This window comes from Homo sapiens, chromosome 3 (genome assembly GCF_000001405.40).
Source record: "Homo sapiens chromosome 3, GRCh38.p14 Primary Assembly".
Lineage (NCBI taxonomy): Eukaryota > Metazoa > Chordata > Mammalia > Primates > Hominidae > Homo > Homo sapiens.
In genome coordinates, this window is record NC_000003.12 from 72,005,052 (window position 1) to 72,144,808 (window position 139,757).

The 139,757-nt window shown below is 45.0% G+C and overlaps 1 long non-coding RNA gene and 3 pseudogenes across 1 annotated transcript, besides 16 other annotated features; 3 read left to right on the plus strand and 1 right to left on the minus strand.

Moving 5' to 3' along the window:
• Nucleotides 1-181: part of a silencer, noted in NCBI's record as "fragment chr3:72054171-72054383 (GRCh37/hg19 assembly coordinates)", that runs on past the window's edge. NCBI's record gives its function as "represses an EF-1alpha promoter that drives an FKBP-Casp9 reporter gene in an ReSE screen in HepG2 liver carcinoma cells {active_cell/tissue: HepG2}" and the evidence as "EXISTENCE:reporter gene assay evidence [ECO:0000049][PMID:32094911]".
• UBE2Q2P9 (UBE2Q2 pseudogene 9) lies at nucleotides 1,723-1,924 on the plus strand (annotated as a pseudogene).
• Nucleotides 12,978-14,177: an enhancer, noted in NCBI's record as "MED14-independent group 3 enhancer chr3:72067180-72068379 (GRCh37/hg19 assembly coordinates)". NCBI's record gives its function as "activates an origin of replication core promoter dependent on BRD2, BRD4, P300/CBP and CDK7 cofactors, and independent of MED14, by STARR-seq in HCT116 cells {active_cell/tissue: HCT116}" and the evidence as "EXISTENCE:reporter gene assay evidence [ECO:0000049][PMID:35650434]".
• Nucleotides 19,711-20,212: an enhancer, noted in NCBI's record as "H3K27ac hESC enhancer chr3:72073913-72074414 (GRCh37/hg19 assembly coordinates)". NCBI's record gives its function as "activates a minimal SCP1, AML or CMV promoter by ChIP-STARR-seq in primed H9 embryonic stem cells {active_cell/tissue: H9 hESC(primed)}" and the evidence as "EXISTENCE:reporter gene assay evidence [ECO:0000049][PMID:30033119]".
• Nucleotides 20,213-20,712: an enhancer, noted in NCBI's record as "H3K27ac hESC enhancer chr3:72074415-72074914 (GRCh37/hg19 assembly coordinates)". NCBI's record gives its function as "activates a minimal SCP1, AML or CMV promoter by ChIP-STARR-seq in primed H9 embryonic stem cells {active_cell/tissue: H9 hESC(primed)}" and the evidence as "EXISTENCE:reporter gene assay evidence [ECO:0000049][PMID:30033119]".
• LINC00877 (long intergenic non-protein coding RNA 877) lies at nucleotides 30,468-95,404 on the minus strand. The gene is made up of 7 exons (NR_104116.1): nucleotides 95,118-95,404; nucleotides 94,853-94,959; nucleotides 55,752-56,043; nucleotides 55,459-55,560; nucleotides 54,636-55,058; nucleotides 50,810-50,911; nucleotides 30,468-31,469 (listed from the first exon to the last, which is right to left on the minus strand). It is a non-coding gene; the product is annotated as a long intergenic non-protein coding RNA 877 (long non-coding RNA).
• Nucleotides 42,501-43,001: an enhancer, noted in NCBI's record as "H3K27ac hESC enhancer chr3:72096703-72097203 (GRCh37/hg19 assembly coordinates)". NCBI's record gives its function as "activates a minimal SCP1, AML or CMV promoter by ChIP-STARR-seq in naive H9 embryonic stem cells {active_cell/tissue: H9 hESC(naive)}" and the evidence as "EXISTENCE:reporter gene assay evidence [ECO:0000049][PMID:30033119]".
• Nucleotides 73,148-73,237: an enhancer, noted in NCBI's record as "active region_20067". NCBI's record gives its function as "activates an Ori minimal core promoter by ATAC-STARR-seq in GM12878 lymphoblastoid cells {active_cell/tissue: GM12878}" and the evidence as "EXISTENCE:reporter gene assay evidence [ECO:0000049][PMID:35858748]".
• Nucleotides 73,308-73,437: an enhancer, noted in NCBI's record as "active region_20068". NCBI's record gives its function as "activates an Ori minimal core promoter by ATAC-STARR-seq in GM12878 lymphoblastoid cells {active_cell/tissue: GM12878}" and the evidence as "EXISTENCE:reporter gene assay evidence [ECO:0000049][PMID:35858748]".
• Nucleotides 73,558-73,607: an enhancer, noted in NCBI's record as "active region_20069". NCBI's record gives its function as "activates an Ori minimal core promoter by ATAC-STARR-seq in GM12878 lymphoblastoid cells {active_cell/tissue: GM12878}" and the evidence as "EXISTENCE:reporter gene assay evidence [ECO:0000049][PMID:35858748]".
• Nucleotides 76,900-76,969: a silencer, noted in NCBI's record as "silent region_14525". NCBI's record gives its function as "represses an Ori minimal core promoter by ATAC-STARR-seq in GM12878 lymphoblastoid cells {active_cell/tissue: GM12878}" and the evidence as "EXISTENCE:reporter gene assay evidence [ECO:0000049][PMID:35858748]".
• Nucleotides 77,310-77,409: an enhancer, noted in NCBI's record as "active region_20070". NCBI's record gives its function as "activates an Ori minimal core promoter by ATAC-STARR-seq in GM12878 lymphoblastoid cells {active_cell/tissue: GM12878}" and the evidence as "EXISTENCE:reporter gene assay evidence [ECO:0000049][PMID:35858748]".
• Nucleotides 80,058-80,236, plus strand: CCDC137P2 (CCDC137 pseudogene 2; annotated as a pseudogene).
• Nucleotides 81,809-82,807, plus strand: CCDC137P1 (CCDC137 pseudogene 1; annotated as a pseudogene).
• Nucleotides 82,109-82,825: an enhancer, noted in NCBI's record as "H3K27ac-H3K4me1 hESC enhancer chr3:72136311-72137027 (GRCh37/hg19 assembly coordinates)". NCBI's record gives its function as "activates a minimal SCP1, AML or CMV promoter by ChIP-STARR-seq in primed H9 embryonic stem cells {active_cell/tissue: H9 hESC(primed)}" and the evidence as "EXISTENCE:reporter gene assay evidence [ECO:0000049][PMID:30033119]".
• Nucleotides 82,826-83,543: an enhancer, noted in NCBI's record as "H3K4me1 hESC enhancer chr3:72137028-72137745 (GRCh37/hg19 assembly coordinates)". NCBI's record gives its function as "activates a minimal SCP1, AML or CMV promoter by ChIP-STARR-seq in naive and primed H9 embryonic stem cells {active_cell/tissue: H9 hESC(naive and primed)}" and the evidence as "EXISTENCE:reporter gene assay evidence [ECO:0000049][PMID:30033119]".
• Nucleotides 90,754-90,843: an enhancer, noted in NCBI's record as "active region_20071". NCBI's record gives its function as "activates an Ori minimal core promoter by ATAC-STARR-seq in GM12878 lymphoblastoid cells {active_cell/tissue: GM12878}" and the evidence as "EXISTENCE:reporter gene assay evidence [ECO:0000049][PMID:35858748]".
• Nucleotides 94,682-95,522: an enhancer, noted in NCBI's record as "NANOG-H3K4me1 hESC enhancer chr3:72148884-72149724 (GRCh37/hg19 assembly coordinates)". NCBI's record gives its function as "activates a minimal SCP1, AML or CMV promoter by ChIP-STARR-seq in naive H9 embryonic stem cells {active_cell/tissue: H9 hESC(naive)}" and the evidence as "EXISTENCE:reporter gene assay evidence [ECO:0000049][PMID:30033119]".
• Nucleotides 130,437-131,011: an enhancer, noted in NCBI's record as "H3K4me1 hESC enhancer chr3:72184639-72185213 (GRCh37/hg19 assembly coordinates)". NCBI's record gives its function as "activates a minimal SCP1, AML or CMV promoter by ChIP-STARR-seq in naive H9 embryonic stem cells {active_cell/tissue: H9 hESC(naive)}" and the evidence as "EXISTENCE:reporter gene assay evidence [ECO:0000049][PMID:30033119]".
• Nucleotides 137,205-137,304: an enhancer, noted in NCBI's record as "active region_20072". NCBI's record gives its function as "activates an Ori minimal core promoter by ATAC-STARR-seq in GM12878 lymphoblastoid cells {active_cell/tissue: GM12878}" and the evidence as "EXISTENCE:reporter gene assay evidence [ECO:0000049][PMID:35858748]".

Here is a 139,757-nt window from a genome sequence, read left to right on the forward strand (position 1 = left end):
CTCCTCAGATAATTTGCTTGAGATATTTTGTAGACCTTGCACTTGATGGATCAGCTGACACCACCCAGATGAATAAACTGGCTCATCTGATCTTGTGGCCCCCACCCAGGAATTGACTCAGCAAGAGAAGACAGCTCCTACTCCCTATGACTTCATTCCTGACCAATCAGCACTCCTGGCTCACTGGATTTCCCCCATCCACCAAGTTATCCTTAAAAACTTTAATGCTTGGGGAGACTGATATGAGTAATAATAAAACTCTGGTCTCCTGCACAGCGGCTCTGCGTAAATTACTCTTTCTCTGTTGCAATTCCTCTGTCTTGATGAATCGGCTCTGTCTAGGCAGCGGGCAAGGTGAACCCCTTGGGCAGTTACAAACTCCCCTTTTGTAGAGAGAAATGTATAAAGGAAATTTTCGTTAGTAAAGATATCTATACCAGGAAGAAAGCTGCTTTGAGCCAGCTTTTATTACCTGAGACACTCTTATCTGCATAACAAGGTAACCTTTATTTCCACCATACATTTCCTCCCCTCACCCTCCTACGATCTGTCTCTACTGTTCCCTAGAAGCCCCAAACCCTTATGCCTTTCTGTAGTTCAGATTAAGTGTCAATCATCTGGCCTATCTTTTTTTTTTTTTTAAGAGAGAGATGGGGTCTTGCTATGTTGCCCAGGTTGGTCTCAAACTCCTGGGCTTAAGCAATCCTCCTGCCTCAGCCTCCCAAGTAGCTGGAATTACAGGCATGAGCCACTGTAATTATAGAAGGGCCCACATTGGCCCTTCTTTGAGTCTTATGTTTTCATGGGGCTCCTGTGTGTGCATATGTACATAATTAAAATGGTTTCCTCCTGTTAACCTGTCTTATGCCAATTTAATTTGTAGACTAGTTCACTGAGGAGGGTAGACGGAAGCTATTTTCATTTCCCCTACACTTTCAACAGGAGCAGGGGTTGTGATGACTAGAGTGTGGGCTCCGGGGTCAGATGGTATTATGGGCTAAACTATGTCCCCCTAAAAAGATATGTTGAAGTCCTAATTCCCATTACGTCAGAATGTGACCTTGTGGCAGGCCAGGTCTCACTAATGCGGGCCTCCAGTACAACTGTCCCAGCACTGACTGAGTAGCTAGGTTAAACAGTAAAAGCTGATTGAGCCAGTGCTCTTATAAAGAGTCTGAAATATAGCAAAGAGCCCAGCAAGAGTTTTGCCTAGGCTTTTCCTGGGCCTTGAAGCATGACAATATAACAAAGGAATTCTTAACAGGACCTTTTTAGGATTAAACACGTTTTGTTGGGGGTCTGAAATAACTCCCCAGGCCTCCACAAACAAGTTTATTGGCATCTAAAGGAACTCCCCAAATCTTTATGATTTAGCAGGAGACAAGATTAGGGTAATCACCCCAGCACCTAGACCCATTTAGACTAAGTAAACTTACTGAGGCTTCAGAGGAAGGTCTTCAGGACTCAGACCTTAGTTATAGATTATAAGAAGTTAATCACTTACGTCTTTGAATAAATACACACTTACACATAGATGTACAGCTTAGAAGGTATATAAGCTCTGGAAAACTTTATAATTTTGAGTTGGTCTGGCGATAATTTCCAGGCCTTCTCCCTGTAACCAGTTATGGAAATAAAGACTCTCTTCCTTCCCAGTTCATCTGCATCTCGTTATTGGGCCACGAGAAATAGCAGCCCAACCCTCAGTTTGGTCCAGAAACACATCTTCAGCAAGAACCACAAGCAATTCCGCATAATCAGCTGGAAGCTGGATGAGCTGCACTGCCAGTTCCCGGTTCTGCTGCCAGGCAGCCTGCACTTGCTGCCGCTGCTCACACTCCACTGCAACATCACGGAATCCTATCCATCTTCTTCACTGATGTGGTTTGTGGACTCTGATGACCCAAATCTGACATTAGTTCTGGAATGTACTAAGAACAAGTTGACACCAAGAACCTGGACACCCTCCACTGGTGAGAACCTTATTTGGAAATAGGGGCTTTGTAGATTTAACTTCCTTCCACAGGTGTTGAGTGCGATAACACCCTCAGTTACGATGAGGTCATTAGGGTGGGCCCTGATTCAATATGACTAGTGTCCTTTGACAAAGAATCTTTGCTTGGCCTTGAAGTTTGCTTCACTCACGTCAGTAATTCTTATAAAACTTTTCCTGGCCCCATCTGTGTACTTCCTTGTAAAATCCAGTTTTAGCAAAAACAAACAAACAAATGAACAAATGTGAAAGGGAAATATCTTGGGCCCCCCAAATCACTAGGCTACAGGGAAAAGTCAAGCTGGGAAACTGCTTAGGGCAAACCTGACTCCCATTCTATTCAAAGTCATCCCTCTGCTCACTGAGATAAATGCATATCTGATTGCCTCCTTTGGAGAGGCTAATCAGAAACTCAAAAGAGTGCATCCAATTTTCTCTTATCTACCTATGACCTGGAAGCCCCCACCCCGCCTTTCCAGACTGAACCAATGTTCAGTGTTCATCTTACGTATGTTGATTGATGTCTCATGTCTCCCTAAAATGTATAAAATCAAAATCAAACTGTGCTCTGACCACCTTGGGCACATGTCATCAGGACCTCCTGAGGCTGTCATGGGCGTGTGTGCGTCCTCAACCTTGGCAAAATAAACTTCCTAAATTAACTGAGACCTGTCTCAAATTTTCTGGGTTCACACACACAAACAAAAAACCCTGCTGAAGCAGCTTAGGAGGAAGCTCCTCATCCTCGAGACCTGATCATCCTTGATAGCTGATCAGGTTCCTCATCCTCCACCATCCCCCAGGTGATGTCTGATCACTCCAGCCTGTCTTCAGCAAGAATCCTAGTGGGTTGGTTTAACCAGGATGCCCCTTACCACTGATGTTTTCCTCTTGGTAATTTTCCACCCACTGACCCCCACCCTGCTCAGTAGCTATAAATTGGCTCATGTTGTATTCGGAGTTGATTCCAATCTCTCTCCCCCGCTGCAAGACCCTTTTGCAGTGCTCCTCATACCTATCGCAATGGTCCTGGATAAAGTCTTCCTTGCTGTGTTTTAACAAGTGTCATTGAATAATTTTTTCTTTAACACCAAACAAAAAAGGGAAATTTGAACACGGACACAGAGGACTATGTGAGGACACACCAGGAGAACACTGTATGAAGAGGCATGCAGAGATGAGACTCATGCAGCTGCAAGCCAGGGAATGCCAAGAACTCCTGGCCACCACCAGAAGGTGAAGGATGCAAGGAAGGATTCTACCCAGAGTTTCAGAGGGAACATGGCCCTGCCGAGACCTTGGTTTGGGACGTTTAGTCTTCAGACTTGTGAGACAACAAATTTCTGTTGTTTTGAGCCACCCAGTATGTGGTACTTTGTTATGGTAGCTCTAGCAAACTCATACAGATGGAATCCAGGCTGAGTCAGACAGACACAAGTTCAAATCTTGGTTTAGCCACCTATTGGTTGTGAAATTTGAAGGAAATTTACTTAATTGCCCTGCGTTTCCATTTCCTCTTCTATAAAATGGAGAAATAATATTAATAGCACCATTGTTTTCAACTTCTGAAGATACAATGTCTGTAAAGGCTTGTGCCAGTCAGCCTCCAAGATGGCTCCCAATTGTTCCTGCCTTCTGCTTGTCACTCCTTTGTGTAGTCTGTTCCCACACTGAATGGGGATGATCTGTGTGACCAAAAGCATATTGCAGAAGTACAAGAATGTCACTTCCAAGGCTGAGTCATAAATGATATTGCAATTTCTGCCTAGCTCTCTTGAATCACCGCACTGGATAACACTGGCTGCCATGTCGTGAGGGTCATGAGGACTCAAGCAGCCCTGTGGAGAGCTGAAGCCTCCTGCCCACAGCTAGGCAGCCATGTGAGTGAGCTATCTGGAAGTGGCTCCTCCAGCTCCCATCTAGCCTTCAGATGACTGCAGCCCTCAATGACATCTTAACTGAAACCTCATGAAGGACCTTGAACTAGAATCACTCAACTAAGCTGCTCCTGATTTCCTGACCTGCTGAAACTATGCAAAATAATAAATATCTCTTGTTTTAAGCTGCTAGGTTTAAGGATTTTTTTTTTTTAGCACAATCATAGGTAAGGAATACAAGGCTAACAGTTGCTAAGTAATCACTCCATAAATGTTAGTGGTTGTTTGTTTTCCACGTGACTACTTAGGAATATGCCTTTACAGGCACTTTGCTCCTAAATCCAAATTTCTAACTGATCTTGAGTCAATGTCCAGTTCCAACTGTTAATTAGACTTTTATACTGGGGGCTCCACTTGCAAGTAAGACTGGCAATGTGCATGGTTCCCGCTTTCCTTGAACCATTTCCCAATCCTGGAATCACGTCACCCTCTGCCTCACCCAACTAATATCCGCCCCTCCTTTAAGGTCCGTCAAGAGCCTGCCTTTGGGAACAGGTCTCACCACGGCTCTCACCTTCTATGACTCTGAACTTACCTCCCGATGGACTCCCACAGGATTTATTGCCTTAACTCCCAGTAGGTATTTATCTTTCTCTGCTTTATATTGTAGCTTACTTAAATGACTCTTATATTTTCTTATTTTTTAAATGGGTTACACATACCACAACTTCAGTTAGAATGATATTTGAGGTCACCTCTCTGAATTTACCTTCCAACATTCCTAGCAGAGAACCTTGCACATGTGCAGGTTTTGAGGAACAAATTACTGAATGAATTAGTATAAAATTTGGAAGTAAAAACATCTGGCTAACTGGCTGACTTTCCTACCCCTCACCCTCCTTTTCTGGCTCTTTTTAACTTACTTATACTTGGAAGCTAGGAACAAATTAGCATTCATCATTAATATATGTAATGAAGCCGTTTTCCACGTGCCTGGCTCTATCCGTGAATTTGTCCCCTGTGTAGGAAGTGATACATGGTATTTCTCTCTCTCATTCTAACTCAGAAGGCCTGTAACATGAGCTGAAAATATGAGGCAATTAACCATGTAATTCAGACAAAATCGCCTGGAAATGTACTTCGTGAGTAGGTACACAGCCCAGTAATGGAAGACTTGAAATTCATTCATGATAGATATGGAATCATTTATTAGCAGAAGCGTGGGCTGTGCCGGGAACATTTCTAATCTGTTAAAGTCAGCATCTTAGAGCAAAGCAGGCTTGATGACACAATCTCCCTTAATGCTGCCACTAGAGACAGAATCTGCAACTGTGAAGAGAGGAAGCAGCACTGGTTTGTGTGGAGGTGGTTTCACTCCGTCATTTCTGTGCTGGCTAGGGTTCTAGGGTGGCAAGTGACAGAGACTGAGTCACAGTATTAGGCCAAATTAACAAACAATAAAGAATTAATGGAAGCTATGGTATAGCTCTCAGAATGGAAGGAAAAGCTGGAAAATGAGCCTTTGGAAAAAACTAGAACCAGAGAAGCTCTAGGTTTCTTGGTAGCAGGAACTAACACTGGCACTTTTTCACTTGGGAGCCCCAGTGGGACCTGCCAGTACCCCTCCTCACAGGGTGCCACTGCCAGGATGAATCTGCTCCAACTGCTTTCTCCCTATGCCACCTTGCCCTCTGCCATGTGCCTTAAATGGGCATCTGTTGTTACAGATTTGCATTAAATTTTAGTGGGTCTTTTCAGTATCCATTCATTCATCTACCCAGTATTTCTTGAAAACTGTACAAACCTTGCGACAGGTGTTATGGAGGACTGAAAAGTAAATTCATTACAGATTCTGCCCTCTATGGAGATAAGTGCTCAAATATTCTTAAGATGGGGTAAAAAGCTGTGCACATCATGATCTTTTCATTACACAGGGCAGAAACCAGTCTGCAGTCATCTTTAGGAAGGAAGAGAGATATTGGTCCCAGACAAATGAAAGTCCAGTGACAGAGCTAGCTGAGACAAGGCCGGAGGCAGGGGCCAGACACTGGGATTGTGACTCTGTCCTTGCCCATCTCTTGCTCTTCTCTCTCTCTGCTCCTCTGTTCTCAGGGACGGTCTCTGCAGCAGGTCATGATGGTGCCCCGTGCATAGCCCTTCTGCACTTGGCATTCCTGGACACACACCTGGGGCTCCTCAATGCAGCTCAGTTGATTCTCAGCCTGGGGGCTTTCTCTTCCCACAGGGGCTGGTTCAGTCTGTTGTGGGCAGGCAGAAGAACCAGGGAGTTAACAGCCCTGGTAGCAGCCTTCAGCCAAAGACAGATCGATTTAGTAGATTCAACAATGAATTACTACGGTCTTTGGTTGGGAGGACTCCTGGACATGTTCTATATTTTCTCCAGATGTTTCCAACAGTGCTAAGCCTCAGTTGCCCGCTGTGGCAGCCTGCTCTCCAATGCACTCTGATTTAGCCCCCTTCTCTTTCCTGTCTCACTTTCCTATTCTCCTTCCCATGCTTCCTGGGAGTCTCCAAAATAAACCTCTTGCACAGAAATCCTTGCCTCAGAGTCTTCTTCTTAGGGAGCCCAGCCACAGACTCCCTGGGTGGTGGTAAGGTGGCTGCCAACAGTTGTAGGCTTGTACCCTGCCAGTTTCTGGTCTGGTGGAGACAGAGTTTTCTTACAGACACTTCCATTAGAATCCTGAGGCTGACTCTCATTGTTCAGAGTTGGCTACATTCCCATCCCTGGGTTGAAATATACTCATTGACTAGTTCCAGCCACCTACTCACCAGGGAGCTGAGAAGGATGGAGTGAATTCCACTCAATCCTCATGGTCTGGGAAGGGAGGAGGAATCGTTTTCTCATGAATAATGAGGATACTGTTGCCAGTTCAGGGCTGAAGGGATGGTGAACAGGTCGAATCATCAGGTGTCCGTAGCATGTGGGGTCCCCCGAAGGGGACAAACACAGTTCAGAGGAACATGACACAGGTTCTAACTTGGTGGGGAAGATTGTAGGAGGTTAAGGATCAAGGAACCTGAGATATCACCTTCTGAATTACCTACCAACCCCCCCTTTTTAAAGCCACTGAGACTAGGCTTGGTGGCTCATTCCTGTAATCCCAGCACTTTGGGAGGCTGAGGCAAAAGGATTGCTGCAGGTCAGAGTTCAGAACTAGCCTGGGCAACATAACGAGACCCCCATCTCCATTAAGATAAATAAATAAGTCAGTCATCAAGAAGATGGCCAATATTCTTCCTCTCAATAATGGCATGTTTTGAAATACCATGTCATCCAAGCAAAACAGCATGTAGTCAGCAGTAATTAATTCATTCTCATATTTTTAAAACTAATAAATGGCATTATTGAGTCCATGTTCCTAATAATAGAGAAACATACCATTTCCAAGTGGTTATTGGAAATATGAAAAAGGCCTTCCAGTCTCTTCTGTTCTTCTGAGCCCCTAGGAGCTGGGGGATCCCGTCATTTGATAGTTGAGGTCCTCTGGTTATACACAAAACTCTTATCAGGAGATTGGCTAGCAAATTGGGCAATTTTCATTTCTATTAATAGTCTTTATGGCCTGGTGAATTACCCTTCAGGTCACATCTCCCAAAGAAATCCCCTGGCTTCATCATCACAGCGTTTATGTGCTAGAAAGGATCTTTGAGAGATTACACATTTCATGCCTAACTAAGGAAATTGACATGACTGGATGAACCCAGGTTCTCACATTAATTCACAAGCCCTGCGTCTCGGGCCCCTTCTATGTGCCAGGCATCGTGGGGAAACAGAGTGAAGAAATTGGAGACAGTCTGCCTAGCAGAGGAGGCAGACAAAACTTAACAATAAAAACCATAGTTGGTTTCGGTCTACAATGTAAGGAGCTTGGAATCATCCTCACAACAAGAAAAATGCTGAACACACTGGAAATCAGCAGCTCTTAGATCCATCAGAGAATTTTGCTTACAGGGCAAGCTGCTGCCCCCAAAAAACTGGAGAGACAGATGGGTGGCTACAGAGAATCCCAGTTTCCTGAGAGCAGACGTCTCGGCCGAGCCAGGATTGGGATGAATGTGTTCAACTGTAATTGACAAATTACTGGAAGCTCAGTGTGGACCGGATTGAGATGTAAAAATTCTGAGGGGGCTCGTCTTAGGGGCTGCTCACACTTTTGTGGGTTTACCTTCAGGAGCCCTACCAGCTTCTCGCAGTGAAGATCAGAGAAAAAAATCCCTCATGCCTCTGGCAGGGAAACGGAAAAAGAAGCCATTTTTAAGAACTTGAAGTGCTAAGTGCTACGGAGGCAATAAAAAGCGAACACTGAAACAGGAATGAATGAGGAACCCATGGGAGGAGGCAGCACAGAGGACTGAGTGAGCGAGAGCTCAGTCTGTCCCAGGAACTGAGAGGAGTCCCTGGTGGCTGGAACATGGTGAGGGAGGGAAGGTTGGAGAGGAAGCAGGGGCCAGATCACCCAGGTTCATGGGAGTCTGGTCTTTACTTTTCCTCTAACAAGCTTCATCCTTTATTTTTATTGCTCATTGTTATCAAGGCCCTCAGAAACAAACTTCATTCTCTTTTTTTTTTTTTTTTTTTTTTTTTTTGTGACGAAGTCTCGCTCTGTCACCCAGGCTGGAGTGCAGTGGCGAGATCTCTGCTCACTGCAACCTCTGTCTCCTGGGTTCAAGCAATTCTCCTGTCTCAGCCTCCCGAGTAGCTGGAATTGCAAGCACTCGCCACCATGCCCAGCTAATTTTTGTATTTTTAGTAGAGACGGGGTTTCACCATGTTTGTCAGGCTGGTCTTGAACTCCTGACCTTGGGTGATCCACCCGCCTCAGCCTCCCAAAGTGCTGGGATTATAGGCGTGAGCCACTGCGCCCAGCCAAGCTTCATTTTTTATATACAAGCTTGTTAGCAGATGAGCTGGGACATGAGTCTAGTTCTCCCTGCTTTCAGTCTAATGCCTGCTTCCTACTGCCCGAACAAATAAAGTACTAATTTTACAGTGTACGGTCTAGAAAAAACATACATTCAGAAGCAGGTAAGATTTTCAGCAGCCCCAAGTCATGAGGGTCTCCTACAGGGGCAGAGAAGTAGTAAAAAAACAATCATATGCAGTTGGGTAGCCCGTATAGAATGTAGACTAATTATATTCAAATCCTGCCTCTGCCACTGGCCAGCACTAGGATCTGGGACAAGTTACACTACTTTTCCAAGTCCCTGTTTCCTCTTTTGAGGAAAAGAGAAAATAAAAATACCTCTAGATAGGGTTATTGACACAGTTAAATTAAATGAGATAAAGATTGATTTTTCCCCAGACATGTTCATTCCCTAGTCATCCATCTCAGTAAATGGTACCACCTCCCATCTAGTGCAGAGGCTCAAGACAAAGCTATTAGAGTCATTCTTGATGTTTTTCCTTTTCTTGAATCCCAAATCTATCAATCTACTCCAATGATTCTATTTCTGAAACATATCCTAAATTTGTGTGCTGTGGTTTACCTCCATTGCCCACATCCTCGTCCATGACACTATTGTATCTTACCTGGGCTACTGCAATGGTGTCCTAACTGGTCTCCCCGCCTTCTTTTTGTGTGCTACAACCTATTTTTTCACAAAGCAGCTGTTTATACTTGTTAAATGTAATTTGACTATGTGTAACTCCTTAGATTAAGCCCATCCACTGGCTTTTCGGTGTATTTACAATAAAATCCTTAGTCCACGCCTCTCTAATGTTGCATGTGCCTGTGTCTCCATTCCTGTCTCCCTCTCTGCCACACCCTGTGAGAAAAAGTGGATCATTCCGTGTGATTCTTAACCTTCTAGAATAACCCTGCCATGGCTTTACATGGTAGAGGAGACTTCCTCATACCTGGACTTGGGGCTTGGCCATAAGACTTCTTTTGGCCAGTGGCATATTAGTGGTCATGACATGGAAAGAACCCTGAAATGTGTGGATGGTGCACTTTATCTCTCCCCTGTTCTTCTGGAAACACCACCAGGAGAAGGGTGTGCTCTACGCAGCTGCTTGTCCAAGGAGAGTGAGAGAAGATTTGCAGCAGATTTTAACATAACCCATAGTCTGGAACCAAGCCTCGCCGAGCTGCAGCCAGAAGAAGAGCCATCCCAGAAAACCCCCAGTTTAATGGTAATGTTTAATACACTCGGACCACCAGTTTTGTCTCCTTTCCTGAAACTTTCATGCTGTTCCCTCTGTTTGAAGCTATTCTCTTTGGAACAGAGTTTCTCAGCCTCGGCACTATTGACATTTGGGCCTTGATAATTCTGTGTTGTGTATGTATGCGGGGCAGTTGTGGGGAGTGTCCTGTACATTGTAGGATGTTTAGCACATTCCTGGCCTCTGTTCACTAGATGCTATAGCACACCTTCTGGTTGTGACAACCCACCATGCCACTAGACATTGTCAAATGCCCCCTGGAAGGCAGAATTATCTCCAGTTGAGAATCACTGGACTAGAACATCCCAGATCTTCACAAAGCTGGCTCCTTCTTGTCATTTAGGTCTCACCTCTGATGCACTTCTTCAGCAAGTCCATACCTGATCATCTTGTTGGGGCTCAGAACACAATACTCCAAAGTACAGCGCTTTAGCATGCTGAGTACTTTGAACTAAAGGAGACTGGATGGACCTCTGAAGCAAGCAAGGTCTCTCTGACCTTCTCCTGCCCTCCCCCCAGCCTCCGCCCCTCTTTCTGCCCTGAAATGAGTCATAGAAGCCAGAGTTCTTCTTCCTCAAGGTGGGTCACAGAAACTAGAACTTCTCTCCCGCAAAGCAAGCCATAAAACCTATGTAGGCCTCTCTCCCTTCCCACTTAAAGACCTTCATCTCAGAAGGGTCCTGCCTCGTACCAGGGTGGGGTGGAAGCGGGGAGGAATGCTACACAGAGAGCCAAGAATCAGGCGGCAGGCCTTGATGGGTGTGATACTACCATGTATTTTTTGGTCCATCCCGATTCCTGGCTCTCAGTTACTGTAAGCCTTGTTATTTCCTAAGTGACTGGAGCAATAAGAATATCATCTGTTAAAATATTTGCTCTTTTCTCTTTGGTTCCTGAAGTAGCACCTAAACGATAAAGGTGAAAGACAGTCTTTTGTTAATTACACCAAGCCCTTTCAAACACACCTGGGCTTATGTTAATTAGACAGTTTTTGGAAAGCCCCTAGATACTACAGGATAAAGGTCTGGTTGCCAGGAGAAGCAGCCTTGTGATCAGAGGGTTGAAACTGGAACTTTCGGACCCACTCCTTAACCTCCAGGGAGGAGAGAGGGGATGAAGGTTAACTTGATAGCTAGAGGCTAATGGTTTAATCAATCATCCCTTCGTAATAAACCTTCTATAAAAACCCAAAATGGACAGAGTTCAGAGAGCTTGATAATAAACCTTCTATAAAAACCCAAAATGGACAGAGTTCAGAGAGCTTGGGGAGAGCTGAGCACATGGGGACTTACACATTCCCAACTCCTGCATTCGGGACCCTTCTAGACCCTGCCCTATGTTTCTCTTCATGTAGCTGTACATCTGTAGCCTTTGTAATATCCTTTAAAATAAGCTAATAGACGTAAGTAAGTGTTTCTTTGAGTTCTGTGAGTTACTCCAGCAAATTAATCGAACCCAAAGAAGAAGCTGTGGGAATTCCAATTTGTAGCTCGTTGGTCAGAAGCATAGGTAAGACAACCTGGGGCTTGCAACTGGCATTGGAAGTCAGGGGCGGTCTTGTGGAACTGAGCCCTCAATATGTGGGTTGTCATGCTATCTCCAGGTAGATAGTGTCAGAAATGAATTGCGTTAAAGGCAGGTGGTTTCTGCAGGAGAATCTGCTGCAGAATTAACTGACTGGTTGGTTGATGGTGAGAAGGAATCCCCCCATGCTTCTTGGTGACCAGGGAACATTGAAGGCTTTTGCATTGATTGTTGAGTGACAGTGTGGTAGGAGAAACTGAGCTTGTTTTTTTCTACTCACTGGATTCTCCCCCTCAGTCTATTACCATTAGATTATACCCTTCTGTCCAATCACACTTCTACACGGCTATCCATTCTTCATGCAACCTAAGCATAAAAATTGATAGTTTTCCTTGGGTCTCTGGGTCTAAATTTCTGAAGGCTCCTATATCACATAAAACTTTGATTAAACAAATGCGTTATGTTTTTCTCTTGTTAACCTGTCCTTTGCTATAGGAGTGTAGGCCATGACCCTTACGATGGGTGAGGAAGGGCATCATGTCTTTTGCGGCTACAGTTGATTATCTTGCTCATTTATTTCTTGACTTGTTTTTCTTCCTTTCCTTCTTGCCATCACAGTGTGAGAGCCACAAAAGCAGGACCCTTGTCTGTTTTGTTGGCCATGAAAGTCTCCACTTTTAGAATGGTTCATGGCACATGACAGGCATTCCATAAACTTATTCCAATGAATGAAAGGTCAGAAGACACCCTGTCAACTGTGTTGACTTTAAAGCATTATATGAATTAATTATAAAAATAATAAAAGAAAGAAAAGTTATCAGAAGCAGGTCCACAGGGAGTTGAGCAGCTGGGAAATTTCTGATGCTATAATTTCCTTCTGCAGCTGTTGTCCTTCAAGTTTTGGACAGAACTACCATCAGAATGAATGTTCTGGAGCCCTAGCTGGGTTGTTTGAGAGCACTCATTGCTCCTAGGATATCTTTAGAATGGATTTAAACAGCAAAATAGTTCAGTGGATGTGATTTAGTTTATTCCCCCAAAGCAGCTGTGTCCCCCCATCCACCGCCCCCACCTCCACTGATAGCTCTGCCTCTATTTGCATATGTAGCCTTCAAATAGGCACAAGTTAATAGATGGGGGTGAAGGAGGCATGTTAAAGCAAATGAGTAGGGGTACAAACCTGTTCTTAATAACTCAATGCATGGAATTTATCATCACCCTCCATGTATCCTCTAACTTAATAACAATCGACAATGCCAGTTTCCCATCGGTATCAGCCCATCAGAGTGAAATTATTTTTCCCAAATGAAGACATCACCTTAAATACAGAATCAGCAACATCAAAGGATTTGCTGGTACTTTCAGTGGCTCAATGGGAAGGTAAGGGGAGGGGAGGTGTGACTGGGCCCCAGTGCTCAAATCACACTTTGCTCTGCAAGCTGGTGAGATAAGAAATGGCCCATGCTCCTCTCGGGGAAGGCAGTGAATGTGTTGCATGTGAACTGGGATTTAGGGGCTTGAGAGAGGGAGTGGAGACAATGACAGATGATGCTTGACAAGGTCTTCCCAGAGATCAGGCAAGACAGATATGTTTTGACTCAATCTGATAGGACCTGAGACCCTGTGGTAAATTCTCAGAGCTTTACAGCTCCCTTTGGAAGACCAAATGTCTGATTTAAATTCCTTGTGTTTCAGTTTAGGCCTATTTCATTTCATTCTTTCTTTTCCATAAGCTGCAAGTTGCTTCCCACTGGGTGATATGATTCCCATTGACACGGAAAAGTGATAAACAGCTTTACCTTGACCCCTCACTCCCTCCACAGGATCCTGCAGTTTCAGACCCTCTTCTTTAGGAACCACTCTGTCACTCTGCCCACTCAGTAGCCACATTTTCGCTGAGTCATCCCTCCCTGGCCCTAGCTAGCCCTAGCTGGCCCTAGCTGACCCCACCGGCCCTAGCTGGGCCAATCAGGACCTCTCGCCTCAGAACTGAGCCACAGAGAAGGAAGCTGAGTCACATCACAGCAAAGCTCTGAAGGGGTTCGGTTCTTGCTACCCCCAAAATTTGCCAGTTTGATACACTGATTATTTTGAGTTGAAGGCACTTAAAAAAACAGCAGTGCAGAGAGAGGCCCTCTCTGAACTTCCCTTACCTGCCTAAGGACAGATCCTGCAAAAGAAACTAAATTGTCATCAGTCCCATCCCTGGGAGTTTCATCAACCAGGGAAGATGAACTCATCACAGAGAGACTAGAAGTTGACACCACTCTCAAACAAACTTTGTCACAACCTAGCATATTTCCCATCTTATTTTCTATGGGCTCATTCATCTTTCCTAAAAATCTTCTACTCTCCTAAGTGACCTGCATCCCACCCCACTTTCCTTATTAAGATGGAATGGAAGCTCTCAAATCTCACTGCTTTTCTGAGGTATTCACTTTTTTTTCTGTGATGCATTCATGCATGTTACATTAAGAATTCATAAATTTATATACTTTTTTTCCTGTTAATCTCCCTGTTGTCAGTTAATTTCATAGATCCAGCTATCAAACCTAGGAAGGTAAAGAGAAAAATCTTTCCTCCCCTACAGCTCTCAAGAAGAAACCACAAACTGGACAGAGATCTAGCTGGCAGATATGCTTTATTTGGCCTGCATGGTTTTTAAAATATTGTAAACTTTACTAAAAACCCAGACTTTTGGATTCTGTTAGAAAACTGGACCATCTAACTGTACCAGGCCTGGGATTCTGAAAGGCAGCAATTGTCTGGAGCTAAGTAGCACCCTCTTTAGTTGGGTCCCACACTCTCCAGTTCCCCACAGTCCCTGCCAATCCATTTTGTTTACCCTGCCCTCGTTAATCCTACCTTCTAGTGCTTGGGAGCATTACTGTTTGGGATTCTTGCTCTAGAAGGAAAAATCTCAGCGGGCCTCGGTGACTCACGCCTGTAATCCCAGCACTTTGGGAGGCCGAGGCAGGTGGATCACTTGAGGTCAGGAGTTCGAGATCAGCCTGGCCAACAAGATGAAACCTAGTCTCTACTAAAATTCAAAAATTAGCTAGATGTGGTGGTAGGTGCCTGTAATCTCACCTACTCAGGAGGCTGAGACAGAATTGCTTGAACCCAGAAGGCAGAGGTTGCAGTGAGCCAAGAATGTGCCACTGCACTCCAGCCTGGGTGACAGAGTGAAACTCCATCTCAAAAAAATAAAATAAAAAGAAGAAAAAATCTTAAATACCTGTTGGAGCAGCCCTGGTGTTTGCTCTCTCTCTCTGTTTCTGTATTGTTTAGACAGAGTCTCGCTCTGTTGCCAGGATGGAGTACAGTGGCACCATCTCGGCTCACTGCAACCTCTTCCTTCCAGGTTCAAGTGATTCTCCTGCCTCAGCCACCCAAGTAGCTGGGACCACAGGCATGTGCCATCATGCCCAGCTAATTTTTCTATTTTTAGTAGAGATGGTGTTTCACCATATTGGCCAGGTTGCTCTCGAACTCCTGGCCTCAAGTGATCTGCCTGCCTTCCAAAGTGCTGGAATTACAGGCGTGAGCCACCACACCCAGCCTGGTATCTGCTCTTTTAAGGTCTGTTTGTTCAACCTTTTAATGAAGTCCATGAGATACCTCTGTAACTCTTGTTACAAAAATATAAGGAAAAGAAATCTTGGGACCCCAAATTCACTAAGCCAAAGGTAAAAGCCAAACTGGAAACTGGATTACACATACCTAACTCCCATTTTGGTTCCCAAATAAGACAGCTACAAAGATGAAAAGCTACGTAACTTCCTCACATTTTGCCCACAAGAAAATTCCTTGTGGTCCCCAAGATCTTCACCCTAAAGCAGTTCTGCTGAAGTTCACCATGATAATGTAAATTGATGGCTTATCTTCTGCAGCTGCATAGGGACACAGGACAGAACTCAGTCATCCCTCTGCATATCTGATTGTTTCCTCCGCCCTACTGTCTGCATTCCCTCTTTTTTGTTTTTTTTTTTTTGAGATGGAGTTTCTCTCTTGTCACCCAGGCTGGAGTCAAGTGGTGCAATCTCAGCTCACTGCAACCTCAGCCTCCTGGGTTCAAGCAATTCTCCTGCCTCAGCCTCCCGAGTAGCTGGGATTACAGGTGCCCGCCACCACGTCCAGTTAATTTTTTGGATTTTTTTTTCTTTGTTTTTTTTTTTTTTTTTTTTTTTTTTTTTGAGACAGAGTCTCACTCTGTCACCCAGGCTGGAGCACAGTGGCGCGATCTCAGCTCACTGCAACCTCCGCCTCCCAGGTTCAAGTGATTCTCCTGCCTCAGCCTCCTGAGTAGCTGGGACTACAGGTGCACGCCACCATGCCTGGCTGATTTTTTGTATTTTTAGTAGAGATGGGGTTTCATCGTGTTAGCCAGGATGGTCTCAATCTCCTGACCTTGTGATCTGCCTGCCTTGGCCTCCCAAAGTGCTGGGATTACAGGCATGAGCCACTGCGCCTCGCTGCATTACCTTACATACAAAATGCAGACTCACTGAGCCTGACAAAGACATGAATGACTATTTTCCCCTCTCCCCTTCATCTGAAAATTGTGTACTTCTCAATATCCTGCCCTTCAAACATGGAAGACCTCAAAACCATCTTTGGAGAAAGGCCTAGACCTGTCTCCTGGGCATGTGTCCTTAACTTTGGCAAATAAACTTCCTAAAATGATTGAACTTGCCAAGGTCATTTTCTCTGATTTATACTATTGAGGACTAATCTCTGCTTTTTTTCTCTTGCCCAAATTCCTATCTATGGGGTCTGGGGAATCATGCCCTATAAACCATAAATTCTCATTCGTTGGGTTTTATTTAACACTATATATCATGACTTACTTTCCAATCTGACTCTGGTATAACATTATGTAACAAAGAAGAAAATAAAAATATTTTACCCCAAAACATTTTTCTTTGCCATGTTTTGAAATGGCCTTGCAAAGCCATCCTTTGTGGGGGGAAAATTTGCATCTGTAAAGAATCTCTATTAACATAACTAGATCTTTTTCTTCCAGGCCTTCCCAATCCTGAAGAGATTAACTGAGAGTCTAGCACCTCTTTAAAGGTCCAAATAGGAAACATGTGTCATGTATTGTCTCTAAGGGCAGCCACTTTGAGAGTTCAAATGAACCTGTCTCCACAATCTTTTCTCTTAACCTGAATATTTTCTTTCTGTTAATCCCAGGTCTTTAGACAAACTTGACCAATTGTCAACCAGAAAATGTTTAAATTTAGCTATAACCTGGAAGCATCCCCCTGTCCTTTGAATTGTCCCGCCCTTCTGGACCAAACCAATGTATTTCTCAAACGTATTTGATTGATGTCTCATGCCTCCCTAAAATGTATAAAACCAAGCTGCATTCCAACCACCTTGGGCACATGTTCTCTGGACCTCCGGAGGCAGTGTCCTGGGCCATGGTCACTCATATTTGGCTCAGAACAAATCTCTTCAAGTATTTCACAGAGTTTGACTCTTTTCATCAACAACCTTAATCCAATATGACTGGTGTCCTTATGAGAAGAGAAAGAGATAGCAGGGAGACACAGGTCCAGAGGAAAGGCCACGTGATGACACAGAGAGAAGGTGGCTATCTACAAACTAGGGAGAGAGGTCTTAGACAAAAACCAGCCCTGCCGACATCTTGATCTCAGGCTTCCAGCCTCCAAAACTGTGAGACAACAGATTTCTGGTGTTTAAGCCACCCAGTTTGTGGTGCTTGTTAAGGCAGCCCTGGAAAGCGAATACAGTATCCCATCAGAAACATTCCTTCTCCCCGCCCCCCTCATTATTTAAACTAGCTCAAGTTTCTTTCCGGTACTTGCAACCAGAACCCCAACTAAGAATCGTGCTTTCTCCTGCAGTCATATAACGTTTCCTTCATTTTTCCCAGTTTCCTTGCTCTAGCTTTTAATTACATTTTCTTATAAGCCCCACATGTGAAGTTTTGTAAACTCAAGTGTCTGAGTCAAGGTCTTTGGTTTAAGTGGAGAAGCTGTGTCAGAAATGGAGGCAAATACTATCCCTTTCTCTATGCCTCTGCTCGACTAGCTGTGTTACCAGAAAGGGGTCCTGATTCAGATCCCAAGAGAGGGTTCTTGGATCTCACGCAAGAAAGAATTCTGGGCAAGTCCACACAATAAAGTGAAAACAAGCTTACTAAGAAAGTAGAGGAATAAAAGAATGGCTACACCTAATGCAGAGCAGCCCCCAGGGCTGCTGGTTTCCCATTTTTATGTTTTTTTCTTGATGATATCCTAAACAAAGGGTGGATTATTCATGCCTTTCCTTTTTAGACCATATAGGGTAACTTCCTGGCATTGCCATGACATTTGTAAATTGTCCTGGCACTGGTGGGAGTGTAGCAGTGAGGACCATCAGAGGTCACTCTGATTGCCATCTTGGTGTTGGTGGGATTTGGCTGGCTTCTTTACTGCAACCTATTTTATCAGCAAGGTCTTTATGACCTGTATCTTGTGCCAACTGTCAGGCCTCTGAGCCCAAGCTAAGCCATCATATCCCCTGTGACCTGCACGTACACATCCAGATGGCCAGTTCCTGCCTTAACTGATGACATTCCACCACAAAAGAAATGAAAATGGCCTGTTCCTGCCTTAACTGATGACATTATCTTGTGAAATTCCTTCTCCTGGCTCATCCTGGCTCAAGAGCTCCCCTACTGAGCACCTTGTGACCCCCACTCCTGCCCGCCAGAGAACCCCCCTTTGACTGTAATTTTCCTTTACCTACCCAAATCCTACAAAATGGCCCCACCCCCATCTCCCTTCGCTGACTCTTTTCGGACTCAGCCCACCTGCACCCAGGTGAAATAAACAGCTTTATTGCTCACAGAAAGCCTGTTTGGTGGTCTCTTCACACGGACGTGAGTGAAATTTGGTGCCATGACTAGGATCGGGGGACCTCCCTTGGGAGATCAATCCCCTGTCCTCCTGCTCTTTGCTCTGTGAGAAAGATCCACCTACAACCTCAGGTCCTCAGACCGACCAGCCCAAGAAACATCTCACCAATTTCAAGTCCGGTAAGCGGCCTCTTTTTACTCTCTTCTCCAACCTCCCTCACTATCCCTCAACCTCTTTCTCCTTTCAATCTTGGCACCACACTTCAATCTCTCCCTTCTCTTAATTTCAATTCCTTTCATTTTCTGGTAGAGACAAAGGAGACACATTTTATCCATGGACCCAAAACTCCGGTGCTGGTCATGGACTAGGGAAGGCAGCCTTCCCTTCGTGTTTAATCATTGCAGGGATGCCTGTATGATTATTCACCCAGGTTTCAGAGGTGTCAGACCACGCAGGGACGCCTGCCTTGGTACTTCACCCTTAGCGGCAAGTCCCACTTTTCTGGGGGAGGGGCAGGAAACCTAATCCCCTATCTCTGTGCCCCAGTCCTTATTTCTGCACCCCAACCTCTTATATCTGCGCCCCAACCCCTTATTTCCATGCCCCAACCCCTTCTCTGCTTTTATGGAGGGCAAGAACTCCCCACCCCTTCTCCGCTTTTATGGAGGGCAAGAACCCCCCACCCCTTCTCCGTGTCTCTACTCTTTTCTCTAGGCTTGCCTCCTTCACTATGGGCAAGCTTCCACCTTCCATTCCTCCTTCTTCTCCCTTAGCCTGTGTTCTTAAGAACTTAAAACCTCTTCAACCCTCACCTGACCTAAAATCTAAGTGTCTTATTTTCTTCTGCAATGCTGCTTGACCCCAATACACACTCAACAGTAGTTCCAAATAGCTGGAAAATGGCACTTTCAATTTTTCCATCCTACAAGGTCTAAATAATTCTGTCGTAAAATAGGCAAACGGTCTGAGGTGCCTGACGTCCAGGCATTCTTTTACACATCAGTCCCTCCCTAGTCTCTGTTCCCAATGCAACTTGTCCCAAATCTTCCTTCTTTCCCTCCTACCTGTCCCCTCAGTCCCAACCCCAAGTGTCCCTGAGTCTTTCTAATCTTCCTTTTCTACAGACCCATCTGACCTCTCCCCTCCTTGCCAGGCTGAGCTAGGTCCCAATTCTTCCTCAGCCTCCGCTCCTCCACCCTATAATCCTTTTATCACCTCCCCTCCTCACACCCGGTCCAGCTTACAGTTTTGTTCCGTGACTAGCCCTCCCCCACCTGCCCAGCAATTTACTCTTAAAAAGGTGCCTGGAGCTAAAGGCATAGTCAAGGTTAATGCTCCTTTTTCTTTATCCCAAATCAGATAGCGTTTAGGCTCCTTTTCATCAAATATAAAAATCCAGCCTAGTTCATGGCTCATTTGGCAGCAACCCTGAGATGCTTTACAGCCCTAGACCCTAAAAGGTCAAAAGGATGTCTTATTCTCAATATACATTGTATTACCCAATCTGCTCCCGACATTAAATAAAACTCCAAAAATTAAATTCTGGCCCTCAAACCCCACAACACGACTTAATTAACCTCGCCTTCAAGGTGTACAATAATAGAGTAGAGGCAGCCAAGTAGCAACATATTTCTGAGTTGCAATTCCTTGCCTCCACTGTGAGACAAACCCCAGCCACATCTCCAGCACACAAGAACTTCCAAACGCCTAAAGCACAGTGGCCAGGCATTCCTCCAGAACCGCCTCCCCCAGGAGCTTGCTACAAGTGCCAGAAATCTGGCCACAAGGCCAAGGAATGCCTGCAGCCCAGGATACCTCCTAAGCCATGTCCCATCTGTGTGGGACCCCACTGGAAACTGGTCTGTTCAACTTACCTGGCAGCCACTCCCAGAGACCCTGGAACTCTGGCCCAAGGCTCTCTGACTGGCTCCTTCTCAGATCTTCTTGGCTTAGTGGCTGAAGACGGACACTGCCCGATTGCCTTGGAAGCCCTGTAGACCATCTCAGACACTGAGCTTTAGGTAACTCTCACAGTGAAGGGTAAGTCCATCCCCTTCTTAATCAATATGGAGGCTACCCACTCCACATTACCTTCTTTTCAAGGGCCTGTTCCCTTGCCTTCATAACTGTTGTGGGTATTGAAAGCCAGGCTTCTAAACCTCTTAAAACTCCCCAACTCTGGTGCCAACTTAGACAATACTCTTTTAAGCACTCCTTTTTAATTATCCCCACCTGCCCAGTTCCCTTATTAGGCCGAGACACTTTAACTAAATTATCTGCTTCCCTGACTATTCCTGGATTACAGCTACATCTCGTTGCCGCCCTTCTTCCCAATCCAAAGCCTCCTTTGTGTTCTCCTCTTGTATGCCCCCACCTTAACCCACAAGTATAAGATACCTCTACTCCCTCCTTTGCGACCGATCATGCACCCCTTACCATCTCATTAAAACCTAATCACCCTTACCCCGCTCAATGGCAATATCCCATCCCACAGCATGCTTTGAAAGGATTAAAGCCTGTTATCACCTGCCTGCTACAGCATGGCCTTTTAAAGCCTATAAACTCTCCTTACAATTCCTCCATTTTACCTGTCCTAAAACCAGACAAGGCTTACAAGTTAGTTCAGGATCTATGCCTTGCCAACCAAATCGTTTTGCCTATCCACCCCATGGTGCCAAAACCATATACTCTCCTATCCTCAATACCACCCTCCACAACCCATTATTCTGTTCTGGATCTCAAACATGCTTTCTTTACTATTCCTTTGCACCCTTCATCCCAGCCTCTCTTTGCTTTCACTTGGACTGACCCTGACACCCATCAGGCTCAGCAAATTACCTGGGCTGTACTGCTGCAAAGCTTCACAGACAGCCCCCATTACTTCAGTCAAGCCCAAATGTCTTCCTTATCTGTTACCTATCTCAGCATAATTCTCATAAAAACACACGTGCTCTCCCTGCTGATCATGTCCAACTAATCTCTCAAACCCCAACCCCTTCTACAAAACAACTCCTTTCCTTCCTGGGCATGGTTGAATACTTTTGCCTTTGGATACCTGGTTTTGCCATCCTAACAAAACCATTATATAAACTCACAAAAGGAAACCTAGCTGACCCCATAGATCCTAAATCCTTTCCCCACTCCTCTTTCTGTTCCTTCAAGACAGCTTTAGAGACTGCCCCCATCCTATCTCTCCCTGACTCATCCCAACCCTTTTTATTACACACAGCCGAAGTGCAGGGCTGTGCAGTTGGAATTCTTACACAAGGACCGGAATCGCGTCCTGTAGCCTTTTTGTCCAAACAACTTGACCTTACTGTTTTAGGCTGGCCATCATGTCTCCGTGCAGTGGCTGCTGCCGCCCTAATACTTTTAGAGGCCCTTAAAATCTCAAACTATGCTCAACTCACTCTCTAGAGCTCTCATAATTTCCAAAATCTATTTTCTTCCTCACACCTGACACATATACTTTCTGCTCCCCGGCTCCTTCAGCTGTACTCACTCTTTGTTAAGTCTCCCACAATTACCATTGTTCCTGGCCCGGACTTCAATCCGGCCTCCCACATTATTCCTGATACCACACCTGACCCCCATGACTGCATCTCTGATCCACCTGACCTTCACCCCATTTCCCCACATTTCCTTCTTCCCTGTTTCTCACCCTGATCACACTTGGTTTATTGATGGCAGTTCCATCAGGCCTAATCGCCACACACCAGCAAAGGCAGGCTATGCTATAGTATAAGCCACTAACCCGCCTCTTAGAACCTCTCATTTCCTTTCCATCGTGGAAATCTGTCCTCAAGGAAATAACTTCTCAGTGTTCCATCTGCTATTCTACTACTCCTCAGGGATTCTTCAGGCCCCCTCGCTTCCCTACACATCAAGCTCAGGGATTTGCCCCCTCCCAGGACTGGCAAATTAGCTTTACTCAACATGCCCCGAGTCAGGAAACTAAAATACCTCTTGGTCTAGGTAGACACTTTCACTGGATAGGTAGAGGCCTTTCCCACAGGGTCTAAGAAGGCCACCACGGTCATTTCTTCCCTTCTGTCAGACATAATTCCTCGGTTTGGCCTTCCCACCTCTATACAGTCCAACAGCAGACCGGCCTTTATTAGTCAAATCAGCCAAGCATTTTTTCAGGCTCTTGGTATTCAGTGAAACCTTTATATCCCTTACAGTCCTCAGTCTTCAAGAAAGGTAGAACAGACTAATGGTCTTTTAAAAACACACCTCACCAAGCTCAGCCACCAACTTAAAAAGGACTAGACAATACTTTTACCACTTTCCCTTCTCACAATTCAGGCCTGTCCTTGGAGTGCTACAGGGTGCAGCCCATTTAAGCTCCTGTGTGGATGCTCCTTTTTATCAGGCCTCAGTCTCATTCCAGACACCAGACCAACTTGGACTGTGCCCCAAAAAACTTGTCATCCCTACTATCTTCTGTCTAGTCATACTCCTATTCACCGTTCTCAACTACTCATACATGCCCTGCTCTTGTTTACACTGCCGGTTTACACTGTTTCTCCAAGCCATCACAGCTGATATCTCCTTGTGCTATCCCCAAACTGCCACTGTTAACTCTTAAATAAATAATCTTTGCTGGCAGGACTATGCTGAATCTCCTTAGGCACTCTCTAATTAGATGTCCTGGGTCCTCCCAATTATTAGTCCTTTAATACCTGTTTTTCTCCTTCTCTTATTCCATTTAGTTTTTCAATTCATACAAAACCGTACCCAGGCCATGACCAATAATTCTAAATGACAAATATTTCTTCTAACAGTCCCACAATATCACCCCTTACCACAAAATCTTCCTTCAGCTTAACCTCTCCCACTCTAGGTTCCCACGCCGCCCCTAATCCGGCTCAAAGCAGCCCTGACAAACATCGCCCATTATCTCTCCATACCATCCCCTCAAAATTTTCGCCGTCCCAACACTTTACCACTATTTCATTTTATTTTTCTTATTAATATAAGAAGACAGGAATGTCAGGCCTCTGAGCCCAAGCTAAGCCATCATATCCCCTGTGACCTGCACGTACACATCCAGATGGCCAGTTCCTGCCTTAACTGATGACATTCCACCACAAAAGAAATGAAAATGGCCTGTTCCTGCCTTAACTGATGACATTAACTTGTGAAATTCCTTCTCCTGGCTCATCCTGGCTCAAAAGCTTCCCTACTGAGCGCCTTGTGACCCCCACTCCTGTCCGCCAGAGAACAACCCCCCTTTGACTGTAATTTTCCTTTACCTACCCAAATCCTATAAAATGGCCCCACCCCTATCTCCCTTTGCTGACTCTCTTTTTGGACTCAGCCCGCCTGCACCCGGGTGAAATAAACAGCTTTATTGCTCACACAAAGCCTGTTTGGTGGTCTCTTCACACGGACGCCAGTGAAACCGACCTCCTATCTCATCCTGTGACTTAGAATGCCTAACCTCCTAAGAATGCAGCCCAGTAGGTCTCAGCCTCACTTTACTCCGCCCCTATTCAAATGGGGTTGCTTTGGTTGGAATGCCTCTGACAGCTGTGCAGCCTTGCAGGGCTTATTGATACGTCTGGATATTGTGATTGGATAAGTATCAATCTTTACCTCGTTGCAAAATAGGAAATACCTGTCTGAAAGAGCTCAACGTTACATTACCTTCTTAATGGGGACCATAAGGCGGTCAAGAAGAAAAAAATGAGTTTTGAGGGAGGTAAAAATCCCTTAAGTTTTTAAATGCGTAAAGCACAGATAGACATAAAGCACACAAATCAATATATGGAATAGCTGTGGTTTTAGTTTCATGGGTGGCAGATCAAGAAAAAAAATGCCTAGAAAGGCTCTGTAGGGGGCTGAAACATTTTAAAAATGGTTGAGAAACACTGAACTGTATGTTTGGTGTAGCGCTACTACTCCTTTTTGAAAGACATTGCTTTCAGGGCCTTTACATAGTGATGCTAATGTGGACAATTTTACAAATTGTCAAGTAGAAAATTATCCTTTGGCCAGGCACAGTGGCTCACTCCTGTAATCCCAGCACTTTGGGAGGCCAAGGCAGGTGGATCACTTGAGGTCAGGAGTTCAAGACCAGCCTGGTCAACATGGTGAAACCCTGTTTCTACTAAAAAAACAAAAATTAGCTGGGTGTGGTGGTGTGCACCTGTAGTCTCAGCTACTCAGGAGGCTGAGGCTGGAGAACTGCTTGAACCCGGGAGGTGGTGGCTCAGTGAGCTGAGATCACACCACTGCACTCCAGCCTGGGCAACAGGGTGAGACCCTGTCTCAGAAAAAAAAAAAAAAAAAAAAACCAGAAAAGATAAAAGCTATCCTTCTACACAAAGTGTAATCAAGCCGACAAAGCCATCTAGTCTTGATGACTGAAGGGCAAAGTTAAAAAAGAAGGAACTTACGAGGGTAGGGCCAATGGATGCCCACACCATAGCATTCCCTCTGCCTTTCTTTTTCTTTTTTTGGTGGGAAGGGGACAGGGTCTCACTCTGTCATCCAGGCTGGAGTGCAGTGGCACAATCATGGTTCACTGCAGTCTCAACCTCCTGGGCTCAAAGGATCCTCCCACCTCAGCCCCTAACCTTCCCTCTCCCAGTAGCGGGGACCACAGATGCATGCCACCATGCCTGGCTAATTTTTGTATTTTTTGTAGAGACATGGTTTTGTGCCGAGACTAGCTCGGTCGGGGAGACCCTAACCCAGCGGTGCTAGAGGAATTAAAGACACACACACAGAAATATAGAGGTGTGAAGTGGGAAATGAGGGGCCTCACAGCCTTCAGAGCTGACAGCCCCGAACAGAGATTTACCCACATGTTTATTAACAGCAAACCAGTCATTAGCATTGTTTCTATAGATATTAAATTAAGTAAAAGTATCCCTTATGGGTGAAGGGATGGGCCAAATTAAAGCAATAGGTTGGGCTAGTTAACTGCAGCATGTCCTTAAGGCACAGATTGCTCATGCTATTGTTTGTGGCTTAAGAATGCCTTTAAGCGGTTTTCCACCCCCAGCGGGCCAGGTGTTCCTTGCCCTCATTCCCGTAAACCCACAACCTTCCAGCGTGGGCATTAGGGCCATTATAAACATGTTACAGTGCTGCAGAGATTTCGTTTATGGCCAGTTTTGGGGCCAGTTTATGGCCAGATTTTGGAGGGCCAGTTCCCAACAGTTTTGCCACGTTGCCCAGGCTGGTCTCGAACTCCTGGGCTCAAGTGATCTGCCCACCTTGGCCTCCTAAAGTGCTGAGATTAGAGGAGTGAGCCACAGCACCTGCCCCCTCCCTTTTTTTTTTTAATTTGCTGGCAAAGTTACTTTGCAAGATGGAGGCTGAACACACTAGATACAGACATGATTTCCAGCCTCCTGTGCAGCTTATGAAGCATGCGGCCCAGGAATGGGAGCTTCTGGGAAAGGGACTCCTAGCCAATAAAAAGAGTCTCAAGAGATGAAGACTGTCCTTCAGCTGGCTGCTGTCATGTCCCATGTGTTGCCTGGCTCTGCAGCAGCCATCTTGTGGCCATGAGGCCACAAAACCAAGTAGTTAAGGATGGTGAAGTAGAAGGAGTAAGAGACAGGGTCGTTGATACCAGTGATCAGTGAGAAGGACGGTGAACAAGATGAAAGAGCTATGAATAAAATCAACCACATTTTATATTAAAAACAAAGCTAAATTTGGGGAACAAGTTGCCAAGTATACAGAAAAAGGACTAAGTAGAAGTAAGAAGCGCTGATTGATTCTTAGTCCTGATTCTAGTACTCGCCAGATGGATAATTTTGAGCAAGTTATTTAGCTTCTCTAAACATTGGGGGCTATTTATTCTATTTCTCTCAGAGCTTTGTTGGTCTGCATTGTCAACTTGTTCAAACTTGAACTATACTTCCCCAAATCCTCTTCCCTATGTATTATTAATATGTCTACGTTGAGTTGACCAAAAGAAAAAAAAACTGGCGGCATGAAGTTTGGAAGGTAAAAGTGAATCAACAGCCATTACTCTCTGAAGATCATTATGCTTGGATATAGTAAGGGACGGATGCAGAGGTATCAGCAGATCTAGTTTGTCTTCACTTTTTCCCATGCCACTTCTTTCCAACTGTCAGGCTTGTTACCAACAGTGCCCCAGGCCCCCCACGTCTCTGAGACACCAGTCTTCTACAGACTGCCTCACTGGGTTCCTCTTTGCTGTCTCACCACAGCAGCAGGATGTGCCTGCCCTCTCCTGTACTCCCTGGCAAACTCCTACTTCCTCGCTCACACAAGTGACTCAGGAGGACTGGTTGGTGGCTTTACTCAGATCCTCCTACTTTCCCTTTCGTCCCATGGTTCTCAGCTTCTCCCACAATTGTATAAGGTCTTCTTAAACCACAGCCCTATTGCATAATATTCTGGATTCAACCCTGAGTGATACAAGAATCAAATGAAATCATGGATCTAAAGCAATTAGGACAGCATCAGGCACATAAATTATTAGTTATTTTGTTATCATTATCATTGCTTTCATTGCTATTAATGCCACAGGACTTAGAGACCCTGCTTGTCTGATTGCCTCATTCTGCAGAGGAGTAAACTGAGATTCTGCCAGGTGAAATGACTTGCCCAGGGTCATGCAGCTCAATTGTGACCCAGCCAGCATCAGGACTCAGGCCTTCTGATTGCCAGTCTCACCCTTTTTCACAGACTATACCCTGCTGCACAAATGAGCCTGGCATTCTGGTTATCACCCGATCGTTATGATGCTGTGGGCTGCAAATACAAAACCTAAGTCAAACTAAACAATATGGAAGGCTTATTGGCTCATGTAACCAAAATGTTGAGAGACAAGACAGATTTCAGACTTGTTATCATAATGTCTGCAGGGCTAAGCTTCATTTCCCTAGAGTTCTCTCAACCCTCCTTTCTGCTGTATCCTAGCCCTGCCTCAACTCATAGAAGCAAAAATGGCTTCAGTAGTTCCAGGCCTTACACTTCCAAGCTACAGCTATCCTGAGGAAGAGTCTTTGTAAGCCAAAGAACTGTGATTCAATATGATGGGGCCTGTTTAGTTCACACATCCACCTTCACCCAATCTCTCTGGTGGGAGGTGGTGTGGTGGGATGAAAGGCAGTGATTGGCCTAGTCTGAGTCAGGTGCTACAAACCTAGAGCTGGCAGGATGGGAGGAAGGGGCGGGGAGAGTTCGCTTCCCTAGAATTACACAGAGCCCTAAATAGAAACTGGGGGTGGGGGTGGGGGTGGAGGTGGAAAACTGGAAGTGAATGCTGGGGAAGCAACATTTGCAGAGGGAGTGTTACATTTCTTGCCCTAGTATCTTTTCCCAGTGCTCTTAGTCGGTATTTGGATAAAGCCAGAAGGGCACCGTTTCCAAAAGGAATACACAGTGGTAGGTGATGTATTTAAAAGTAATGGTCACGTGATTAAATATTTATGGCCACTTAGTTTAATGTAAAACACCCATCAACCATTTCTGCTGAGTTTGTCCCATGTCCATGAATCATGGGGGTGGTGGGGGCATTGGGGCTGCGTGTCACTCCCGGTCTATGTCATATGAATTAGCCTAAAAAACTGAGTGCCATCTACCTGCTTGTGGGTAATATCCCACCATACAGAACTGTGGAGTAAGAAATCTGCCAGGTTGTAATAATGTTGTCTTTCTTGATAGCGCAGGCCAAGTAGAGAAGTAGGAAATTTTTCCTTTACCTTGAAATTTGGTTCTTTTTTGTTGGTTTTGTATCATTACAACTAATTTGACATTGTAGGGTAGGAAAAAAATAATTTTCCCTCTAATCTTCTAAGCTCTCAGCTGAGACCCCCTGTAACAAAAGACAGATTAACAAGGGTAAAACAACAGAGTGTTTTAACATTTATACCTCACAAACACATGGGAAATACCCCGAGAAAAATAAGTCACTCTCAAAGAAGTGGCCTAGAACTCTGCCTTACATAGCATCTTCAACTAGAACAAAGTAAAAAGGGCGTTGGGGAGGCAAGTTATGGGGAAGGTGACCAGGAAATGAATGGTAAAAAAAGAAGTTTTGTTTTGCAGAATTTAATTTGGTTCCTTCTCCACTGATAAGAGTTTCTTGGCCAGGTGCAGTGGCTCACGCCTGTAATCCCAGCACTTTGGAAGGCTGAGGCAGATGGATTGCTTGAGCCCAGGAGTTTGAGACCAACCAGCCTGGGCAACATACTGAGACCCCCATCTCTACAAAAAATAAACAAAATTAGCTAAACATTGTGGTGTGCGCCTGTAGTTCTAGCTACTCAGGAGGTCGAGGTGGGAGGATTGCTTGAGCTCAGGAGGTTGAGGCTACAGTAAGCCGTGATTGTGCCACTGCACTCCAGCCTGGGCAACAGAGTGAAACGCTGTCTCAAAAAAAATTTTTTTTTCTTGAGATTTAGTCATCCTTTTTCTGGTACAGAGTGGGAGACACCATTACAAATAGAGACTTCCTTTATAGATGCAAATTTCCCTTACAAAAGGGTAACTTCTACTTCATTTCCAGAGCTTCTCTTTTGTTGCTGTGTTTCTCAAAATAATCAGTTCAAAATAATTCTTATGCCAAGGAGGCATATTTTTGGGTGGCATATTCCAGTCCCCTACAACAAATAAATAACACACACTAACATGCACAAAGTTTAGGTTTTCAGTTGAACGAGTATTGATAATTGTATACACCTGGGTAACCACTAGCCAAAATAAGATACAGAACATTTGCTTCATAGCTGAAAGTTCCTTGATGTGCCTTCTGAGTCAATCCCCAACCCCCGTACTAAGAACCACTATGATTTCTCTCAATGTAGATTAGATTTTTATGTCTTCTTGGATTCTACTTAAATGAATGAGGTAGTATGCACTCTTTTATGTCTGGCTTCTTGTAATCTTTTTGAGATTCACTACATTGCTGTGTGTAGAAGTAGTGTGCTCCTTTTAATTGCTGAGTAGTGTTCCATTGTATGACTCTGCCATAATTTTGTTTATCCACTCCTCAGAGAATGGACATTTAAATTGTTCCCAATTTTGGCTGTTATGGAAAAAATGCTGTACACATTCTTGTATAATTCTTTTTGTGCGATGTTTTTATTGCTCTTGAGAAAATACCCAAGAGTGGACTCGCTGGGTCTTAGGATGGATGGATGTTTAATTGATCAGAAATTGCTAAATAGTTCTCTAAAGTGGTTGTGCCATTTTACAATCCCACCAGCAGGGTATGAATGTCTTGGAACTTGATCCTAATTTCTGATAGAGACTCAATGATGGCATCTTTGGATCTCAAAGGGCCATTTCTTCTCAGGTGAGAAGTGAGGTACTGCATGTGGGAACCCAGAGATGGCAGCTTCTGGGGAACAGCAGTGTACAGTCCTATTATCTTTGATCTGTTCCCACCTCTGATCCATGCCCACCCACCCCTGCTCTGCTCTGTATCGCAGGAGGCTGACCCCTGCAGGCTGTGCTTCTGAGGATCCCTGGTTTGTGGCTCCTGGTTGGGGTGACCAATGGGAGGTGCTGGATTGGGTGTGGTCAATGGGAGATGCTGAGTTGGGTGTGTCCATTGGGAGGTGCTGAGTTGGGTGTGACCAATGGGAGGTGCTGGGTTGGGTGTGGCCAATGGGAAGTGCTGGGTTGGGTATGACCAATGGCAGGTACAGAATTGTGTGTGACCAGTGGAAGATACTGAGTTGGATGTGTCCACTGGGAGGTGCTGAGTTGGGTGTGACCAATGGGAGGTGCTGGGTTGGGTGTGGCCAATGGGAAGTGCTGGGTTGGGTGTGGCCAATGGGAGGTGCTGAGTTGGATGTGGCCAAGGGGAAGCTCTGCGGTGAGTTTGAGAGGTGGGAGGCAGGGAAAAGGAAGAATCTTTCTCCCCCACACTTTCTGTCTCTGGCAGCTTTTCTTGGAGCCATGGTATGTCTTCCCTGGCAGCAGCTTCTGCCACACAGACCTGCCATGGCTTCAGCCTCCTCTGGATGACTCCACCTCCTGAATACAAGTAACACCATCTCTTTTTTTATTTTTTTATTTTTTACCTCTCTATCCTAGTAGTGGTCATGTCTTCCTACTGTGGCAAATCCCTGGGTTACCTCACAGTTCCCTCTTGTTTGCCTCCCAGCCCCTTCCTTCATCTGTGCAATCAGCTCCTTACATTAAATTTCCCTTTGTTCAGATACTTAGAGCAGGTTCTGTTTTTTCTGGTTGGACCTTGACAGATACACACAGCATCAAGGATTAACAGAGACGATTTCAAGGCCAAATCACATCTGAGGGCTGCCAGGCAGATTTATTATCAAATCCTTAAACTGCAAAAATAGGACAACCTTCTTCAGAAACACCATCTGGTACCACACTATTCCTCTAATGTCTAGCCCAAATCCCTGCTGTGATGAAGTTTGCATCTGATAACCAGATAGAACCAAGCCACTCGGCCTCAAGAGCTAACGTGAGCATAGGTGTTAGTGGGTCCATGGGCCATGCCTTAGTACTGGCAGGAGACATTATTATGTTTATGGGAGAAGGAAAGGAAAACGTTGGGAGGAAAAGGGATATTTCTAAGCAGTCACCATAATTGGATGGATTGACCCCAATTTTAGGTTGTCAGGCCACATGCTTCGTTTTCAAGGGAGGAAGTCATCTCTGTCGCTCCTCTGCCTCTTTCTTTGGGACTTAAAACAGTGCCTGCCGTGTAAGGAGATGATAAATACTTACAGAATTGAATTTGTTCATTCACTCATTCATTATGTACTAAGCACCTGGTCAATTGTTGATTGCAAGTGATAGAAACCCAACTCAAATTAGCTTTAACAAAAAAGGAATTATGGTAACCTACATGATTCAAAAGTTCAAGGATATAATAGCTTCAGACATGGCTAAATCCAGGTGCTCAAATGAGGCATCAGGAGTTGTTTGTCCATTTCTCAGCTCTGCTTTCCACTGTGTTGGCTCCATTGCAGACAAACTCTTCCAAGGGAGGGTAGTGAGGAGGTCCTCAGTAGCTCCCCGCTGATATTCTATCAGAACAATAACTGTAGGGGAAAGAGAGAACGTGTCTTTTAATATATTTTTAGCAAAAATCTAGTGCTTGGCATTTACCAATTCTGATTGCCTCGGGTCTCCTGCTTCCCCTTGGCCAGGGCAGAAACGAGGGCACTTTGAATTAAACTCCCCCTGCCCCTCAGACTGTCTGCAACGCGGGAGGGGTGGCTCCCCAAAGGAAAAACAAGAATGCTTTTATCAGCAGAACAACAAATGGATGTTGAACAGGTAGGAACTGCAAATGGCCACTATGGGGACACTGATGTGATAGGCACTGTGGGCGAGGGGCAACAGCAGGGAACCCACCAGTATTTCTGTCCTCGTGGTGCTTATGTTCCAGCAAGGAAGCCTGGTGAGGACCAAGTCATTAGACTCAAGGACGTGAACCTTCCATGGTGGAAGTCCAGGATGCAAGAGGAACAGTCTCCTTGAAATGTGAGTTCACAGGCTGCCATTTGAATACTGTAATAGCCTCAGATTTGGACAGGCTGGAAGCTAGAAAACTGGCTTCATGCCCACATTGGACACTCAGAATTTCAGTGATGTCTTCCAGAAATCTTTGCTGAAGCTACAGTCTAACAGATTGTGGTTTACAAGAGATGCCAGGAGCCTCTGGGAGAATGGACTGTAAACAATTTGGTCACATTGTGGTGGGGGAAGGGTTGAGACAAGGAGTGGAATCTGTGGGGCTGAAGTGCCCTTTGGTTCAGCTTCCAACTTTCAAGTACATTGGAAATTGTGGAATTTTTTCTTTTCTAAAAAGCTTTTAAATTTTGAGATACTTAGTTTCACCTCAAATTGTAAGAAGCAATACAGAGAGATCCATGTTTCCCCAATTTCCCCCAGTGGTAACACAAGATGGCAAAATTTGTGTTAATTGGTAACACAGTTGGTTGAATGATAACATTTCAATCAATCATAGCAAGTTGACATTGATCACTTCATTGTATCTTTACAGAATTCTGGTTGAAGGGATTGATTCTCTTTCCCTCCCTCCCTCCCTCCCTCCTTCCTTCCTTCCTTCCTTCCTTTTCTGTTTCTGTGTTTTTGCTTCTTTCATTTGGCTTGAGTTTGATTCCTCCTTCTGGATAGGTCTTATCTCCCTAATTGGATGTTGGTCTTTGTCAAGTGGCCCTGTGTCTTCTGTGCTTTGCATGGTGCCAGGCGTTGAGTTCAGGGATGGCAAGCCCTGATGCCTTTATTCATACATTGAATACTTGCTTAATGCACACCTACTTTGTGCATAGCGTGAGGGAGACAGTGGTGAATCAAAGAGACACAGCCCTGTCTTCATGGAGCTTATAGTCAGCAAGGGGAAAAAGACTAGAGAAAGAAACAAGTGAGCAACTAAATAAACAAGAGGGCTACAGATTGTAATAAAGGCTGTGATGGAAATGACATGGAGATGCGTTAGGGAGGGAGGTGCACTGTGCTACTTCAGGTGGTCTGGAAGGCTGCTCTGATGGCTGACTTCTCATATAAGATATGTGTAGCTGGAGACTTGATGTTTCACCACCTCCCTTTCAATGCTTGTGACAGCCATCTTTAGTCAATCAATGCGGTAGTACCCCATATGCACTAGAAATATGTTCCCAGACCCCCAGTGGATGCCTGGAACTGTGGAATGTATGGAAGCCTGTATACAGTTTGCACTACTTTCCTTTCCCTTCTTCACAATTTTATGGATAGAAAATCCATTCTTACCATAGATCTTAGCAACCTCAGCATAGGATTTTTTTTTTCTTTCCACAAATTGAGAACTTTCACCATTTCACTTAAAGGAAGCACTTTATGGCTTCTCTTTGGCAATCTGAATCACCAGCATCACTACTCCTGCCCTTTGGGGCCATTATTGAGTAAAGTAAGGGCTCCTTGAACATAAGCACTGTGATGCCATGACAGTTGGCCTGATAACTGAGATGCTCCTAAATGACTAGTGGGCGAGTAGTGTATACAGTGTGGATACTCTGGACAAAGGGAGGATTCAGGTCCCAGGTGGGACAGGGTGGGGAGGAGCAGCATGATATTTCATCACATTACTCAGAACGGCGTACAATTGAAAACTCATGAATTGTTTATTTCTGGAATTTTCCATTGAATATTTTCAGACTAGTTGACTGCAGGTAAGTGAAACAGAGGATAAGCAGGGGACTGCTGTATATACTTTTAGCAGCCACTCGTAAGGAAGTAGATGTGACACATAAGATGAAACTTCTTTGCCTCCTTGACAGAATCATTCCTCAAGGAACATTGGGCAATAATGAACAAATCATTAGGCTGGGTGCGGTGGCTCTGGCCTGTAATCCCAGCACTTTGGGAGGCTGAGGCGGGCAGATCACTTGAGGTCAGGAGTTCGAGGCCAGCCTTGCCAACATGCAAAATCCTGTCTCTACTAAAAATACAAAATAATTAGCCTGGCATTGTGACACATGACTATAATCCCAGCTACTCAGGAGGCTGAGGCAGGAGAATCACTTGAACCCAGGAGGTGGAGGTTGCAGTGAGCCGAGATTGCCCCACTGCACTCCAGCCTGGATGACAGAACAAGACTCCTTCTCAAAACAAACACCACAAATCATCCTCTTGTAAGAAATGTCACAGGCTGGGCGATATGGCAAAAGCCCATCTCTACAAACAAAAACAAAAATTAGCGGGGCATGGTGGCACACGCCTGTAGTCCCAGCTACTCCAGAGGCTGAAGTGGGAGGATCACTAGAGCCCAGGAAGATGAAGCTGCAGTGAGCTGAGATCCACTCCAGCCTGGGCAACAGTGCAAGACCTAGTCTCAAAAAAAAAAAAAAAATGGGTGGGGGGGCGCAGATGTTATGGAACTCATCAGATCAATAAAGAAATAAATCCAAGGAAAGCCTTGAACTTGCCTAAAATTTCATAGCTAGGAAGGGCAGAATAAGGATCAGAATGTAGCTGAACAGACACTAGCATAACCCAGGCATTCTGAAACTTGGGTTGCAAAAACATTACATGGCTTCATATGGTAAAAGCAGATTCCTGCCCTTGCCCCAGAGAGTCAACTGTGGTAGGTCTTGTGGGGGACTCAGGAGGCTGCATTTGCAACAGGCATCCCAGGGGCTTCTGATGTGGGTGATCCACAGACCAGACTCTCATAATCATTAGTCTATGGGCCACCAATTTTGCCTCGTTTCCATAACTAACCAAAGGCTCCTTCTCACGGCTGCATCTAATTTACCCACTTATTCCTGTCCGGAGGTCCAGGGCCCCCAGGTGTCCTGTGCCACTGGAAACTCTAAGTAGGGAGGTGAAATGCTGACCTAGCCCTGTGCGATTTACCTCCTGCTGCCTTCTCCAGCCTCACTGTGCTCCCCATTCTACTTGCTGCAACTCCCCAGCACCGTGCTCCCCATTCTACTTGCTGCAACCTCCCTGGCTGCTTTTCAGTCTCTGGGATACAATGACCTCAACAAGCACCTGCTGTTCCCTGCATCCAGGACATCCTTTTTTCTGTCTCTTTACCCTCTGAGCTCCTACCCACTCTTCAGATCCTAGAGCTTGTCCCTTACGGGGGGAAGACTTTCCTTTTCTTCCTGGCAGGAGCTCCACTAGGCCATAGAATTAATTTTGTTCAATTTAAGGAATGGCACCCCTTTCTTAAGACATTTGGGATGCCACATTCCAGAAAACTGTCATAATAAATATTCAAATTTATAATGTCTATGATGTGACTGGCTCCCCCTAGAGTTGTGCAGTGTACAGCCTGCCCAACCATATGGGAGAGTCCTGTCTTGGTCAGTTTCCATCTCATTGCATCTCTTTGCATTAAGAACTTCCCCCTTGTGGGGGGCACTACTCTCAGTTGCAACCTTAAATTGCAGTATTGATTATTGTCTCTTTACCCTCCCATGGTGTATATAGAGACTCTGTCTGGCTTTATCTATGTTTGGATCCCCAGGACCTAGAGTAGTGCTTTGTTCATACAAATCATTTAGTCAATGCTTGAAAAGCTTTTGCTTCTACACTGCTCTCAAAGTCTCCCTCAAAGAGCTCTTTCTCTGTGTGTCTTTCCTGACCTCCCTATGCTCCCTGGACCCAGGATGTTCCAATTGTAACACATATCACAAAGTATGGCCATTGCCTGTTTTCTTTCCCCTATTTTATTTTAACCCACCCATCCCCTAACACACCAGTAAACTCTAAGCTCCTTTAGAGGAGGGGGCATGCCAATTTGTTCATCTTTTGTCTTCCTCTGACTAGCCTGGTACCTGGCAGTTGCTGAACTGGGTGCTGAATGCCTGGGAGGCGAGAATGCTGCCAGTCTACCCTGAGACTGAGAGGTGTAGGGGGTGATGGCTCTGCTTAGAGGCACCTTGTAGGGTGCCCCTCACTATAAGGACAGCTCCCAGCTCACCCCATAGGGCAGAGACCCCTGTTGTGCCAGCGATTTCTATAATACAAGCCACTTCTCATTCCAACCTCATTGCCTGATATGAGAATGAATTTAGGGTATTGTCTTTCAAAGGATGTCTTTATTCAGTCCCTGCCAGTTTCCTATTCAGTTCCTGCCAATTTCCTACAATACATGGCACCTAACAAGCTTCAAGACCCAGAAGCCAGAGGCAAACAGGTGCCCCAGAATGGGTGGAACTTGCAATCCTGGGTAGCCTGTGAACCCACTTTCCCAGCCTTCACAGTCAGATCCCTGCAGAATAATAAGACCCACAAATCTTTTGTCTGGAAAATTATCTTCCTGTAACACTGGAAGCTGTTACCATGGAAATAAAATAACCTATTAGCCCAAATCTACCAAAACACGGGAGAGGCCCGGCTGCATTTCCGAGGCCCTTCATTAATAAGGAGAAAAGCAGATTAACCTTTAAGAGAATTGACAAGAATGGCCATGACTTGCCGGATTATGATTTTCATGTTGAGTTTATCTGGGCTAATATCTCAGCTTGGAGCAGCCATGCTGAGTGGAAAAGAAAGAAAGACAAGACTCAGTTTGGAAATTCAAATGCCTGCCAGGTTTGGCTGGGCTTAGGTGTGTTTTTGTCTTTTGGTCTTGGCCATCCTGGACTCCTTCCCTCCTATGGATTCCTGGGGATGCCTCCTAACTAGACTAGTACACTGAAGGGAGAGCAATTTTCCTGTCTCCTATTGAGCAGCTGCTGAGAGAGGCACGGAACTGCAGAGGGCTCCTACAGCACAGCCAAGATGCCAAACAGAAGCCGGAGACAGATGGAGCTGAACTCAGCCTGTCCTGGTCTGCCTCCTCCTCCCGAAGTGTCCTCAGTGCCAAATCCAAGACATGCAGGCTGCTGGGAGAGGCAGCAAGGACTTGCCTCTCCCTGTGGCTGGGCACAGAGGTTGCTGGCCCCAAGCAGGGATGCTCCATGATCTCAGCAGTGCCCAGCAGCCCCAGGTACACAGCAACCCAATACCAGGTGGCTAGTAGAGACCTGGTCCTGCACAGTTCACTGCTCCCACACCTGGTCAGCAAGAGCTGTCAGCATCTTAACTACTGGCAGGTGGGATGTGCCAGTGTCTTGACAAGTATCAAGAGAGACTCCATCCCAGGGAAACTGACAATGGCCATCCAAAGCTTGGACAGTGCTTGACCACAGGGCACAGATTACTGGGATTTTTTTCTTCCTTCTCTTTTGATACCTTTTCTTTTTGAAGAAAGGTAGGAGAGTGGCTCTGTGAGCATCAGTTATCATTATTAAAGGCTCTGCTGCCTTGGGGACAGTGTTATGTCTTCCTCAGGTGTCTTTCATTGCCTCTGGTTACCGACACTGGGAAATGGAAGGCACCTGTTCATGTGAGCAGTGGCCTTGTGGTCTGAGACATGAGGTGAGGAAAAAAAAAAGAAGTCACCTATTCATCCTCCCATTCATGTTTAACAGGGTTGTGGTAGGGGCTGAGTGGGACTCTGTTTTCCTTGAATAAGCCCCAGTGGTCAGCCTGGGCTAACTGCCATCATGAATGAGTCCTGGATCTCAGCAGCTTCATGCAAGAGCGGGCTTACTTCTCGCTCCCGTCTCAGTCCAATCAGGGGGTAGGGCAGCTTTCAGAGGTCTAGATTCTTTCCATCTGTGACTCACTGTTCCCAGGGCTTTGGAATGCCTCACTGGATCCTAGCATCTTGCTGAGAGTTGGGAGAGGAGAATGTGGACAACCTAGAGGGGAGGTTCCAGGGGGCAGGCCACCTGCTCTTCTCCCATTGGCTAGGCACATGTCTCTCTCCCAGGGATAGGGGGATGAGAAATGTGGTTGAGCCCAGGCAGAAGAGGAGACTTCAGCAAGAGTCTCTTAACACAAATGGCAGATGCAGAGCTGAGAATAGCAGATACCCACTACCCTGAAGTCACAGTAGAGATTCTGAGTATCAGAGTGAAGGCGGTACTAGCTATTGTGCCACGTAGCATTGCCCAAGGTATGCGTGCAATTCAGATCCTTCAATGTGCTTCACATAAATGAATTTCCTTGAGCAGATATGTTTGGAAAACAATGAAAAAGACATGTTTCCTCCTGGGCATTCACATTGTGTGGTAGCATATGAAGGCTCTGACAAGTCCTGCATTAAAGAAAATCTATCATTATTTAAAACATTTCCCACAAGTACTTGACCAGGGACGTGTCATTATTTTTCTGCTTGAAAATCTAGTAACAGTTCTTAGAATCAATGTTCTAAGGGACATAGTTTAAAAAACAGACCTAGTACAATCCTACCTTTTAGAAAATATGTGTATTTTTGGCACACAAGTGCATGAGGCTCAGAATGAGGATTTGACTTACCCAAGATCAAACAGCTTGCCTCAGGAGGAAGTTGCAGGCCTGCGTTAGGTCCCAAGTAGACTGCTCATTTCCCCAAACCTCTCAAATTAGGTCATGACCCCCAGGAACATGAAACTGGCCAGTATATAAGCTACAGATAAGGTACAGCATGAATACAGCACATCTTCTGAGGCGGGGGCGGGGGGTGCTATTTATCCATTCATTTGGCAAATAAATGAATAAACTGTGCCTCAGTTTTCTTACCTATAAAATGGGGATCATGGAAAGATCATGCATTTAAAAGGACTTAGCCCAGAGCTGGGGACTGTGTCTAAAAATAGACAAGCCTGGCCTCTCTCTTCATAGAAACTGCAGACCATAAAGGAGACAGATAGTTAACTAAAAAAATCATGAATTGTGCAAGTACTAAGCTGAAATTGCTCAAGAGACTGATAGTGACAAGTCAGTAGTGGCTGCTGTGGATGGGATGGTCCCAGAGAAGGTTCTCTGAGGGTGTGATGTTTCCACCAACACCTGAATAATAAGGGGGACTTACTATAGCAAAGCAAAAGAAGAGCCCAGTACAGGCATTGCACATAATAGATGCTCAGTAACTATTAGTTAAATGAATGAATGAACAAATGAATGAGTTGTGGATTGGGGTATAATGTGATATTTTGAGGTTTTCAGATAAAACACCTTGAAGTAATATCATCTTTACAACCTCAAAACACTGAAAGTGTATGTTTTCTCTTCCCACTGCTCTCTGCTGATAGGGTTAATTCAGTAGGAAAGTTCAAGATGTCTGAGAGTAGGTGATCTCAACCTTGGCATGACTGGCATTTGCCTGGGTAGTATGTCTCAGGGATTGTAGGATGTGGCGCAGCATCCTGGCCTCTACCCGTTAGGTGCCAGTAGCCTTCTCCTTGCCCCCTAGTTATGACAACTAAAAACATCACGAGTGGGGGACAAAATTACCCGTAGGTGAGAACCACTGTCCCAGTGTGATTGGACCTATTCATCTTAAACATGGGAAATGTGGACCATAAAATCGCCAAACCTCCTCTCTTTCCTCCTCATATCTGTGGCCTCCCAGAATTTGTGGCCCAATACCACAGGAATGGCCCAAGTCCACATGTCATCATTCAGCACAGCAGCAGCTTTCCTGGCAGAGCGGTCCCAATGAGCCATATGTGTGCTTCTGTCTCCTCTTTCCCATGCCCCAGAAAAGTCCAAGTTAATTTCCAGCCATCCCATTATGACTTCTCCAGAAAGAAAGGAAGTTTCCTGGGTTTGCATTCCAGCAGAATTGCAACCTAAGCTCTTTGTACTTTTTGACATCCTGTTTCTGATTTCCGTGCTGGGCTTAAAGTAGGGAATAAACACTTTTTTGAAAGCTCTGTGCATTCCAGAGAAAATCACCCAGCAGGCTCTAAAGAAGAGAGAGGATGCAGGGACATGCTGGTGGAACGTTCCGTGCTTGCCACTGGGTGTAGAAAGAGAAAGAGCCCCAGGGTGAGCTACATGCAGGGAGTTGGGGGAAGAGAATGTGGACAAACTAGAGGGGAGGGTCCAGGGGGCAGACCACCTGCTCTCTTCCCATTGGCTAGGCACATGCAGAGACATGTGCCTAGCCAATGGGAAGAGAACATTATTATATATAACAGTAATATATAATTACATATAATAATTTATATTATATAATAATTATTATATAATATAGCTATATATAGTTATATATTATATAACTATATATTATAGTTATATATAATATAACTATATATTATAGTTATATATAATATAACCAAATATAATAGTTATATATAATATAACCAAATATAATAGTTATATATAATATAACCAAATATAATAGTTATATATAATATAACCAAATATAATAGTTATATATAATATAACTAAATATAATAGTTATATATAATATAACTAAATATAATAGTTATATATAATATAACTAAATATAATAGTTATATATAATATAACTAAATATAATAGTTATATATAATATAACTAAATATAATAGTTATATATAATATAACTAAATATAATAGTTATATATAATATATAACTATATATAATAGTTATATATAATATAACTATAATATATAGTTATATATAATATAACTATAATATATAGTTATATATAATATAACTATAATATATAGTTATATATAATATAACTATAATATATAGTTATATATAATATAACTATAATATAATATAACTATAATATATAGTTATATATAACTATAATATAATATAACTATAATATATAGTTATATTTAATATAACTATATAGTTATATTATAATATAACTATAATATAGTTATATATAATATAACTATAATATAGTTATATATAATATAACTATAATATATAGTTATATTATATATAACTATAATATATAGTTACATATAATATATATTATTATTATATATAAGCTATATTATATAATAATTATATATAACAACATAACTTATTTTATATTTAAATATAAATATAATATATATTTTAAAATATAAATATAATATATATTTTTAAATATATATATGTTTTTAAAAGTAGGATTGTACTAGGTGTGTTTTTTAAACTGTGTCTCTTAGAACATCGACTCTAAGAAATGTTAGTAGATTATCAACCAGAAAAACGATAGCACATCCCTAGTCAAGTATAGGGGAATGAGAAATGTAGTCTAGCCAAGGTAGGACAGAAGCCTTCAGCAAGAGCCTCTTAACATAAATGCCGGCTACAAAGGTGAGATTAGCAGATGCCCACTACCCTGAAGTCACAGTAGAGATTCTGAGTATCAGAGTGAAGGTGGTCCTAGCTATTGTGCCATCCAGCATTACCCAAGAGAGTGTGGACAACTAGAGAGGATGCGGTTGCCAAAGCAGGAGAGAACATGTTCACAAGATACGGCTCTTCACTTGCTGGGGGTCTCTGGCAAGTCACTTAAACAGAGACTCAGTTTCCTCATTTGTAAAAGGTGAAAGATGCTACTGTTACTCGTGGGTACTGTTTACGTACTGTGCTAAGCACTATGTTTTAATAATTCTTGCCCTATAGGGCTCAATGAGTTATGGTGAGGGTTATATTATATAATAATGGAGATGTAAGGGCTTTGTAAACCGTAAAGCGGTTTAAAAATCCAAGGTCTATTTAGGATCATTACCTACCTCAGATAGTAATATCTACAACAACAACAGCAACAACAAAACAAAAACAAAAACACACACACACACAAACACAAAACACACCCAGGAAACAAATTAACAGAGTGGTTAAGAGCTCAAGGTTCAGAGGCAACTAATCTGAAAGTCCAATTCCAGATGGGCTACACTGACTGTGTGACTTCAGGCCTATAATTCAACCTTCCTGTGCTTCAGTTTTCTCACTGTGAAGTAGAGCAAAGTAGGATTTTGAAGAGAATTTAGGTCAGGCGTGGTGGCTTATGCCTGTAATTCCAGGGCACTGGGGGGCCAAGGTGGGAGGATCGCTTGAGGCCAGGAGTTTGAAACCAGCCTGGGCACTTTAGTGAGACCATGTCTTTACAAAATAAAAATAATAATAAATACGTAATTAGCTGGGGGTGGTGGGACATGCCTGTAGTCCTAGCTACTCCAGAGCCTGAGGTGGGAGGATCTCTTGAGCCCAGGAAGTCGAGGCTACAGTGAGACATGATTGTGCCACTGCACTCCAGCCTGGGCAACAGAGAGAGACCATATCTCTTAAATGAATGAATGAATAAACAAACAAATACATAGAATTTAATGTGATCATGCATTTAAAGCACTCAGCACAGTCTGCCACTTAGTGAGCCTCCACCAATATTTGTGCTTGAAGGCTTGGGTACCAAGGGCCTTCCCCAGCTGGATCTTTAACTAGAAAAGCAGAAAAAGAGTGAATTGAGTGAATTTAACTAGAAAAGCAGAAAAAGAGTGAATTGAGAGTGAATCGAGTTGCAGAAATGGGGGTGCTGAACCTGAACCTGTGGAATGAAGGGAAAAAAGCCCCTACTCATGGCGTTGATTCTGGCTCAGAAGGAAAGGAATAGTAAGACGGGGTCCTTGCGTCTGCTGTGCCAAGTGCGATTGAGTGGGAGAATCCTGCCAGCAACTCTTCTCAAAGCCCACGTCTGTCTCTGCTGCCAGGATGTGCTAATCGCCTGCCTTTTTCCATTTCTCCATGTGTGCCCAGTCTGGAAGAGGCTTAGCCTTGTCCTTGGAGTTCTTCTTGTGTTCTAGGTCAGTCTCCGCCACTGCACATACACACACACACCAGCAATGACCCAAGGAAGGCGGGATACCTCAACCCCAGCCAGCCCCTGCTTCCTGGAAGTGTTGACCACTCATGTCTCTGGAAGGCGCCCTCAAGCTTATGATGACGCAAGAGCAGAGATGTGTTAGTCGTAGCAAACACCTGGCCCTCTGAATCAGGGCTCCTCCAGGTTGGTGTTTTTGGGTGAGTCTTTCTGAATCTTCTTTTTCTGGCGTTATTGACACGACCGTTTGCCAGGTTTCCGATCCTTTCTGGGTTTTTTGTTGTTGTTGTTTTGTTTTTTTGAGATGGAGTCTCGCTCTGTCTCCTAGGCTAGAGTGTAGTAGCACGATCTCGGCTCACTGCAACCTCTGCCTCCCGGGTTCAAGCGATTCTCCTGCCTCAGCCTCCTGAGTAGCTGGGATTACAGGCATGTGCCACCACATCTGGCTAATTTCTGTATTTTCAGTAGAGATGGCGTTTCACCATGTTGGCCAGGCTGGTCTTGAACTCCTGACTTCAAGTGATCCACCCTCCTTGGACTCCCAAAGTGCTGGGATTACAGGCATGAGCCACCATGCCCAGCCTGATCCTTGCTGTTAATCTGAATTTCCCTGGCAGCCCTCTCTGGCTTGGAACCCCTCTGACTGCTCCTAGGTTCAGTCTCCCCACAATCAGACCCCGAGGTGAAGATTTGAGTGCAAGTGGTTTATTTGGGAAGAAGGGCAAATGGGGGAGTGAGGATGTTGAGATGGGGAAGGGAAACAGGCCAGGAGGGGCACTGTCAGGCAAGTTCTTATGGTCAGTTGAGCTCATTCTGAAGAGCTCTGGGACATAGTGTGGAAGGTGCCTTCAAGTTATCCTACCTGGGGGCATGGACGGGGTGTTGGGCCACCCATCTGTATTTTTTGGGGGCTCAGAGGCCAAGGAAAATGCCCAGAAGCAGAGAGACCCAGCAGTGTGCAGTACCTGCTTTCGTGGGTGCAGCTGAGAGCTGAGAGCTTATGGCAGGGCCCCAATACTGCCTGCCCCTCTTCCCAACAACATTTCTCAAATCTCAGGACCCTAGACACAAGCCCAGCCTCTGCTGTGTGAGGGAAGCAGGATGTCAGGGGACCGTGACTCCACCACAGCTTCCCAGAGGGGGAACCAGGTTGCAACTGTTGAAATATTGATGGAACTCTAAAAAATATGTGGAATCCGCTAAGGAAATTGCAAAACATCGGTCACAGTTCTGTTTATTTGGTGCCTCTCTAACCATGGCAAATTTTTCATCAGGAGAGAAAATTAAAACTAAGTAAAACCGTAAGCACTCTCTCTTGGGAGAGGCCCAGAACTCATTTCTCTGCCTGTTCCCAGCCAGCCCCTCAATGCTAACATTGAAATTAAAAAAATAAAATATGCTTGTTTTTTTCAGTCTCAAAGATCTTCCTCCCTCTCTTGTTACACTGGCAGGCTGGTCTGGGAAAGGTGCTGGACGTCGCTTCATCCTGTTCTCCCTGGATGATCTCTGCCAGCTGGTATGAACTGATGCCCTCTGACTGGCTGGCGTGCAACTGGGTTCTCTCCCACCTTGCTGCCTGCATTACCCTGGACAGATGTGCAAGTCCTAGGTGCCCTGGTTTCTTCATCTTTAAGGTGCTGGTAATAATAGAATCTACCTCTTAGGGTTCTGATGAGGATTAAACGAGATGATATAAGCCCATGCCAAGCACGTGCATGCACAGAGTGAGTTCCCAGTAAATATTAGCTCTCATTATTATTAATATCCAGGGCCCCATCTTGAGGGTGGAGGGGTGGGCTATAACCCCCAACTCCTTTTTTAAAAAATAGTTTTAGTTCTGTGGGTCCCACTCAACATTTGTCACTGACTATCCCAATAGGTCCATTAAACATTTATGCAGATAAAACCCTGGTGGCCTGCCCGTGATCTCTGGACCTGCTGGAGTTGCAGGAGAGAACTCTACAGAAGCCTGGCAACATTTTCCCAGGTATCAAGAGAAGGGAGGTAATTCTCAGTCAAGTGCAACTACACCTCAGGGTCAGGTTTTATCCCCATGCTAATCCCAGCATTTGGGAGTCAGTGTTAAGAGGAGCATGGAGAAGGGAGAGATTAATTCCAGCCAAGGGGGTCACTACTTAAACCACATCTGCATTATTCTATTTCTCCTGGGATGTCACACTTTGCTGGGTATTGGCAAATAGATATATTTTTAAAATATACAGATCCATTTCTGGGCCATATAGGATGCTATGTGTAGGTGAACTGTGTGCTGAGAAGAGGGCTGGTAAGAGGTGAGGAAACCACTTAAATTCCTAAAGCATCTAATGCAAGGGGCTCAGGAAATACTAATGAAATTGAATTAATGAGAATATTAGACCATAAGGCTGTGCATATTGGATCAGGCCATTTGGTTGTGCATAATCATATTTTAGCAGCAGGTAACATCTCAAGCTCTCCGGAATTTTAAGCCCCAAATGGAGGTGGAAATGCCCTCCTTTTAGAAAGCTACTGTGAGTGAGAGGAGGATGCCTGAAATCTCAAACCACAGGACTCACAAAAATTGGCATTCGGGAAATCACCAAAGCTCTTCCTGCCCTCCCAGTGCCAGTCCACATCTGGTGTCCTGGATCAGGGACTTCAGGTTGCCCTGTCGATAGCAGCTGTCTCCTGGCACTGGGAATTTAGCAGCCTCCTGTTCATTCGTAATTTTATTTGCTTTGGCCAAGACATCAGAACAGAGGTGTTAGATGTGGTCCCTGTTTAAATGTACCTCACATGGGAGACTGATTAGGAAATCGGAGCAATTCGTGGTTATGAATATTCAAGGTGGAGGAAAAAACAAACAGGGTTTGTGGGGCATGTAACTGAAGACAAATAAATACTCAACCAGAGAATCAGGAATGGAGCCCAGGGATCATGATTGCCTTAGCCATAAGCTATCTGGAAGATCAGGGTGGAGGACTTGTCTGCCATGTAAAATGCTGTGTTCCCAGCACCTAGCACAATGCTGTCACCCAGTGGGTGCTACGTAAAGATTTATCAAATAAACAAAAGAATTGGCCCACAGGTTAGAAACCCCTGCCCTGCAGGTGTGTTTGTTTATCATAAATGAGGTTTTTAAAAAGTTTTTAAGTGCTGTGGTATGCAGAATTCTAAATCTGAACCCCCCACCCCCCAACCCACAAATTCCCATCCCCTGGATATTTAATGAGACATGAGTCTACACACTGCTGGGAAGGGACTTTGCTGATGGGATTAAAGTGGCAAGTCAGTCAACCTTAAATTACAAAAATTATTCAGGTAGGCCTGACCCAATTAGGTGAAACCTTTAAAAGTAGAGTTTTTCCTGTCTGATAGCGGAAGGAAAGTCAGAGAGATTCAAAGCACAAGAAAGCTTGCACGTGCCTTTGCTGCCTTTGAAGACTGGATCATGTGGGAGGATCTTTTCTGGCCAGCAGTAGATAGAGCATGGTGGTTAGGAACGTGGAATTGGAGCCACACTGCCTAGATTCAAATCCCAGCTCTGTCATTTTGCCAGCCGAAAGACCTCGGGTAAGTTATTTCATCTCCCTGTGCCTTGGTTTCCCCATCTGTGAAATGGGGAAAATTACAGTACTTCATCACCAGGTCATGGTGAGAAGCAAGTAAGGTAAAACAAGTAAAGTGCTTAGAACAGTGTCTAGCACACAGTACATGCTTTATAAAACCTGTTATTATTATTTTAAGACATTGCTTTCTTAGAATGTCCCCCAACACCTAGGATCTGGGAAGGCTGTGTCCATAAACCCACAGGGCAACAATCAGCCAAAGCTGCCCCTTTGACACCACCATTCCTGGTTTCTTCATATGCACCCCTCCTGGCTCATTGCATTTCCGGCCTAGCCCTTGTAGGCATTTGGGCTTGCAATCCTTGACCCTAGATTGTTGCCTAGGCAGGCAAGCCAAGACATCATTCATTAGCTGAGTGGGTATAGTCTTCTCCTAAGCCCTCCTCCGTTTTTCTTTGGAAGGATTTAGAGGGCTGGCTAGAGTTTGGCTTGAAAGGATTTGAGCAAAGACACTTGTGGGCCTTTGAACTGAAGATCCCGATGGACGAAGGAAAAGTGGCCCAGGAGGGCTCTTGAGCATCTAATCCATTTGGGGCTGTCATTGCCTCTGTGCTTTGTAAAATAAAGGATAACAAGAACCCTATGAAAGATGCCATCATCCCTCTGGTGGCTCCAAAGCCCAAGCCCACTAGACATTCTGAATTGTGAATGCTGGCTGCTCAAGGGCCCTCTCGCCTCTCTCTTCTGTGGTCCTCGATGATCCCCTGGTCCTGGATCCTTGCCAAGAAGGAAGAGAAAAATGCCTCTCCAAGCCTGAAGTCATCTCCCTATCTCAGGTCCAATTAGCCCAGAGCACTGGGGATGCTGTATGTGTGAGCAGCCAGGGCAGAGAGTGCTTTCCAGCCCACAGGCAGGTGGACCAGGAGGAGGCCAGCATTTGTTTTCAGTCTAAAGGAGAGCCCAGGGTGGGGACCACAGGCAGCTCCCATCCTGCCTCTCAAGGGTAATCTGGGAGGATGAGAAAATGCTCCATGGCTACAATACCTCAGTTTCCCTCCCTTCTTAGACTATGACCTCCCCAGGCTGTGAAGATGAACTGCTGAAAACAAACCAACCACCATCTGGTTTTCAGCCTCAATTTGGAGCAAAAGCAGAGGAGTAGACCAGTTGGCTGCACATCTCCCCAACACCCTCCCACCCTTTTCCCTTTTTCTCTCAGACTTGTTCCTAGAACTCAAGCTTGTGTGTAGTACAAGAATGTTTTGAAATATTTGATGATGTGCTTATTCTTCCTTGCTCTCCCCTTTTAGGATTCTCTCTCTCTCTCTGTCTTCCACAAAGTCTTGCTATTCAAAGTGAGACTGTGAGGCCAGGCGTGGTGGCTCAGGCCTGTAATCCTAGCACTTTGGGAGGCTGAGGCGGATGGATCACTTGAGTCTGGAGTTCGAGACCAGCCTGGCCAAAATGGCGAAACCCCATCTCTATTAAAAATACAAAAAATTACCTGGGCATGGTGGCACACATCTGTAATCCCAGCTACTTGGGAGGCTGAGGCAGGAGAATTCTTGAACCGGAGAAGTGGAGATTGCAGTGAGGTGAAATCATGCCACTGCACTCCAGCCTGGGTGACAGAGTAAGACTCTTGTCTCAAAACAAAACAAAACAAAACAAAACAAAACAAAAAAAACCCAAAGTGGGCTTGAGAGCTTCCTGGGCCACCAGCATTGGCATTGCCTGGGAGTTTGTTAGAAATCTGGAATCTTAGACTTGCTCCACACCTCTTGAGTCAGAAACTGCAGTTGAGTATAGTCATGTGCTGAATAATGATGTTTTGGCCACAGGCCAAACATCTTATCTTCAAATCTTATGACGTCAAATTTTATGACGGTGAGCTCATAAGATTATAATGGAGCTGAAAACTTCCTTCATCTAGTGATGTAGGCACCTTAACGTCGTAGCATTACTCATATATTTTTGGTGATGCTGGTGTAAACAAACTGATATGGTTTGGCTATGTCCCCACCCAAATGTCATCTTGAATTCCCACGTGTTGTGGGAGGGGCTCGGTGGGAGATAAGTAATCGTGGGGGCAGGTCTTTCCCATGCTGTTCTCGTGATAGTGAATAAGTCTTGAGAGATCTGATGGTTTTGAAAAACAGGAGTCTCCCTGCACAAGCTTTCCTTTTGCCTGCTGCCATCCATGTAAGGCATGATTTGCTGCCTTCCACCATGATTGTGAGGCCTCCCCAGACATGTGCAACTGTAAGTCCAATAAACCTCTTTCTTTTGTAAATTGCCCAGTCTTAGATATGTCTTTATCAGTAGCATGAAAATGGACTAATAAACAAATCTACACTGCCAGTCGTATAAAAGGATAGTGTATATGACTATGCTCGGTATAGAATACTTGATAACAGATGACTATATTACTGATTCATGAATTTACTATACTATATTTTTATTGTTATTTAGATTATACTCCTTCTACTTATTAAAAAAAATTAAATGTAAAACAGCCTCAGGCAGGCCATTCAGGAGGTATTCCAGAAGAAGACATTGTCATCATTGGAGATGACAGCTCCATGTGTATTATTGCCCCTGAAGACCTTGAGTGGGACAAGGTGTGGAAAGAGAAGACAGTGATATTGATAATCCTGACCCTGTGTAGGCCTAGGCTAATGTGTGTTTGTGCCTTAGTTTTTGTTGTTGTTGCTGTTGTTTTTATTTTTATTTTTTAAGAAGGAGTCTCATTCTGTTGCCAGGCTGTAGTGCAGCGGTGTGATCTCGGCTCACTGCAACCTCCACCTCCCGGGTTCAGGCAATTCTTCTGCCTCAGCCTCCCGAGTAGCAGGACTACAGGCGCATGCCACCATGCCCAGCTAATTTTTGTATTTTTAGTAGAGATGGGGTTTCACCATGTTGGCCAGGATGATCTTGATCTCTTGACCTCGTGATCTGCCTGCCTCGGCCTCCCAAAGTGCTGGGATTACAGGTGTGAGCCACTGCGCCTGGCCCTGTTTTGTTTTTGTTTTTGTTTTGTTTTATTTTTTTTGAGATGAAATCTTGCTCTGTTGCCCAGGCCGGAGTGCAGTGCACAATCTCAGCTCACTGTAGCCTCCGCTTCCCAGGTTCAAGAGATTCTCGTGCCTCAGCCTCCCAAGTAGCTGGGTTTACAGCTGCACACTACCACACTTAGCTAATTTTTGTATTTTTAGTAGAGACAGCATTTCACCGTTTTGGCCAGGCTGGTCTTGAACTCCTGACCTCAGGTAATCCGCCCACCTTGGCCTCCCAAAATGCTGAGATTATAGGCATGAGCCTCTGTGCCTGGCCTGTGCCTTAGTTTTTAAAAAATCATTTTAAAAATTAAAAAATAGAAAAAAGCTGTATAGAATAAGAATATATGAAGAAAGATTAAAAGAAGTTTTTTTTTTTTATTTTTAGTGGACATGGGATTTCACCATGTTGGTCAGGCTGGTCTTGAACTCCTGACCTCAAATGATCTTCCTGCCTCTGCCTCTCAAAGTGCTGGGATTACAGGTGTGAGCCACCATGCCTTGCCAAGAAAGAAAATATTTTTGTATAGCTGTACAATGTGTTTGTGTTGTAAGCTAAGTGTTAATACATAAGAGTCAAAAAGTTTATAAAATAGTAATAAAAAAGATATAGTAAGCCAAGGGAAAGAAAAATATTCTTTTGTAGATTTAATGTCGCCTAAGCGTCCAATGTGTACAAGGTCTACAGTAGCGTACAATAATGTCCTAGGTCTTCACATTCACTCACTGACTCACTCAGAGCAACTTCCAGTCCTGCAAACTCCATTCATGGTAAGGGCCCTATACGGGTGTCCCATTATAAAATCTTTTAAATTGTGTTTTTACTGTTCCTTTTCTATGCTCAGATATGTTTAGATGCACAAATACTTACCATTGTGTTACAATATCCTACAATATTCAGTACAGTCACATGCCATAGAGGTTTGTAGCCCAGGAGCAATAGGCCATACCATACAGCCTAGGTATGTAGTAGGCTCTGCCATCTAGGTTTATGTAAGAGTTTGGACTCTGCTCTGTGATATTTGTGCAATGACAAAACTACCTGATGACACATTTCTCAGAGTTCATTCCCTCACTGAGCCATGTTTAATTGTATTATCCCTAGGGGATTGATGTGAGCATTAAAATTTGAGAAGCGATCCCTAGGCTGGAGCTCTTCCTCCCTGGCCCAGATGGACAGAGTCACCCACTGCTTTGGGGGAAAGAAGAAAACAAAGCAGGAAGAGGGATGCAAATTCCTGACTACCGAGTTTTTAAAAATCCACTTGCTTAAATTTAAGGCAGAAATCATAGTGCATATACCTGCAGAACACATTTTTTCTCTGCTGTCAGATAAATTAAGACTCCACCCCTGAAGGAGAGAGGAAGAAGAGGGACCATGGAGACAGGAGCTAAGTGAGATCAAGAGGCTCCAGGTCTTGGGAGTGATGCCATTCATCCCAGTGCCACATGGCTGCCCAGTTTGTGCCCAGTTGTCCTCCTCATGGCCATCTGCTAGGGCACACTCATGGTCATGTTGCCAGCCAATCAGACAGAAGGACTGAGGCTCTTCTGCAGCCAGAGAATTTGCTTTAGCCACTGTCTGACCATGCAGACCCATGTGGGCCACAGCACCCCCGGAATAGAGTATGGGGCCCTAGATACCTTCAGAGGTAATGTGACCAAGAGGAAAAGCTCCGTTAGGAACAAGACCTCACCATGTCAAAGACATCCAGCGACGCATTCTACACTTTTGATTTGGTTTCCCCCTTGCATGTCCCATTATGTGAAGAGAAGGCTCTGGAACTTCCAACTTCATCCTTCATGGGAAAAAATGGAAATAATGAAGGTGACTTAATAGCATAATGGCTTGTCACAGCTGGGAATGACCTTAGAGTCATTCAAACCATAAAAAAAGATCTCTTTCTTCCATCTGTCCATCCTTTCTTCTATCTCTTCCTTCCATCTTTCCATCCATCCATGCATCCATCCATCCATCCATCCATCCAGACTTTCATTAATTGGACAAGCGTTTATTGAGTATCTCCTACTAGTCAGGAATCAGGCTAGGCACTGGGGGATCTATTGCTTGGCAAAAGCAGATATAGATCCTACCCTGGAACCCCTGGCCCATTATTGCTTTGTCTCATTCAGCCACTTACCACCTACTGGAAGAAGGGAAACAGAGGATCTCTGAGCTCAGAAAAGTGTGACAGATTAGTTTTCCAAGAGATAAACTGGGAGAAGCATGCCTCCCTTTAAAAAGTCACTTTGCTAGCAATAGCTAACAGTTTTTAAGGTCTTGCTTTATGCTATATGAAGAGAATGCATTAAAGCATCACACTAAGCCCTATTACATAATTTTTCAATCCTCACAACAACTTTTAAGAGTTGGTTCTATCATTAATCCCATTTTACAGATGCAGACACTGAGTCTTGGAAGGTTAAAAGACTTGCCCAACATGATTGAAACTAGTAAGTGGTAGAGCTGGGGTCTGAATCCCAGGCTTTACTTGGGATAGGAAACATGGTGTTGAAATACTGCAAGACAGCCATGACCCTCCAGAGAGCCTGCTTCATATGCACACAAGTAGTGAAGTGGTACAGAACCTGGCTCAGAGGCCCACATTTGGGGATTAATGCTCCAGAGTTGTCACCTTGAAACTCCTAATAATTATACCTTTGATTTTTGGGTTTTGTAAGCCGATTTTGATGGGACTGTGGAGCTGTCCTGCTGCTGCCTTTCCACCTCGTCATCTCCCCAGGATGAGTTCTCCGTCACTCGCTCCTGTGCCCCATAACACCCTGATACTGCTTGGCCTCTCTTTCTCTCTCTCTCTCTCTGCCACTCCCCCAGTGACTACAGCCACCGACACCACCAGGTGTCCCTAAGCATCGTCCAATGATTGATGCTGCCTTCCAGCCCCAAGAGAGGCCTAGGCGCTGGCATGGGAAGAGTGAACTTGGGTGCATGCACTTAGTAGCATCAGGAGCAAGATATGGCTGCACCTCGGCATGCCTGGTACACAGCTTGGCAGGCGCAAGCCTCTGCCCACCTGACCCATACCAGTGTGCCCAGCATGGAGGTTGCAATCCTTGAGGGTTGCCTGTCCACTGTGGGTTGGGGTAGCTGGCCAGTAGGAAGGAGAGAATGGCTTCTCTGCCCTTGGCTGGGGTGCGGGCGTCAGTCTGGTGGCTGCTGGGAGCGGGAGCCTAGCAGGTGGGGCTGAGGGCTGGCATGTACTGCGTCACAGGATTCCCAGTACCTGTGACAGTCACACTGTCTGCGTGAGTATTCCTTTGCCTGAGGAGATGGCACATTAAATAATAAATAAAAACACAGGAGTTGGGGAGAGAAAAGGAACAAGAGACAAAGAGACAGACAGTAGAAGAGTGGACAAAGTTTTCTATTTCAGTTCCTTTGATTGCACCTTTATCCTGATTTATGAACAAGGGGTCCTGTGTTTTTATTTTGCACTGGACCTTACAAATGATGTCACTGGGCCCCAAACCACACCACAGACTGCTGTGCCGGCAGTGAGGGTTCTTCACCCACTAAGCCTCCAAGAGAACCTTTTCTCACTCCTCTCCTAAAAAGGAGAGACTGTTCCTTTAAAAAGACCCCTCCCTACCCCCGCCCCATCTAAATCTCAGTGCTCCAATTTGGAAGTTTCTCTCAGGCTAGGTCTACATGCATTCCATCTGTCTAGCTTCTTCAGGTTCATTCCCTTATATGTTACTTTACTTAGCTTTTAATGCTCATATTTGTTGGGTGCTTGCCATGTTAAACCCTTTACACAGAAAGTCTCATTTAATTCTCACAGCAGCCCTGTGAAATACATGCTACTATTATGCCCGTGTTGCATATGGGAAAACTGAAGCTTGAGAGGCTAAAGGGTTAGCCCAGTGAAAATAAGGACCTTTCTGCAGTCTCTTTGCACATCCTTTGTCTGTTCAGCCCAGCATGCCTTGCACTTGCTACCACCTGTCTTTGCCGACAGTTTCCATTTCATAAAGTAGCCTTTCTTCTCATTCCCTTCTAGGGCCAGACTACCTTCATGGAACTAAAGTTCATGGATTTTCTAGAGTTATTCTTAACACATTTCAGAGGTGCCTGGGATCTGCCCTGTACAAGCTTCCTGGAGTTAGAAGGACTGGCTGCTCGTCCTGGGAAACGCTTTCTGGAAAGAGGAGATACTGGGAACACATAAAAAAAAAAACCGTTGGGAATATATGGCTTGGGTGAGACATTTCAAATATCACCCCTCCATGCCACCAACAGGCAAAGACTTAGTCCCAGCTGCCCAGTTATTTACCAAAGGAAGTCTGCTGCAGGTAGGCACACTGGAGACTTTCTTCTGTAGGCCTTTCATTGCCAGGAGGCACCCAGAGAATGTACAGATTACAAGCCCCATCACCTCAAGCCAATTTGCAGAGGGATTGCTGAATAGAGCTCTCTTTGGAGGCCAAGCCAGGATTACAGTAATTGCAGGCCGGCTGCCGGCTCTCTGGCGGCAGTGCCCGGTGGAGGCTGCCAGCTGGCCCTGCTAATTACCTGTCGCCCAGGATAGGAAGGAGAACATGAGAAAGGACTGACGAGGCCCAGACAGAAGGCACTGGAGCATGGCAGGCTGGCATCTCCAGGATCCAGGCCTCCCAGCCGGCCCCATGGCTATGGCTCTTCTGTTGCAGAGAATGACTTGGCATGTTTCTACCTTGTTCCTCCCAAACAGCTCCCTCGCACAGTCCTGCCTGTCTCCCCTTCAGAGCAATAAACCTCTCTAGAGTTTTCCCTGGGACACTACAGGAATTGCTGAGAGTGGGGTTTTGGGCAGAAGCTCAGAGAAGGCGAGAGAGAGAAACCCTTTCTAGACTAGTGCTGCTCAATTTAACATAAGCCACAAATGTAATTTTAATTTTTTTAGTAGCTATATTAAAAAGAAAAGGTAGGCTGGGCGTGGTGGCTCATGCCTGTAATCCCAGCACTTTGGGAGGCTGAGGCGGGTGGATCATCTGAGGTCAGAAGTTCAAGACCAGCCTGGTCCACATGGTGAAACTGCATCTTTACTAAATATACAAAAAATTAGCTGGGCGTGGTGGCAGTCGCCTGTAATCCCAGCTACTCGGGAGGCTGAGGCAGGAGAATTGCTTGAACCCGGGAGGCGGAGGTTGCAGTGAGCTGAGATCATGTCATTGCGCTCCAGCCTGGGCAACAAGAGCAAAAACTTCGCCTCAAAAAAATAAAAATAAAAATAAAATAAAAAAGAAAAGGTAAAAAGAAACAGGTGATGTTAATTTCAGTAATATGGGTATATTTTATTTAGCCCAATATATCTAAAATATTATTTCAACATGCAATAATGTTTTTAAAGTATTGAGATATTTTACATTATTTTCTTGGTACCAAGTATTGAAAATCCAGTGTGTATTTTACATGTTAGAGCACATGTCCATTAGGACTAGCCCATAGCCACACAGGGCCAGTGACTACCATGTTGGCCAGCACAGCTTCAGATGCGATGGAAAATACAACTCAAAGCTTACCTACAGGCTTTCTTTAGCCATATTTGGGTTTTGTCCCCAAACTTCCAGTCTTTCTTCTGAGCTTGACATTTGCTCTCCAAGTCTTAGATCCCTGCTCCTCCTGCTGCAGGCCAAGGACAACAGCACTGGACATTCACCTTGGACCTTGGTCAAAATGCAGAATTTCAAGTTCCCGCCAGGACCTACTGCACCAGAGTCTGCATTTCACCAAGATCTCCAGGTGACTTGAATAGTCAGTTTGAGAAGCGCTGCTCTAGGCTTCTCCCTCTACCCCTGTCCCTCCTGATTGCATTTGAACTGGTGCACCTGGTCATTCACTTCAATCTTGGGCTCCTTTTTGCCTGGATTCCTTTTTCCATCTTCCAAACCTTTGGCTTTTGCCAGATGTAGATGACACTTGCATTATCTGCTTCTGTCTCTGGGCTGCAGAAAGGCAAAAGTGGAAATTATCAACCACAAGTGAAAATGACAACTTGTCTACCACTTATTTGATACTTTCTATGAGCCAGGCCCCATGCTCAGCACTTTGCATGCATAATCTCACAGAATTCTCACCGGATTTTAGAACCTGGTGCATTATTACATACATTTTAGAAACAAAGCCCAGAGACTAACATCCACACACAGCTAATATCTGGTGGAGTAGAATGAAACCGTGAATCTGCCTGATTGGGAAGCCCATATACTTTGACTAGGTTGAAGTTAAAGTTGTTTTAATGTGGGTGGTGGCAAAGGCGGGTGTATTAGTCTGTTTTCACGCTGCTGATAAAGATATACCTGACACTGGGTAATTTATAAAGAAAAAGAGGTTTCATGGACTCACAGTTCCACATGGCCGGGGAAGAGGCCTCACAGTCATGGTGGAAGGCAAAACGCAGGTCTCACATGGCAGCAGGCAGGAGGGAGCTTGTGCAGGGAAACTCCCCTTTATAAAACCATCAGATCTTGTGAAACTTATTTACTATCATGAGAACAGCATGGGAAAGACCCCCCCCCGCCATGATTCAATTACCTCCCACCAGATCCCTCCCACACCACGTGGGAATTGTGGGAGCTACAATTCAAGATGAGATTTGGGTGGTGATACCACCAAGCCACATCAGTGGGGGTACTTACTCTTGTTCAGAAAGCCTTTCATTCTGATTCGTCCATTTTCCATGGTCTTCCTCACAATGGTAGCTACATACTTTGTTGTTTTTGAACTCCCACCTCACCAACCTGACCTTCTGAAGATAACTTCTCCTTCTAAGGGAAACTTGAAACCATCTCACATGAATGTCCTCAGTTTTCCTCTTCTCAGTCTCAAAATCTCCATGTGTCTGCTTTGCCTTGATTTGGCTTTGTTTCATGGCTTCCCAGGCAACCTTCTGACTTTGGGATTGCAAGCTAGCTTCAACCAGGCACTTTCCTGTGGGGGAGGAGAAATGCTGCTAAGGCTATATTAGTGTTCCTGAGCCTGCCTGGCAGCTGGCATAAATTCACTTACTGTAAGTTCACAATTCGCATTCTGATTTATATCCCAGACTCTTGGGGGCATGGTCAATGTGAGTCTTTAATGTGGCTTTTTAAAACCATATCTCCATGCTGGTCAGCTTACAGAGTTGCATCTCTCCCGGAGAGATTTTGGATGCACATAGATAAAGACCCAGGTGAAGACTCTGCCATGGGGCTCCAGCTGAGCAGTTGGCTGGACAACTTTGCTGTCATTGCTCTTTCTCTCTGTATATGACACAGGGGCTCCCTGACAGAGCTCCTAACACATAGAGTCTTGTATTGTCTTGACTGGATAAACTGGTATTGCCAGCTAGGTTTTAAAGCCCCTAAGGTATGGGCCACAGCCTTTGCTATATAGGACGAATTGGAGGGATGCTTGTGAATGAATACCTAGCTGTGTTAGTTTGGGTTCCTCCAGAAATCATCTGTAAGACAAGGATTAGAGTGGAGACAGTTTGAGATTTGGGAAGGAAGGGGACATTAGGAGGCAGGTCAAGGTGAAGAGAAGGAAGGGATAAAAGTTAATAAAGGGTATGTTTTCAAGCTAGCTACTCCTGTGGGTGACTAGAGCTTAGTCCCACTGAGGAAACTCTAGGATTCAGTGTAGAAATGTGCCTCTGAGGTATCCTGCTCCAAGGGTGAGGGGGCTAGGGTATTTATATACCCAATCCCATTAGTAATTGGTTGAGGGCTGCTCTCGGGGGGGTTCCGTCAGGAAGAGAAACTCCCAGGCAAAAAAACAGAGATGCCAGCAGTTGGAAGTCAGGCCAGTATGCATAAAAGTGGTAAGAATGCGGGGTACAGGAGGGTCCTGACAATGTCTGCCATGGCAGACTAGGTTAATAAACCTCTTGCCATAACCATGTCAAGAGGGAATAAGCTAATTCTTGCCCTTTGACACCTGGCTCTTGAATTCCTTTCAGTCATTTCTGGTGTTCATTTTTAACCAGGTATTACTCGTATTAAAATGTTGGAATGAGCTGAGTCACAGGTGGTTGGCCTAGATGGCAACTTGTTCCAGACCCTGACCTACAAATGCCTTTGGATAGATCCCTGGAAAGGCATGGCTCCAAATCCCTCTCTCTTGGTTTCTGTTGGCTGGCTGGTAGGCATAGCAGTGAAGTCAGGCTCTATGTGAATGTTGGGATCCTATCCCTCTCCTGTCCCATGTGTTCCAACTTGACCAGTCAAGACTGGCTGGGCAGACACACAATCCAACTCAAAACCACCAACATCAAGCAGTTTCTTGGTGTCTCTGTTTTGGGTGCAGAAATGACTTTTGGGGAAAGGAATCTATCCTGGGGGAAAGAGAGTGGAAGAAATTTCTATTATCTGTCTACACCTATCTATGTATCTATTTATGTACTCTATCTATCTATCTCTCTCTCTCTCTCTCTCTATATATATATATATATGTATGTATGTATATCATCACGCTGCTGATAAAGACATACCCAAGGCTAAGCAACCTATAAAAGAAAGAGTTTTAATTGGAATTAAAGTTCCACATGGCTGCGGAAGCCTCACAATCATGATGGAAGCAAGGAGGAGCAAGTCACATCTTACGTGGATGGTGGCTGGCAAAAAATGAGAGAGCTTGTGCAGGGGAATGCCTCTTTTTAAAACCATCAGATCTTGTGAGACTTATTCACTATCACAATAACAGCACAGGAAAGACTTGACTCCATGATTCAATTCCCTCCCACCAGGTCCCTCCCATAACACATGGGAATTCAAGATGAGATTTGGGTGGGGGCACAGCCAAACCATATCATTCTGCCCCTGACCCCTCCCAAATCTCATGTCCTCACATTTCAAAACCAATCATGCCTTCCCAACAGTCCCTCAAAGTCTTAACTCATTTCAGCATTAACTCAAAAGTCCACAGTCCAAAGTGTCATCTGAGACAAGACAAGTCCCTTCCACCGATGAGCCTGTAAATCACAAGCAAATTTGTTACTTCCTAGATACAATGGGGGTACAGGCATTGGGTAAATACAGCCATTCCAAATGGGAGAAATTGGCCAAAACAAAGGGGCTACAGGTCCCATGCAAGTCCAGAATCCAGCAGGGCAGTCAAATATTAAAGCTTCAAAATGATCTCCTTTGACTCCATGTCTCACATCCAAGTCATGCTGATGCAAGAGGTGGGTTCCCATGGTCTTGGGCAGCTCCACTCCTGTGGCTTTGCAGGGTACAGCCTCCCTCCCAGCTGCCTTCATGGGCTGGTGTTGAATTTCTGTGGCTTTTCCAGGCACACGGTGCAAGCTGTCAGTGGATCTACCATTCTGGGGTCTGGAGGACAGTGGTCCTCTTCTCATAACTCCACTAGGCAGTGCCCCAGTGGGGACTCTGTGTGGGGGCTCTGAACCCACATTTCCCTTCCACACTGCCCTAGCAGAGGTTCTCCATGAGGACCCCACCCCTGAAACAAACTTCTGCCTGGGCATCCAGGCATTTCCATACATCTTCTGAAATCTAAGCAGAGATTCCCAAATCTCAACTCTTGACTGCTGTGTACTCACAGCCTCAACACCATGTGGAAGCTGCCAAGGCTTGGGGCTTGGACCCTCTGAAGCCATGGCCTGAGCTCTACGTTGGCCCCTTTCGGCCACAGCTGGAATGGCTGGGATTCAGGGTACCAAGTCCTTAGGCTGCACACAGCATGCCCATGAAACCACTTGTTCCTCCTAGGCCTCAGGGCCTGTGATGGGAGGGGCTGCTGTGAAGACCTCTGACATGCCCTGGAGACATTTTCCCCACTGCTTGGTGATTAACATTCGGCTTCTTGTTACTTATGCAAATTTCGGCAGCCAGCTTGAATTTCTTCTCAGAAAATGGGATTTTCTTTTTTATCCCATTGTCAGGCTGCAAATTTTTTGAACTTTTATGCTCTGCTTCCCTTATAAAACTGAATGCCTTTAACAGCACCCAAGTCACCTCTTGAATGCTTTTCTGCTTAGAAATTTCTTTTGCCAGATACCCTAAATCATCTCTTTCAAGCTCAAAGTTTCACAAATCTCTAAGGCAGGGACAAAATGCTGCCAGTCTCTTTGCTAAAACATAATAAGAGTCACCTTTGCTCCAGTTCCCAACAAATTCCTCATCTCCATCTGAGACCACCTCAGCCTGGATTTCATTGGCCATATCATATCAGCATTCTGGTCAAAGCCATTCAACAAGTCTCTAGCAAGTTCCAAACTTTCCCACATTTTCCTATCTTCTACTGAGCCCTCCAAACTGTTCCAACCTCTGCCTGTTACCCAGTTCCAAAGTCGCTTCCACATTTTCAGGTATCTTTTCAGCAGTGTCCCACTCTACTGGTACCAATTTACTGTATTAGTATGTTTTCATGCTGCTGATAAAGACATACCCAAGGCTGAGCAACTTACAAGAGAAAGAGATTTAATTGGAATTACAGTTCCATGTGGCTGGGGAAGCCTCACAATCATGGTGGAAGGCAAGGAGGAACAAGTCACAACTTATGTGGATGGCAGCTGGCAAAAAATGAGAGAGCTTGTGTAGGGGAACGCCTCTTTTTAAAACCATCAGATCTTGTGAGACTTTTCACTATCATGAGAACAGCATGGGGAAGACTTGCCCCCACGATTCAATTCCCTCCCACCAAGTCCCTCCCACAACACGTGAGAATTCAAGATGAGATTTGGGTGGGGACAAAGCCAAACCATATCTATCTATCTATCTATCTATCTATCTATCTATCTATCTATCTATCTATAATCTATCTATCTATCTATAATCTATCTATCTATCTCTCTATCTATCTATAATCTATCTATCTATCTATCTAGTTTTAGAAGGGATATTGCAGGGCAAGGATAGGAGAAATATGTGTCCTGTCAGTGGTGGAGAAATTCTACAGGAGGGGAGGATTTGATAGTTTCAAAGGTTGGCACCTCATTTTGCCAAAATCAACTTAGATGGGTCTGCATTTGGGTCCGTTTTCTTTCTAGGATGTTGATATTAATATCACCCTGTAGGTACATTCCATACACTCCAAGGCCTTTTAATCTTTTTAGTATTCTATGCATTCAAAGGAAAAGAGAGAGGGAGAAAAGAGGGAAAGAAAAGGTAAGAGATACAGAGGGTAAAATTGAAGTTCTGATGAAAATGCAAACATGGCACTTCCCTTTAAAAGAGAATGAGGCAGCAGGTTCATTGGTTTTCCACAGTGCCACAGAGCTCCAGGCCTTTGTTCATTCACAGCTCTTCAGAAACAAGATTCTTTTATTCGAGTGAACTGTTCCTCACTGGATGGATCTCAAATTCCAAGCCAAGTGAATGTGACTATAGGGGAAAGAGTGTTCACTGCAGAAGAATGAAGAGCCCAGTGCAAACCAAGGAGGCTGAGGACATCATTGATTCAATATTTTGTCAACTGTATTGATTTAACTAGGCAGAAGAGGCCCCTTCCCTTATCATTCTGAATCAAGGGCTTGAAGTGAGTTCATTAATTCACTTTTTCACTCCTTCATTTATTCATTCAGTCAGTCTTTATTGAGCATCTACTCTATTATGGATTTAGTGATGAATAACAAAGCCAGGTTGCCTGCCTTCGTAGAGTTTATATTCTAGTGGTGGTGGGAAATAGGAAATAAAGAAGTTAAATAAATGTGGCAATTTCAGATTGTGGCAGGTGCTATGAAGGGAATAAAACAATGGTGCAGTAGATGTTAATCAGTCAGGGTGGTATGTTACATAAAGTGGTGTTCTTATGATCTATTACTGTGTAACAGATCACTTCAAAACTTAATGGTCAAAACAAACATCTCTGCTCCATGGAGTGTCAGCTGGGGAGGCTCAGCTAGGGCTGGCTCATTCACGAGGCTGGCAAGTTGGTGCTGGTTGTGAGCTGAGACTCAGCCTCGACTGCCTGACACCCATGGGTTTTAGTACTTCCCATGTGGCTGCTTGAGCTTCTTTACAGTGTGATTGTTGGGTTCTCAGAGTTAGTATTCCAAGAGGCAAGGTGGAAGCTGCAAATCTTGATATAATCTAGACTTGAACGTCTCCATAGTTTACTTTTGCTGCATGTGACTGTTCAAATGAGTCACTGAGGCCAGCCTAGATGCATGGAGAGGGGAACAGACTCCACAGGTGGTCTGGAGGATCTCTCTGAGGAGATGATTTTGAAACTATTAATGTATCTTGAAGAATGATTTTAGTACCAACTAGGTAAAAAGCACTAGGTAGGGCTTCTAGGCAGAAAGAACAACAAATGCCAAGGCCATGAGGAAGAAAAGAACGTGGCATGACTGCAGGACAGTTTGTTGAAAGGCCACTGTGACTGCAGCACTGTGGGCTGGAGAAGCTTAGTGGTAGATGAGTTGAAAAGATAAGCAGTGACTGGCTGACATAGCCCACATTAAGGAGTGCAGATTTTATTCTAAGTGCGGTGAGAAGCCCTTCAAGGATTTTTAAACAGGAGTGACATGATCTGATTTACTTTTGAGAGTTTACATTGACAGCTATATTAGCTTGCTAGGGCTTCCGTAAAATAATACTACAGACTGGGTGACTTAAACAACAGAAATTTATTTTCTCATAGTCTGGAAGCTGGAAGTCCAAAATCAAGGTGTCGGCAAATATGATTTCTTGGGGCTTCTCTCCTTGGCTTGCAGATGGCCACATTCTCACTGTGTCCTCTCTGTGTGCACACATTTTCTCTGTGTGCATGCATCCCTGGATGTCTTTCTGTGTGTCAAAATCCCTCTGATCACATATGCTGGCTGCTATTTGAGAAGGCCATCCTCTGGCCAGCCTGGTCCTGGAATATTTCTGCACAATCTACCACTGGATGCAATGGTGCATAAAGTGGTTCATCTGTCTAAAGGGGTGTATTAGTCAGTTTTCATGTTGCTCATAAAGATATACCTGAGACTGGGCAATTTACAAAAGAAAGAGGTTTAATTGGACCCACAGTTCCACGTGGCTGGGGAGGCCTTACAATCATCGCAGAAGGCAAGGAAGAGCAAGTCACATCTTATGTGGATGGCAGCAGGTAAAGAGAGCTTGTGGAGGGAAACTCTCCGTTTTAAAAACCATCAGATCTCATGAGACTTATTCACTGTCACAAAAACAGTAGAGGAAAGACCTGCCCCGATGATTCAATTACCTCCCACTGGGCACCTCCCATAACATGTCGGAATTCAAGATGAGATTGGGGTGGGGACACAGCCAAACCATATCAAAGGGCTAAAGAAAAAAATATCCCTTATTTTAACCTCTACTTTCCCCTTACCCTATCCTCATGCAATGGACTACCTAAGAGGTGGGGAAGGGAAGATTTGCCAATTACTACCAAGGGAGTTAAAAACTTGAAAGCAGCAAAAGAGGAGTATTTTTGATGTTCAGGTTTTCTTAAGCAAGGCCACATTGTGCTCAGAATAAATTATACAAGACAGAAGGAGAGAAAAGTTATAGGCTAAATACTATTTATCTAGTAGGGGTGAGGTTGGGAAGATAGAGTTGGAAGAACAATATCATCAGGGTCTTAGGGAGTGAAGTTTCTCTGGCACACACACAAGACAGAACTTTGGTGGTTTAAAATATGTCCAAAAGTGCTTGGCAGTCCTCCTAATTTCCATCCCCGACTTGAGTGTGGGGCTGGACTTACTGATTTACTTCTAACCAGTAGATATAATGAGACTGATCATGTATGACTTCCAAGACTAGATCATAAGACACACTTAAGCTTCCTTCTTTCTTAGGTCACTCATTCTGGGAAAAGCCAGCTGCCATGTCATGAGGATATACCAAACAGTATATGGAGAGGCCATATGGTGAGAAATTGAGGGCTTCCACCAACAGCCATGTGCTCCTCCTGCCCCAGTTAAACCTTCAGTTGACCATAGACCCAGCTGGCATCTTGACTGCAACTACATGAGAGACCCTAAGCCAGAGCCCAGCTATGTCTCAAATTCCTAATTCACAGAAATTGTGGAGATAGTAAATATTTTTTTTGTGTTAAGCCACTAGATTTTAGGGGTAATTTTTTGTGCTACAATAGATCATTATTTGATTATTAGTGGGGGTGGGGAGATAGAACAGGAAGAATCCATCATGAAGATTTTAGGAAGCAAAATTGCTCTAGCACATGACATATAACAGGTATCAACATTTCTTGCCTCTTCTGTCTACTGAATTGAAACAAAATACTGGAGATAATCTACATATTATCTACAGAATTCTCATGGAACCAGAATTTCTGGGTCAAAAGATAACTCAGAGAGTTGAAAAATCTTCATTTTTTCCCATAATAGATAGGGAAACCTAGATTCAGAGAAAATAAGTGATTTTCCCGAAGTTCTTTTATCCAGTTTGGAGGAATCCTGGTTTAAGTTGTAGGCAACAGGCAAATTCGGAAAAGTTATTGATATCAGGAATTTCCAGCTGGCCTAGGTAATAATGTTTTCTGCACATCACCAATACTGAGGGTTCACAAACATATTTACAATAGCCAGGAGACAAAGCTGTCTGTGGAATTACAATTCAGTATCAATATGTAAAACTGATTTGTTGTTTGTTTAAGGAAAATTGTTGCAATCTTTCCTTAAGCAAGTTGTAAGTCCCCAAGACACAGAAAGTGTTGACTCATATTGAGCGGCTTCATGTAAACAATTGGTTTGCCATCTGACAACTCTAGCCTTCAAAAGGCCCTGGAATGCAAAGACTGGTTAAGGAAAACCTCTAGACTGGAGATGTCCCATGGAGGTTCCCCAGCTATTAAGCTTGTTCTTCAGCTCTTGAGAAGATTGCTTTTCTGAAACAATAATTTTTTTGCCATCACTTTCAATGGCAAAAACTACAATTACTTTTACACCAACCTAATAATAAGGGATGGTCTGACTTTATGGAGTCCTAGATCATTTCAATTTGGTGATGTTCAGGCTTTCTTAAGTTCCATGCCTTAAGCACTTTTTTTGAGCCAGCAAATAGACACCTTTATACCAATTTGATACCCAGAAATACTCAGGTAGAAGCTTCTTCAGAGACCTGCTCTAATTTCTCTAACCATCACCATCTTTTTATAAGTAGTAATAAGTAGTAATCTGGAGTTCTATAAACTTGACTTTTATACATCACTGTGCACAACCCAGCTTCTGTCCTCCTCTCCCACTCACTCAGGTACCACTGTGCCCCTTGATCACTCCACTCCAGACACATTGACCTTCCTTTTGTTCCTAAAATAAGACAGATTCTTTCCCATCTGAGATCCTTTCCATCTGCTTTTCTTTCCATCTGGAATATTCTCATCTCATGGCTCTTAGAATGGCAGTTTAATGCTCAGTGTTTCAATGTTCACGTATCAATTCAAATGACCCCACCTCTTAGAGAAGCCTTCCCTGTGTGGGCACCCCTCCCTTTCCCATCTGTGACAGTCAGTTGTATGTGTCAGCATGGCTAGGCTATAGCTCCCAGTTATTCAATGGAGCACTAGTCTAGGTGTTTCTGGGAAGGTATTTTGTGGGTGTGATTAAAGTCCATAATCTTTCAGTAAGGAAAATTATTCTCCATAGTCTGGGTGGACCTGACCTAATCAGTTGAAAGGTCTTAAAACTAGAGTTGAGGTTTCTCTGAGGAAGATGAAATTCTGTCTTTCAACAGCAGATTCAGTTGTGCTCAAGACTTCCAGCCATCCTTCCTGATAGCCAGTTCTACAGATTTCAGACTGGCCTAGCCAGCTCCTATACCTGCTCAAGACAATTCTCTGCAATAAATCTCTTAATATATTCTACTGGTTCTTTTTCTGTGGTGGAGCCCTGTGTGATATAACTCTCCAGTTACACCATTTATTTTCTTAGTGCTCAGGTTGCCTGAGTTAGCTAGTAAAAATACAATATTGCAGCTAGGATGCAATACTTGGGATGTACATACACTAAAAAAATTTTGATGTTTATCTGAAATTCAGATTTAACTGGACATCCTGTATTTCAGGGGTTCCCAACTCCCAGTAAGGAACTGGGCCTCACAGCAGGAGGTGAACAGCGGGTGAGTGAGCAAAGCTCCATCTGTGTTTACAGCCACTCCCCATCGCTTGCTTTACCGCCTGAGCTCCACCTCCTGTCAGATCAGCAGTGGCATTAGATTCTCATAGAAGCACGAACCCTATTGAGAACTGCGTATGTGAGGGATCTAGGTTGCTGGCTCCTTATGAGAATCTAACGCCTGATGATCTGTCACTGTCTCCCATCACCTCAGTTGGGACTGTCTAGTTGCAGGAAAACAAGCTTAGGGCTCCCACTGATTCTGCATTATGGTGAGTTGTAGAATGTACAATATAATCATAATAGAAATAAAGTGCACAGTAAATGTAATGCACTTGAATGATCCCAAAACCATCCCCCTGGGCCCTCACCCTTGGTCTGTGGAAAAATTGTCTTCCACCAAACTGCTCCCTGGTGCCAAAAACTTTGGGGACTGCAGCTGTATTTGATCTGGTGACCCTACGTAGTATTTATCACAATTTTAATTTACCTTATTATTATTATTATTATTGAGACAAAGTCTCACTCTGCCACTCAGGGTGGAGTGCAGTGGCATGATCTTGGCTCACTGCAACCTCTGCCTCCTGGGTTCAAGCAATTCTCATGCCTCAGCCTACCAAGTAGCTGAGATTTGGCTAATATTTTGTATTTTTGGTAGAGGAAGGGGTTTTACCATGTTGGCCATGCAGGTCTCGAACTCCTGGCTTCAAGTGATCCACCCGTCTCGGCCTCCCAAAGTGCTGGGATTATAGGCGTAAGCCACCGCACCCAGCCTGAATTTACCTTACTTCTTGTCCATCTCCCCATCTAGTCTGGAGGTTCCATGAGGATGGGGACCTTATATGTCAATTTCATGGCTATATCCCATTTCCTGAAACAATGTCTGGAAATGAAAAGGTCTTTAGTAGATATTTATTAAGTGAATTAATAAATGAATATATTATGTCACCTGTACAGTTATGCTTTCTGCCTTGAGAGGCCCGAATCACCCTTCACATGCAGAAATTGGGTTTCTGTTTTTCAACAGTTGAATCAGTGCTTCAAACGATGGCATCCGAGTGTGTGGTCTGTTGGCTAAGGGTTCCATTTTTCACATTGCTGTTGTTGTCTGCCCAGTAGAGTGTTGGTTTGTGTGATTATTTGACTATTTTAGGAGCTCATTGCTCTTATTATTTTGTAAAAATGAACGAAAATGGAAAAGCAAAAGTGCTGATAGTGGTGATAAGATTCTTGTCTCATAAACTTAGTATAATCACACCGCAAAATAAATCACAAGACAAGCCAAATGCAGCAGATCTTCAGCCCTGATCAGAAGCGCATAGAACGCAGGCTGCCTGGCTGTCGAATCATGCAAGGAGAAAAAGGAGCAATAATAAGAACATGCGTGAAATCCTAAGGCTCTGTCGCTGAGGACTGGTTACAGTGGAATTAGAAATTTTTTTCTTTCAGCATCTGGAGGCAGTAATCACTTTTAACAAGTGAATCTATTGTTTGATTTGGGGCATTGGCTTTTTGTTCTGCCTGCAATTTAAGGCACAGCTCAAGTGTCACCTCTTCCCTGAAGACTTTCCAGCTCCTTTTCCCCCAGCCCCACCCCTGAGAACTATTTTTTTGTTTTTTCCCCTGTGCTCCCAGGAGTGTGTTGTTTGAAACCATTTTAAGTATGTGTTTTCACTCTCCTTTTAATTTTACTCACCTACTACAATTGTTTCCTCCTTTAAATAGCAAATTCCTTGAAAATAGGAAATGCTTTACACTCCCTTCCTGCAAATATCCCAAACTCCGTTATAGGGAGCTCAGTGCTAGCGTGGAAGTTAATGTGGACTTGATGTTAAAAGCCCGGGTTTAGAACCCAGCTCTGCCCTTTGAAAACTTTGTGCCCTTTGATATACAATTGCATTCCTCTCCAAGGCTCAGTTTCCTCACCTGTCAAATGGGAACACAACTGTCTACTGAGAGGTTTATATGGGTTACTATTGGGGAACAATTGGAACTGTAAAATGCCAGCTCCGTGGAAGGTCTTAATGATGTCTAAGCAGAAACAATGATCAAACATGTTGGTTGAATGAATGTCTTTGTTAGCTCGAAATCTCAAGAGTTGAAAAAGAATATCAAGATATCTCTATATAAGAATACAGAGTTTTTACATAGGCAAGAATGTCTCTGGATTCTGATGGAATAGGCCCCTCCACTCTAATCTCACCCTTCTACCAAGTAGGATTGAATCTATCTGCTCCTGAACAAATTCTGTCCCGACCTGGCCCAATGCCTTAAGCCTTCACCATTACTCCTGTAGGCTGATACATTCTGTTCATTGTCTCTGGGCTGAAATCAGTGGGCCTCCAGACAGGCTTAGTAGGTCAAGTTGGGGTGAAGAAAAAGCAATGCATTTGGGGCCTGGCGGCAAAGCCTTCTACAGCCCTGCCACATACCACCTACTTGACCCCCAACCTCAACATTCTGTAATTCAACCTTTCTTAGCTTCAGTTTTCTCATCTAGGAGTCATGCATGATAAGCACACCCTCTCTCACAAGATTACTAAGGCACAGTTTCTCAACCTCAGCACTATCAACATTCTGGTTAGATAATTCTGTGTGTGTGTGTGTGTGTGTGTGTGTGTGTGTGTGTGTGTGTGTATGTGTGTAGGGAGACTACCCTGTGCATTACAAGATGTTTATCAGCATCTCTATTCTCCAGCTACTAGATGCCAGTAGCACCTTCTACCGGTTGTGACAACCAAAAACATCTCCAAATATTTCCTGGGAAACAAAATTGCCCATAGTCAGGAAACACCACAGTAAGGATTAAAATCAGTAATTCCTATGTGAGCCTTTGTAAATCTGAGAGCCCAATACAAGTGTTAGTTTTAATTATTTTGCTCTGATTTCAGAGAAAATTAAATTTCCCTCTTCTGTGATTCCTTAGCACTTAAAAAATAATAACAGCTAGCAATAATTGAATACTTGTTATGTGGTAGGCTCTGGTATTGTCTTATTTCGCACATAAGAAAACTAAGCCTCTGAGTGGCATGCCCAAGATTACAAGAGTAAGCAGTCAAGGCAAAATTTGAACCCACAATGTTTGTTCAATGAGTCTAAACCCATGCTCTCAACTTGCATTAGTTATTTATTGCTGTATAACAAATTATCACAACTTAGCAGCTTAAAACAGCATACATTTGTTTTCTCACTGTATCTGTAGGTAAGGAATCTGGGCACAACTTAGGAGGTCCTCTGAATAACTACAACCAAGGTTTTGGCCAGGACTGAGGTCTCATTTGAATGCTCAACTGAGCTACTTTCCAGTTCACATGGCTGTTGGCAGAATCCAGTTGTTTTTAGGTTGTAAGACAGAGCCTCAGGTCCCTACTTGCTGTCAGCTGGAGGTCACCCTCAGTTCCTTGCCAGTTGAGCCTCACTGTAGGATAGCTCACAACATGGCAACTTGCTTCAACAAGTCTAGCAAAGGAGAGAGACTGTTAGCAATACGGACATTGCAATTTTATGTAACATAATCATGGAAGTGACACGTTATCACCTTTGCTATATTCTATTGGTTAAAAGCAAGTTGCTTGGCCAACCCACCATCACACAGTGGGATCACAGGGGCAGACATACCAGGAGGTGAGGATCCTTGAGGCCATCTAAGAGTCAGCCTACCAATCCATGCTGTCCTGCTTCCTGCTTAGCCCACTTATTACAAATGTGTAAGCCTCTTTCAGCTACTAGCCCAAGTGCTGTTTTTAGGGTTTTGTTTTTGCTTTGTAGATTGTCTGCATCTTCGCAGGCTGCAATAACAAAATACCATAGAGTAAATAGCTTAAACAACAGACAATTCTTTCTCACATTTCTGGAGGCTGGGAGATTCAGGATCAAGGTGCCTACTGATTCATTTTTCTGATGAGGGCTCTCTTTCTGGCTTGCAGACAGACACCTTCTTGCTGTGTCTTCAGACAGCAGAGAGAGAGAGAGAGAGAGAGAGAGAGAGAGAGAGAGCTCACCCTTCCTCCCCTTGTAACGCCATGAATCTTGTGATGAGGGTTCTATGCTCATGACCTCATCTAAATCTAATTATCTCCCAAAGGTCCCATCCCCAAATACCAGAGAGAGGGATGTTGATTCTTCTAGGATAGGCTATATATATATATAGGATATATATATATATATATATAGAGAGAGAGGATATATATATATATATAGGATATATATATATTTAGGATATATATATATATAGGATATATATATATTTAGGATATATATATATAGGATATATATATATAGGATATATATATATATAGGATATATATATTTAGGATATATATATAGGATATATATATATAGGATATATATATAGGATATATATATAGGATATATATATAGGATATATATATAGGATATATATATAGGATATATATATAGGATATATATATATAGGATATATATATATAGGATATATATATATAGGATATATATATAGGATATATATATATAGGATATATATATATAGGATATATATATATAGGATATATATATATAGGATATATATATATATAGGATATATATATATAGGATATATATATATAGAGAGAGAGGATATATATATATATATATAGAGAGAGAGAGAGAGAGAGGATATATATATATATATATGAGACAGGGTCTTGCTCTGTCACCCACATTGGAGTGCAGTGGCATGATCACTGCTCACTGCAACCTCAACCTCCCTGGCTCAGGCAATCCTTCCCAATTCAGCCTCCTGAGTAGCTGGGACTACAGATACGCACCACCATGCCTGGCTAGTTTTTATATTTTGTGTAGAGATGAGATTTTGCCATGTTGCCCAGGCTGGTCTTGAACTTTTGAGCTCAAGTGATCTACTTGCCTTAGCCTCTGAAAGTGCTAGGATTACAGGTGTGAGCCACCCCATCCAGCCTGGAATAAGCATCTTTTTTATATACCTATCTTGGAACCTAAGCCAAGGCTTGGTACTTGGTAGGTCTCAGAAACTGTAGGCTGAGTGAATGAAAAACACATGCATAGGAACAGAGGAAAAAGTTCCAAGAGATTGGGACCCAGGACTGGTAAACATTAAGGGGGGTTGTGGAGGCACTCTGAAATAAGGAAAATGGAAGTCTGCCTGAGTCAAGCAATATGACAGAAACATGGGCTTTGAAGTTCAATAAACTACACTGTTGAATCAATCTCTGCAAGCAGCATTTTCTCTCTTGCAAGTGGGAATATTGTTGATACCTGCCTCAAAGTGGTGTTGTGAGGACTGGAGAAGGTAATGCATGAAAGTCCCTCACATAGTTTATGTTTAGATCAGTGGATGGCAAAATCTGTATTAGTCTCTTTTGCTGCTATAACAAATGACCACTATCGGAAGAACCAGCCCCAATATTTCAATGTAGGTTCTTTTCTATTTCCCCTAAGTGTTGGCCAGTCTGCGAAATAAAGAGAAAGAGTACAAAAGAGAGAAATTTTATAGCTGGGCCTCCGGGGGTGACATCACATGTCGGCAGGTTCCATGATGCCCCTTGAGCCACAAAACTGCAAGTTTTTATTAAGGACTTCAAAAGGGGAGGGGGTACGAATAGGGAGTGGGTCACAGAGATCACATGCTTCCTAGGGCAATAAAAGATCACAAGACAAGTGGCAGAGCAAGATCACAAGGCCAGGGCGAAATCAGAATTACTGATGAGGTTCCATGTCCTGCTGGGCACACATTGTCATTGATAAACATGTTAACAGGAAACAAGGTTAGAGAGCAGACAACTTGTCTGACTAGAATTTGCCAGGCTGGAATTTCCTAATCCTAGCAAGCCTGAGGGCACTGCAGGAGACCAGGGCGTATTTCATCCCTTATCTTCAACCGCATAAGACAGACACTCCCAGAGCGGCCATTTTACAGACCTTCCCCTGGGAATACATTCCTTTCCCAGGTTTATTCCTTGCTGGGAAAAGAATTCCGCGATATTTCTCCTATTCGCCTTCTGCAAGAAGAGAAATATGACTCTGTTCTGCCTGGCCCCACAGGCAGTCAGATCTTATGGTTATCTCCCTTGTTCCCTGAAAATCACTGTTATCCTGTTCTTTTTTAGGATGCCCAGATTTCATATTGTTCAAACACACATGTTTTACAAACAATTTGTGCAGTTAATGCAATTATCACAGGGTCCTGAGGTGACATATATCTTCAGTTTACGAAGATGATGGGATTAAGAGATTAAAGTAAAGACAGGCATAGGAAATTATAAGAGTATTGATTGGGGAAGTGATAAATGTCTGTGAAATCTTCACAATTTATGTTCTTCTGCCACAGCTTCAGCCGGTCCCTCCATTTGGGGTCCCTGACTTCCCACAGCAGACGACAAACACAGTGGGCTTAAAACAATGTGAATTTATTATCCTATAGTTCTGGAATAAAAATACTGGGCTAAAATCAAGGTGTCAGCCTATCTTCCTTTTGGAGGCTCTAGGGGAAAATCTGCTTCCTTGCTTTGTCCAACTTCTAGAGACTGCCGGCATTCCTTGGCTTGTGGTCCCTTCTTCCAGCTTCAAGGCCAGAAGTGTGGCATCTTCTCTTTTCTCTGACCTCAGCTTCCATCCTTACATCTTCTCTCTCTGATTCTGATGCTTCTGCTGATCTCTCACAAGGACTCTTCTGATTACATTGGGCCCACCAGGATAACCTCCCCATCTCAAGACCCTCAACATAATCACATCTGCAGAATTCCTTTTACAGTGGAAAGTAATATATTCACAGGTTCCAGGGATTAGGATATGGACATCTTTGGAGGGCCATTATTATTATTATTATTTAATTTAAAAAGAGACAGTATCTCACTATATTGCCCAGGCTGGTCTTGAACTCCTGGGCTCGAGTGATCCTCTTTCCTCAGCCTACCAAAGTGTTGGGATTACAGGTGTGAGCCACCGTGCTGGCCTGGAGGCCATTGTTCAACCTGCAAAAATATGCTGTCTGTTCCCAAAGTTTTATGTCTATCTCAACTGCATTGACCCATTCTTAAAAACTCCCAACCCATTACAGCAATCAACCTGAATCCAAAATCTCATCTAAGTCTTATCAGGTCAAAAGTTTCATTTCTCATCACATAAATCATCGAATATAGGCATGGGTGAAGCTCTGGGTATAGTCCAGTGTGTGGCACAATTTCTCTCTATCTGTGGACCTATGAAGCTAGCAAAGAAATTATCTGCTCCCAAAATACAAAATGAAACACACTCCACCAGGGTAACAGCACTCCCATTCAAAACGAGAGAAGAAGGAAAGAAAAAAAAGAGTCCCTGGTCCCAAATGTTTTCTAAATCCAACCAGAAAAACTCCATTAGGTTTCAAGGCATGGCTCTCAGCTCTGCCTTCAGAGCCTATAAGGTCTGCTCTCACAGTCATCTTTCCTTCTTCATAAAGGGTAATACTTGTTTGCAGCTGTAGTTTCACCCACCTGTTTCCTGTCTGTAGAATTTTGGTGATCTGACAACCTTCTTTCATTTTGTTCTCTCTGTCCCTTTCAGGTCAAGCTGGCAGTGTTTTGGGGCACATACCATTCTTAAAAGCCTTGTGAGTTTCCTGCATATGTCACATGGACTCACTCCATTTGACCATCAGGCCAAATCAAACCTATTGCCTCTTTTTGTAAATGAAGTTTTATTGCAACACAGACACACCTACCTGTTCATTTACATATTGTTGATGGCTATTTACATGATATAACAGAGTGAAGGGTTGCAACAGAGACAGTGTGGCTCAAAAGCTGAGACTATTTACTATCTAACCCTTTTCAGAAAATGTTTGCTGATGACTGGCCCAGAGCCAAAACCCAAATAAGTAGTAGCGTTTAAACAAATGACAGGCTTGGGTGGGTTGCAAAAGCGGGGCCGCTTGGAGGTAGTGAATATTTCAGATGTTGTGCGGGAGGTGTGAGGAGAAAAGTGAGAAGCGGTGAGGGACGAAGGAAGAGGAAGTGAGAGCCATGGACTTCAGAAGTAAACTTGAACTTCTTGGCAAGTTACCTTGGAAGCCTGGGGCCAGGGTCATTAAGCAGCAAGATTACCATGAAGGAAAAGAGTGAACCAAAAGAAAGTAAGGGGAGAAATTCAAACTGGGCTCAATTGTGACAGAAAAGAAAAATCACACCTAGAGCAGTACACTGAGTCCCTTAGTATGCAAGAACCACATTGCCTCCTCCTCATCCTCCCTCTGAAAAGAAGCCCGCTGTGCACACCTATGGGACAGCCTTTGCTTAATTCTATGTGCCAGCGGCAGCTTCCCAGTAAGCCTTCTCCCCTTTGCTTTTGCTCCGTGGAAATGAGAACACGCCAAGGGTGACGTTTGTGTGTGGGTTTTGGCGCTTTCACAAAAAGCTTCATTAGCCTTATTTAGAATATGATTGCTCCTTCAATCCCTGTGCATAAATGGATTTCAGGTGACCATGCCTGTCACAGGCCCCTGCTCGCCTGGTTACTGGCTTGAGGTATTCTTTGGTTTAAACAAAGCAGGACAAATAAAGAGCAAAGACCCACTCAGGGCCCTAGATGTTCATAGAAACTGATTTCCCCTTAAAAAAACAGCTCACTGTGGGAGTTGTAAATAGGAAGAAATGAACCATTTAAGAGAGTCTTTGAGACTACTGCCTGTTGGAATGGAACCAGTTTGGGGTTTGGGGTGGAGGTGGCATGTCAAATTTGTGGTTACTTCCTAAACACACACAAACTGTTTCAATATCTGATTTGAATATGCTACAACTGCCCCCTGCCAAAACCCTGCCCAGCAGTCTTTCTCCCCACAAACAGCTAAGCCAAGAACCCCAGGACAATTTGCTGTCTGTGCTGATAGACTATCTGGGGTTTCTAAAGCAGGCGATGTATTCTATTTCAGGAAATCAGACCAAATAAAAATCATTCCAATTAAAAAGTGCCACTGGGCAAGTAGAACAGCAAGTGCCCACCTCACACAAAACAGACCAACCACAAAGTGCAGGCTTTCATATATGTTGTTGATGGCAGAGTCACTGCCTTAGAGCCTCGAGTTTATTCAATGGGATAAAAGTTGCCTGGTAAATTGGGCTGAGAGGATTTTTTCCCAGAAGGCCATCACAAGGCATTTTGATGTACTTATCATTTACAAGAGCCTAGAGGAATCTAAAAGTGATTTTGATTTCAAATACTATAGAACCCAGTTATTATATAGCTTATTAATACTGAGCTTCAAATAACCATCAGATATATTCTGAGACACACACATATGCACACACATACACATACACACACATACACACACACACACCCTCTGTACAGGCTTGTAATATGAGGCCTGTGATGGTGATGTCTCATGTTATTTAGGGAGTCGGGTTCTAAATTTCTACAAAGATGAAAATTGTGTACAGTTAAAGGTGCATTTGGAAAATCCCTTCAAATGCCCACTAGCACAGTGAGGTGCTTGCACCGTGAGAGGTAGGAAGTAAATCTGATTACTTCAGCTCTCACATGCCCCTTGCAGGTGAGGATGGGCAGAACCAACACCATGTCAGCCCTCTTTTTCACTCTTCTTGCTGAGGGCATGGAGATGAATTCACTTTAGTTAACTGTATAGGTTATATAATTTCACCTTGATCAGCTCACCCCCAGGAGGGTTAGTCCTGTCTACAAATACAAAAGCCACTCGTGTCTTTTTTGTAGGAAAAATTCCTCACTACCTGGTAAGGAAGACCCTCCATTGTCTCAGCCACTAAAAACACTCCCAGTGTCTTCCATCCCTTTTTCTTCCCCTTTCTCTCCTAAAAAGACTGACTTTGGCTTTTGAAAATTGGTTAAACCTTCTCTCTCTCCCTCTTTTCTCTCTTTCTCATTAGCATTTCTAAGTGTAATGTTCAAAGCTTCCAATGGGGACAATGCCCTGAAATTTCAGACAGCTCCAAAGGACTCCTTCCCACGCTGATGTAGGCACTTGAGTTTTGAATTAGCAATTTCCCAGCACAACCTGAATTCTAGAAGTTAGGTTACAAGTGGATTGATGAACTTTATTATTCAGACCTTTTCAGTTAAAAGTGCCAGAAACCAACTCAAAGCTTAAGTAAAATGGGGAAGTTTTTTTGACTCATGCGAGTGAAAATTTGAATGTGGTATTAGCCTTGGGATGCTAGTGAATCGAATGACAAGGATCTCTTTTCCCTCCCCTTGCCTTCCTCTTTTCCACTGTCCCTTCCTCCCTCCCCATCTCTTCTTCCTTCCTTTCCCCCTTTCTCCCTCCCCTGCATAGACTTAGCTTCTCTTTTCTCTGTAGGTTGGGGCTGATTCCCTCTTACAAGAGGACTCCATTCATTTATGGGGTTGGGTGAACTGCATCCTTCACTCACATCATCACATCTTAGGGCCGTCCAAGGAAACAGTGATTTCTCTCTTCTGGTGCCCAAAGGTGTGTCAACAAAAAGAGTCAAACTCTGTAAAATATTTGAAGAGATTTATTCTAGCCAAACATGAGTGACCAATGGCCTGTGACACAACCCTCAGGAGATCCTGAGAACATGTGCCCAAGGTGGTTGAGCTACAACTTGGTTTTCTACATTTTAGGGAGACATAAGAAGATCAATCAATACATGTAAGATGTGTATTGGTTCGGTCTGGAATGGCAGGACAACTGGAAGCGGGGGCGCTCACAGGTCATAGGCAGATTCAGAGACTTTTTGATTGGCATTTGGTTGAAAGAGTTATTATCTAAAGACCTGGGATCAACAGAAGGAATGTCTGGGTTGTGATAAGGCATTGTAGACACCAAGGTTTATCATGTAGATGAAGCCTCAGGTGGCAGGCTGCAGACAGAATAGATTGTAAATGTTTCTTATCACACTTAAAACGTCTGTTCTATCAGTCTTAAGGTTGAGTTGATGTTAATGCTGGTCAGGTGAGCCTGAATTCCAAAAGGGGAGGACGGTTTGGTGAAGCATGTCTGACTCCCTCTTCCCATCATGGCCTGAACTAGTTTTTCTGGTTAACTTTGGAATGCCTTGGCCAAGAGATGGGGTCCATCAAAATGGCTGAGGACTTAGAATTTTACTTTTGGTTTATGGATGAATCCCAGAGAAGGATTCTGATAGGCTGGTCTGGTCACAAGCTTCCTTAGCCCAGTCACAGGGTCTGAAGGGAGAAGACACTAGGATTGGGCAGACCTCGATCCCATGGCCAACCTTGTGGCTTACGGGAAGACTGAGGAGTTTAGCAGCCTGACAGACACCATATAGCAGTATGCAGTGTGCCAGGCGTGGTGGCTCATGCCTATAATCCCAAAACTTTGGGAGGCCAAGGTGGGCAGATCTCCTGGAGTCAGGAGTTTGAGGGCCAACAAGGCGAGACCCCGTCTCTACTAAAAATAGAAAAAATAGCTGGGTGTGGTGATGCGTGTCTGTAATTTCAGCTACTCAGGAGGCTGAAGCAGGAGCGTCACTTGAACCCCAGAGGCAGGGGTTGGCCTGAGCTGAGATCACACCACTGCACTCCAGCCTGGGCAACAGAGTGAAACTCTGTCAACAAAAAAAAAAAGAAGAAGAAGAAGTATGCAGTGACAAGGATTTTCCCAAAGAAAGATAAAGGGAGAGTGCAGGTACAAATGTAAAGAAGAAATAAGCACTATGTGGAATAAACCACATATGTTCACCTCAGGGTCCTAAGAAAAATCAGAAAAAAAAAAAACAAAAAAACAAAAAAAAACAACAACAAAAAAACCAGACCATCTCACTCCTACCATCACACATTCAACCAAACATCCTAATGGGCCTGCAGCTCAAGCTGACCTTACCAGCACTGTGTATGATATTACCTTGCAACTAGTAACAGTCTTAGCAACCGGCCCCAAATAGTCATCTCTGAGCAGTGATCCACAACTTGGAGAAGGCATGAAAACGAAGTTTCTCTGATTTGAAAATCTGCTCACTTTGTAAGTCAGGATTTTGCAAGTTTTCTAATTATAGTGGTTTACCCTTAAAGCCAAACAAAACCAAAAAAACCAATGCCATAATTGCGTGCAATGCTTGAAGCAATTACTTTTGGCAGCTCCAGGCACCACCTCCGTTCTCCGTCATCCATCACAGTGTGGACTGAATGTCTGCAGAGCAAGCATTCTGCTGCCATTCCAGACCAAAGGTCATGCTAATGTCTCTGTCTGTTTTTTCTCTCTTTATCTTTCTTCTTCCCTCTTTTAAAGTCTGGTCCCTAGACAAGCAGCATCAGCATCTCCCGGGAACTTACTTGAAATGCAAATTCTTGAACCCCTTCCCAGACCTGCTGAATCTGAAAGAGAAAGTAGAGGTGGCAGCAACCTATATTTTCACAAGCCCTCGAAGTGATCCTGACGCACCCTCACGTTTGCTGAATCCCGCCTTATGTAATGCCCTATTGTCACACTGACCTCAGAGCTATGCACACATATGCTTCCTCTTTTTGTTTCCTGCTCAGAAACTCCCCATGGTCCAGATAATAAATTACATACTCAGTTTAGTCATTCAAAGACCTTGGCAATCTCATTTTCCTAACTTATTGCTAATTAATATATTCATTGTTATGAATCTTATTTATTTATTGAGCATTTAGAATGAGCCAAACACTATGCAAGGTCCTTAATATACCTTGTGTATTAGTCAGTCCAGGTTGCCATAACAAAATACCATAGCCTGGGTGGTTTAAACAACCGGCATTTATTTTCTCACAGTTCTGGAGGCTGGAAGTCTAATATTAAGGTGCTGGCTGATTCTGGTTCCGGTGAAGGCCCTCTTCCTGGCTTGTAGACAGCTGCCTTCTTGTGGTGTCCTTGTATGGTAAAGAGAGAGAACTCTCTCTCTCTCTCTCTCTCTCTGTTTTTTCATCTTCTTATAAAGCCACCAATGCTATCATGGAGGCTCCTTTCCCTTGACCTCATCTAGCCTCAATTACCTCCCGAGAGTCTTATCTCCAAATTCGACACATTGGTGGTTAGTGCGTCAACATATAAATTTGGGGGATATGCAGTTCAGATCATAGTACGTTGATTTATGTAAACCTTCCAACAAGCTGTGAGATAAGAATCACTGAGCCCATTGGCTGTTGAGGAAACTGAAGCTTAGAGAAGCTCGGGAAGCTGCCTAAGACCAAAGTTAGTAGGGGGTGGTGCCAGAGTCTAATCCTGTGGAGGCATTCTTCCTCCCACACAGCATCACTCCCACGACCTGTTCTCTCCGTTATCCATGGCTGCCCAGGTGTCCAGACGTGCCCCTGCCTTCCCTCCTGGACACCTTGCTCAAACCACCCCTAAACCTGGATCTCCTCTCTGCGCTCCTTTGTCTAAATGTATTGAGTCCTGGAAAACAAATCCATCTTCACTGGCTTCCCTGATGAGAATCATTTTCTTTTTCTTTTCTTTCTTTCCTTCTTTTCTCCTTTTTGCAGCAAGTTTTTCATTCCTTTTTTTTCTAACATTATTCTCAGGGCTCCTCTGTCCCTCCAAATTCTCTTTGCTCACCCCAGGCAGTACACGCCTCTCTAAGTTCCTTGCTAACTTCACTTCCAGTAGCTCAAGGGAGATCCCTATGGAGCATTATTGATAACAGTGATTATTAGTGTTTCTAAATATTTTGGAAATGTCCACCACATTCTAGTAACTACAGGTTTCTGCAGACACCCAAAGTCTTTTTTGGAAGGAGCTGATGACCCAGAGTCAGCAGATTGAAACTCAAAGCAAAAGGTTTATTTGGCCAACGGTTTTCAAATCCTTTCTGTCTCTCTCTTTCTCTCCCTTTTTTTTTTCCTTGTCCTTTTTCTTGTTTTTCTGTTTGTTTGTTTTAGGGATAGCAGAATCAAATGAAGCAATGATAGAAAAAGGTAAGTTGGATGGAATAATGAGTGGTGCTCTCACTCCCAGTGGTCAGTTCTGATATCAGTATGACAACAGAGTAGTATATAAAGCAGAGGTTGGCAAACTGTAGCATGCATCACAATGACCTGGAGTGCTTGTGAAAGCACGATTGCTGCTGCACCCATTCCCTTTCAGATTGACAAGAACTGGATGGGGCCCAAGAATATGCATTTCTAGTAAGTTTCCAGGTGATGTCAATACTGCTGGTCCAGGGGCCACACTTTGAGAACCACTGACCTAAAAGGCTTCCTTACCCTTGTTGGAGATTTAGAAATAGATGAGCATATATATGTATCACTGAGATGCTTTGGCTAGGGTATGAGTAAACCCACCTGAATGTAGTTTAGGCAGTAAGGCATCAAAGGAAGTCTGGAGGTAGTATCCATGGATAGCTCAGCCAATGACTGACTTCAATAAGGATTAGCCTCTCCCCGTCTTTCTGTCCTGCCATCCTCATCATGTTGGCTTTGTTCTTGGGCTTGTCTCTTCATTATTCCAGAAAGGCTGAAGGCTGCCACTGTTCCACGTATCACATGTGAACCCAGAAACATCAGCCTGAAGAAGAGATGGGGTTTTCTTCCTTGCGGTTTTTTTTTTTTTTGAGACAGAGTCTTGCTGTGTCTCCCAGGCTAGAGTGCAATGGCATGATCTCGACTCACTGCAACCTCCACCTCCCAGGTTCAAGCAATTCTCCTGCCTCAGTCTCCCAAGTAGCTGGGATTACAGGCTTGTGCCACCATGCCCAGTTAATTTTTGTATTTTTAGTAGAGACGGGATTTCACCATTGACCAGGCCGGTCTTGAACTCGTGACCTCAAGTATTCCACCTGCCTTGGCCTCCCAAAGTGCTGGAATTACAGGCAGGAGCCACCGTGCCTGGCCCATGTATCTTTTTATTCAGGAGGAACAACTCTCCCAGAGGTGCCCAGAGGGTATTCCATTAAATCCCACTCGCTATAATAGTCATGTACCCACAGTTGCTGGCAATGGAATTACCATGATCTGGTGAGTCCAAGTGATATCCCCTTCCTGGGGCTGGGGAGGAGCCCTTTGCCCCTGTCTCCCTGGCCCACCAGCGGATTGTAGGGGAGGAGAGAGAACTGGCAGTGCAGGCTTACAGAGCATTGAAGCAGCAGCAGCTGCAGCTGCATGGGGAGCGACCCCACCTCACTTCCTGGAAGAAGCCAGAGCCACAGCTGTGATGCAGAGACCTGGGGCCTGGCCACACTCCTGGAAAACTGGCACCAGGAGCTGCCACACCTGGGTGGGGGAGAGGCAGGCAGATCCTTTTCTCTGGCCATGCTAGCAGCGTGGGGGTGAGGCCTCCAGGTACTCGTTCACACGTTGGGCATCAGCGGGTCCACGTCTTGCAAGGGTTGAGTGCCCGATGGACTAGGGCCAGGGCCTGGTTGACGGTCAGCCTGTGGGGCCTGGGGTCACTCACAGTTGTGTCTCTTTGTTCTGAACATCCATTCTGAGTCGCAGCCCAGGTACACCTTAGGAAGGGCTGGGTCCCATTACCCTGTCCCTGAACACCACTTATTAAGACAGCTGATGACCCTGGCTCGCCTTGTGATGGAGGCCCCTGGGAGTCAGCAGAGCCGAGCACATAGCACACATCAGGCAGAGCAGGCCAGAGATGGTCAACTCTTGAACTTAGCCAGCTAAAAGAAGGTGGGAAAGGTCCTTGGGGGAGGCAATTGACTGTGTCAGCCACAATCACCTACTCCTCCTTCTCTGCAGATCCCACTAGAGGAGAAAATAGACACAAGGGGGTGAGGGGAAGAAAGTATGGATCAGGGCTTCCTGGCATACTGCATCGAAGGATGCCTGCGGTGGACATCTGCAACTTTTCCTACCCAGTGTCTGCCCCCTCCTTTCTCCTAACAGCACCCAATTTTCCTCTGGGGAACCACTCCACCCCGATTTGGGTGGTCTTGGTGGGTCAAGCAAGGTGCACTGACTTCACCTGTCCTTTCCCATCACCCAAGCTTGGCCAATCTGAGTTTCTATCCTGGGGATTTCAACCTTGAGCAAAACAACACAAGAGCAGAAAACATTTGGAGAGGGCAGGTGTCCTCCCCTCTCTGGAAACAGGAAATAAGCATCCCCCACTTACAATCCTCCTCCTCCTCCTCTCCTCTTTTAGATATAGCATGTGCAGGTGCTCTGTGGGAAACTTTACATGCATGGTCTCAACTAATCCTAGCAACAATCTTACGGGTGACTACCACTACCTCCATTTTACAGATGAAAAACCAAAGCTTCAAGAACTTTAAGGATCACAGAGCTAGTAACTGGTAGATCTTAGATTTGAATTTATACCTACCAGATTACGAAGCCCTGTTTTTCTTGTTCTCCTAGAATATGAGGAGAAAATGAGCCCTCCCCAGGCAGCACTGTGAAATGGCTGAAGGTCTTTTATCTTCTCTGTCCATATACGTGGGAGTCTTAGCGCCTACACTGCTGTCTAATCTAGGCTTGTTAGAGCTGGGCAGTGTTTCACAATCCTCCCAGATAGCTGGCAGTAAGATGTAAATGACACTCATAGGAGCCCTCACGGACAGCTACTTGGAGACAGTCTGTGTGTAATATGGATAGAAAAAGCACTGCTGATAGTATCTGAACCTCTGGATCTGGCAATACCTGAAGTCCAGACTCCTGAACTTCATTTTTGCGTAAGTCAGTTTGAATTGGGTTTTATTGCTTACAACTGAAAAAGTTTTAGCCAGTGTTTCTTAATCACTTTAAAAAATGGAGGAATGTGGAAGTGGCTTCGCTAGGGAAGCTTCCAGCGTGGGGATGGCACAAGCTGGAGGTGGGGCAGCGGTGCCCAGGGCGCCGGCGGGTCCTGGGAGTCCCCGGCGGGAGCAGCAGCCGGCAGCAAGTGCAGCTGCTGGGGAAGCAGTGCCCAGCCCCGTGGTCCAGGATTCACAGCAAAGAGGAGAAAGTGAATTGCAAGCCCAAAACCCAGGACAAACAGGAGATCCCCTTCCAGCTCCGGGAGATTATGAGGAGCCGCTGGGAGATGAAAAATCCGACCGGTAACAAGAAGAGGAAGAAAGCGGCCCAGGTGGGCTTCAGAAAGACACTGGAAAAGGAAGCAAAGGGAGTGGAGCCCGACATTGCCGTCCCCAAGTTCAAGCAGAGGAAGGGGGAGTCCGACTAGGCCTTATCCAGCACATGCTATTCCTCAGCAAGAACCAGGCCACCCAGCAGCCAGAGGTCCAGGCAGCTCCCAAGGAGAAGTCTGAGCTGAAAAAAGCAAAAAAAGTGTTCCAGAAGCGACGACTAGATAAAGTCTGGCAGAAAAAGGAGGAAAAGATGGCAGACAGGCTGGAGCAGGAGTTGCTCCGAGACGCAGTGAAGTTTGGTGAGGTTGTCCTGCAGCACCCAGAGCTGACTACCAGGCCCCGGAGGAGCGTAAGCAAGGACCAGCCTGGCAGGAGATCGCAGATGCTGAGGATGCTTCTGAGCCCCCGAGGTGTATTCCAGCCTCTGACTGCCTCCCTGGCCTACCAGCGGATTGTGGGGGAGGAGAGAGAGTGGGCCATGCAGGCCTACAGATGTTGAAGCAGCAGTGGCGGCTGCATGGGGAGTGAGCCCCTCCCCACTTCCAAGAAGGAGCCAGAGCCACAGCTGTGATGGAGAGACTCGGGGCCTGGCCACGCTCCTGGGAAACTGGCACCAGGAGCTGCCACACCTGGGTGGGGGAGAGGCAGGCAGATCCTTTTCTCTGGCCATGCTAGCATTGTGGGGTGAGGCTTCCAGGTACTCGTTCACACGTTGGGCATCAGCGGGTCCACGTCTTGCAAGGGTTGAGTGCCCGATGGACTAGGGCCAAGGCCTGGTTGACGGTCGGCCTGTGGGGTCACTCACAGTTGCATCTCTTTGTTCTGAACATCCATTCTGAGTCGCAGCCCAGGTACACCTTAGGAAGGGCTGGATCCCATTACCCTGTCCCTGAACACCACCTACCAAGACCGCTCATGAGGCTGGCTCGGTGTGTGACGGAGGCCCCCTGGGAGTCAGCAGAGCTGAGTGCAGTGCACATCAGGCAGAGCAGGCTAGGGGCAGGGAAGACGCACCTGGGGCAGGGCCAGTGGGCACATCTGGACCACCTGCGAGGGCTCTGCAGGGGACCGTAACTACAGGCCAGTTGCGAGTGGTCCCCTGCAGAGGCTACCCACTCAAGGTTTGGTTGGGGTTGAATGTGATGACAGCACATACACCAAGAATGTGGGAACGGGGGCCGGGCGCGGTGGCTCACGCCTGTAATCCCAGCACTTTGGAAGGCTGAGGCGAGTGCATCACCTGAGGTCAGGAATTCCAGACCAGCCTGGCCAATATGGTGAAACCCTGCCTCTACTAAAGATACAAGGAACAAACAAACAAAAAACAGTGTTGTCACCTACATGACAGGGCTCTGAGAGAGCTGGGCAGGCCCAAAGTGGCTTGAGAAAGTAAAGGAAGGATCCTGGCCTGGGCTCAGGGTCACAGAGTGGGGCCCAGGGGGAGTTCCTGCTGAGGGCAGGGCCTTGCCAGGCTTCAGTCTTCATCCCGTGCCAAAGGAGGGAGAGCGCAGGCTGTCAGCATGTCCAGATGAGGGCAGAAGGGAGAGGCTTGAACCCAAGTCAGATCTAGCAATGGAGTCCGCCTGCCCAGCACCATTTGGGAAGTGAGGAGGCTTCTGCCCGGCCGCCCCACAGTCTGGGAAGTGAGGAGCGCCTCTGCCCAGCTTCCGCACCGCCTGGCAAGTGAGGAGCGCTTCTGCCCGGCCGCTGTGCAACCCTCCAGGTGTGAAGTGGCAGCCTTATGTGTGATCTTTCTGCCCTCCCCAAGTTTGTGTTTTCGACATTAAAGTTTACTTTTAAATTAAAAAAAAAAATCACCCCCAAGAATTTTTAGACAATTTTTTTCTTTATTGTCTGTTCCCCTCACCATGAAATTTTAGCACCGCAGATATACTCTGTATCTGTTTATGTACAGTATGTATATCTTTGCTTATACATGAAAAGAGTAATTTTCTTTTCATTCCTTCCAAGAATGAATGTTTTGCCTGGTTGGGATGGTATTGGCCCTGCTGAGATTGCATGGCCTTGACTAATGAAGATGACCCTCAATGATCTTCACCTCCTGGCATTCATGCCTTCCCACATTTAATCAGGGCTAGCCTGTGTAGATGGTATACCATGGTGGAAATGATGATTTGTGACTTTCAAAGCTAAGTCATGAAGGCTTTCTAGCTCCTGTCTTGCTCTCTGCTTGTATGGTTCAGCCTGGGGGAAGCCAACTAGCATGTATGTCATCAGGACACTTAAGCAGCCTCTGCAGGGAAACTGAGGCCTCCTGCCAATAGCCAGCACTAAGCTGCCAGCCGTGTGAGTGGGCCATCTTGGAAGTGGATCCTCCAGCCCCAGTCAAGCCTTCAGATAGATGACTGTAACCTCATGGGAAGTCCAGAGTCTGGACCTCCCAGCCAGGCTGCTGCACAGGAACTGTGAAATGTAATAAATGACTCTTGTTTTAAGCCACTAAGCTTTGCCATGATTTGTTATACAACATTAAGTAACTATTAGGTTGGTGTAAGCGCTCTTCTGCATCATATATATATGGAATGGCTGGGCACTGCCACTCATGCCTGTAATCCCAGCACTTTGGGAGGCCAGGGAAGGAGGATTGCTTGAGCCCAGGAGTTCAAGACCAGCCTGGGCAGCATAGGGAGACCAAAAAAGAAAAAAAAAAAACAAATTAAAAGAAAGAAGAAAGAAAGAAAGGAAGGAAGAAAAAAGAGAAAAGAGTACATATGGAATGTACAAGTGGGGGCTGGGTATTGTATAGGTATGGCATAACAACAAAAGGTTTAGGAAATCTGAGAGATTCTATCAACATAGTGCAAGGCATGTTACAATAAACAGTAAATAGCTTGTTTAAAAAAAAAGCTAGTGAGAGAAATACTCCACCCCCACGTGAATTCAACAAACCTTTGCCATTACGTACTCTGTGGAAGGCACTGTGTGAGATACTTAATATATTAGTGTCCTAGGGCTGCTGTGACAAAGGACCACAAACTGGGTGGCTTAGAACAACAGACATTTATTCTCTCGCAGTTCCTTCCTGGAGGCTGGAAGTCTGGAACCAGGGAGTCAGCAGGGCTGTGCTCTTTCTGAAGGCTCTAGGGGAGATCTGCTCCATGCCTTTTTCTGAGCTTCTGGTTTTGCCAGCAGATCTGGAGTTCCTTGGCTCATGCGAGCATCGTCACTGCAATCTCTGCTTCTGTGTTCTCCCTGTGTGTCTTCACATCATCTTCCTTCTGTGCCAGTCTGTGTCTGTCTCTCTTCTCTTGGATTAGGGCTCACCCTAATGACCTCATTTTAACTTGATTACATCTGCAATGACCCTATTTCTGAATAAAGTCATACAGGTACTGAAGGTTAAGACTTCAGTACCCTTTGGTGGGTACACATTTGAACCCTTAACTAGAGATAGGTGAGAGAATCAGATTCATTCTTGACCTTTTATAATACAAACCATGCTGACTAGAGACCCATGCATAACTAGCAATAACCCACATTGCAAGGGCAAGCACAATTTGGGAATGCCTCATGGGCAGAAGCGCAGTGTCACTAGCCTTCAGAGGATGTGTAGAATTTTGACAGTTGGAAGCAGGGCGGATGACATTCCAAACAGAAGCAGAGTGAGCAAAGGCAAGAAGGCCAGAAGGCAGAGGAACTCTTAAGGGCCGAGGAGCTGCTCTGCAGCTGAGCAGGAGTGAAGATTTGACAGCGAGGTTATTGCCAGGTGCAGGAGGTATTGATTGCTAGTCTAAGGAAGTTGCACTAGATTCTTGGAACAGACACTATCAGTATCTGAGGTCAGGTGAAGGTGGGGAGTACGAGTCTGGGTGAGGCTGCTCCCATTCCTCAAGGGCAAGCCTCAGGAGAAGGCTGCAGATGTGAGCCTTTACCTGCAGCAATGCAGGCAGTGGCTTGGAAATGGGGGTAGAAAAAAGACCCCGTGGGATCTGGGTGGGGCACGCCAGCCTCAGCTACACTAGGGAAAATCCAGGTGCCTAGGTCTTGGAGCAGGTGGAATGAAGGACATAGAGATTTGGAGCCAGGTCTGGGCTGAAGTTGTGTGTCAGGGATTCATCCCAATACAGAAGATGTTAACAGCTGGTAGTGGAGGAGATCACTGAGACAAAGCATGAGGAGTTCAAAGACAAGGGCAGAATGAAGATGGGAGTTGGAAGAAACTGAATTAAGGAGATCAGTGTGCCTGAACTCGTTTAATGAGGCATCTGCAGTCACTAGAAAATTACCACCAAGGGTGAAAGCTAGTGCCTTGGGGAGTTTCAATAAAACTTGTCCCCAAATCTTCAACATGCTTTAGGGGCAGGAAAAAAAATATCACACTGCTCCCACATGGCTGAGGTTCATTTTAATAGGGGGCATTTGAGAGATACAAAGTCCTTACTCAAAAAAGTGACCAGGGTTAGTTGAGAGCTTGGGCTCTGGGGTTGGATGCTTAGATTTGGATTTCAACTTTACCAATGTTTTAAGTGGGAGACTCTTACCAAGTTACTTATTGATTTGAGCCTCAATTTGTTCCTCTGTAAAAGATGAAGAATAACAGTACCTATCTAAAAGAGTTGATAAGGAGATGCACTGGGATACTACATGTAAAGTGCTTAGGACAATACTGTGCTTTTAATAAATGCTGAATAAGTAATTGTCACATTTAGTCATGTACTATGGCCAATGGGGGTGGTATCTGTGGTTGGGCTGGAACTTAGGGCATCTCTCAAGTCACCTCCACAGTGCTAAAGAGCAGGAGCTCTGGAGCCAAACTATCTGATTTCCAATCTCAGCAATGCCACCTGCTAACTCTGAGACCCTGTGCCCTGGTTTTCTTATCTGTAAAATGGGGATGTAAATGGCACCTACTAATCCTGTGGGGTTGTTATGCACATTAAAAGAACCCGTGCATGTGATATGCTCAGAATGGTGCCTGACATGTAGTGAGTGCTCAAGAAGTGCTTATCATAATGATTACTACCCCTGCTATTCCTTCTTCTAAGCTCAGGCACAACAAGGGCCAACCTCACAACGCACACAGCTCCATCCAGTAAGCTAGGATTCCCAAATGGAATGGTCACCAAAGATGTTACACCAGACAATTTGGACCTTAAGCGGAGAAGAAAATAATATATATTATTTGCTGCACGGCTCTAGCTCACATCTCTGCGTGTGGGAGCCCGCATTTATCAGATGGTCTCTAGAGAAACTCCTCACTCTGCAAGGCTCTCAGTTGGGAGTGAAGCCCTGATTTTTACAGTAACTCACATAAACTCTGGGGTCCATGTCATTCAGTCTTTAAGCAATAGCCTGTCAGAAGAAGCACAGAGACAAAGCCTTAAGTTATCTCTGAAGGAGACTGAAGAGGCTCCCGTCCACCCGACCGGCCTTCTTTCTGTGGCTGGCAGCGGCCCTGGAAACTCTGACCCCTTGCTCTTTCTCAATTCTTCATTTTCAACTTTCTACTCCAGCTTTTGCAGACATTCAGGCTTCAGGGTCCCTGTCTTTGAAACCTATTTGTCTTCCTTCCCCCTTCCCAGACCTGTCTCTCTTCTTCATCCCCCTTCCCAGACCTCCTGATGCCACAGCACGAAGTCTTGGAATGGGCTGGCTGAACTGACCCTCATTAGAGGGCCACGAGGAGGAGGAACTGAAAGGTGAAGACAAAATTCCCCTTGGACATAGGGATACATTGGGGGCGAGGGAGGTGGGAGGCCCTTACCGTGCTCTTATCTCAAACCATGCTCTCTGCCTCTCATGGGCACCAGCTACACCCATCTCCTTGCGTGGCCCACGTAGGCTGTGTGCTCTTCCAATCATCTGCCTTTACTTATACAGCTCCCTCTGCCGGAAATGTCCTCCCGCTCTTGTTACATCTCATTCTTCAAGTTTCAGCATAAACATGTCCTTTTCAGAGAAGCCTTTGCAAACCAACCTCTCCAAGTTGCCCCATTCCTCTCCCTGTTTTTCTCTCAGCATTCTCTTAGTTTGTCTTCCCTTTGTAGCATTTACTGTAACTGGTGGTTCTTTCATTTGTTTACTTTTTTTTTCTATCAGCCTCTTTAGAATCCAAGCTCCAAGTTCCATGAAAACAGAGACATTACAGAAGCATCCCCAGGGCTGGGCACTTAGTAGGGCTCTCAGTAAATAGTTATGAATAAACAAATAACGGAATGATTGTTTTACGTCTTCAACTCACGATCAGTGTGACTCTGGAACTCACTTAACCATTCTGGGCTTTATTCACGTCTAAAGGGATGGCAAAATTTGCTCTGACTTCCTCCAGAGGCGGTCATGAGGACCAGCCCCATAAGGCAACCACAAAACACCTCAAAATGCAAAAAGCTTTACTATGTAGAAGTATTAGTGAGCCTTAAAAGCTGAAAGTTTGAAAAGATGTAAACAGCACTGAATGGTGCATGTTGCTGTGTAGTAGGGTACATTTTGTTGGTGCATTCTCTTGTTTTGAGTTTTCACCCTTTTCACCCTGCCCTGACCCACAGTATTTCGGAAGGAGCACACCCAAGGGGTAGCGTGCAAGTAGGCAAATGATCTGCCACTAACTGCTGCCCCTCACCTACTGTCAGCTGCTGTCTACATGGACAGCAGCTTTCCAAGAAAAATATACATCACTCTCTACTGCTGGTCTGGCTTGTCATTATCATATTGTTCAGCTCTAGCCCCATTATACATCCCTCTGACTGCAACTAAACGGTCCACAAGGCGGAAACCTCGCCTGGCCTTCCCAGAAAACAGGCAAGGTTTTGCAGAAGGGTGGAACTCTCTGCTGCCATCTCCACCCCAAAGCAGAAGAAAAACAACCTAAGCCCCCAGCCTGTCACACTACAGCTTGGCTATTATTTAGCTGACTAAATGCCCCCTTTTCATATTTGCACCTGAAGTAACAAATCAATCTCATCTTCTTGCCAAGCGCTCTCCTGCCTTGTGATTAGCAGGCAGTGCTGAGACTGACAGAGAGGTGTGGGGGCCTGGGCTAACCCTCTTGCATCCTGTTCTAGCACCTGAAATTGATCTTGCTTCTTGCATTTCTCCTCTCCTTTCTTCCCCACTCATCTGTTTCCGACCCCACAAACTGCACTTATTTAGGGCTTGGGAAGACATGGCCATGTCCTTGATTTATTTCAAATGAGCGGAAAATCAATAATCTAGATACATCCCCTGTGTGCCTGCTTGAATGTATCTTAATTTTGTCCCATCCAGGGAGGGTAGCACTGTCTGTCTGTATGCCTGCAGCATCCACAGGAAAAAAGACTGGTGGATTACACCACTCCAGAATGTTCTGGAGCAGTACTGTCCAATAAACTTTCAGCAGTGATCAGGCTATTCTCTATCTGTACTGTCCAATATGGTAGCCACCAGCCAGTGACACGTGGCAATTGAGCAGTTGAAATGTATGTCGCTAGTGCAACTGAGGAGCTGAATTTTTAATTTAATTTAAATCTAAATAACCTCCTATGGTTAATGGCTATGGTATTGAACTATGCAGTCCTGGAGCAGGGCTTTTCAAACCTGTGTGAATAGGAATCTTGGTGTTAAAATGCAGATTCTTCTTTTTTTTTTCTTTTTTTGAGACAGAGTTTCATCCTTGTTGCCCAGGCTGGAGTGCAATGGCACAATCTCGGCTCACTGCAACCTCTGCCTCCCGGGTTCAAGCGATTCTCCTGCCTCAGCCTCCCGAGGAGCTGGGATTACAGGCATGCACCACCACGCCCGATTTATTTTCTGTTTTTAGTAGAGACGGAGTTTCTCCATGTTGGTCAGGCTGGTCTTGAGCTCCCAACCTCAGGTGATCCGTCCACCTCGGAATCCACACAAGTTTGAAAAGCCCTGCTCCAGAACTTCACGGTCGAATACCATAGCCACTAACCACATGAGGTTATATAAAAAGGAATGAGATCATGTCCTTTGCAGGGACATGGATGAAGCTAGAAGCCATCATCCTCAGCAGACTAACACAGGAAGAGAAAACCAAACACTGCATATTCTCACTCATAAGTGGGAGTTGAACATTGAGAACACATGGACACAGAGAGGGAAATAGCACACACTAGGGCCTGTTGAGGGGTGGAGGGTGAGGGGAGGGAACTTAGAGGACAGGTCAACAGGTGCAGCAAACCACCATGGCACACATATACCTGTGAAACAACCTGCATGTTCTGCACATGTATCCCCCCCCCCCCTTTTTTTTTTAGAAGAAATAAAATAAAAAACAAAACAAACAAAAAAAATAAAACGCAGATTCTGAAACAGTAGATCTGGGAAAGGGCCTGAGATTCTGCATTTTTAACAAGCTTCTCAAGGATGTTGATGCTACCAATCCCTGCTCCAGCCTTTGAGTAGCTGGGGACTGGACTGTTGGTTCTCAAACTTGATTGCACACTGGGCTTCCCCGGGGAGCTTTAAAAAATACTGATGCTTGGGTCCCGCCTGAGTGACTCTGATGTAATTGGTGAGGGTGCAGCCTGGGCATCTGGATTTTTTTAAAAGTCCCAAGAGGATTCTAGTCAGCAGCCTTGGCCACTCACACTGCATTGCAAATGACCTAGTTAATGCTTTTTAAAATAACCCGTCATTGCAGAGAACAGAGCACTAGCTTTATACTAATCTCTGAAGGGATCTTATTGGTTCATGGCCAAACCTTCAGGGAGTTTAGACTGATTTTGCCCATCCTGACTAGAATGGAAGCAAGCTTTTTAAGGTCGATCCAATCAGAGCATGTGCAGCTCTGGAGATGGGGTGGGGTGGGGAGTTGGGAGGTCTGTAAGAATCATCCCAGGAGATATCCAGCCTATATCTGCCAGCTCTATCCTATCCCCAACCTGGGATTCTATGTCACTACAAAGCCGTACCTGTGCCAACCCCTCCTAGTCCTTCTACCAGAGACTAAAAGCCACACGGATTTCAGACCTTAGGCTTCTGGATCAAAGTTCCTGCATTTGAACTCTAATTCTGCTGCTCATTAGGTTTGTAACTTGTACAAGTTACCTATACTATCTGGGCCTTGATTCTCTCATCTGTAAAATGGGAATACGTATAGTACCTTTCTCCCAGACTTGTGTGAAGGTTGGCCTAGTTCCCAGCACTGTGTGACAGTTCTAAGTGTCATCTTTGTCATTAATCCCTCCCCACATATCTTTTCCATCCTCTGTGCTCGAATCCCACTGAACTTCTAGTTGTTGTTTTTTTTTTTTCTTTTTTTTTGAGATGGAGTCTCGCTCTGTTGCCCAGGCTGGAGTGCAGTGGCGTGATCTCAGCTCACTGCAAGCTCCACCTCCTGGGTTCAGGCTATTCTCCTGCCTCAGCCTCCCAAGTAGCTGGAACTACAGGTGCCTGCCATCACTCCTGGCTAATTTTTTTTGTATTTTTAGTAGAGACAGGGTTTCACTCTATTAGCCAGGATGGTCTTGATCTCTTGACCTCGTGATCTGCCTGCCTCAGCCTCCCAAAGTGCTGGGATTACAGGTGTGAGCCACCACACCCGGCCTCCTTTTAGTTTCTTAATTAAGCCCACCATGCTCCTGTTCACCCAGCACCCTGGCATATGCTGGTGTTTCCTGCACGATTTCCCTCTCCTTTAGGCTTACTTGATGCCTCCCAACTTTCCTTAGATCAGCCCAACTATCACTTCCCTTGGAAACTCTCTTTTCTCTAATCCTTCTCAGCCCACGCTTATTACCACTTAGTGTGGTCAATGTTTAATCATTCAATACACATTGTTTGAGCACCTACTATATCCCATGCATTGTTTTCTACTCTGGGAATTTTGTTCTCTGCAGAGAACAATAAAAGATTTTATGAAAAGAAAAATCTGTATTCTTATGAAGCTTACATTCTGGGAGGGATGGTCCATAAACAGAGAAGTATGCTAGAGAGAAAAAAAGAGCAGGAATGTTGACAGAGTGAGTGGCCAAGAAGGCCACAAGTGAAGAGGGATGATTGTGAAAAGGCCTAGAGGAAGTATGGAGGAAGCCAGGCAGACACCTTGCAGGGACAAGCATTCCAGGCAGAGGGAACAGCAAGTGCAAAGGCAAAATTGCAACATCACATTTTGTGTAATCATTGGATTAATCTTTAATGCATCAACACAGATCACAAACTCTATGGCAGAGGGCAGGAATCATACTTTTTTGTTCTTAGCACCCAGCTCCTTGGCATGTAGTTAGGCACTAAATATATGTGGAATGAATCCACTCACTGGGCATTCTGGAATTTCTAGAGAATGTATGCTGGGGATGGGGGTGGGGAGTGGTTTGTATTCACTCAAGAATCTTTCATCAGTATCAATACCTGTCACCTGTTGAAAATAACTGTGTCAGGAGAAAAATCTCTTGAAATGGAATACTATTCTTTTCTTTTTCAAATTTCCTTTAAATGATCTCCCTTCTACCCAGCCAGAGGGATCCATCACACTGGAGAGGATTAGGACTGTGTGGCAGGAATGCAGAGAGGAAGAAAGAGCTGATGTTCAGATTTCAACTCCTGAAATAGGCACTCGAAGCCCATTTCCGAGAATTCAATAGGCATGAAAGGCAGTGCTTCTGATGTACAAAACTGGTGTTTGTGAAAGGAAAACATTTAATAGCTTTATAGAAATGGGTTTTTTCTTCCTCCATATGAAAAGGTAAGGCTGTGAAAGAGGAGGACACACATGTATCTATAAGAAATAGATTCAAAAGCAAGTAGATGCCGTAGGGAACCCAGACCAGCTGGGAGAGAGAAAGGTTGGAGGGGTTGGAGGGGTTGGAGAAGGGGGAGCTGCAGGGCCCTGGAAGGTCTCTCTGAAGCAAGGCTTTAAGCAGTGAGCAGTGGCCTAGACCACTTTATCAGTCAGCATCCCCACCAACTGCTCAACCAAAGAGACTTCAGTGGGGGGAACTATTGACAAAGGTGTGGGCAGGGGAAAGGAACCAGCAAGGGAGGTTGAGGCACTCAGACACCAGCAACCATGGGAAGCCCTTATGTTCCTCAGCCTGAAGGGACAAGGGGAGCAGGGCCATAACTCTGATCCCAGGAGGAGCTGGCAGCGCTACTGCCTGAGCCATGGTGCTGAGGCAGGGAGGGAATGGGAAAGGATTAACCCCACCTACCTCTTCTCCCACCCTCAGAACTCCCGAGGGCTCCTCCCCAAGACCAAGGCACCTAATGTATGGCAGGTCCTTTGGGATGCCCCACACCATGCCCCCTGGGTCTGCTTCTCATAAAGCTCAGACTCTCGCAACAGCATGCCACCTCAAGTGCACCCACTTTCTGCTCAGGATCGTCCTTGAAGACAGGGAGCCCTCTCAGCCAGTGCATATGTGAAGCCCAGAAATGCAGGGCAGTGAAAGCCCTCACAGGCAGCTCCGGTTCTGTGGGGCCTGGGAGCTGATGGACAGATACTGCCCAGTGAATGGCTCCAGGCATCTTGTACCCATCTCAGAGGTCCTAGCAGAATCTTTGTCTCAGACAACATACCCTTAAATTGACTCTCCCTGCTTTCCTGTCCTCTTTCCCTGCTCCCTCGCTCCGAGTCCTGAGACCAGCTCTGCCACAGGTTGGGTTCTCTGCAAGGAGACTCTGAGATGGAATATGGGGTGCAAGGTGTTTATCAGGGAATCAATGCCTGTGAAAGGAATGGGGAGGAAGTAGATTTGGGCAGAGGGAGAAGCTGAGATGTGATGCAGGGATGCAGGATCAGCCAAGCCTTGGGCAGCCCATCAGGTTGCTGGGAGCATGTCCTGAGTCTCCCATGGGATGAATGGCCAGGCTTCTGTGCCCCCATGCAGATGAGGATGTGGGCAGCCTAGGAGGGCGTGTTCCATGCTGTCTCTGTAGTTGAGGCAAATCCTGAAGGAGCCAACAGGGGGGCAATCAGTCCCTCCTGGAAGGGGGGCCTGCATGGGGAGCTCCACATTCACCATAAGCTCCCCAAGAAACAGGCTGCCCTCACATCCTTTCTGGGGCTCTGCTTTTGGGAGAGCCCAGATAAAGACACTGGGTGAGGTACTGCCAGGGTCAGCGTCCCAGGGCACAGAGAGGATAGAGAAGGGCAGAGAACAGATTTGGGGCTTGAGGGCAGCACATCCATTCAACAAGCACAGCTGACATCCAGTGCTGGAGGCCCAGAGGTGCCCAGTGTGTGCAAGACTGCCCTCCTGCCTCCTCACTGAGTGGACACCCTCCCCCTCTTCCAGCACTCAGAGGACCCCGCCCAGGAAAGCCTTCCTGCTTTTACTAGGGAGGAACAGAAACTGCTTGATCTCCCCGACAAGCGCCACCTGAGCTAGAGGGGAGTAAAATCTACCCTCATTTGGGGACCGTCTCATTTACATCTTTTACAACGTTAAACAGAAGAAAGCATCACTTAGCAGGTGCCCACCCTGATATCCAGCACCACCCTTTGCATTTGCTGTGATTACCTCCTTTAACACAGGTGGAAAATGTGACTCAGAGAGGTTAAGTAACTTACCCAAAGTCACACAGCCAAAACCCAACAGAGCCAGGATTTAGAGACATTCTGATTGACTTCATATTCCATGTAGATGGCACTATGAGGCACTGTCTCAGAAAGTTTTCTGCACACGTATTCCCCCATCCTACTCCCCAAGGCAAAGCAGAAGGCTGGGCTCTGGGTTTTTCTGGCTTGGGATGCCTTAATCAGACCTCCAGCCCAAGCCAGTTTTCAGCGGCTTCTCCCGCGTTCCCAGCCTGTCTTCAATCACGCCGCAGCAGCCCCTACCTTGTTCATCACCGGCTTTCCTTCTCGTGCCTCCTCTAATTTTGCTCCATATCCTTTATGATGAACCATTGCATGGAGGGTGATTTACAACCTCCACTCTCATCTGCCTAGGGTTTAAAAAAAAAAAAATAGAAGAATTAAATTGGATCAAGCGCTCCAAGATCCTGTCTCTGACTTCAGCCTCTCTCGTTTACCCAGTGATGCATCACGCTGTGTTCTAATGGCTTCCTAATGGGCAACTTAATCTGTCATTAAACCCACTCACCAAGCGCCCCTTGCCAGACTCCTCGGCCATTGGTCTGCTTGCTGAGCCACGGCGTCTGTGGGGTGGCCCCGTCCTCAGATTGGCAGGGGTTCTAAAAGGAAGCGTATCCTTTCGTCTGGGGTCCCAGGCTCAAATGCCGACGGGGCCAGAGAGGTAAGAAAGGTGAGCAGGGCTGGGGGCTGGGACTCTGCGGCCGTCTAACGGGCAGCCCCTGCTCGGCCCCCCTCATCGCTGACTTATGGGGATCTGGGCCCAGAACTTCCCATTTCTTGACACAAGTCGGAGATGTAGAAGTGTATGTATAATCTTCCCCTTTTAAAAATGTCAGCATCTATTTAAAAACATTTTTTTTAAACACTGGGCAGGCCAAATAAAACATGGCAGCCGGCAGCTTTGGTCCCCACTGTCAACTCCTTCTCAGAGAGACCCCGAGATACCCCCCTGTGCTGCTCCCAGTCCCGGAGATTTCCTACAGCTCTGCTCAGCACGGGTAAGAGAATAATAAATCGGTCACTTCACTATCCAATTAGCAGCTGTTGCTCCCCGCTGGAGGAAGAAAACAAACAGGAAGACCCTGCCCTGTTTTGTTTAGGATCAAACTCGCCTCTGTACCACCTACCGGAGGGACTCTGGGGTTTGAGTTCTGGGGACAAGCGCGTGCCCCTGCCTCCGAATGAGCTCCTTTTACGTGTGAGTCCTGGGCACAAAACCACAGCCACCACAAGCCGCGGATGCTTCCCCAGCGGGCCCCGCGAAGGGAAACTCCGTGCAGGGGCAAAGCTGAGTTTTGCAACCAGTGAGCGGGAGCCCGGGGGGCGTGGCCAGGCTGAGGGGATGCGTTGTCCTGGTAACCCGTAACTTCCAGAACCATCCATCCTCTGGGGACTTCCTCTATGGGGCTGAAGGGCTTTCTTTCAGTCTCTCCTCAAGCCCTGTCAACATCACAGCAACATATTCCCTTAAATTCCTGAAAAGGTGCCACACTTGAGAGGCAGTGTAGAGTGTGAACCCTGGAGCCAGACCACACAGGATTAGGTGAAAGGCACTTAGCTTCCGCGGGAGCTGGAGCAAGACATTTAACCCCTCCAGCCTCAGTTTTCTTATCTGTCAAGTGGAGATCATAGTTGTGCTGACCCTGAAGGTGAAGATTAAATCAGTTAACATACGTAGCACATCCCCTGTAGTTCCTAGGGCAGGGTAAGTGCTATGTAAGTGTCAGGAATGGTAATAATAATTTGGGGGAGCATCCGCTGTCCTCTTAGCTCTGAGAGATAGAGGCTCATCAATCTATGGGATCTCACATTAAGACATAGTTGAGCTGTCTCTGGGATGCCAAACTCCTAGAGTTTATCACTTCCCCCCTCTCCATGTATTGTATCCTCTCCCCTCCATCAACTCTTTGGAACTGTGGAAAGTTCTACCCCTTTCCAAACCCAACTCCAACGATACTCCTTCATACCACACACAATGTTCTTCACCCTCCTCTGAACTCATTTTATGCTCTATTGGCACACACACAAGAGCACTTATCACCATTTGCCTTAGACAGTAGCTATGTGTGGATACGATTTATCTCACTGGAGACCGTGACCTCATCTTATTTTTTATATCCCCCGTCGCACTGTGTCTTCGACATAATAGGTGTTAAGTCAATATTTGCTAAAGATATGTTAAGTGAATAAATGAATTAGATTCCCTGAAACAACCAGGGAGATTCACCTGGAGGAAGTCTGAAGTTTGAGAGCTTAGAACTCTCAGAATGGACTTGAACTTGGCCAAGGAAATCTCAGGGGCTATCAATAATAAGCAATAATTATAATAAATAAGAAAATACTAGCATTTATTGTGTGTCTGCTGACTGCCAGATGCTGCTCTAAACTATTGACACGGACTATTTTCTGGAATTTTCACACCTGTCTGGTGAGGTTTGTTCTACTTTTGTCATCTCACAATCCCAGCCAAGGATGCTGCAGTTTAGGGGAGTGGAGTAATGTTCCTAAGACACAGCTGGCCAGTGGCAGAGTACGGATTTGAACCAGGTAATTTGGTTCCCATGGAAGCAAATATTTGAGCGCATACACTTAATTAGGGAAGTGGCCCTAGGGAGCACTGGTAGGGGGATGAGGAAGTGAAACGGAGGGAAGGAAGTAGAGTGAGAGTTTGTTCACAAGCAGGTCATCTCTGTGTGCAATGAAGCTCATTCCCACTGGGGACTACGGGGAGACTGCAGAATAGAACCTGCCTCAGAGCCATCATCCCAGAGGCTAGGGAGCATGGGCATTTACCCAATTCCCTTCATCTTTGGTTGGGGCTGCTCTTGGGGACAACCCCAGGCACTTCCAGCCTGGCCAGTGCATGGACTGAGCATGCTCCTGTGGCCAGAGACAGCCCCAGACAGAGTGACAGGTTTCTTCAGTAAGAAGCTGGTGTTGCGTACAGCAATGGTGAATGCCAAAGGCAGGAGATAGGGGGCCAACACCATCTTCTACATCAGGGGGCTGGTTCCAGAGGCATTCCTCTTTCCACCAGCCCGCAGTCCAGCTCTGCTCACAAACAGATTCCTTCCTTCCCTCCCTCCCTCCCTCCCTCCCTCTCTCTCTCTCTCTCTCTCTTTCTTTCCTTCTTTCACAGAGTTTCACTCTGTCACCCAGGCTGGAGGGCAGTAGTGCGATTTTGTCTGCCTCCCGGGTTCAAGCAATTCTTGTGCCTCAGCCTCCCGAGTAGCTGGGATTGCAGGTGCCCCGCCACCATGCCCAGCTAATTTGTGTATTTTTAGTAGAGACAAGGTTTTGCCATGTTGTCCAGGCTGGTCTCGACCTCCTGAGCTCAAGCAATCCACCCATCTCGGCCTCACAAAGTGCTGGGATTACAGGCATGAGCCACCATGCCTGGCCCAGAAAGCCCACACTTTCTGATGTTCTTGTCTGGGCAGCAGATGCCTCCTCTAGGCGCACTTTAGCCTATTTTTAGTCTCATTATTGTTTCCATAGCCTTGGTGTCCTATTTTGTACTCCTTAACACACACATATATATCACAAACATAAACTTCTACGGGGCAAGACCTCCCTTCTGGAGGAAGTAAGCAAAGCCTGGAAGGTTGAAGCACCTTGATGAGAACCACCTGGATGGCTCATGGCAGCGCAGTGGCCAGGCCTTAGCATCCAGAGAGTCAGACATGAGTTTTGTTTTATTTTTATGTATTTGTTTATTTGGGGGGTAAAAATATTGTCCTGTTGAACAGCCTGATGAATATTAGAAATGAGCTCTTATTGGTGAAATTTAAAAAATTCTCAAGACACATGGATGGGCTTAAACCTTTTGGAGCTGTGCCACATAGACATGCAGGTAGGTAGGCTGCTTCCCTAATACTGTTCTGTTTTTTTAGACGGAGTCTTGTTCTGTCACCCAGGCTGGAGTGCAGTGGCACAATCTCCGCTCACTGAACCTCTGCCTCCCGGGTTCAAGCGATTCTCATGCCTCTGCTTCCCGAGTAGCTGGAATTACAGGTGCACCACCACACCAGCTAATTTTTGTATTTTTAGTAGAGATGGGGTTTCACCATGTTGGCCAGGCTGGTCTTGAGCTCCTGACCTCAGGTGATCTGCCCGCCTCGGCCTCCCAAAATGCTAGGATTAAAGGCGTGAGCCACTGCGCCCAGCCCCTAATACTATTCTGGCACATGGGTCATGGAAGAATAGAGAATAGCCCACCACGAAGCCCCATGCCCACTTCATTTCCCCTCCTGACTTTGCAGACAGCCCTCCTGCAGGCAGTATAGGCCAGAAGTGAAGAACTTGGAGAACAAACAGACCTGGGTCCAAATCCTGGTTGGATCTGCTATGAAGACCTTGGGTGAGTTATGAAATCACTCTGAGGTTTGGGCTTCTCACTAATAAAATGGGTATAAACAACACTATCTACCTGATAGGTTTGTTGTGGGCATTAAATAAAGTACATGCACATAACACCAGGTACTGAGCCCAGCTGGAGACTGACCAGAGACAATTTGGTAGAGGACAACCCCAGGTTCTTTTGCAGTACGTGCAGAGCAGCCAGTGAAGAGGTTTGAGGTGCCAAGGGTTTGCCACTCTCTACATGGCTTTGTTTCTGAGCTTTAAAGAAAGGGACTCTCTACCACACACAGGAGGGCTTATCAATTATTACTGTTTTAGCAAGCAGGCACAAAAACAGTTCACATGGCCTATTTTGCTGATTTTCTTAGGGTAAAGTCTACAGACTCCCCTGCATTCTTCTATCATGTTCATGAAAACATGTGGCATGTCTCTCCAGGATTTAAGCCAATCCATATATTGTGAATGCCTTAATTTCACCAATGAGAGCCCATTTCTAATGTGCATTGAGCTGGTCAACAGGCCAATACTTACACAGAGACATGCACACTCTCATATCTGACATTCTGGGTGCTAGTTAACAAAGCTTTCATTGTTACTCAAGAGGTGGGAAACAAGGACTTGCAGCAGTCAGCTCTAGAATAAGCTGTCTGGTCTTCCTTGAACCATTCATTCTTTCATTCTTTTTTTTTTGAGATAGAGTCTCACTCTGTCACCCAGGCTGGAGTGCAGTGGCACAACCTCAGCTCACTGCAACCTCCGCCTCCCGGGTTCAAATGATTCTCCTGCCTCAGCCTCCCAAGTAGCTGGGACTACAGGCGGGCACCACCAAGCCCAGCTAATTTTTTTTTTTTTTTGTATATTTGTAGAGATGGGGTTTCACCATGTTAGGCAGGCTGGTCTTGAACTCCTGACCTCAAGAGATCTGCCCACCTCAGCCTCCCAAAGTAGTGGGATTACAGGCATGAGTGTGGCTCGACTGGACAATTCATTCTTGACTGGGCTGCTCATCATTACCGGGTTATAGATTAAGCAAAATCAATATCACACTACCTATGCTGAAGGACTTTAAAGGAAAGCAGAAACATCCTAAGCCCAGAAGACAATTAGCATTCAGTAACTGATAGCTCTTACTGTCGGGACAGGGCCATACCATATCACCACCTCTACTTGACCCTGACTCTCCAAACTGGATCTACTTTTATGAGGCACAGGCTAAATTGGTGAAAAAGCAAGCAACTGTACAATCTTCACTCAATTAGCACTTGCTGAGGCTGAAATAAAGAAGGTTTGTATTTCCTATGCAGCATGATTAGGAAAAAGGAGGAGTGGGGGGCGGAGGCTGTGATGAGCTACCGAAATCATCCTTAAGGAGAGAGGCACCTAGGCCCCCAGCTTCTGGGAGAGCTGCCTGCTGACAGCCCTCAGTTGTCAGCACCCTAGAGGATTGCCTTGGTGGAAGAGAGCTGCCTCATTGCCACTGTCACGCCTCCTTCCATGGAAGCCTGCATCTAATGACTGATTGACAAAAGGGTGTGGAGTCCCGAGCCTCTCAGCCTCAACTTGGATGACTCAGAAAGATATTCCCAGCAAAGAATTCCGTGTCGAGTGGGCTGAGACCTTCCTCATGACTACATTGTAGCTCAGTTTCTCCCTCTGCCCAATTTGACTTCCTTCCCTTCCCAATTCTCCAGATGTTGATTCCATGAGAACTCCCTAATAAACCTCCTGCTCACTAATCTCCATCTTAGAGTGTGCTTTCTGGGGAATCTACCCTGCAAAAAGGAGGGAAGGGAAAAGTTGAGCTTGTAGGGGAGGAACATGTTTTTCTCGACCCTAGTCGGATCCCTGGCTTCATCTGAAAATTAAATTGACAAAGGTTAACAGAAGAAGAGCATGTAATTTATTTCATACAAGTTTTATGTGACACAGCAGCCTTTATAGGAAAATGAAGATTCCCCAAAAAAACAGTTAAACAGTTACCAGTTTGGGTAAGAGTGGAAAATGGAAAACCATGATAGGAAAAAAGGATGTGGGCTACGAATAGTGAGCTGGGGACACTTAGCAAGGCCTGTTCATGTGGATTCCTCTCAGGGTTCCTCTGTCTTCAGAGAGAAGGATGCTCCTTGCTCCCGGTACAGGGAGGGGACCTCTCACATGAGGGGCTTATGACCTGCTTCCGGGAAGGTCAGAGAGTCCTTGCTGCACCTGCTCTTTCTCAAATTCCTTCAGCTTTAAATATTCAATATGCCAAGGTGCCATATGTTGGAGTAGCGTGTTCTGAAGCTCCTGAAGCTTCAGCACAATGTATGTTATTCAGAATTCAGATCTGGGGCTCATGGAGGGCCAAGGATTGTGATTGTCTTAATAGCAGTGTGAGGACCACCTTTGAAGCCAGGTCCCCAAGGGTCAGCACATAGAGGATTTTATGTTTCCAAGCTTTTTCCAGTTAATAGCTAGCAGATGCCAGATTCAAACCTCAAGACAACTTGCCCCTGGAACCTGTCCCTTCTCAGTCTTCTTTCAAATATCTTCCAATAAACCAAGTGCTCAGGAACGAGGCTTCCAATGCAAATGGATTCTTCCATGCTCAGAGTAAAGCCGGGCTTTGGAGAGCCTTACAGCTCACTGGTTCAGACCTGATACTGTCAGATGAGGACACCAAGGCCTGGAATGGAGTATGGACAAATCCAAGGTCTAAATGACTTTGTGGTGGAGCTGGGACACAGCCCCAGACCTCCCAGCTTTGTCTTGAATTTTCTGATTTATTCAGCTCCATCACATGGGAGTGGTGGGGCAAGGATACTCAAAATCCCACCAGCCTGGGCAAAGGCCCTTTCAACAGTAATAACACCTTTTAGTGAGCATTTGCTCTGTGGCAGGAGTCAGATTACACTCTTTGGCTTGTTTAAACCGTAATCTCATTGAATTTTTACAATTATCCAATACAAATAGATATTATACCCATTTTATAGAAGATGAATCAGACTCAGAGAGGTAACATATCCAACAAACTGGTGGCCAGATTGAACATGAGGTCAATTTCACTTTATCTTATTTTTTGAGACAAGGTCTCCCTCTGTTACCCAGGCTGGAGTGCAGTGGCACAATCATAGCTCAATGCAGCCTCAACCTCCAGGTTCAAGCAATCCTCCTACTTCAGTCTCCCAAGTAGCTGGGACTACAGGAGCACGCCACCATGCTTAGCTAATTTTTTTATATTTTTTTATAGAGACGGGGTCTCACTATGTTGTTCAGGCTGGTCTTAACTTCTGGGCGCCAGCGATCCTCCTGCCTTGGCCTCCCAAAGTGCTGGGATTATAGGCGTGAGCCGCCACACCCACCGAGCCTGACTTCACTTTAGAGTTCCTCCTCTTCTCCACTGTAATTTACAGTCCTTAGTCTTTTTTTCTAACCCACTAAAGACTTTAGTCTCCTTGCTGGCCTTTCACCCCTCTGCTCCCTGTCACAACTACAAAAGAGGGGAAATGATGTGTCTTGTAAACGAGTGTTTAGGACTTGCGGTAGCCCTTGAGATCAACATGTCTTGGATTCAAATCTTGACTCACTGCTTGCTAGCTCTGTCCCCTGTCTGAACCTCCAATTCTTCATTGGCACAATAAGCAGAAAACCTGTGATTATAAACCTTTCTATCCTGCTGGAGAAAAGGCTAGGCTCCTAGTTAGAGACCTTTCAGGCAATTCTGTTCCAATAAGTCCTCACTCATGGAGTTAGGAGTAAGGATGGTCTCAGGGTTGATAATGACTGCAGCAGTGGGAAGGGTGAAGGAGCAGGCAGGAAGGTGACATTCGAAATATTCAACCAACTAATCACCATTGGCCTTGGCTCAGTTTTCCCATCTGTACAATGCGAATGAAGCTAACAGATCTGCCTCCTGAGGGTGTGATGAGACTTGAGTGAGATAATGCCTGGGAAGTGCCAAGGCCAGGGCCCGGTACGTCACACATGATCAATGAATGGTTCTATTATTATCATCATCCCAGAGCTAGTGCCTTACAAGTCCTGAGTGTCGCCCTCGGATCATGCCAAGAAACAGAAACATGAGCTATAGGCCAGCAGGAGAATCTAGACTCTAGGTCCTCAGATTTTTTTTTGAGATGGAGTCTTGCTCTGTCATCCAGGTTGGAGTGCAGTGGCGCAATCTCGGCTCACTGCAAGCTCCACCTCCCGGGTTCACGCCATTCTCCTGCCTCAGCCTCCTGAGTAGCTGGGACTACAGGCACCCACCACCACGTCCGGCTAATTTTTTGTATTTTTAGTAGAGACAAGGTTTCACCGTGTTAGCCAGGATGGTCTTGATCTCCTGACCTAGTGATCCACCCGCCTCGGCCTCCCAAAGTGCTGGGATTGCAGGAGTGAGCCACCGCTCCCGGACGTTTCTCAGATTTTAGCATGCGTCGGAGTCACTTGGATACAGAGTCACCTTCATGGGTGCATGTTCAGTGTAGTCACACAGGGCTCCATGCGCAGAGGGCTCTCTGCTTGGCTTAGTGCCATGCAGTCACTGTCTTGAAAGTCTGAATTTCTGAATAAGGGATTGTGTATTTTCATTTTGCAGTAGCCCCTAAAAATTATGTAACCAGTGTTGTCTGGAGAACTTATTACAGCATAGATAACTGGCCCACCTCCAGATTTCTGATGTGGTAGTTCTGGAAGGTGGGCCCCTCAGATGTGCATTTCTGACAAGTTCACAGGTTGTGCTGGCACTGCTGGTCCATGGGCCACATTTTGAGAACCTGTATTGAGACTGTTGTTGTGAACACTGCTTATACATTACAATTACCTGGAGAACCTAAAAAAAAGGCAAAATGCCTGGGATCTACCTTCACCCAATCAAATGGAATTGCTGTGAGTGCATTCTTGGCTTCAGTTGGTTTAAAAGCTCACCAGGTGGTTCTAATGCACAGCGGGGGCTGCAAACCACAGGGTGCGAGCAGAGAATCCTTGAACTTCCCTCAGGAAAAGAGTCCCCTGTGGGCATTACTTACCCACACAAACACCCCACCCTGTCCTAGAACCAGTGCTTTGGGGAATCTCCAGAGATGGGACAAGGAGGCTGTATGTTCAACAAGCACCTCAGATGATCCTTGTCCTGCCACGATTCAGGAAAAACTGGTGCCTCCCACCATCCGGCCTACCACAAGTCCTAAACGCTCATTTGCAAGACACATCATTTTTCCCCTTTTGTAGTTTTGAGAGGGAGAAGAGGGGCGAAAGACCAGCAAGGAGACTAAGGTCCCCAGTGGGATAGAAAAAGAGACTAAAGGACTGTAAATTTCACTGGGGAAGAGGGAAAAAAGTGAAGTCAGGCTGAGTGTGGTGGCTCACACCTGTAATCCCAGCACTTTCGGAGGCCAAGGCAGGAGGATCGCTTGAACCCAGGAGTTGGACAGAGAACAGAGCTAGCAACTGGCGCCTGTACTTCTCAATCTTCCACGCACACAGGAAACACCTGGGATCTTGTTAGGCAGCAGATTCTGGTTCAGGAGGCCTGGAGTGGAGTCTAAGAATTTAGATTTCTCACCTGCTCCCAGAAATGCCACTGGTGCAGCGACCACAGTTTGAGAAACAAGAAGGTGATAGGGTGACTAAAATTTTGGTGAAGCAATCGCTGGTTGTCCTGTGAGAAAAGAAGCTGGTAAAAAAGGCCGTGTGCCCCAGCTTCTGTTTGTGTGTGAAGTGTTCATTTCACCTTGAGGAAGCCAGATATTAGGGCTCATTCTCAAAGTGGAGTCTGAGAAGTTCCAGTCATGCTATGGATAAGGAACTTGGCACGTGGCCGACACTTATCCCGCAGAAGAGTTTTTTTTTTTTTTCTAATTTTAAAATCTATTTATTTATATTCTGAGACTGGGTTATGAGACTGGCTAATTTCTGTATTTTTGGCAGACATAGGGTTTTCACTATGTTGCCAAGGCTGCTCTTGAACACCTGGGCTCAAGCGATCCACCCGCCTTGGGTGGATTCCCAAAGTGCTGGGATCACAAGCGTGAGGCACTGCACCCGGCCCTAGAGTAGTCCTTTTGCTTGGCCCATCAGAACATGGACCAGAGCCGTGGTTTCTGTTCCCGGTCCTCACACTGGCTGATGGTGAAACTCCAGACAAGGCCACTTCTCCTCTCTGAGCCTCCATCTGTGTACTGGTGAGATTGGCAGGATGTCTATTGGTCTACTTCACAGCTGCTTCTGGACGTCTCACTGTGAAGGTCCTTTGGATAACAAGACTCCACACTAAATATTGTTCTTGTTATTTCTAGATATTGGCAGGTTCCTTCTTCCCCTCTTCCCAATTTTCCTTCACTTCCAGGTGACATGCGTCATGCCCCTGGAATGCTTACTCTCAGTCAATCCGCACACCTCTATAAGCACTCCAAAACTTTTTTTTTTGTTTGTTTTTTGAGATGGATTCTGGCTCTGTCACCCAGGCTGGAGTGCAGTGGCATGATCTCGGCTCATTGCAACCTCTGCCTCCTGGGTTCAAGCTATTCTCATGCCTCAGCCTCCTGAGTAGCTGGGATTACTGGTGTGTGCCACCACGCCTGGCTAATTTTTGTATTTTTATAGAGACGGGGTTTTGCCATGTTGGTCAGGTTGGTCTCAAACTCCTGGCCTCAGGTGATCCACCTGCCTCAGCCTCCCAAAATGCAGATTACAGGCATGAGACACTGGGCCTGGCCTCCACTCCAGAAACTTTTATAAGCTGGATGAATGAAAAGTGTAAACAGGGAAGAGGTGGCAAGGATGGATGGCAAGTGAGGGGTGCAGAGACGGGTTCCTTACGAGAACTCTCCAGATTGTGGAAACCAAGACAGCCCATGCATTGAGTAGGTGGAAGGCAGAGCACCCAGGTGAAGGGACAGGCACATGAACATGTGAACTCTATTTAGGGGACAGCAGGGACCCAGGTCGGTAGGACGGGACATGGGAATGGATAATTCTAGGATCTTTTAGAACTGCAAGGCCCCTAACCAACCTATTCGTGCAGGGAAACAGAGGCTCTAAGTGAGGACATGTATCAGTAAAGCATCTTCAGTTACAGGTAATAGAAACAACAGTCCCAAGGAAGCCCGAAGCCTCGCCTAAGCTGGAGGTGGTTTTTTGGCAATTGAAATGACAAGCGCCTCGCCCACCTGTAGGCAGAGCAGTCGCCAGAAAACCTCCTTTGCCAGAGCACTGTCATAAATTAATCTTTAATTTCCACCGCTGGGTCTGTGGCACAGCTAATCACGACCACTAATTGCATGACAAGCTTCTCCCTTTTCTTTTTATGTTTCCATATTAGCCTGTTTAGTATGCTTTGTGTCTGTTTATTTTATAGTCAGAAATACTTTTAATAGCCTAGTAAATTGAAAATGGACTTTACTACCATCTGACTTTACCAGAGGTTTACAACCACTCAATTAATGGTATCAGTAATCTTCCTTCATAATTAGATGGTTAGTAGCTTTGTCAGGCACTGCTGTTAACTAAATTAGTACTCAGCATCCACCTAATCATAGTTTTGGGGGGCTCCAAATGGGAAACTTGCCAGCTTGGGGGCTGCCAGGATAGAGTGCCACGATTAGCTGGCTGTAAATACCGCCTGCAACTATATGGTTTAATATGGTGATAACGGGCATTTGTAGCTTACATAAATCTGAGCATTCCTGCTGACAGAGGAGAAATGGTTTTCCTTGGTTGCTAGGAAATAGAGTTAGTTCCTGGGTCTCGCATGCTTCATTGGCTTCTCCCGGCAGCTGATGGATTCTCTACATGAGGGGAGAACAGCCCTTAGCCACCCAGAGTGAAGGTAGAAAGTATCAAATCCAGTTCCCCCCATGCACACACCAAGTGAGTCTACTCTGTGCGAGGTGATGCCTGTAGGATAGAGGCAGAAGGAGGATGAAGTTAGATCTGTGCAGCATTGATGGTCTGAAGGCTGATTTTTAATGTCTGAAAACAATCACAATCTCTCATATGCCCAAGAATTTCTGCCAACTGTCATACTTTGAAAGGAGACAGATTGTTTAAGTGCATGAGAAATTGGCAACTGGTAACATATTACCCAAGTGGTCCTATTTCCATATATTTACAGTAATTACATCCCCCAAATATATTTCAGTATTTAACAAAAATTTAAGTTCCTTTAAAAAATAAATGTTCCTTGTTAGAAATAGTTTAACAACCCAAATATTTTCCATAATTAAAATGCAAAGAAGACTGTATTTTCATAATGCAGGCACATTTGAGTGAAACTTCAGTAATTATCCAATCAGATTTCTGACACTCTCCTGAGTGTCCAGAGAGTAGATCCCAAACACTGACTAATGCTGCCATTCTATTTTTAAAACCTATATATCTGCCAGCTTTCTAAAACTTCTGAATTCTGACAACACTTGAAATTTGATTGAATAGTAGGTTCTTGAGACATCAAGAGGTGCTCAGCAGAGGTTTAAAAAAAGGGTCTTGTGGGAACAGGGAAAAACATATAGACCTATTTGGGCTGAGGGTGAGCAATGGTTTACCTGACTTTAATCGGGAAGTCAGTATTGTAGAAGGAAAATGAGACTGGAGTTCAGATACTGCTGCTGCTCGTCACTAGCTGTGTGACCCTAGGCAACTTACTTAACCTCTCTGGGCCTGTTTCCTTCCTTGTAAAATGGGGATACTCTTTCTTCATAGAATTGTAGTAAGGATTGAAGGCAATGACAGAATGTAAAACACTTGGCAAACTGAGGGTTCGCTGCAGATCTGCAATAAATATTAGCTTCACTTCTTCCTTCTTTTCTCATTCCTTAAAACTCCCTACCCAGACTCCTTTTCTTTTTGTTCAGTTCAGCAAATGCTAGGTTCTACAGAAGACACCCCAAATAAGGTCCTATTTCCAGAGGCCTTCAGTCTCCTGGACTTTTAACTCCCTGCCCACCCCCCAACCCTGCCCAAATATCATAGTTGGAGGAGGAAATGTCTTTTCTAAAAGCTGTTTAAGGAGTCTATGAAGCTTCTGTTATGTGGACCTTCCTGAAATTTCCTCTGAAAGGCCTCCATACAATACCACTAGAGTAAACATAAAAGCAGAAATCAATTCCGTGGCTGAGGAGACTTAAAGTGATTTGAATTGTGAGCAGTTGACTGGTATTTATCCAGTCCTAGCAAAATGAGAATTATCTTGGTGGACACAACCTTTTCCATCACCAAAGGACTGATCTTTAATATTTAAGAAAAAAATTACTCTCTGGTCTTTATGGCAGTGTGGATGATAGAGGCAACAAAACATCCTGCTATTTGTAAGACAGTAAGGAAGGTCAGGAAGGTGTGAGGCTGGTTGGGAGGTAGCCTGGAGAGGTGGGCTCCGTGAGTCACTGTGAGGGGGTTACACTTTATCCTAAGGTCAATGGACAGCACTAAAGGTATGAGAAGCCACAAGGTCAGAGATGTGACACAGTGACAGAGTAGGATGCAAGGACTAAGTTGGGCGGAGTTCAAAACTAAGGCTACGGACAGGGGGAGAATCCACCAGGGTCATCTTTTATAAGGTGCCTGCTGCATGGGGTGGGGGTAGCAGCTGACAGCACCACAGGACCAGATAGCTTAGGAGTGGGAGTAAATTGCCTGTAAACTCTGATGGGTATACCACTGTATCAGGCTGAACTGAGGAATGAGGCTGTATATGTGTAATTTATGTACCTGTTTGAATCCTGGGCTCTCAAATAAATTTAGCTCCTGGCCAACAGCCTGAGCACATGTGTTGGGCTGGAGGACTGCCATGGAGGACAACCAGAGTGGAAATTGAGAATGGATGACGTGAAGTGCAATTGCTCTTTGGAGAAAAGCCACAGCCTACCTCCACCTCCCACCCAACAAGGTTTGGGGAGGTGATATCAGACAAGAGTTCTTGGGACAGAGCTTAGTTTCCCTCTAAAGTTACCTTGGTTTTTTTTCCAAGATCACATCTAAAAACTGCGTGAACTTGGGGAAATTAATCTCTCTATAGCCTCAGTTTCCTTATTATAGAATGACAGTGATGAAACTACCTACCTTGTAGGTTGTCATAAGAATTAAATAACTCAATATATATGTGAAACACTTAGAACATAATCTGGTACTTAGTAAACAGTTGTTCAGGATTAGCTGCTGTTATTACTATCACAGTGACTTCATGTAGCCATTGGACACTGTTCGTTCAACAACCATTAAGTGCCCATCTTCTATAGGTTAGATGCCAGGGATACAAAGATAAACCATGCGTAATATTTATTCTCTAGGAACTCCCCAATATTTTCATTTTAAACTGGAGCCTTAAATAATTTAACACAAAAATGAAGGAGAAACTTGAGAATTTCTTGCATTTTGGTAAAGCCAAGGAATGTATTGTGAGAGAAGACTTTTAGACAGGCAATTGTTGCTTTTTTGCCCCAAGTCCAAGGAATTTCACTTTATCCTCCCATCAACCCAATGAGATAGGAACTATTATTGCTGCTCCTGTTTTATAGACCAAAAAATAATACATTGCTTTTAGTTACACAACCAATAGTTACACAACTAATAAGAGGCAGAGGTAGGATTTGAACCTATTATCCAACTCTGATGCTCAATCTCTAACCCACGGTATGTCATATTGTCTCTTAGGGTAATAAATGTGGGTGCAAGGCAAGTAGAAGCTGATGTAAATTGCAGCAAGACTAATTAAGGAAGGTATTTTTGAGAGCAGGGACCAAGACAAATGGGAGAGAGAGGGTCAGCCACGGAAAACCGTGACATCCTCCATAAGTTTAATATATTTTGTCTGGAGGCAAGAATTCAATTCAATAATTTCTCCATATACAATACTGACTGAAAACCCGTTGGACACATGCCATTCTGCTTCTGCAGGGCCTGGAGTTAAGACATGTTCCTTGCTATGTTTGACCGGCCCTGGAAATCTTACAGTGCAAGGACACCTTCTTGCCAAATACTAAAGGAATGGAATGTTCTCCCTACAACTCACTGGACAGCTCTGGCCATTGGGCAAGCTTTAAAATGCCAGCCATTGGAATGGTAATGAAGTGAGGTGCTTAAAAGCTTAGATCCTGGGGGTTCCGGTTGGTTGCAAGAAGGGACAGTACCCCCTTTCCCACCGGGGTGATTGGAAATGTGTGAAGGTGGTTCTGGTTGTCCCAGTGACTGGGAGTTTCCATTGGCATTTAGCGGGCAGGGGCCAAGGTTGAAGAATATCCCATAATTTCCATGAAAGTCCAGCTCCAAATAAACTTAGTAACCCCACTGAGACTTTTTCACATTCCAAACTCTCCCCATAGTCGCTACCTGGCCTTGTGACTGTGTTGATCAGCAGCAGACCCACTCTGACTATAGGGATGGAGACACAGAGCTACGTTTTTACCACTCCTGGACTCACTTTCCACCTAGAGCGAGATCAACCTCTTAGCCTCCGTATAAGTCCACCAGGGCTACAACAACAAAGTACCACAGGCTGGGTGGATTACACAAGGAACATTGATTTTCTCACAGTTCTGGAGGCAGGGAAGTTCAAGCTCAAGGTTGGTTCCCAGTAAGGGCCCTCTGGCTCTCTTCCTGGCTTGTAGGCGGCCATTATCTCTCTGCGTGCTCACAAAACCTCTTTGTGCATGCAGAGTAGGACAGGAAGAGAGGGAGAGAGGTGTGTCACTCTCTGGTGTATCTTCTTTTAAGGACACTAATCCTTAAATGAAGCTCCTGTCCTCATGACCTCATCTAACCCCAGTTGCCTCCCAGAGGCCCCACCTCCAAATGCCATCAATGATGGGGGATACATTTAAATCCATAGACGCCTCACTGGGAAGTCTGCATAATGGCTATTTGAATCCTGGAGAAAGGGCAAATTACTCTATACTTGCTTCGTGCAAAGTCAAGAGCTCAGGCTAAAGCGCATTTAACCGTAGGCCTCAGCCACAGAAGCAAATCGAGACCTTTTAGGAGAGAGGTATTGACAGCAAAAAGTCAGGCTCAGAGAATTATTCAGAAACAACTAAAATGAGATGTCACTGGCATAAATTCTGATGGCTTTTCATCATGCAGTGTTAGCAGGACCACCTGAAGATCTAGCCCTGCAGTGCTGCTCATTTGCTTTCTAATTATTAAAAAGCTTCAAATGATGAATTTAAGAGCTTTTATTATGGGATTTCATGAAGTTTTTATTTGAGAAGAATGGGGTTTGGGTAGAGATTTCCAAAATCTATGGCTAGTGATGTCTTTTGAAGACTGCTGCTACGTTCTCAAAACTGAGGGCAGGGACTGTTTCTGTCTCCCTAGTTGGCCGTCGTATCCTGCAGATGAGTCTTGTCAATGAAACACAAGATTCTGCACCAAGAGAAGTGGCTCTTTTCTCTTTTTGAAACCCATGCCCCGTGATCTTACATTAACTTGGGTGTCTGCCCACATCTGTCAGAATTCTTTTGTTTTCAAATGACAGAGCCTCCATTCACATTTTCGTCAGCAGGAAATATAACGAATTGGCATGTCACAGAAAATCCAGAGGTACTTTGGCTTCGGGTACACCTGAATCCAGACATTTCAGCAGAGCTATCAGTGGGTACTAGTGCCTCTCTGCTTCTTTCCATCCCTCAGCTTTAATTTCATCGACACTGGTTTCATTCTCAGGGCAGGAGGACTGCCAGGTGTCCAGCTTGGCGCGGTGCTTAGTTTTTGTGATCTCAGGAGCAAGTGCATCCTCCTAGATAGTGCTAACAAACGTTCCAGGGAAAACTGTGGTTGATCCAGGTTGCATTGGAGCCCTGAACTGATCACTGTGTTGGAGGTGACAGTGCTTGAATCAGGTGTAAACTCCTAGGTCTTTTCTACCTAACCCTTACAACCTGAAATGAGGCTTGGGGAAGATGCTGTTAGGCCCCACCCATTAGCCCTGACACTCACTATTCCCGCATGCCTGGCTTCCTAGTGGAAGTACCCATGACTTGACCCAGGGGCTTCCTCTGGACAGAGGAGTAGGTGGCACTCATGCACAGGGCAGGGCAGAGGGTCAGGAAACAGCTGTCAATCAATGACATGTAGGAATTGATGGAAAAAGACTCCAGCTTCCTCAAAACCACCTCCCAGGTGGAACAACTCAAATATATGCTCTACCCTGCCTTCCAGAGGTCCCCAGCACAACTGAGCTCTAGTTGCCCACAGTGGCAACCTGCTCCCCAATACACCCTCTGATTGGCTTCTGTCTCTTCCCTGTTTCACTCTCCCACTCCTCTGCTGTGCATCCTGCAATTGTCTTCCAAATAAACTACTTGTAGTCAAATCCTTGTCGTCTGTATCTTCTGAAGGAATCCCAACTAAGTCAGGGATGCTGGGTTCTCAAGAAGTTTATGTCCACCAAACTGTCTGCAGGTGGGCCCTGCCATCATAGAGAGCACTTCTTACCTTAGGGCTGGGGTCCATGTTATTTTTAAAAGTATATATCTGAGAAGCATATGCCAAGATGGGATTAAATGTATACAGATTTTATTATAAAAAACACTCATGAGAGAAAATCGAGAAGGGGCTGGAAGAGGTTGGGAGAGCTGTCAGACTACAGTGCAGGTCTAACTCTGTGTAAAGGAGAGAGGGAAGGAAGGTCGAGCAGATGTGCTCTAGAATGTGTGTAGTCCAAAGTTCACCAAGATGACTCGCTAAATTCAGCCATCAAAGGAGCTCACATCTCCCAGAAATGGGCCTGCCTCAGTTTTCCCACTTGGTCGTTGGCTGGGAGCAGCCTGTGGGGAGTGTGGCTTTGGTGCAAATGCAGGGATGGATCCAAGAGCACAGCAGCCAGGGCACTTGGCCAGTTAGGCTCCCTGTAGTCTGCAGGGCACATTCTCATGGGGGCCACACATATTATAAGAATTCCCACACATTCTCAGACTAAGGTGTTTGCCTCACCTTTCTGAGCCTCAGAAAGCTTGTTGTGGGGCTCAAATAAGACCATATCTGTGAAAGCCAGTATTTAAAAAAATAGAATATGTGGCTGGGCATGGTGGCTCACTCTTGTGATCCTAGAGCCTTGAGAGGCCAAGGCAGGAAGATCACTCAAGGCCAGGGTATGAGATCAGCCTGGTGACATAGCAAGACCCTCGCTCTACAAAAATAAAAAAAAATTAGCAGGGTGTGGTGGCATGTGCCTATAGTCCCAGCTACTCAGGAGGATGAGGTAGGAGGATCAGTTGAGCCCAGGAGTTTGAGGCTGCAGTGAGCTATGATGGCATCACTGCACTCCAGCCTGGGTGACAGAGCAAAATCCTGTCTTAAAATACATACATGTATATGTATGTGTTTGTATATATATGTGTGTGTGTGTATATATACATATATATATATGAATATGTAATGAGAGCCAGTGGGATTCAGGCCCCAGGGACAACAGAAGCTTGTGGCATTAATGCTCCTGTAACAGAGAATTCTGGTCTGTGGGCAAAAAGGCAGTGAGCAAAGCCCTGTTTGGATTCAGTGTCTCTCCTGCCTTCTGCAAGCCATAAAAGGCAACACATTCTAAGTGTGGCAAAAATTTCCCATGCATTTTTTTTTTTTTTTACCAGCGCTATGTACATTTGAAAGTAAATCTGATCAGATTAATCTCAGAACCATTAAAACTGCTTAAAATCTGATCTTATAGAAGCTGTTTCAAAAATCTCCAATATCTTTTTGTGCATTTCTTTAGAGACAGAGTTGCCATTGTTTGCTAAGGGTAAGTGGAGTACATTTGGAATTCCCTCCCCTATCAGGAAGTTGTGCTTCCTGCCTGCAGAGCACTTCTCATTCCCAAGCCTGCTAGAGAGGTCCTCATAACTGCTCAGATAGTCTAGATCAGGGGTTGGAAAACTATGGCCTGTGGGCCAAATCTGGCCTGCTGCCTCTGTTTATAAAAAAAAGTTTTATTGGAAGGCAGCTACACTCATTTGCTTATATATTGTCCATAGCTTTATGTATATGTTTGTATATGTTTATACATATGTCTATGGCTTGTACTACAGCAGAGTTGAGTAGCTGCAATATAGACCACATGATCTACAAAGTCTAAAATGTTTACTACCTAGTCCTTTAAGAAAAAGTTTACTGAACCCTGGTCTAGATAATTTCCAAAAGGCAATAAATAGGAGGGAAAGAAAGAGAATATAGGACAGGATAGAAGAAAAAAAAGAATATACAGTTAAAACATTTCTTAACCCTCATAGCAATGTAATAAGGCTGACATGAAATAGGAGGAAATTGAAGCAAAGGCAGATAAATGGCTGGCTCAAGGTCATACAGTCAGCAGATAATGGAGCTAGGATTTGAACCCATTTCTCTTTGACTCCAAAGCTCAGGATTTTCAACTTAGTCTGTTTGTAGAAGTCACTGTGTCAACAAGGAGTGGCCCCAACATGATTTCTTACCCCAGTTGTGATGGTTAACTTTGTGCCAACTTAACTGAGGCATGGGATGCCCAGATAGCTGTTTAAATATTTCTGCATGTGTCTGCGAAGGTGTTTCTGGATGAGATGAGCATTTGAATTGGTCGAACTGAGTAAAGGAGATCACTTTAACCAATGTCGGCGCTATCTTGCAGTCAGTTGAGGCAGAAGAAGGGTGAATTTGTTCTCTCTACTTGAGCTAGGACATCCATCTTCTTCTACACTCATCATCATCAGTGCTCCTGGTTTGGGGGTCTTTGAGACTTTCAGGCCTTCAGGACTCAGATGGAGACTTACACCATCAACTCTCTGGTTCTCGGGCCTTCCAACTTCACCACCGGCTCTCCTAGGTCTCCAGCTTGCAGACGGCAGATGGTGGGACTTCCCAGCCTCCATAACTGCATGAGCCAATACCTTATAATAAATCTCTCTCTATATATCACCTATTAGTTCTATTTCTCTAGAGAACCCAGACTAATATACTAGTCAAATAAAAATATTCTTTAATATGGACATTTTCTCAATATTATGTAAAATTTGAATGATAGCACTTTTAACTCTAAGAAAAGCTGTCTGCTTGCTGTATAAACAATGCTCGAAAATAAGCCCATCATTGCTGTGATCTAATAAAGTCAACACTGTAGATCACTTACGAAGGAGTTGGAACTGTGATTCATAAAGACTACATCACCTGTAACTAGGGCCATCTCTAAAAAAAAAAATCATTAAATGAATAAACTTTGCCTCAAAGGTCCTCATCTCTCCTTTTGGAAGGTCTCACAAATTACTCAATATTCCTAGGTCTCAGTTTTCTCATCTGTTAAATGGGAATAATTAGAGTACCTTGCTCATAGGGTTGTTTTGAGGATTAAATGAGATCATCTACATAGAGTCTTGCTGTGGGCCGGGACATAGCGGGAGCTCAATAAGTGTTATCACCTTCAGTCCCGAGCTGTCCCAGGTAATGTCCACCAGGACTTGCTTTTTATCATAACATTCTCACATTTAGTGTTTTAGCTTCTGAAGCAAAACTTAAAAATTCTATGTTCTGTTCTCCCAAAGCTTCAATCTGTTTTCCACAAGCTATCCCAGGGGATGTGGGGAGGGAGATGAATGTATAGTCATTATTTCTAAAGACATATTATTCTCCCAGGGAAGACATTTAATAATGTACATGGGCCTGAAAGTTCACCAGTTCTTCACACCCAAAATGTCCCAAGGAGAATTCCTACTCTTTCCCCGTAACCTGCTCTCTCCACCCCACCCCTAGGTGCCCAGTGATATCACCACTCACCTGGGCTTGGACTGGGGAAGTGGCCCTTGACCATGCCCTCACTCATTCACCAGGTTCAGCCCCTTCCAAAGCCCTGCCTCTCTTCTCTTTCTGTGCCCCAAATTCCTGCCATTTTCTTGTATGAACTGTCATTCTCCATTTTCTAACTAGTAATCTCTAGTTTCCTCCTTTTTCCAATTAACCTGACCCAGACCTGTCAGATCCAATTCTGGCCAAGTCACTTCCTGTGCAGAAATCGTCCATGTTTCCCCAGGGCAAAAGTCCAAATACCTCAACCTGGTACCCAGGGTTCCTGCACTGTGGCCCCAGCTTCCCTGGCTGGCCTTAACTCCATTGCCCATACTATGGTCAAGGGTGGTGTTTAAATACAGTCATGCATTGCTGTAGGGATATGTTCTGAGAAATGTGTTCTTAGGCAATTTTGACACTGCAGTCAGTTGTAACGCAATGGTATGTACTTGTGTACCTAAACTTGGAAAAGGTACAGTAAAAGTATGGTATAGAAGATGACAAAGAGTCCACCTGCATAGGGCCCTGACCATAAATAGAGCTTGCAGAACTGGAAGTTGCTGTGGGTCAGTGAGTGAATGTGAAAGTCTAGAACATTACTGTACACTACAGTAGACCTTATAAACACTGTACACCTGGGTGACACTAAGTTTATAAAAAATAAAATAATTGCACTGATACTATGACAGCTGTGATCTCACTAGATAACAGGAATTTTCAGCTCCATTATAATCTTATGGGACCACTGCTGTATATGTGATCTGTCGTTGACCTAAATGTCTCTATGTAGTGCTTGATTGTATCTGAGAACCAGCCACAGGCACTGACCAACAGATAGGAAGTCAGCGGTGCCAGGCAGTACCCTTTCAGTTCCTGGTTCAGGAGAAGGTCTGATGGAGGATTCCTGGGGGAACAACGCTCTCTACCAACTATAACAGCACATTTCAACCCCTGATGAATATCAGACCTCCCTGTGGACAAACAGAAATATTGGATACTTTCTTACCATGCCCTTTACACTCCTCTCTGTGCTTTTAAACCTGGCCCTTTCTTCATAGACCATCTTAATTGCCACTTTTCTCACACAATGCCATAGAGAAGTCACCTTTCTCTGTTATTGTGAATTCCCATAGCGTGTCCCTAATGTACCTCTCTTAGGACACAGAACTTTTACATTACATTAGAGCTATTAGCATACATGTTGTATTTGCTTCTAGGATGATAACTTAGATCTACAAACTGACAACTCACAGGCTCAACTCAGCTTGCAGTGACTGGTGAAACCTGAAAGTATATATTTTTTAATGATAAATTTCAGACTTCGGATTTCAAAACTCTGTCTTTCTGGCTTCTTCTGAAGCACTGGCAAGCCTGGCCCCACTGGGCCTGTCTGCTCTGGTAGTTACAGTGGGCTAGGTCTGCGAAGCGGGTGCCCCACGCCCAGCTCCCAGAAGGGAAGCCAGCTCTTCGTTTCTCCACAATTCCCGCATGGCCTGTTTCACTCCTGCCGGATCCCTGTCAGCAGTGGAGTTTGCAGCCCTGCTGTAACAACTTTGAGGGCAGAAAGCATTCCTTACTAATCTTGGTTTGGTGTGATGATTAAAAGCACAGATATTGGGCCCAAACTATTTAGGGTCCTATTTAGTGCTGATGCTCACTAGCGTGTGGGCCTCGGCAAGGTACTTATCCTTTCCTTGATCCGGCTTTCTCTTCTGTAAAATGAGGATAACAACATTGTAGTGCCTACTTGATAGTATTCTTGTGATGATTAAATGAGCTAATACATATAAGGTGCTTAAAACAGTGCCTGGTAGGTAGCTAGCCATCCAATGTCAGCTTCATCTACTAGTTGCAGTAGAGATGATAGAATATTCCTCACAGAACCTAGCATACATAGTAGGTATACAAACACATTTACTAAATGAATGAACAAATTACATATCATTTACAAAGTCCTCACAGAAACTGGGCTAACCCAGATGGCAGCCTGATATAATGGAATGCTCATCAATGTGGCTATCCTGGATCAATCAGTTGAGGGTCAAGAGGACATGATTCGGCTGTTTCAACTTTAACCTATCACAGGCTGGGAGCGGTGGCTCATGCCTGTAACCCCAGCATTTTGGGAGGTGGAGGTGGGTGGATTGCTTGAGCTTAGGAGTTTGAGACCAGCCTGGGCAACATGGCAAAAGCCCTTCTCTACAAAAATAAATAAATAAATAAAATTAGCTGGGTGCGGTGGTGAACCTGTAGTCCCAGCTACTCAGGAGGCTGAGGAGAGAGAACTACTCGAGCGCAGGAGGTTGAGGCTGCAGTGAGCTGTGGTTGCACCACTGCACTCCAGCCTGGGTGACAAAGTGAGACCCTGTTTAAAAAAAAAACTTTAGCCTGTGAAAAGATATCTATATATGTATCCAAGGGAAAACAACAAAACAAAACATCAGGTTGAATGGTGGAGATTGTACGCTAATTATCCAAGTACACAATTCTCAAAGTTCCAATAAGATTGTCTGAATTCCAGTCAAGGTCCTCCAAAACTTCTAACCAGAGGTGTTTGGGGACAATACGGCAGAAGAAAGGGGATGGTGTGGTCATAGCGTGGAAGTGAAGTGCTCCTGCAGAGACGTTCATTATTTCCACTGAGGTTGTATGTTCATTGGAATGGCTAGAGGAGGTTCGTTGATGGAAATTATGGGAGAATCAACTTTTTCTTCCTTGTACAAGACCTCTTCCAGGTACAACTCTCAGTCTACATCAATGACCATATACTAGTTGAAGGGACTAAGCAGTGATGAAGATAATAGCCACATTCCAATGCAGAGAAAACAGACATTCACTTCTAGAAACATCTAACTCTTCGCAATGTCTCTCAAAAAGAAAACGCCATGGAACATAGTTGAGTACTCTTGGCCCTTATCCCTGAACCTATGGTGAGGGATTCTAATTCAAAAGTGATTTGCATCCCTATGGTGGATACCTTATGGATGACGTTTAACTGAGCCTAAACCAGAGGAAAAGTACTCAGTAAAAGAAACTTTATCACCCTCACGAAAGGCCAACAGCTGGAAGATATTTTGTACCTATTCTAATTAAGGTAGATGCTTTGCTTTTCTTCTGGAATTCCTGCAGGAATGACCACGGGGAGAATGATGTCAGTAGATCATCATCTCCAGGCCAAGAGTTGTTCCTTCCAAAAACAAGACCCCAGAACTCCATCTAGAAGGGATCAGCCAAGACTTGGGCACCTTCGCCTGCAGGCCACAGTTCAGTTGTGTTAGAGGAGAGGTAAGCTGTGATGATTTTGAAAGCCGAGATCTGACGTGGCCTTAAATTCATGTGATAACAAGTTTCCAGTCCTGGATTTGGAAGATCTCCAAGGAAACTTCTTTCCAGAGCATCAAACGAAGCCAAGAGAGATTACGACATCTGGGACCAGCACTGAACATTTGAAGGTGATGATTGTTTAGGCAAGTGATTTACTGGTGACCTGCAGGGAAAACAAAGTCAAGCAGAGAAGGGGACTGACGTGGCAGGCAGAAGCAGCCAGTGAAAGCTGGTGGTATGAATCATCAGTGGCCCCGAGCCAAAATAAGTACCTAAGAGTGAAGTAGAAGAGATTGGTGGAGGGGACAGGAGACCTGTGTTCTGGTCCCAACTTGGCCACTTATTTTCTGTGACCTTATATGAGAGGCTTTGCTGTTGAACTTTTTTTGTCTCCCTCTATAGCATAGAAGAGGAAGATTAGGTCTCAACATTCAAATCTCAAAAGCCTTCAGGGACCAGGCTGGAAACATCTATCATGAAGGAGATTGGGTGAGACAATAAAGAGGCAGGGAATGTGGGTGATTGCGGCTAACCAAAAGAGTATCCACTGCTGGGTATGGTAGGTCGCACCTGTAGTCCCAGTTACTTGGGAGACTGAGGTGGGAGGCTTGCTTGAGGCCAGCAGTTCAAGACCAGCCTGGACAACATAGCAAGACCTTGTCTTTAAAAAAGTAAAAAAAATATATATATATTAGCAGGATGTGGTCTCATGTGCCTCGAGTCCCAGCTACTTGGGAGGCTGAAGTCTGGGGGATCGCTTGAGCCCAGGAGTTTGAGGCTGCAGTGAGCTATGATTGTGCCACTGCATTCCAGCCAGGGTGACAGAGCAAGACCCTGTCTCCAGGAAAAAGTAAAAATGTAAAAAAGAGTGTCCACTCCTGGCTAAAATCTTTCAGGTGCATTATTGCTAAAGTGCTGCATGATGAATGTGCCTCTGTTCTGACTTGGCCTGCAGACTGTTATCTTATTCATCCATGGGAACCGAATGATGCCCAGGGCCACATATGGCCCTAAGCTTTTGGGTATCTGTGATCCTAAAATGGGTCCATTTCACTCTTAAATACTAAGGACATGGGGCTGTAGCTTGTTTGGATGAAGAGCATGGGCTCTGCAGTAATGTGGGGTTGAGTCTTCTGCTCTGTCACTAACTAGGGGCCCATGTTCCACTGTTTGTGCTTCCAAAATTCAACAACTTTGAAAACCAAAAGATTTTCTGTAGGTTTACAGTCATTTGGTGGCAAAACTGACCTGAATTATTTAGAAAGATCATTTATACCAGAGGTTGACAATTTTTTTTTCCCGTAAAGGGCCAGATAGTATTTTTGGCACTCAGCTCTACCCTTGCAGCAGGGAAGCAGCCATAAGAAGTGGGCATGGCTGTGTTCCCATAAAACCTGATCTACATAAACAGGTGGGATTTGGCCCACAGGGTGTAGTTTGCTGACTTCTGAAGTATACTATTTAGCACAAACAATTCAGACATTTTGCTATAGAAATATTAATGATTCTGATTATTGGGTGCTGTCCCAGATACCTCTGGGGTTATGGTAGACAGACTAATGGTCCCCAAAGATGTTTGGGTCCTAATCCCTAAAACCTGTGGATGTGTTACCTTACATGGCAATGGGAACTTTGCAGATGTGATTAAATGGAGGACCTTGAAGATGCAGAGGTGATCCTACTTTCTCTGGGTGATCACACCTTCCCCAGTGTAATCACATAGGTCCTTCTAGGAGGGGATGCAGAGTCAGAAACACACAAAGTTCAGATGCACAGGAGACGCTATGACAGTGGCAGAGGTTAGAGAAATGGAAGTTTGAAGATGCTGCGCTCCTGGCTTTGAAGATGGAGGGAGAGGTGTGAGCCAGGGAAAACACGCAGCCTCTAGAACCTGGAGAAGGCGAGGAAACAGATCCTCCCCTAGGGCCTTCAGGAGGAACACAGCCCTGCTCTCCTTGAGTTTAGACCTTCTGACCTTCAGAACTGTAAGACAATAAATCTGTATTAAGTCATTAAGTTTGTGGTAATTTTAACAGTAATAATAGAAACTAACACAGAGGTATAGTGACATATATGGTACATGCACTAAATTTCCTTTCTAAAACCTAAGATTTATGAATATGAAAACTTGTGAGCTGAAAGCTTTGGGTCAGATACTGGCTTGTGGATTTGTAGTGGCATGATCTTGAGCAAGATCATTCAGCTCCTTAAATCTCAGTTTCCCCATCAATACAGTGGGTATACAATCTTATCTTCCCTTATAAAGTCATTGAGGAGAGGATGGTGATGTTCCTTCCAGATTCCCCTTCAAGAAAGATGTGCGCAAACTGCAGTAGGCGCTCTTGGTAGGGAGTCTGCCTTTGGTATCAGCCCAGTAGGGGTTATCTCAGCTGTAGAACACCCTGAGGGGAATCATATCTATGTCAGCTCAGAGTTGAGTATATAGGGCCTGCCATTTCCAAAATGCTGAGAACCAAGAGTCAGAATTTCCAGTTATCAGCAAACACTTCAGTCTAAACTTTAAAAATTGGGGAAGCTTGGTGGGTATTTCAAAATAGTTTGCTAAAGTCGTAGGAAATGCCCAGTCTTCCAGTATTTGGGTGGAGTTGTCCCTCTTGGTGTCCCTATACCCTTCTCACACTTAGTAAATAGTCTCTTTATTAAAATCTCCCCAAGTTCCCCAATTTAAGTCTGTCATTTGCTTCCTGCTGCAACCCCACTAATGTCAGTAACAATGAACTTTATTAAACATTTGCTGTAAGTCCTGCAAGCGCAGTGTCATTTACTCCTCGTGAGAATTCCGTGAAATGAGTGTTACTAGTCCAACTTATGGAAGATGAATCTAAAGCTTAAAGAAATTACAATCACAGAGTTAGAAAATAACAAACGAGGAACTGAATCCCTACTGAATCCCTACTCCAGCTGTTTGAGTGCAAACTCTGATCTTAAGCACTATGCCATGCCACTGTGATGGATCATCAAACCTCCATTTCCGCAAAACTCGGCAGATCACTGAAATATTTTTAGAAACTGTTTTTCCCCCCAGCACCAAATAATGATACAAACAGATTAGTATCTGGTCTACACCGGATAAAAAATGATCAGTGTTATTGCTGACAATTTTCAGATGCACTCACTCCAAGCAGCCTTTCTTCATCTTTTTCTGAGAGGCTAAAAAAAAGTTTTGAATCTGTGAGATCTATAAGTGGTGGAGTGTGAGTGGGAGGGTGGGAGCAAGAGAGAGAGAGAGAATGAAAAAGGTCTAGACAGGCAGGTCATGCTTAAATATCAAATCACTCCCAGCCACGCTTTGGTCTTCAATAAGAGGGTGGCGGATGTACACATTGTGAGTGCTGACCTTTGAAATCGAGAGCCAGCTTTTATAGACAGGATCTCAGCTCAGTCCAGCAGAGTGAGAGGCTACGTGCACTAGGGAATGAAATTTTTGTCTGCCAAATTAGACCAGCCAGAGACCCTTTATCTTTAAACTGGTGGTTCTATCAACCATAGTCCCCACTTAGTGCAGTCATAGATCTTTGTGGCCTCACATTTCCTTTTCAAAGCCTTCTTGAATATCTTGCACATACAGATGACCTTTAGACTCCATTTAGCAAGTTCTTAAATCTACCCTCATCCCACTGGGATCTGGGTTGGAATAGTGTGAACTTTCCCATTAATTTCAGTGCAACTCATTGTCTCCATGAGGCTTCTCTGTTGCAGGCAACAGAATCCAACTCTGGCTAATCTAAGCAAAGAGAAACTTATTGAAAATACATTAAGGGCTTGTGAAATTCTGGGGAGACTTGCACAATTTTTAGGGACTAGGTTTGACATGGATAGGAACTAAGGAAGCTTCACAGTATCAAGGAAGCAGAGAAGAGGGCTCCTCTCTGGAACCTGAAAGTCTGATCCAAATGCCTCTGACTCCACCATGAAAGGCTTCTAGCCAGTTCCTCCTTTTGTACTGGGCATGACTCAAAAAGTGTACAGAGAAAGTGCCTGGGTGACTCAGCTGAGGCCTTATTCGCTCTCTCCCACCTCTTCCCAACTCCTTTCACCAACCAGAGTGGAGAACAGGGGATCTGGCTTTCCCAATTCAAAGTGGTAACCAAGAATTGCCCTCTGCAGAAGATGCTGTCAATACCCGTGTGTATCCTCTTGGCCTCCCCCGGAAGTTGCCTCTAGGTTTGCCTCTACACACATTGGTCATCTCTGTGGCCAGTGGGCTACCCTCAACCCACGAGGGCCAGGATTTGGAAGATCAATAGCCCAGCATCCTTCACCCTCAGGAAGAAGTTCTGAAGTGTGTTCCACACAGTCTCTCAGTGCGACTGAGCCAAGTTGCCCACAGCAGTAATCTGTGCATTAATGTCAATAAGGGACATTGGCTTCCTCCATTCCACGTTGCACTTCTTAGTGCTTCCTGAGCTCTCCTCCCAAATAAACCATTTGCACCTAAATCTCTGTCCCAAGATCTGCTTTAGGGGAACCCGTACTAAAATGTCTTAACCAGGCTCTATGCAAAAGGGTAGAGTCAAGTCCCCAATAAGCAACTGGGCTGTTATGAGGTAAAGGGAATTGATGATGAACAACCACAAATGTCAAATAATCACGCATCCATTAAAATGATAGCAACAAAAAATTTTAAAAAGATTTTTAAAAGGGGGAAAACCTACTTAAAACTTTTATTTTGCTACCTTGTTTTAAGATAAATAGAATAAGATCTTCCAGTTGTATGATCATGTCTTTTAGAAGTACTTGTATTAGTTATCTGTCACTGTATAAAATACTGTTCCAAAACATGGTGATTTAAAACCATAAACATCTATTATCTCACAGTTTTTGTGGGTCAGTTATTTGGGGACAGCTTTGTCAGGAGGGTCTAGCATGGGGGCTCTTGTGAGATTAGAGAAAAGATGTCAGCTGGGGCTGAGGTCACCTGAAGTCTGGAAGATCTGCTTCCAAGCTGGTGTTCTCACATGGCTGTTGGCAGGAGGCCTCAGTTTCTCACCACATGGGCCTCCCTAAAGGAATGCTTGAGTGTCCTCCTGACACGGCAGATGGTGGCCCCGAGTGAGTGATCCAGGAAGAGCAGGAGGATGGAAGCTGTCTTTTGAGATCTAGCTTCTGAAGTCACATTATTCATTTCTGCAGAATCCAATTGTTTACACAAGTCAGCCCTATTCCAAGTAGAAGAGGACTCCATATGAGTGTAAATATCAGGAGGTGGTGAGTACTGGGGACCATTTAGAGGCTGGCACAGTACTCATCTTCTTCTACATCAGTCAGCTATTTTTGATGTCTTTATGAAACTGACTAATGAACAATTCTACTGTGGAGTTGAGTCAGGGACCCCCAACCCACATCTACTAGGTCCACAACTAGATGCTTAGGGTAACAGTTTACTACGTAGCCAACATGTTCTCTGTTGTGAAAGTAAGGACATCAGTGCAGTGTATTTAACTTGTGCATGTGATTCTGGCCTTGAGTCTGAGAATAACCAAGTTGCCAGAGTTGGAACCAAAATGTGACTTGTGCTGGATAGACTTGTGTCTGGACAGACAGTCTCTCCCCTGCCAATTTTCTACCTCCTCCTCCACAGTGAACAGATCCTAAACTCTAGCGTGAAGTAAACAAAAGAGAGAAAATTCCTTTGTAAGCCCACCAGAACCTAATAAAAACAGAGCCATATGCTGCAGAACCCAATCCGGAAATTCCAGCTTAACATAAAAAATATAAAATACCGTCCTCAATGTGCCAAGCTTTTATAAAGAAGATGAGTGACTCTGCCAACCCAAATAAGAGGGAAGGCCAAATGAGTTAAAGTGCCAAGCACATTTTAGAACTACCCTGCCCCCTCCAAATCATAAATCCAATGTTAGTAGGGCCTGTGGAGAAGGGCCTGGAAGATTATCTTTCATGGCATTCTTTTTATTCACCAGGGCTTCATGTGCGTGAGTCTTAGATTGTACTGACCCGGAGCTCAAAGGGAGAATAACATTGTTACCTGAGAAATCAGCCCCTAAAAATAGACTGTAACAAGAGCATTTCTCTTCATGAGAAATGGAAATTACAGGGATATTTTGAAAAGCATGGAAATTTATACAATAGCAGTATCCTATGCATTGATTTAAAGAGTGGGGCATTTCACTGCAAATTTGGGACATAAGTACACTGATTCAGATGACAAAATGCCAGACTTAAACAGCGCTAGACAGCTCTTTTGCAGAAATGTTAATTGCATGTGCTCTCTGATTCCCTAACGCAATCACTGGACTTGCAACCGTGTGGCTGCTTGGTCCAAAAAACTGGGAGGCACCTTGACATTTCTCACTCACACACTCACACTCCGTTTCTAATTTATTATCAAGGTTTTTATATGCCATATCTTTCTCAATTTTGTCCACATCTCTCTGTCTCCACCACCCCACTCAGGCCTCTTGCTGGAGAGCTGCAGACACCCCCACATTCTTATTCCTGCTTCTATTCTTGCCACACCCCTCCTCCGCAGAAGTTATCATTAGTTTCTTCTCTGACTGACACACTCAAAATAAAAGTGTAAGAAGTGTGGAGGTTAGAAATCCAGGGCTGGCATGGCATTCTTTCACATCACCAGAGACCCAGCCTTCTTCATTCTTGTGTTCTACTGTGTGGCTTCTGTGCCAAGGTCACCTCATGTATCAAAATGGCTGCTAGAGCTCCGGCCATTACATTTGAGTTGCAGCTAGCAGGAATGAGGAAAAGGGTTGAAGAAAATCATGCCTCCTTTTTAAAAGGACACTTCCCAGAATCATACACACAAACCTTTACATTGCGTTGGCTATAACTTAGTTGCATGACCACACCTGGTGGCAAGGGAGGTTAAGGAATTTAGTCTTTATTCCAGTCATGAGCCCAGTAAAAATCAGGGCTGCTATTACTAAAGAAAAGGATAGAGCAGATATTAGGGTGCTACAAGTAGTTTCTGCTTCACCTCTTCCATATCCCCTCAGTCAGAACATGTTCTTTATATGCCCTATGAGGACAAGCTCATAGAGGTCCCATAGGCCATGGTAAATAGTTTAGTTTTATTGGACGATGGGAAGCCACTGTGGAGTTTTAAGCATGCAAATGATGTGACCTGATGTGCGTCTTTAAAAGTTCACCTTGGCTACTCTGGAGCACCAGGTGTAGTCAGGCACACATAAGGCAGGAAGACCATCCAGGAGGCCAGTATAGTGCTCCAAGGGAGAGGTGATAAAAGTGGTAGCAATAGCAGTGCTGAGAAGTGGTTGAGCTTGAGCCATACTGTGGTTATAGAGCCAACAAAACTTGTTGATAATTTGGAATGTGGGTATGATCAAATGAAGTGTGGTCAGGATGGTCCCTGGATTTTAGACAGGGATGCCATACCATTCATTGAGGATGAACTGGCTAGGAGAGGAGCACACCGAAGAAGGGAAAAATCAGAAGTTCTTTTTTGGAGGAGTTAGCAGTGCCTAGCAGGTATCTAAGTGAAGACATCAGGTAGACAGTTGGTAGAGGAGTCTGGTGTGCAAGGGCAGGGCCAGGGCTGGAGGTATATATATTTTTGGATTCCTGAGCACATGGATGATATCGAAAGCCATAGAACTGGGTGAGATCACCTATGGAGAATATCAATGCAAGAAGAGGAGGGGAGGAAAGGAAAGAAGAGAGGCTAAGGACAAAAACCTTGATGTATTCTAATACGTACAACTCTGGGACATAGGACATGGATCACTCAAAAACTCAGTTTCCTGAACTATAAAATGGGAATGTGTCTGGAAAAGTGCATGGGCCTTCATATAATTCTTTGCAAATGAAAGATAGTCCTTGCTTCTGCATCAAAATATAAGCAGTATACTTTGAAACAACTGATTACCTTTATCCAGTCAACTGGAATGTTTTATAGCCAGCTGTCATAAAAAATAAGTTGTGGTTTCGTTGTGTTTAACATAACTCTGCTTGTCTTTGCTTTGGTTTTCAGTATCAGTTTATGTGTTTAGACATAGCCCATGAACCACCATATAAATGTAAAATTTGTTATTAAAAGTGTACATAAAACCTCCTTCATAGTTCTCTTGTTTTATGTAACAAATAACATCCCAAAACACCCTTGGGAAAAGGATTTGGAAGATAAACATCTAAAAGTAGAAAAAAATGTTCTGTTTTGTTTTTTACATTGCTGGCCACCATATTAAATTTGTTCAGGTATATCATGATAAAAATAATAAAAAGGAAAATGGCTAACATTTCTTAAACACCTACCATATATGGGACATGGTAATTATTATTATGTACATCATCTTATTTGATTTTTTTTTCCGGCTATGGTAAGAGGTGGGTATTACTATATGCAGGTTACAGTAGGAAAAACTGAGGCCCAGAGATCTTGAGTAACTTTTCAAGCTAGAAAGTATCAGAGCCGGTTTATAAATCCAGGTTAAGTTGGCCCTGAAATGCATGCACTGAACTTTCATTCTACTGTCTCATAGTTATGATCTCTGTTGCTTCTGTATCATATCAGTTTCCTTTTTCTGCTGTAACACGTTATTACAAACTTAGTGACTTAATACCAATTTGTTATCTTACAATGCTGTAGTTCAGAAGTCCAAACATGGTTGTTATGGGCTAAAATGAAGGTATCAACCAGGTGCATCCCTTCTGGAGGCTCGGGAGGGAATCCATTCCTTGTCTTTTTCAGCTTTGAGGGCGTGCCCACATTCCTTCCAACAATTATGTCACTCTGGCCTCATCACATCTCCCCCTCTGACTCTGGCCGTCCTGCCTCCATTGGATAAGGATAGCTGTGACTACATTGAGTCCGCTGGGATAATCCAGGCTCCTCTCCCCATCTCAACATCCTTAACTTAGCCACATCTGCAAAGTCCCTTTTGCCATGGAAGGAAATATATTCACAAGTCCTGGGTATAGGATGTGAACATCTTTGGGGGAGTATCATTCTGTCTACCGCACTTACCTGACTTCTCTTGCATGTTCCCATCTTTCTCTTTAACGAGGAAATTGTGATAGAGCATTTGAGGACTCCACGCAGTGGTGAGTCCCCTTTTGGGGCCTTTGCCCACCTGTATCTGTCAGATAGTGTTCTGGCCTGGGAAACATGGGCCCTGGGCAGTGTGGGGTCCCCTGCCTCCCAGTGAACTGGTCTCTGCCATTCATTTATCTTCTTTAGGTTGGACACGGGGAATGTGGGGGAAATGGGCACCCCCCATTCTACAGGCTGGAGATGGGGTTGCTTCTATTTTCAAACAGCTCCTCCCATCCCCATGCCTTTTTCCCAAGGTCATAAGCCCTGAGCGGAAGAAGAAAGCTGAGAGGAGTCTGACGGGTGAACGGCAGCTTTCAGTGGTGGCATTCAGCCCTTTGTTGTCTCTGACTTTTCCAGCCACAGCCCACATTCCCAATAACATGGCCCAGCTCCAACCACAGCCAGCTCCTCACCAGCCCTGAACGGACCCTGCCCTTTCACTTATCACTGCATATGCACACTGACCTCCCACTAAGTGCCCTGGACTCCTTTGCTGGCTGAGAATTGACTTATCTTTGAAGATGGCCCACATATCACATCCTTCAGAAAACCTAAACTGATTCCCCTGGTCAGAGTTAATAGGACTGCCCTCTGGGCTCCCAGTCACTTTGCTCATACCCATTTTTAGACAGAAACCCTGCAGCTGCAAGTGCCCACGCCCAACAGGAACTTACTGACTTATGTAGCTGACGTTCAGGAGTGGATCTTGCTTCAGGTATAGCTGGATCCAGGGTCTCAGCCAATTTCGTCAGCTTCCTGAGTTTCCTCTGTCCTTCTCTCTACATCTCCCTACATCTTAGCTCTGTCCTTTTCCATATGCCCACCCATGCAGCTTGAGACAGTGACTGCTATCCTCACCTAATTCCAGTTTTACAAACCCAGTGGAAAACAAGGCCCTCTCTCCCTCACACAAATGCCAGTCCTAAGGAGGAATCGTTTGCCCTGTTGTTCCCCTGCCCATCACTAAACACATCACTTTGTCCAGAGAGGATAAAATTATCTGTCATTGGCCACTCTGGGTCATATTTCCAACCTTGCATGGAGAAGACAGGGCACTTCGGGTCAGCTCCAGTGGGACTCACGGTGTTGGAGAGGGGATCCCCAAAGGGCCATGCTAAACAGACCAAAATCACAGTGTCTTTGTCCTACACAGCTGGGGTAGCACTTACCACTTTGTATTTTCCTTCATCTCTTTAAACCATTAGCTACTAGTTATCATCACTTCAATTCTGTAACTTGAATTCATACGTTTCATTCATTTGACAAATACTGACCAAATGCCTACTGTGTGCTAGACTGAGGGGCACGAAATTAGGCTGTGTCTTACTCCTCACGGCAACACTGTGGGCTGGGCATTTTCATTACCCCCACACAGGGATGACATAGTGTTATGGGTTGAATGGTGTACCCCCAAATTCATATGTCAAAATCCTAGCCTCCAGTATCTCAGAATGTGACTGTATTTGAAAATAGAATCTTTACAGAGGTAATCAAGTCAACATGAGGTCCTTAAGGTACGCCCTAATCCAGTATGACTGGTGTTCCTATCAAAAGGGGAAATTTGGACACAGAGACATGCATAAAGGAAGAAAAGGTGAAGATGTCCATCTACAAGTCAAGGAGAGAGGCCTAGAGTAGATCCTTCCCTCACAGTCCTCAGAAGGAACCAACTTTGTGGATGCTTTGACCTTAGACTCCCAACCTCCAGAACTGTGAGAGAAGAACTTTCAGTTGTTTAAGCTACCCAGTTTGTGGTACTTTGTTAGGGAAGCCCTAGAAAACTAATATACATAGATATACTATGTATTTGCCTATGTGCATTGCATGTGCACACACACACATACACAGGTGCACATGCACACACACATATTATTCCATTTTTTTAAAAAAGCCCCTAAAAAATAAAATGATCATGAATGCTTAGCAAAGAAATCAACTAAATTTCATTTATAGTCATCACCACCCACCCCTTCTCTCCACAACTAGAATAAAAGGGCTTCATTAAAGGAAGTAAGAACAAAAAACTTTCTTGTCTCTCACCTTCTACATAAAAGGTTTACTCAGGGGAAATCACCATTTGAAAGCCAGTTTTATCTGGGTCTTACTTAGAAACAGCCTTACCAGAATGCAGAAGTGGAGCGAGAGAAGAGGAGAAAGACCGTCTTTAAGCCACATGTCTGTTGCTGCTCACAAGGGAGACCGTTGGGAGAGCCAGGAGCTGAACAGGCAGAGAGACCCACGAGCGTTGCCAACCATCTCGTTCTGCCTGGGACTAAGGGATTCCTGGGATCTGGAACTTTCAGTGCTGAAAATTGGATAGTCCTAGGCACACCAGATGGCTGGTGTCCCTCCAGTCCTTTGCCCCACAGGGTGGCAGGTTCCAAGGAGAGGCTGTGGAGCGGACAGCCTGTGCTGGGACCCCAGTCCCTGCCTCCTCGCTGGGCAGAAGATTCACCTGTCTGAGCCTCAGTTTCCTTAGCTTGAAGATGGGGATAATAAGAATAATACCTTACCCTGTAAAGGTGTTGAGAGGCGTGGCAGTAGCCCCTGGATGTTCCTGAGGTGAGCAGTTCGGGCTGAACTCAGACTCACCTGCTTTGCCTGGAAGCATCTTTCTGTATTTTGCTTTAGGGCTTTCTGTGCTGAGGCAGCTTGCTTGGCCAGTGCAGAAAGCACAGGCCAGGACAGCAGAGGAGCTAATGCCCCCGAGGGTAACCTTCTACCAATTAGGCTTAGAAGCAGTGAATCAGTGCTTAGACCTCCCTGACGTTCGGGAACATCTGTTGGAGGCATTCTCTATGCTTCTCAAGGCCCCACTGCAGCTGGCTTTGGGGTCTGGAGCAGCAATTTTGAGAAGCCCCCTTATATGAGCCTGACAGTCATCCACTCCACACTCCTGCTTCCTAGAGTGACCTCTCAAGTAAATCCCCTGTATCCAAGCCCTTGTTGCAGGCTCAGGCTTCAGGGGAAACCAAACTTCGGATAATTAAAAGTCACAACCAGGTTTAGCAAATGTCAAGCAGCCATTTCAAAAATGCCCATTGTGGTTATTTGTCTGGGGTTTAGAGTTCACGGGTGCTGGGAAACCCTGCTTTTAAGGTGGGCCATCTCAGGGACCCAGAGGCTGCCAATATACTTTAGTAACAGCCCTAAGAAAGTGGATCGAGTCCACCTGTAGATAGATGTCACTTGGCTAAGCTGAAATTTGTTCAAAATGGAAAATGCCTGGAAGAGTTTGGGGTATTTCTTCAAGTTGGATGAAAGCGTTTCACCCTCCCAACTGTATAAAATTGTGGGTGCCTAAAATTATAACCATTCTCCCCACCATTGGTTTTTATGTCCTCAAAGCAATGAGATAAAGGAACAACAAAAAGTCTGTACGATAGCCAAACACAATCGTGTGATTTTTCCAGGGCACTAAAGGGTGGTTAGGGTACCTTCCCAATGCTCACTTAGCTTGTAAACAAATAGCTTTAGGCAAGCGACCTTGTCACAGAAATGTTTCTGAGATTTGCAATGAGACAAGTCTTTTGACATTAAAGCCCGAAGTACACAGGGAGATGAAAATGACAGCAGGGTCTGGATTCAAAAGAAATGACGATGGTGTTCCACAACATGCCATCTGAATATAAGCCGTTTCCCATAAGGATTTCCGCCCAACATTTCTCCAGATATGGATCAAGAGTATTTGAGATCCAAGGGCTGGAAGTGTGGCTCGACTCCTGTTAGGTATTGGTTGAAGGCGAGCTATGCCTAGGTTCTCTAAGGCTATGGATGGAGATCCAGCTCTAAAGGGGTTGCCAAGGACCCAGAAGGGTCTGAAACACAGGGAGTTAACCACAGGGGATCATCTACTTCTAGATGTCTTGAAAAAGACAAGGAAGAATAATAGAGGTAAGGAAGAATAATAGAGGTGAGGAATTGGGATCCTTAAACAGCACTTCTCAAACTTTCATGTTTATTTGAATCCCCTGGGGCTCTTGTTAAGATGTTGATTCTGATTCAGTAGGCCCAGCATTGGGCCTGAGATTCAGCATTTCCCATAAGTTCCCAGGTGATGTTCTTGGTTCACAGACCACACTTTGAGGAGCAAAGCTTAAAAGACAGGGGCTGTAAAACGGACTTGAATAGCAAAGACATCGGAGCAGAAGTTTTGTGCCCCGCTGCAAGCTTGTTAAAGTTTCTCCTCAAATCACCACTCTGGGTATGTGTGGGGCAGAGATTGAGAAAGGCTGAGAGAGGATCTGAGGGAAGAAGGAAGAGAGAGGGGGAGGGAGAGGGAAAGAAGAGAGGCTGGGAAAGACCATATGTGATTACTTCTACTTCAGTGAAATCAGAGAACAGAGCTAATTTCTCCAGATACTACTATGATTTCTGTACTGAAAGATTCTTTAATTAAATAAACACATTCTTAAAGACCATTTCCTTCGTAGCTGTCAGCACCCAGTCCTCGTTACCAAGATAATCAGGGACTGTGAGTCCTGGAGGGGCCCCTAGAGATCACTTATCCAATTCTTCCAATTTCCCCCAAATTTAGGACTTGAAAAGCAAACTGCAGAAGGATTAGACTACCGATGAAGGCCTTCTAAATGAAGCCATTTGGAGAGGTGTCTCAACCTGTCCATATTGGGGCATAAAAATCTGAGCCATTTCTATCTTTGCAATTGCTGCTATGAACAGTGCAGCGTGGACATTCACCCTCATCCCATCCCTGCATCTCCAAATGGTAAAGGATTCCTTAACTGACTTTTAATCCTATTCTGTAACTTCCCACCTCTAGTGATCATTAACATGGTCTCACTTTGGATCTTAAGGCTCAGCTCTATTCATTTTAAAGCTTCAATCTCATATTTGATTGAAAGTTTGCCTACTTTTTGCCAGGGAGATGGCCCCAGAGGTGGTTCTCCCCACAAAGCCCCAGCCCTCGGCTGATGGGGAGAGAGACAGAAAACTGACTTCCTCTTCTCTTCTGCAGCCCAGGGCTGGCGTGGATGTCTCCTTTTTCTTTATCATCATTTCCAGGCTCTCTGTAGGGCAATTCCCAAAGGCTTATTCTTGGTGAAGCGTATTTGTGGAGCTTTTAAAATAGGCCCATAGACTCTTTAGTTTCCCTCTCCGTGAACATAAGCCAGGCTTAGTGATTCATTTCTAACAAACAGAATGTGGCAGAAGTTATGCAGTGTGGCTTCTGACTTAGGTTAGAAAATGTGATCCAAATTCCACCTGGCTCGGTCTCCTGGAGTATTTGCCTTTGGGACCAGCCACCATGCTGTGCAGAAGCCAAGCATGGAAAGGCCATGTGTAGGTATTTTAGGCAACAGCTCCAGCCAAGGTTCCCCCAAGGGCCGGCATTCACCACCAGACACGTGAGTGAGAGGCCCCAGCTCTTGGCCTTGGAGCCACTCAAGCTGATAATGAGTGATCAGGGAGGAGCTGTCTTGCTGAGAACGGCCCAATCTGCATATTCATGAGCAGAATGATGAGTTGTTTTGTTAAGCTACCAAGTATTGGGATGGTTTGGTACCCAGCATTAAATAACCACAACAAAAATGGTTGGTTCTTTGGAAAACCCACTGGGGATCTCCCTACTGCACAGAGCCTAGACACAGGTGATCTGGTTCAGGCTCAATTTCCTCTTGCCCCACCCCTGGGTTCTGCTCTGAGCCATCAGCTTCATGGCAGGCCTTAGTATCAAGGTCCCTGTGCCCAGAGGGTGGCGCTCCTGGTGGGAACAGCCCAGCTACCTTCACTGGTATCCGCTGACCCATGGAAGACTGGCGTACCCTTGCTAGGCCCCTAGGTGGGCCTTTAGGCAACCCCACCCCTCCTAGAGTCACAGTCTCATCTCCTTCATCTCCTTCCTGCCCCTCTCTCCAAACCCAGGAGCTCCTGGACTAGAGTTTGACAACTTTGGGCCAAAGAGACTATCACCATTCCCTGACATGCTCCACGTGCACCATCTTTTAAGAGGTGGGATATGCAAAGGGGAGAGGAGGTTGCTGCCCCACACGCTGCAGTGGGCCCACGAGGTTACTGCCCTTCTCTCTCTACCCAGCTTCTCTTCCATCCATGGGTGGGAATAGAGGGGGCTGATGGCATTGGGGACTCAGCCAAAATGTCACCACCCACAAACCCTGCAGGGAAGTGGTTGGTCCAGGCAGTTGGTGGTTCTCAGAATTTGGATTGAGGAATACTTAACAGTATGGCTGCAACATGTCTTGTGCAGTTTGGGCACTGCCCAACTCCCAGGGCAGGGGTCTGCAACTTTTTACCGTACTGGGTCAGACAGTAAATATTTTGGGCTTCTCAGACCATGTAAGATCTGCCTCAATTATACTGTGTTGTTTTAGCAAGAAAGCAGCTATATACAATACATAAATGGATGAGTATAATTGTGTTTCAATAAAACTTTATTCACTAAAACAGACAATGAGGAGATTTGGCCCCAGGATTATAGTGTGCCATCCTTCATTCTAGGGGATTCCATTCACAAAGCACAATGCACACAGTCTTAAGCTGTGGCTCTGCTTAGCACTGTGTGCTCTTTGGGCCTCGATTCTGGGAAAACAGGAACAATCCAGATGAGTGCCTGACACCATCCTGGAGGAGTGTTTTCAAGGAGGCAGTAGAATCCTCTGGGATGAGTCTAGAATATTCCTTTCACCTTCGGGAAATCTTTTGGGCATTCTACTCTTTCATTCATGAAAAGAGTCATTTTGAGCAGGTGCTCTGTGTCAAGCATTGGGCCCAGTGCTGGGAATATAACGGAGAACAAGACAGGCACAGTTCTGGTCTTTATGGAACCCGCAGAATTGTGGAGAAGAGAGACTTTGAACAAATAATTACAAATGGAATAAATCTTACAAAAGGGGAGGCTCAGGGGCTATGGGAGCTCTTGTGGGGAAGCTAAGCCCATCTGAGGAGTCAGGAGATAGCTGTGGTCTAAAGTGTAGTCCCCAACAATTTTGGCACCAGGGACCAGTATGTGGAAGACAATTTTTCCACAGACCAAGGTGAGAGGGATGGTTTGGGATGATTCAAGCCGATTGCATTTATTGTGTACTTTATTTATATTATTATTACACTGCAATATATAATGAAATAATGATACAGCTCACCATAATGTAGAATCAGTGGGAGCTTGGAGTTTGTTTTCCTGCAACTACATGGTCCCATCTTGGGGTGATAGGGTGATGGGAAACAGTGACAGATCATCAGGCATTAGATTCTTATAAGGAACATGCAACCTAGATCCCTTGTAAGCATAGTTCACCATAGGGTTCACACTCCTATGAGAATCTAATGCCACCACTGATCTGACAGGAGGCAGAGCTCAGGTTGCAATGTGAGTGATGGAGATTGGCTGTAAATACAGACGAAGCTTCGCTCACTTGCCCGCGGTTCATCTCCTGCTGTACAGCCCAGTTCCTAACAGACCACAGACCTAACAGGTCAGAGTTTGTGGACCCCAGTCTAAAGGATGAAAAGGAGGTAACCAGGCAAACAGTGGAGGGATGTGTGTTGCAGGCAGACGGGCCAGGATGTGTAAAGGGAGAGCACAGCACTGTGACAGAGGGTGAGCTTGCGACCTCGTATTCCATGGCTAAGTCTCTCCTCACTCTACTTTTGACCTTTTGTAGATCACCAAGATCAAGATCATAACCTGGCATCTCTCATCAAGCTGGTGAATCTGTACTGCTTGGTCGCATAGTTTAAAAACTTTTGAACTATTTGCCAATATTAGAAAGTCAAGATATCTCAAATAAAATCTGTATCTCTGGCTTCTCTTATAAAAAAAATCCCAGCACCTAGGTCTAATCCCTGCCAAGTGGCAATTGGCTTGGGGCTGCTGGCGGCTGCCCCCTTAGATGGGGCATGTGCTCCCCCTTTTGTCCCAGTCCCCATCGCTCCCAATTGCTTTATATCGGGTCTGATTCACTCATTTGCATTACTTGTCTGGCCAATGCAGACATTTGAATTTGTGACTTTCTGATCCAGGCAAATCTCATAATGCACAGAAATGGATTCAAGACAGTAGGAAAGGGAGATCTGACCACATTCTCCAAAAACAAATGTGCACTGTCGTAAAGGTGAATTATGCTTTCCTGAAAAATCCAGTCACCAAATAGACAATTCCCCAAGGCATGCTCCTGAAATGCAAGCTGGACACTGACAAAGGACATCTCTTTTCAGCCCTGTCATAGTCTTGTTGTGTTGCTATAACAGAATACCTGAGACTGGATGATTTATAAAGAAAAGAGTTTCATTTAGCTCATGGTTCTGGAGACTGGGAAGTCCAAGAAGAATGGTGCCAGCATCTGGTTGGCTTTTGGTGAGGGCCTTGTGCTATGTTGTAACACAGCAGGGAAGCTGAAGGGGAAGTGGTGTGCAAAAGAGAGCAAATACAAGACTCAGCCTTGCTGCTGACTTGCCTTACTGCCACTCTGGCAGTAACTAATTCAATCCCTCCAGAGAGACTGCATTAATCCCTTCATGTGAATGTACTTCTCATGACCCAACACCTCTTAAAGATCCCACCACCTCACAACACCGTCATGTTGGGGACAAAGCCTCAATGTGAGTTTTGTTGGGGACAAGCCATACTCAGACCATAGCAGGCCTCTTGCAGAAACTCTGACAGTGTTTGAGGACAGCACAGAAGGGCTCCAGAGAAAGAGGGCTGAGCTAGCGATAGGCTCCAAAGGAGGCTTTTGTTTTGTTTTTTCCCCTCAGGCTCTTCTTCTCCAGAAAATCATTTCAGGGGATGAATTTTTCTCCAAGGAGGAGTTTTTCAAAGTATGTGCCAAATAATACTAGATCTAAATGATACTGAAAGATGTTTCAGACACAAACAGCCTGAATGTTGGAGAAAGCAGGTGTTTTAGGTCTGGTTCCCAAGTAGCTGACCCTGAGCTGAGGACTCATGTGCAAAGGAAGAACTGATCCTGGGCAATGTCCCATAGAGGATAGTGTTAGGCTGGTCCCACAGGGGAACTATCAACTCTGAAAAATGTCTCAGAGCTGCCCCACCTAGGACAACATATTGTTCACTAGTGGATGGTTGTCCCTAGGGGAAGTAAATTTTGGAGCACTTTTATGAAAGCACGCAGAAACCAGGGGTGGGGCAGAAACAGAAACTAGAGATCTGTGTCTATCTGAGTGGAGCCCTGCCATTGTCTGCTACCTCCAGCAATTCTAAATGAATTACAAATTTGAAAGTGTTTTTTTTTGTCTGCAGAACTTTTCAGAGCTTTTAATGTGATCATTGCAATCTCTAAGGAAAGGATAGCACATGTAGCAACTCCCCAACTCAACTAACTATGAGGCTGTCTTTTTTCCAGAATGCCTACAGATCTCAGTTTGGGGAACCCCTGCTCTTAGCGGCCCATATGATGGAGAATGGAGAGCAGAAAAAGCTTTCTCGTGGCCTCAGCTGAACACTGCCCTGGAGTCCTTTGGAAGCCAAGAGGAACCCAGCCAGACTGGGCTCCAGGCCTTACAGGGGCATTCCCAGCTCACCACCACCTCTTGACTCCTGCCCCCAGGTGATCAGTGTAGGCTACCAACAGAACTGACAAACAGCCTCATACCAACAGAGTTGGGCACTTCCAGGGCCCCCCAAGAGCTTCCCAAGCATGGCCCTTATGAACTTATTTTCACTCTTACAGCACTCAATATCCTTCTCTGACTTCTAGAGTCAGCCATCCTGGCCAACCTTTCCAACATGATCCAACTTAACTCCCCATTTTCATCTCTCACAACTCCACTCTGAGCCTCCTGCACCCCCACCAGAGTTGCCTACTCTCTCCCAAACTAAATATGTTTTTTAATATATTTTTGTTTTTCTTTTTTTTTTAATGATTCTTCATCATTCAACTTGAACCTAACTAAATATGTTTGTGAGCTAAATTTCTTATAAGAGATGGTGGCTTGGTTTTCTTGGTTGACTCCTGTAGCGTTTCTAATTTTTCAGGTTGATTTTTGTCTTAATCTGCCAGACCAGGTTGGGAGCTTCTGATCACTGACATCTACATTTTCTTTCTGACCAACATGGGTTGAGTGCAGGCATTTGGCCCAGCCAAGGAACTGAAGGATGAGCCAGTGAGGAACCGTGTGAGAAGAGCCCTTTGCTCTGTGAACCACAGCATGGGCCATCTCTCAGATGCCCGGCCCCTGCATGTTCTGTCTGAATTGTACACATCTTGAGATGAGCTGCATTTATCCTTGCTTATGTGAGACGGTTAATGGCACTCAAGAAATCATCACGAGTTTAAAACTCATTCTAGAGAAAACACGGCTCTGACATGGTAGCGCCCTTGGGATAAGTCCACCCACCAATGTTTACCAAGGCCCTTCCATGTGCCGGCCACTAGCGCTGACTCAGATCACCACTTCTGGAGTCCAGTCACTAGAGCTGACTCAGCCCACCACTCCTGTGGTTTGAATTTTGCCTCTAACTCTTGCTGAGTGTGGACCTTGGTCAATGCACTTTAGCCTAAGCTTCAGTTTCCTCACCTGTAAAATGGGAACAATAAATAACTTTTACATCAAGGTGATATATGAATGAAACATACACTTAAGGCACTTAGCATTGTGCCTGAACCGTAGTAAGTGCTTAATAGATGTCTCTCTCAATACAATAATACAATACAATACAATAATAATAATAAAGAGTAGATAGTACAATTCAGCCTTCAATCACTTTAAAATTGTCCTATGGCTAGTCCAGGGAAAAGTTATTTTGGGAACCCTTTCTTCTGCCTCCTGTTTTCTTCCACATTCCTCCTTCCCCCTCTCATTCCCTTCCACATTCTTTCCTCCCTTATTCCCTTCCAATCTCCCAAAGTTCTCGGTGTGCTTATGAATCTCAGGGGGAGCTCTCTAAATGTAGATTATTGGGCCCCAAACCCAGACATTTTGATTCAGTGTGTCTAGAGAGCGGCTCTGGGTCTGTATTTGTAATAGACCACCTAGATACCTCTGTTGTGGGTGGTGCAGGGACTAGAATGTGCTGGTAAATGTTTAACAAGGACTTGGGCCCTGGGAGAGGGCTGGCTGGTTTGTAGCATTTGCCAGTTTCCGGGGGTGTAAATACTCCCACCATGGCCAATTTCAAGCTATCCATGTGATGTCACTGAATGTTGAGTTGGGAAGAGATGTTCCGTAACACACCATTATGTAGTATTAGATACAAAAGCATAGGTAAAAGGAATGAGAAATAGAATAATTAGGAAATGATAAGTATTTTTAGTATAATTTATTTAATTGTAATTTTCTGTAATTTAGTATTTAATGTTGCGTTTCACAACTGGCTCACACAATTCCTAAATACTTAACAATTGGCTCTTGAAAGTTGGTACAGGCAGATGCCAGCACACCATAACAAGGCTGCTGCTTGAAGAACCCTGCCCTTGATAATTGAATGAACACTCTGTTCTCTCTCACCGTAGTGAAATGCACATACTTGCACATTTTCACTCAAATTCTTGGAGACTTTAAAAATAGCCCAAAGCTCATGATGGATTTGGAGGACCTCCTGTCTCCCTGATTCCCTCCTGCGCTGTGACAGTGTCTTGAGGGTTTGTGGGAAGGATGATGGAAGGATCAATATTTTGGGGGAAAAGGAATTTTGCAGATCCTTCCCTTTTCCTCCTCCTCAAGCTCCGCCACCTTTGCCCTGTGCCGCAAACCGATCAAGGG